This window comes from Panulirus ornatus, chromosome 48 (genome assembly GCF_036320965.1).
Source record: "Panulirus ornatus isolate Po-2019 chromosome 48, ASM3632096v1, whole genome shotgun sequence".
NCBI classification, from domain to species: Eukaryota; Metazoa; Arthropoda; class Malacostraca; order Decapoda; family Palinuridae; genus Panulirus; species Panulirus ornatus.
The window spans coordinates 12,944,682-13,051,883 of record NC_092271.1 but is presented as its reverse complement, the minus strand read 5'-3'; the positions used below and the strand labels follow the sequence as shown (position 1 = coordinate 13,051,883).

The 107,202-nt window shown below is 39.4% G+C and overlaps 1 protein-coding gene across 2 annotated transcripts; it reads right to left on the bottom strand.

The window, feature by feature from the left end:
* Positions 1–16,069: 16,069 nt before the first annotated feature.
* Dek (protein) lies at positions 16,070–106,004 on the bottom strand. Of its 2 annotated transcripts, XM_071690580.1 has the most exons (8): positions 105,846–106,004; positions 101,069–101,309; positions 90,325–90,482; positions 77,593–77,747; positions 59,454–59,595; positions 55,580–55,894; positions 27,091–27,243; positions 16,070–17,913 (listed from the first exon to the last, which is right to left on the bottom strand). In XM_071690580.1, the coding sequence occupies exons 1-8, from the start codon at positions 105,879–105,881 to the stop codon at positions 17,902–17,904; spliced, it is 1,212 nt and encodes a 403-aa protein (XP_071546681.1). In that variant the 5' UTR covers positions 105,882–106,004; the 3' UTR covers positions 16,070–17,901. The 2 variants fall into 2 exon arrangements, with proteins under 2 accessions (XP_071546681.1, XP_071546682.1); XM_071690581.1 differs by lacking the exons at positions 16,070–17,913; positions 27,091–27,243 and adding an exon at positions 49,090–49,226.
* Positions 106,005–107,202: the final 1,198 nt, after the last annotated feature.

Below are 107,202 nucleotides of genomic sequence, written 5' to 3'. Positions count from 1 at the left end.
TCAATAAAGAAAAGAAGTTGTTGAAAGGTAATGGCTCTCTTATCAAAGTTTATCATCTTTGTCCCCTTCATTGCCATATATGTATGGACTTATCAAAACACATAAACAAAATTTTCCAGCTAGACCTATAATGAGTTCAGTAGGCTCCATCACAAATAAATTGTCAAAATGGCTAGTTTCTTTATTAAGCCCTTAAGTGGGTAAGGTATCAAATTCTAATATCATGATCAATGTAGGTTTAGTCAACAAGCTTAACAATATCAATGTTAATTTTGATATCAAACTAGTTAGCTTTGATGTTTCCTCACTTTTCACTAAAGTTCCAGTTGATGACCTTTTAGAATATTTATTTGATGTCTTGGATGATATTCATTTGCCTGTTCCAAAGTCCGTTTTCATTGAACTGATGAAATTGTGTATAAAAGACTGTGTATTTCAATTCAATGGAGATTATTATGCTCAAAAATTTGGTATGGCAATGGGTAACCCTCTTGCACCTGTACTAAGTAATCTTTATATGGAATTCTTTGAAAAAAATTACTAAAGGACATCTTACCTTCTAATGCAATTTGGTTTAGGTATATAGATGATGTTCTTTGTATTTGGCCAACAAATGAAAATTTACATATATTTCTCCCCTTACTTAACAATTTAGTACCTTCCATCAAATTTACTGTAGAAAATGAAAATAATGGTATGTTACCATTTCTAGATTGCATGATCCATAGGCAAGGAAACAAGTTTAAGCTTAGCATATACAGAAACCCTACCAATGTATGCTCATATATCCATTATTACCTATCTCAACATGACAGAGTTAAATTATCATCATTTCAATCTATGTTCCTTACGGCATTACGGATTTTCAGTCCAGAGTTTATTGATGATGAGTTTGAGAAGATATATTCTATTGGATCTAAGTTAAAGTACCCTAGATCTTTCATTGATAAATCCCTTAACTTAGCAAAGAAATCATTTTATAGAGTTGAGCCCAAACCTCCTATTGACAACAAGAATCTTTTAGTTCTCCCTTTTAATAATAATTTTACTTTACTTCCCATGTTGCTTAAATCTTTTAATGTAAATGTTGCCTTCAGCAATAATAATACTATAAAGAATATCTAAATCAGGAATTCACCAGAAAATTCCTTGGATGCATCTATAAAGTGCCATGTTGAAATTGTGATGTATTTTATGTTGGGCAGACTGGTAAGGATCTTTCTGTCAGACTTAAGCAACATAAATATAGTATAAGAACAAGACAAGAATCAAATGCCTTGTTTAATCACTGTAAAAACTATGATCATTGTATTGACTGGAGTAATGCCATCTCAGTTATTAACTCTATTACCATGAGAAATATTATTGAATCTTCTATTATAAAATACACAAAGAATAATATTAGTAATGGTCCATACAAATTACATAACTTTACTGTTGATTAAATTTGTAAAATTATAAGTTTATGAAAGCTCGTTGTCTGTCTTGGACAATCACATGTTTATCAAATGGCGTCCTAGCTTCGTCTCTTTGATGTATATCAACTGATTGTTATATTTCTCTCTTGTATCTCCCCTGATGATGTGATTACACGAAAGTGCACTTGGGAACTCATCAAGTTTCATTTTCCCTGTGGACTCATAGGAACATATATATATGTGTGATCGGGGCCTGAACATGCAGGAGGGTGAAAGGAGGGCAAGGAATAGAATGAATTGGAGCGATGTGGTATACCGGGGTTGACGTGCTGTCAGTGGATTGAATCAAGGCATGTGAAGCATCTGGGGTAAACCATGGAAAGCTGTGTAGGTATGTGTATTTGCGTGGGTGGACGTGTGTATATGCATGTGTGTGGGGGGGGTTGGGCCATTTCTTTCGTCTGTTTCCTTGTGCTACCTCGCAAACGCGGGGGACAGCGACAAAGTATAAAAAAAAAAAAAAAAAAATATATATATTCCCTGGGGATAGGGGAGAAAGAATACTTCCCACATATTCCCTGCGTGTCGTAGAAGGCGACTAAAAGGGGAGGTAGCGGGGGGCTGGAAATCCTCCCCTCTCGTTTTTTTTTTTTAATTTTCCAAAAGAAGGAACAGAGAATTGGGCCAGGTGAGGGAATTCCCTCAAAGGCCCAGTCCTCTGTTCTTAACGCTACCTCACTAATGCGGGAAATGGCGAAGTTTGAAAAAAAAAATAGAAGTGGTAGAGGATGTGTGGATCAGGTGTTTGCTTTGAAGAATGTATGTGAGAAATACTTAGAAAAGCAAATGGATTTGTATGTAGCATTTATGGATCTGGAGAAGGCATATGATAGAGTTGATAGAGATGCTCTGTGGAAGGTATTAAGAATATATGGTGTGGGAGGAAAGTTGTTAGAAGCAGTGAAAAGTTTTTATCGAGGATGTAAGGCATGTGTACGTGTAGGAAGAGAGGAAAGTGATTGGTTCTCAGTGAATGTAGGTTTGCGGCAGGGGTGTGTGATGTCTCCATGGTTGTTTAATTTGTTTATGGATGGGGTTGTTAGGGAGGTAAATGCAAGAGTTTTGGAAAGAGGGGCAAGTATGAAGTCTGTTGGGGATGAGAGAGCTTGGGAAGTGAGTCAGTTGTTGTTCGCTGATGATACAGCGCTGGTGGCTGATTCATGTGAGAAACTGCAGAAGCTGGTGACTGAGTTTGGTAAAGTGTGTGGAAGAAGAAAGTTAAGAGTAAATGTGAATAAGAGCAAGGTTATTAGGTACAGTAGGGTTGAGGGTCAAGTCAATTGGGAGGTGAGTTTGAATGGAGAAAAACTGGAGGAAGTGAAGTGTTTTAGATATCTGGGAGTGGATCTGGCAGCGGATGGAACCATGGAAGCGGAAGTGGATCATAGGGTGGGAGAGGGGGCGAAAATTCTGGGGGCCTTGAAGAATGTGTGGAAGTCGAGAACATTATCTCGGAAAGCAAAAATGGGTATGTTTGAAGGAATAGTGGTTCCAACAGTGTTGTATGGTTGCGAGGCGTGGGCTATGGATAGAGTTGTGCGCAGGAGGATGGATGTGCTGGAAATGAGATGTTTGAGGACAATGTGTGGTGTGAGGTGGTTTGATCGAGTGAGTAACATAAGGGTAAGAGAGATGTGTGGAAATAAAAAGAGCGTGGTTGAGAGAGCAGAAGAGGGTGTTTTGAAGTGGTTTGGGCACATGGAGAGGATGAGTGAGGAAAGATTGACCAAGAGGATATATGTGTCGGAGGTGGAGGGAGCAAGGAGAAGAGGGAGACCAAATTGGAGGTGGAAAGATGGAGTGAAAAAGATTTTGTGTGATCGGGGCCTGAACATGCAGCAGGGTGAAAGGAGGGCAAGGAATAGAGTGAATTGGAGCGATGTGGTATACCGGGGTTGATGTGCTGTCAGTGGATTGAATCAAGGCATGTGAAGCGTCTGGGGTAAACCATGGAAAGCTGTGTAGGTATGTATATTTGCGTGTGTGGACGTATGTATATACATGTGTATGGGGGGGGTTGGGCCATTTCTTTCGTCTGTTTCCTTGCGCTACCTCGCAAACGCGGGAGACAGCGACAAAGTATAAAAAAAAAAAAATATATATATATATATATATATATATATATATATATATTATCCCTGGGGATAGGGGATTAAGAATACTTCCCACGTATTCCCTGCGTGTCGTAGAAGGCGACTAAAAGGGGAGGGAGCGGGGGGCTGGAAATCCTCCCCTCTCTTTTTTTTTTTTTTTTTTTTTTTTTTTAATTTTCCAAAAGAAGGAACAGAGGGGGCCAGGTGAGGATATTCCAAAAAAGGCCCAGTCCTCTGTTCTTAACGCTACCTCGCTAACGCGGGAAATGGCAAATAGTTTAAAAGAAAAGAAAGATATATATATATATAGAGTTTTGGAAAGAGGGTCAAGTATGAAGTCTGTTGGGGATGAGAGAGCTTGGAAAGTGAGTCAGTTGTTGTTCGCTGATGATACAGCGCTGGTGGCTGATTCATGTGAGAAACTGCAGAAGCTGGTGACTGAGTTTGGTAAAGTGTGTGGAAGAAGAAAGTTAAGAGTAAATGTGAATAAGAGCAAGGTTATTAGGTATAGTAGGGTTGAGGGTCAAGTCAATTGGGAGGTGAGTTTGAATGGAGAAAAACTGGAGGAAGTGAAGTGTTTTAGATATCTGGGAGTGGATCTGGCAGTGGATGGAACCATGGAAGCGGAAGTGGATCATAGGGTGGGGGAGGGGGCGAAAATTCTGGGGGCATTGAAGAATGTGTGGAAGTCGAGAACATTATCTCGGAAAGCAAAAATGGGTATGTTTGAAGGAATAGTGGTTCCAACAATGTTGTATGGTTGCGAGGCGTGGGCTATGGATAGAGTTGTGCGCAGAGAGGATGGATGTGCTGGAAATGAGATGTTTGAGGACAATGTGTGGTGTGAGGTGGTTTGATCGAGTGAGTAACGTAAGGGTAAGAGAGATGTGTGGAAATAAAAAGAGTGTGGTTGAGAGAGCAGAAGAGGGTGTTTTGAAGTGGTTTGGGCACATGGAGAGAATGAGTGAGGAAAGATTGACCAAGAGGATATATGTGTCGGAGGTGGAGGGAACGAGGAGAAGAGGGAGACCAAATTGGAGGTGGAAAGATGGAGTGAAAAAGATTTTGTGTGATCGGGGCCTGAACATGCAGCAGGGTGAAAGGAGGGCAAGGAATAGAGTGAATTGGAGCGATGTGGTATACCGGGGTTGACGTGCTGTCAGTGGATTGAATCAAGGCATGTGAAGCGTCTGGGGTAAACCATGGAAAGCTGTGTAGGTATGTATATTTGCGTGTGTGGACGTATGTATATACATGTGTAAGGGGGGGTTGGGCCATTTCTTTCGTCTGTTTCCTTGCGCTACCTCGCAAACGCGGGAGACAGCGACAAAGCATAATAAAAAAATAATATAATATAATATAATATATATATATATATATATATATATATATATATATATATGTACAGTATTGGTCAAGTCAATGGGTATTGTAATGAAATATACCGAAAGTCAAGCTCCTTTTACGATCGGGCCATCTGAACATTGCATGGTTAACCAGACGGTACAGCCTGGTTCAATCAGGTGGTGAGGTGACCGGAAAATCGTCAATTCGACTATTCCTTGCAACGTCAGCTCATTTCTGCCGAAAGCAAAATGGGTTTTTGCAACTAGTGTTCCAACTCGTGTATGGTTCACTGGCTTGATGGTTTGCGCAGAGATCTGTCTGAAATGAATCTCTTGGGACAATGTTGTCTCAGTTTTGATCGATAGTAACCAAACGAATTTGAAAAAACAACGTCTTTGGATCAACAAGTGTTTTTGAATTTTCCATAAATTATGTTGACCTAAGATTATGTTAGTCGATGAACGAAAACGGAGACCAAATTAGTGTGTCTGAAAATCTATTTGTCGCTGAACATCCACCTGCTGGCGGCAAGAACTCTATCCATTGAGCCTACGAATATATTTTAATTTGCTTTGTCACTGTTTCCCGCGTTAGCGAGGTAGCGCAGGGTAACAGACGAAAGAATGGCCCAACCCATCCACATACACATGTATGTACATACACGTTCACACATGTAAATATACATACCTATACATCTCAATGTATACATATATATACACACACAGACATATACATATATACACATGTACATAATTCATAGTCTGCCTTATTTATTCCCATCGCCACACATGGAATAACAACCCCCTCCCCTTCATGTGTGCGAGGTAGTGCTAGGAAAAGACAACAAAGGCCCCATTCGTTCACACTCATTCTCTAGCTGTCATGTAATAATATACCGAAACCACAGCTCCCTTTCCACGTCCAGGCCCCACAGAACTTTCCATGGTTTACCCCAGACGTTTCACATGCCCTGGTTCAATCCATTGACAGCACGTCGACCCCGGTATACCACATCGTTCCAATTCACTCTATTCCTTGCACGCCTTTCACCCTCTTGCATGTTCAGGCCCGATCACTGAAAATCTTTTTCACTCCATCTTTCCACCTCCGATTTGGTCTCCCACTTCTCCTCGTTCCCTCTACCTCTGACACATATATCCTCTTGGTCAATCTTTCCTCACTCATTCTCTCCATGTGACCAAACCATTTCAAAACACCCTCTTCTGCTCTCTCAACCACACTCTTTTTATTTCCATACATCTCTTTTACCCTTACATTATTTACTCGATCAAACCACCTCACACCACATGTTGTCCTGAAACATCTCATTTCCAGCACATCCACCCTCCTGCGCACAACTCTATCCATAGCCCACGCCTCGCAACCATACAACATTGTTGGAACCACTATTCCTTCAAACATACCCATTTTTCCTTTCCGAGATAATGTTCTCAACTTCCAAACATTCTTCAAGGCTCCCAGAATTTTCGCCCCCTCCCCCACCTTATGATTATTTTCATTTTCTACAGTAAATTTGATGGAAGGTACTAAATTGTTAAGTAAGGGGAGAAATATTTGTAAATTTTCATTTGTTGGCCAAATACAAAGAACATCATCTACATACTTAAACCAAATTGCATTAGAAGGTAAGATATCCTTTAGTAATTTTTTCAAAGAATTCCATATGAAGATTACTTAGTACAGGTGCAAGAGGGTTACCTATTGCCATACAAAATATATATATATATATATATATATATATTTTTTTTTATACTATTCGCCATTTCCTGTCTTAGCGAGGTAGCGTTAAGAACAGAGGACTGGGTTTTGAGGGAATATTTTCACCTGGCCCCCTTCTCTGTTCCTTCTTTTGGAAAATTAAAAATATATATATATATATATATATATATATATATATATATATATATATATATATATATATATATATTTTTTTTTTTTGCGGAAGACACCGGAAAAAAAATATATATATTTTATTTATTTATATATATATATATGTATATATATATATATATATATATATATATATATATATATATATATATATATATATATATATATATATATATATATATATATTTTTTTTTTTTTATACTTTGTCGCTGTCTCCCGCGTTTGCGAGGTAGCGCAAGGAAACAGACGAAAGAAATGGCCCAACCCAACCCCATACACATGTATATACATACACGTCCACACACGCAAATATACATACCTACACAGCTTTCCATGGTTTACCCCAGACGCTTCACATGCCCTGATTCAATCCACTGACAGCACGTCAACCCCGGTATACCACATCGATCCAATTCACTCTATTCCTTGCCCTCCTTTCACCCTCCTGCATGTTCAGGCCCTGATCACACAAAATCTTTTTCACTCCATCTTTCCACCTCCAGTTTGGTCTCCCACTTCTCCTCGTTCCCTCCACCTCTGACACAGAAATCCTCTTGGTCAATCTTTCCCCACTCATTCTCTCCATGTGCCCAAACCATTTCAAAACACCCTCTTCTGCTCTCTCAACCACGCTCTTTTTATTTCCACACATCTCTCTTACCCTTACGTTACTTACTCGATCAAACCACCTCACACCACACATTGTCCTCAAACATCTCATTTCCAGCACATCCATCCTCCTGCGCACAACTCTATCCATAGCCCACGCCTCGCAACCATACAACATTGTTGGAACCACTATTCCTTCAAACATACCCATTTTTGCTTTCCGAGGTAATGTTCTCGACTTCCACACATTCTTTAAGGCTCCCAGGATTTTCGCCCCCTCCCCCACCCTATGATCCACTTCCGCTCCATGGTTCCATCCGCTGCCAGATCCACTCCCAGATATCTAAAACACTTTACTTCCTCCAGTTTTTCTCCATTCAAACTTACCTCCCAATTGACTTGACCCTCAACCCTACTGTACCTAATAACCTTGCTCTTCACATTTACTCTTAACTTTCTTCTTTCACACACTTTACCAAACTCAGTCACCAGCTTCTGCAGTTTCTCACATGAATCAGCCACCAGTGCTGTATCATCAGTGAACAACAACTGACTCACTTCCCAAGCTCTCATCCACAACAGACTTCATACTTGCCCCTCTTTCCAAAACTCTTGCATTCACCTCCCTAACAACCCCATTTATTTGATGATAGAGTGGCAGATATAGGGTGTTTTGGTCGAGGTGGTGTGCAAAGTGAGAGGGTTAGGGAAAATGATTTGGTAAACAGAGAAGAGGTTGTAAAAGCTTTGCGGAAGATGAAAGCCGGCAAGGCAGCAGGTTTGGATGGTATTGCAGTGGAATTTATTAAAAAAGGGGGTGACTCTATTATTGACTGGTTGGTAAGGTTATTTAATGTATGTATGACTCATGGTGAGGTGCCTGAGGATTGGCGGAATGCGTGCATAGTGCCATTGTACAAAGGCAAAGGGGATAAGAGTGAGTGCTCAAATTTCAGAGGTATAAGTTTGTTGAGTATTCCTGGTAAATTATATGGGAGGGTATTGATTGAGAGGGTGAAGGCATGTACAGAGCATCAGATTGGGGAAGAGCAGTATGGTTTCAGAAGTGGTAGAGGATGTGTGGATCAGGTGTTTGCTTTGAAGAATGTATGTGAGAAATACTTAGAAAAGCAAATGGATTTGTATGTAGCATTTATGGATCTGGAGAAGGCATATGATAGAGTTGATAGAGATGCTCTGTGGAAGGTATTAAGAATATATGGTGTGGGAGGCAAGTTTTTAGAAGCAGTGAAAAGTTTTTATCGAGGATGTAAGGCATGTGTACGTGTAGGAAGAGAGGAAAGTGATTGGTTCTCAGTGAATGTAGGTTTGCGGCAGGGGTGTTTGATGTCTCCATGGTTGTTTAATTTGTTTATGGATGGGGTTGTTAGGGAGGTGAATGCAAGAGTTTTGGAAAGAGGGGCAAGTATGAAGTCTGTTGGGATGTTCTGTCGCTGTCTCCTGCATTAGCGAGGTAGCGCAAGGAAACAGACGAAAGAATGGCCCAATCCACCCACATACACATGTATATACATACACATCCACACACAGCACAAATACATACCTATACATCTCCATGTATACATATACATACACACACAGACATATACATATATACCCATGTACATAATTCATACTGTCTGCCTTTATTGATTCCCACTGCCACCCCGCCACACATGGAATAAGAACACCCTCCCCCCCTCATGTATTTGGTAATATATTTGGTCTCCCACTTCTTGTTCCTTCCATATTGTCCTCAAATGTTTCATTTCCATCACATCCACACTCCTCCGTACAACCCTATCTTTATTTTTTTTTAGCGAGGTAGTGCAAGGAAACAGACAAAAGAACGGCCCAACCCACCCACATACACATGTATATACATACACGTCCACACACGCACATATATATACCTATACATTTCAACGTATACATACATATATACATACACAGACACATACATATATGTACACACGCACATATACATACCTATACATTTCAACATTTTATTTTGCTTTGTCGCTGTCTCCCACGTTAGCGAGGTAGCGCAAGGAAACAGACGAAAGAATGGCCCAACCCACCCACATACACATGTATATACATACACGTCCACACACGCAAATATACATACCTATACATCTCAATGTACACATATATATATACACACACAGACATATACATATATACACATGTACATAATTCATACTGTCTGCCTTTATTTATTCCCATCGCCACCTCGTCACACATGGAATAACAACCCCCTCCCCCCTCATGTGTGCGAGGTAGCCCTAGGAAAAGACAACAAAGGCCCGATTCGTTCACACTCAGTCTCTAGCTGTCATGTAATAATTCACCGAAACCACATTTCAACATATACATACATATATATACATACACATACATATATACACATGTACAAAATTCATACTTGCTGCCTTTATTCATTCCCGTCGCCACCCTGCCACACATGAAATGTTTCACATGCCCTTGTTCAGTCCATTGACAATACGTCAACCCCAGTACACCACATCGCTCGAGTTCACTTTTTTCCTTGCATACCTCTCACCCTCCTGTATGTTTAGGCCCTGATCACTCAAAATCTTTTTCACTAAATCCTTACACCTCCAGTTTGGTCTCCCACTTTTTGTTCCTTCCACCTCTGACACATATATCCTCTTTGTCAACTTTTCCTCACTCATTCTCTCCATATGTCCACACCATTTCAGCACACCCTCTTCTCTCTAAACAACTCATTTTATTACCACACATTGTTCTCACCACATATTGTTCTCAAATGTTTCATTTCCAACACATCCACACTCCTCCGTACAACCCTATCTTTATTTCTTTTTTAGCAAGGTAGCACAAGGAAACAGACAAAAGAATGGCCCAACCCACCCACATACACATATATATACATACACATCCAGACACACACATATACATGTATACATTTCAACGTATACACATATATATACATACAGACACGTACATATATACACATGTACATAATTCATACTTGCTGCCTTTATTCATTCCCGTCGCCACCCTGCTACACATGAAATGTTTCACATGCCCTGGTTCAGTCCATTGACAGCACGTCAACCCCAGTATACCACATCGCTCGAGTTCACTTTATTCCTAGCATGCCTCTCACCCTCCTGTATGTTTAGGCCTCGATCCCTCAAAATCTTTTTCACTCCACCCTTCCACCTCCAATTTGGTCTCCTACTTCTTGTTCCTTCCATCTCCAGTTTGGTCTCCCACTTCTTGTTCCTTCCACTTCTGACACATATATCCTCTTTGTCAACTTTTCCTCACTCATTCTCTCCTAATGTCCACACTATTTCAACACACCCTCTTCTGCTCTCTAAACCACACTCTTTTTATTACCACACATCTCTCTCACACCACATATTGTCCTCAAATGTTTCGTTTCCAACACATCCACACTCCTCTGTACAACCTTTATTTCTTTTTTTAGCAAGGTAGCGCAAGGAAACAGATGAAAGAACGGCCCAACCCACCCACATACACATGTATATACATACACATCGACACACGCACATATACATACCTATACGTTTCAACGTATACATATACATACATACACAGACACATACATATATACACATGTACATAATTCATACTTGCTGCCTTTATACATTCCCGCCGCCACCCTGCCACACATGAAATGTTTCACATGCCCTGGTTCAGTCCATTGACAGCACGTCAACCCCAGTATACCACATCGTTCGAGTTCACCCGTATGCGCACAAGGTAGCACTAGGAAAAGACAACAAATATATAGTCTCTAGCTGTCATGTATAATGCACCGAAACCACAGCCGCCTTTCCACATCCAGGCCCCACAAAACTTTCCATGGTTCACCCCCGACACTTCACATGCCCTGATCAATCCACTGACAGCACGTCGACCCCAGTATACACAATTCACTCTATTCCTTGCACGCCTTTCACCTTCCTGCATGTTCAGGCCCCAATCGCTCAAAATCTTTTTCACTCCATCCTTCCACCTCCAATTTGGTCTCCCACTTCTCGTTCCTTCCACCTCTGACACATATATCCTCTTGGTCAATCTTACAACCATATAATACTGTTGGAACTACTCTTCCTTCAAACATACCCATTTCTGCTATCCGAAATAATGTTCTTGCTTTCCACAAATTCTTCATTGCTCCTAGAGCCTTCACACCTATTGACTAACATCCACATCCATGATTCCATTTGCTGCAAAGCCACTCCCAGATATCTAAAACACTTCACTTCCTCCAATTTTCTCTATTCAAACTTACATCCCAACTTGTCCCTGAACCCTGCTGACCCTAATAACCTTGCTCTTATTTACATTTACTCCCAACTTCCTTCTTTCTCGCACTTTTCCAAACTCAGTCACCAACTTCTGCAGTTTCTCACTCAAATCAGCTATCAGTGCTGTTTCATTGGCAAACAACAACTGACTCACTTCCTAGGCCCTCTTATTCCCAACAGACTGCATACTTACCTCTCTCATCAAAACTGCATTTACCACCCTAACCACCCCATACATAAACAAATTGAATAAACATGGGGCCATCACATACACACCTGCCACAGACCAACCTTCACTGGGAAGGAATCATTCTCCTCTCTTCCTTCTCATAAACATGCCTTACATCCTTGATGAAAACTTTTCACTGCTTCTAGCAGCTTACTTTTCACATCATATACTTTAAGACCTTCCACAAAATATCTCTGTCAACCCTATCATATGCCTTCTCCAGATCCGTAAATGCCACATACAAATTCATGTTCTTCTAATTATTTCTGACACATTCTTCAAAGCAAACACCTGATCACACATCCTCTACCACTTCAGAAACCACACTCCTCCCTAATCTGATGCTCTGTACATGACTTCACCCTCTCAATATATACCCTTCCATACAATTTACCAGGAATACTAAACAAACTTATGCCTCTAGTTTGATCACTCACCTTTATCCCCTTTACCTTTGTACAATGGCACTATACAAGCATTCTGCCAGTCCTCAGGCACTTCACCATGAACCATACATACATTGAATATCCTTATCAACCAATCAACAACACAGTCTCCCCCTTTCTTAATAAATTCAACTGCAACACCATCCATACCCGCCGCCTTCCCAGATTTCATCTCCTGCAAAGCTTTCCTTACCTCTTCTCTCTAAACCAAACCAACCTCCCTGCCCCTCTCTCTTCGCACACCCCCCTGACCAAAACACCCTACATCTGCCACTCAAACATATTCAACAAACCTTCAAAATTCTCACTCCATCTCCTCGACTTCATCACTACTTTCACTTTTTGCACTTTATTTACCTCCTTCCAAAACATCTTTTTGTTCTTCCTAAATTTTAATGATACTCTCTCACCCAGACTCTCATTTTTCAACCCTTGCACCTTCCTCTTGACCTGCCACTTTCTTCTATACATCTCCCAGTCATTGGCCCTCCTTCCTTGTAAGTATCGTCCAAACCCCTCTCTTTTCGCTCTCACTAATAACTTTACTTCATCCCACCACTCTCTACCCTTCTAATCTGCCCACCCTCCTCACGCCACATGCACCTTTTTCACATGCCATCACTGCTTCCTTGAATACATTCCATTCCTCACCCATCACTGCTTCCTTGAATACACCCCATTCCTCACCCACTCCCATGTCATTTGCTCTTACCTTTTGTTATTCTACACTCAATCTTTCCTGGTATTTTCTCACATGTCTCCTTTCCAAGCTCACTTACACTCTTCTCTCCAACATTCTCTCTTCTTTCTTGAAAACCTCTACATATGTTCACTCTTACCTCCACAAGAGTGAACATCCCTCCATCTGCCCCTCTCAGCACATTAACATCTAAAAGTCTCTTTTCCACACCTATCAATTAACATGTAATCCAATAATGCCCTTTGACTATGTCCCCTACTCACATACGTATACTTATGTATATTTTCTCCTTTTCAACCAGTCTTTTTGCAGCACATAAATCCAAAAGCTCTTCATTTACATTCACAACACTGAATACACCATGTACACCAGTTATACCCTCAACTGCCACATTACTCACCTTTGCATTTAAATCACCCATCACTAATACCCGATCTCATGCACCAAAGCTGCTGACACACTCACTCAGCTGCTCCCAAAACACTTGCCTCTCATGATCTTTCTTCTCATGGCCAGGTGCATAAGCACCAATAATCACCCATCTCTCTTCATCCACATTCAGTTTTACTCACGTCACTCTAGAATTTACTTTCTTACACACTATCTCACACTCTCACAACTGCATCAGGAGTAGTGCTACTCCTTCCTTAGCTCTTGTGCTCTCACCAACCTGACTGTACTCCCAAGATTTTTCAAAACCATTATTCCCCTTTACCCTTGAGCTTCGTTTCACTTAAGAGCCAGAACATCCAGGTTTCTTTCCTCTAACATACCTCTCCTTTCTTCTCATCTTGGTTACATCTACACACATTCAGAAACACCAATCTGAGCCTTCGAGGAGGATGAGCACTCCCCGCTTGACTTCTTCTTCTGTTTCCCCTTTCAGAAATTGAAAATGCAAGGGGATGAGCCATACTAGAAGCACCAGAAATATGATCATGGTAAAAGGACCCAACAGAGGCTGAAAACATACATGAATCGTGGAAGGGTTATGAGGTTAAAAGTGATTGTGTTGGAAGATTTGGAACTCAGGTATGGAGTTTAATTACTTGTTCCAGATTGTTTAAGGAGAGAAAAAGGAAAGGACTCAGCTCCACCAGGATCATCCTGGTAAGAGCCTAATACTTCCTTGCAGTGTTCATTGAAATCCCATGCACAGAGGATCTTGGTTTGTAGACGCAACATGAACAGAGGTTAATATCAAGAAGTTAAAGTCGAAAAATTGTACATAGTTGTAGGAATGAGTGTGTGTGCTTGTGTAAACAAAGTGCAAGAGCAAGGCTGAGGAGGGTAGAGAGATTTTCAGCAAGATGGTATCAAAGTTACGAAGATTAAGATCCACAAGGTTAGCAGTAGAAATGATAAGAGATTATAGTTGGAGATGTGATAGTGCAGAGGAGAAGCAGCCTTGGAAAGCTGGGTTTGAGAGAGATGATGATCATGGGAAGTGATAAATTGATGGTGTTCTGTAGAGGGTTTGATTTAAGGCTGCAAACATTGCAGAAATAAATAGGGAAAAAGCCAGGCCTTGGAGCTGTGGCTGAGGAACTTGGGTGGATCCCATTCACATGATAGTAGCCAAGTGATCCTGGGATCCATCCAGTCTCTTGATTGATGGCACTACTATGGATCAGAGCTGGAGAATAATCATAGTTGGTTTTTATGGGGGAAGAGAGGGAGAGAGTGTTGTGCATGAGATGAGTAAAGGTTGTGTCTTCTGAGTGGAATTCCATCTTGGGCATGATGGGTTTTGTAGTTAGCTGAATCTGTGTTAATAGTTAAGATGAATGGTTTCCAGGATGTTGATGAGAAAGTGTCACTTTTACATGCCTGGGGAATATACCTTCAGATGGAAGTACATCTTGTGGGGTAGAATGGATGTTTAGCATTTCTCGAGTCATTACTGTGTGTATGTCTCTGGTCAGTGCCCTGTTTGTTGTCGAATGGGGACTGAGAGTAGACATTGCTAAAGTGTGGCACTGGGGTTAATATCTTTTGTTTCTCCTTAGGGATTGGGTTGGTTATGGTGTGGTCTAAGTGGGTGGGGTGTAGGGCCTTTGCAAGGAATTGGTGCTTAACGTGTTTATGGTTATGAGGCAGCCAGTTTTTGTTCTCAACTGTATGGAAAAGATGCTTTGGGATTCTTTTCCACGTCCAAAATTCGTGTCATTGTGTTTGTTTTTGACCTTTATGCTGATGTTTGTTGCAGATGTGTAGCATGTAATACATAATATGGATGGAGATCTGTACAGTGGAAATAGTTGATCATTCAAGGGTTGTGGAAAGGTTTAGGTTGGATTTGTGTCTTCCCAGTTTTGAGTGACTGGATTTTTAATGGGAAACAAACATTATGTTTAGAGAGCTGATTTGATAGTGTTATTGCATCATTCTGTCATTACTTCGGCAGTATTTGGGATGTTGTGACATAATTATGGAGTCATCTCATGAGATCTTTTACAGTGTAGTCTGTCGGAGGTGTTGGGAGATCATGTAGGAAGAGATTGAAGAGGGTTAGAGAAATACCTACTCTTTGGGGAACTCCATTGTATTATGAATGTTTTTATTCATAGAGGTGAAGCTTTTTGAATGACCAACATGTCGGCCAACTATGAAATTAACCACATTTTGTCCTTGTTGTGGAGGTTGGTGTCAAGTAATTCCTTCACAAGGTCAGAAACCTTTTTTAAAACTTTTAAACAGCTACAATGGTAAGGCTGCATAATTTCATGCTGCAGCATTTGCTGTGGGTTATGGAAACCCTCCTAAAATAGTTGGGACTGTATAATTATGTGTAGTTGGGATAATTCACTAGTATCTATATTTAATCAAGAAAGAATGCTTCTTCAATCTACTGCACTAAGGTAAACCATTTTCCAAATTTCTATGCACAAGGCATCAATTATCATAAGACATTAAAACAAAATATTAGAATAACTAAAACCTACTTTATTAGAATAATCTTACACTTGGTTTGCCCTTATCTTGTAAAAAATGGGGTAGGTAAAATGTCTGCCAGTTATATTTTGAACTAGTGAATGTCAAGTTAGTTTTTCTTGTTCATGGATCAGAAAATTCAAGTATACTATATAGATGTCACAGCATCTACATTTAACTGTAATGAAAATCCAAATGAAGGAATCATTATTCCACTCTTCTAAGTTTAGCAGAGAAGTCTGGTTGTCCCTTAAACTGTTTAACCCAATTTTCTGATATTTGCAAGAGGTAGTTTTCTGATTTACTTCAATACTATATCAACTTAATTCCATAACTTGAAAATTGCACTTGATAATATTCACTGGAAAAATATTTGAGCCACAATGGACAAAATAATGGGCCAATTCAAAATTTTTCCATGGAAATGACAAGCACACCATAACTTGTTCATCTAACCTTGTCCAAATCACTGACATGTAATTTTTACTTCGAAAACTGTATGCTCAGAGCACAAGTGAGCTGTGGTTAATTACCGGTACATATAAAAACAATTCAACATTGCTGGGACAGACAAAAATATATACTCTACAAATATTCTAGGTACACTCAGTAACATGTACAAGAACTTCCCCCATTTACAGTATGATATCTAACATAAGTCAATAAACTGATAAAACTACTTTAGTGAACCATATACAATGGCTTATTCAGTGATGTAAAAGGTTACTAACAAACTGCTTTTTTAAAAAACAATTTCATGGTAACATGAAAAGCAAAAACATAAATTATATAAAATGCTTTAATGGCACATTAACCTAGCATATCTGAGGCAAATAATCTATCCTTATAGGCGTATCATGAAAAAATTGTTGATACATCAAAACTGGCAATGAAATTATTTTACAAATGTAAGAGAAAAATGTTTAACAACATTATAGCATACATTACTGATAAATTTTAAAAAGAAAATGATGCCCACTCTCACAGTATACTTCAGAGAAATAAGTTAATAGCAAAATAGACAGCTAACCAAAAAAAGCTTCAAGCATTACTGAAGAAAAAATCTTTAATATCACACTCACTAGGCAATATTATCACTCCAAGCACACAAATCCAATATCCCTATCACTTTTGTTAACCTCCACAAAATTCTTGATACACTTTCTAGCTCACTAAGTAACAGATGTATTTAGACAACTAATAAATATTACAAGAAAGTTTGGGAAGTGGTTGGTATGACTAAACAGCATGGTGTATTACAATGAATGTCTTATGAAGAGCTGTGCAAGATGTAAGCAAGTAGGAGTGATACTTCTTGCCCTCAAGAGCAATTCGGATAGCACACAGCCAACACTGACCCTTATTACTGAATACAACACTAACAATCTACTTTTCATTCTGCTTTTGCTGGGCTGAACTGAAAAATATTTCCCTATTTCTACAATTTAAGTAAAAATGTGCAAATAAGGCTGTGGTATGGAGATTTTAGGAACTGAATAAATTTATCAAATAAATGTTACATTGGTTCACATGACAAGCAAAATCATAAATCTGGAAAATGCTGTAACCTGTATATTGTTAAAGCCTACGATGAAGAACTTTTCAAATCTATTCACACACAAAAGTGTGCTAGAGCAAGTACTAAAGAAAAGAAAATAAGTGCCATTAACACTATTAAGAACTACATATTTTCAATAAATCGATTGGGTTTATGACACATTGTAACTCACATTGGTATAAGTTTTATAATTTTGTGTAAATCTATAATAAAAAACATCATATGAACAATTTGTACTATACTTAACATTGGTAACGTTGACCAATCATGATATTATCTGAAACAGAACACATGAAAATAAATATTAGTGACAAAAGTTATCATACAAATGTACTTTTAAGTAATGAACAAAAACTCTCAAAACTTACATATTCATCCTATTTCAACTAAATCACAAAACACTGAAATTCAATGAGCTAATAGAGGAAAGTGGAATTTTTGTATACATGAAACATCAATCTTTGTTTACAAAATGCTGGTAATTTACTGATAAATTTTATCAAACTGTTTGAGCTAGCCAATTAAGATTCACTGCATTTCCAAACTATTACAGTTGAATAACACTGCAGAGGTTTTGGAAGCTGAGCTTTTATGACTGATATTTTACCTAAAATTATCTGCCACATCAACAGTTAAAAGTCATCATCAGCAGCAGCTGTTATGAACAAAGAAATACTATGATTACTCAAAGGAAGTGCATACGTGCAAATTGAGCATAATTAAACTAAATGATTTAATCAAAAGTCCTTGGTAGGGTAATGCGTTAGAAACCACAGCAGGGATAAAATAGTTCTGACCTGAACCTACAACACTGTATCTCAAAATCTACAATAATCCATCACTCAAGAACCACTGCAGTAATACACCAGGCATTTATTCTCTTGGCATGTAAGACTACGCTCCTGTTTCATATACTTCAAAGTCATACCATTCATGACCAAGCACTGTGAATTCACTGGAGGTAAACACTGTCTAGGAAATATGTTGCCTCATGTAACTCTCAGGTGGAGAGTGTTTCAACCACTTTACTCTCATCAATGCTGACACAGTTGCATATCTTGCCCCACCAAAATCAAAACTTAGTGGATGATGATCAGACACAGCCTATTACCAGGCATGGATAACCCACTGCAGTGAACTGGAGTGATAAGATTCACAAACCCCTCTAAACCCAGCAAAAACTCGTATTTCACTCTAAATTAATCACCTTGGCTACCCCTCAAAGACTTCAACATATAGAAGCCGTTTAGCTTAATACCCTGAGTGTAATGCACTTGAATATGCTGGCTTTCTGTCTCAGAAACACCCAAACAGTTGTCATTGATTGTGTTGGCACTTCACTTACCTTTTTCACATCTTATAATACTGTAACCTCCTGCAATGTTACTGCCCGTAATACTTTTACTACGCTTTTAATATCGTGCTTATGACTCCTAGTTCTAAAATACTACTGTACAGAATTTATATACAGGTTGAGCATCCCTCATCCAAAATGCTACAAAATCCAAAACTTTCTGAGTGATGGCATTACGTTACAAGTGGAAAATTCCACACCTGACCTCACATGCCCTTGCTGGGTTCTGGTGCTCTGTTGGCACCAATGTTACAAATCATCATCACTGCCAGACCTACATGCATTACTCTTTTTTTTTTTTTTGCTTATTCTCTGTTCTATGGTACAAAGATAATAAAAATTTCAAAAAGGGCTGCAGATAATGAGGCTCATTGTTCACTCATTGACCAATAGTAAAATAGCTGAAATGGTTCTGAATCAAGGTGATCATGATAAGAGATGTTGAAGATGACTATGTTAATACTGCAGAAAAAGTGTGTACAGATGACATGGTAAAAATGTATGATGGATTTATTGAAGGACTAGAGCAGTGTGCAGTCATAACAGAACAAGAAATCCATGTCAGTTAATAAAATCAGAGAGAGACTTCTAAGACAAAAACCATTATTAATGGAGCAGATAACTGGAGTTAACATATAATAAGATCTAAAAAGCTGAAGTTGTGATACCTTATCTTCTGAAGGTTCAGTGTTACATAAACTTTGTTTCATGTGCAAAATTATTAAAAATATTGTATAAATTACCTTCAGGCTATGTGTGTAAGGTGTATATGAAACATAAATGGATTTTGTGTTTAGACTTTAAAGTACCATCCCCATGATATCTCATTATCTATTATCCATCATGACAAATGTGGAAAACAGGATGGTATGGAAACAAACAGGTTAGAGCTGAGAAATATGTCAACATTTAGACTGTTCAATGGTCTTACTCAGCAGATACTGATTCCAGCATTCAGCGGGAATCAATACCTTCTGAGGAAAATCGGACAGTCGAAACGTTGAGGTACGTCTCATATCTAGCCCATTTGTTTAACTCATTATGTTATTTATTTATTTATTCATTTTACTTTGTCACTGTCTTCCGCATTAGCGCAAGGAAACAGAAGAATGGCCCAACCCACCCACATACACATGTATATACATACACGTCCACACACGCAAAATATACATACCTATACATCTCAACGTATACATATATATACACACAGACATATACATATATTCACATGTACATAATTCATACTGTCTGCCTTTATTCATTCCCATCGCCACCTCACCACACATGAAATAACAACCCCCTCCCCCCTCATGTGTGCGAGGTAGTGCTAGGAAAAGACAACAAAGGCCCCATTCGTTTACTCTCAGTCTCTAGCTGTCATGTAATAATGCCCCACAGAACTTTCTATGGTTTACCCCAGACGCTTCACATGCCCTAGTTCAATCCATTGACAGCATGTCGACCCCGGTATACCACATCGTTCCAATTCACTCTATTCTTTGCAATCCTTTCACCCTCCTGCATGTTCAGGCCCCGATCACTCAAAATCTTTTTCACCTCATCTTTCCACCTCCAATTTGGTCTCCCACTTCTCCTCGTTTCCTCCACCTCCGACACATATATCCTCTTGGTCAATCTTTCCTCACTCATTCTCTCCATGTGACCAAACCATTTCAAAACTCCCTCTTCTGCTCTCTCAACCACACTCTTTTTATTACCACACATATCTCTTACCCTATTATTACCTACTCGATCAAACCACCTTAGACCACATATCCTCAAACATCTCATTTCCAGCACATCCACCCTCCTCCGCACAACTCTATCCATAGCTCACGCCTCGCAACCATACAACATTGTTGGAACAACTATTCCTTCAAACATACCCATTTTTGCTTTCCGAGATAATGTTCTCGACTTCCACGCATTCTTCAAGGCTCCCAGAATTTTTGCCCCCTCCCCCACCCTATGATTCACTTACACTTCCATGGTTCCATCCGCTGCCAAATCCACTCCCAGATATCTAAAACACTTCACTTCCTCCAGTTTTTCTCCATTCAAACTTACCTCCCAACTGACTTGACCCTCAACCCTACTGTACCTAATAACCTTGCTCTTATTCACATTTACTCTTAACTTTCTTCTTTCACACACTTTACCAAACTCAGTCACCAGCTTCTACAGTTTCTCACATGAATCAGCCACCAGCGCTGTATCACCAGTGAACAACAACTGACTCACTTCCCAATCTCTCTCATCCACAACAGCCTGCATACTTGCCCCTCTTTCCAAAACTCTTGCATTCACCTCCCTAACAACCCCATCCACAAACAAATTAAACAACCATGAGACATCACACACCCCTGCCACAAACCTACATTCACTGAGAACCAATCACTTTCCTCTATTCCTACTCGTACACATGCCTTACATCCTCGATAAAAACTTTTCACTGCTTCTAACAACTTGCCTCCCACACCATATATTCTTAATACCTTCCACAGAGCATCTCTATCAACTCTATCATATGCCCTTTCCAGATCCATAAATGCTACATACAAATCTATTTGCTTTTCTAAGTATTTCTCACATACATTCTTCAAAGCAAACACCTGATCCACACATCCTCTACCACTTCTGAAACCATACTGCTCTTTCCCAATCTGATGCTCTTTACATGCCTTCACCCTCTCAATCAATACCCTCCCATATGATTTCCCAGGAATACTCAACTTTTTTTTTTTTTTTTTTTTTTTTTTTTTGCTTTGTCGCTGTCTCCTGCATTTGCGAGGTAGCGCAAGGAAACAGACGAAAGAAATGGCCCAACCCACCCCCATACACATGTATATACATACGTCCACACACGCAAATATACATACCTATACAGCTTTCCATGGTTTACCCCAGACGCTTCACATGCCCTGATTCAATCCACTGACAGCACGTCAACCCCGGTATACCACATCGATCCAATTCACTCTATTCCTTGCAATCCTTTCACCCTCCTGCATGTTCAGGCCCCGATCACACAAAATCTTTTTCACTCCATCTTTCCACCTCCAATTTGGTCTCTCACTTCTCCTCGTTCCCTCCACCTCCGACACATATATCCTCTTGGTCAATCTTTCCTCACTCATTCTCTCCATGTGCCCAAACCATTTCAAAACACCCTCTTCTGCTCTCTCAACCACGCTCTTTTAATTTCCACACATCTCTCTTACCCTTACGTTACTTACTCGATCAAACCACCTCACACCACACATTGTCCTCAAACATCTCATTTCCAGTACATCCATCCTCCTGCGCACAACTCTATCCATAGCCCACGCCTCGCAACCATACAACATTGTTGGAACAACTATTCCTTCAAACATACTCATTTTTGCTTTCCGAGATAATGTTCTCGACATCCACACATTCTTCAAGGCTCCCAGGATTTTCGCCCACTCCCCCACCCTATGATCCACTTCCGCTTCCATGGTTCCATCCGCTGCCAGATCCACTCCCAGATATCTAAAACACTTTACTTCCTCCAGTTTTTCTCCATTCAAACTTTCCTCCCAATTGACTTGACCCTCAACCCTATTGTACCTAATAACCTTGCTCTTATTCACATTTACTCTTAACTTTCTTCTTTCACACACTTTACCAAACTCAGTCACCAGCTTCTGCAGTTTCTCACATGAATCAGCAACCAGCGCTGTATCATCAGCGAACAACAACTGACTCACTTCCCAAGCTCTCTCATCCCCAACAGACTTCATACTTGCCCCTCTTTCCAAAACTCTTGCATTCACCTCCCTAACAACCCCATCCATAAACAAATTAAACAACCATGGAGACATCACACACCCCTCCCGCAAACCTACATTCACTGAGAACCAATCACTTTCCTCTCTTCCTACACGTACACATGCCTTACATCCTCGATAAAAACTTTTCACTGCTTCTAACAACTTGCCTCACACACCATATATTCTTAATACCTTCCACAGAGCATCTCTATCAACTCTATCATATGCCTTCTCCAGATCCATAAATGCTACATAAAAATCCATTTGCTTTTCTAAGTATTTCTCACATACATTCTTCAAAGCAAACACCTGATCCACACATCCTCTACCACTTCTGAAACCACACTGCTCTTCCCCAATCTGATGCTCTGTACATGCCTTCACCCTCTCAATCAATACCCTTCCATATAATTTACCAGGAATACTCAACAAACTTATACCTCTGTAATTTGAGCACTCACTCTTATCCCCTTTGCCTTTGTACAATGGCACTATGCACGCATTCCGCCAATCCTCAGGCACCTCACCATGAGTCATACATACATTAAATAACCTTACCAACCAGTCAATAATACAGTCACCCCCTTTTTTAATAAATTCCACTGCAATACCATCCAAACCTGCTGCCTTGCCGGCTTTCATCTTCCGCAAAGCTTTTACTACCTCTTCTCTGTTTACCAAATCATTTTCCCTAACCCTCTCACTTTGCACACCACCTCGACCAAAACACCCTATATCTGCCACTCTATCATCAAACACATTCAACAAACCTTCAAAATACTCACTCCATCTCCTTCTCACATCACCACTACTTGTTATCACCTCCCCATTAGCGCCCTTCACTGAAGTTCCCATTTGCTTACGCACTTTATTTACCTCCTTCCAGAACATCTTTTTATTCTCCCTAAAATTTAATGATACTCTCTCTCCCCAACTCTCATTTGCCCTCTTTTTCACCTCTTGCACCTTTCTCTTGACCTCCTGTCTCTTTCTTTTATACATCTCCCACTCAATTGCATTTTTTCCCTGCAAAAATCGTCCAAATGCCTCTCTCTTCTCTTTCACTAATAATCTTACTTCTTCATCCCACCACTCACTACCCTTTCTAATCAACCCACCTCCCACTCTTCTCATGCCACAAGCATCTTTTGCGCAATCCATCACTGATTCCCTAAATACATCCCATTCCTCACCCACTCCCCTTACTTATACCTCCATAATTTGAACACTCACTCATTATGTATATGCAAATATTCCAAAACCTGAAACACTTCTGACCTCAGGCATTTCAGATAAGGGAAACTTAGCTTGTAGTAAGTTACACTGAGAAAGAAAAGTCACATTTAGTGAGACTTCATCATTGGTAGTTCAGTCTCATAAAAGAACTCATCCCAGGGGAGTCCATATTTCCCTGACTTTTGATGGCAAAATCCTCTGGGTAACACCTGGCTTGTAACTACCGATGAGCCCAGATTTAACTGGTGATGTACTTATGCTTCTTAGCACTACCAGTACCAGAACTTAAAAGACATTTTAGTGGCATAATGCAGAGGGCAAAACAAGTGCAATATACAGTTTCCTGCACCACAAAATACTGCAGTGCTCCATAAGTACCTAGTACCTTGTTAGTAATCTGTTACCACTGCATCTGACCTTATACTTCCCCTTCACATCGGTAAAAACAGACCACTTGCTTTGGTGTTCCCTAGGAATGTCAGCCCTGGTTGTGATACTACTCAAGACCTGGCCAGGATTATAAAACTATTCTCCCTAAAACTGTAAGCTTTCAAAAGATATTATTATTGACTGGTATGAAATAAAAATAATTTATAATTTATTATTGCTTAACAGTTTTGTTTCTCCTTTTATACAGGTATTACTGCTCCAACCATTCTACTCAGTCCTGATTCATTTTTTTTTTTTTGTTTTTGTTTTATATCTGGAAACAGGTGAGGAAATCATGGAAGGGGAAAACACACTAAAAGCAACAGGCAGCAGGATGTGTGGACCCAGGTAGTAGAGCACTGGCATTCCTCATGCATTTTTGCTGCTAATGAGACATTGGCAAGGCAGGCTGCATGCACGAGTGGGTGAATGGCAAAGCAGGCTGAATGCAAGAGTGGGTCTGAGATTTGTGCAGAACCACCAATGTGTAAGTGCTTATGACTTGGGCAATGTAAGCTTCATGTACGTGTAAGCAAAGTAATGAGTGTTACAGAACTTATCCTCAAGGTTACTGCTTCTTCATTTGGAATACATTCCTACAGTGATTCTTGAACAAATGTGTGTGAATGGAGACATGTCTAATACACATACAGCTTCAGTTGAGACATGCCTAGTGTGGTACTCCCTTTTCATCTTGGAATACACCTACATACACTCACACACTGCAACCCAGTCAGAGCCTCCTCCAGTCACAACCATTAGAAACGAAAAAATATAAGGAGGGAAGGGTTTCCAGACACCAACTCTCACCTTCTATGACAAGCAGGGAATGCATAGGAAATATTCTTTCTACCCTATCCTTAAGGATCTGAACCCCTTTAACTGCCTTTTATGATATGCTGGGGATAAGAGGCAAGAGTTCTTCCTTCCCTATCCTCTCAGTCACCACTCCTGTACACTTTCCTTGGTTCACTCAAACTTATACCTCTGAAATTTGTTCCTCTTGCCTTCAGACACTGGCACTATACAGATATTCAACCAATCCTCAGGCACCTTGCCATGATCCAAACCTACACTGAAAATCCTAACCAAGCTATTAATTTCTTAAGAAATTCAATTGTAATCTAATCCACTTCTGCCATTTTGTGGCACTTCTTACACAATGCTTTCACCACCTCTTCCTTTTTCACCAAACTACTTTCCACATCTGCCACCCTATCTATCTATATCTCTGATGCCCATCCCTTTGGAACTACCTCAAGAGGGTGGGCACAGCAAGTCTCCATATCTGATGGACTCCAGTGCTGTTTCTTAGCCTTAGTGCCTCACCCTTAACAGGCCACTAGCAGAAGGTAACTCTAGTAAAGTGTTTTCAGAGGCTCATACTGACTACTACCTAATGTTCCTATCTAATGTTCCTACCTACTACAACCATTTTGCCAAAAGGCAGGGCTACTGCAAAGTGCTTACTGCATAAAAATCTAGTTACGAAGAATGAGTTATGTGAGTTAAATGTTATCAAGTGTTCCGGGTGATAAGGAGAGATTGTATATTTGTGGACAGAATGCCAGTAGTCCACGTATGGGTGAGACAGAATGAAAATAAGAGTTACTTGGGTCAGAAGAGTGCAACTTGATAACTACTGAAGTGCTGGCTCACTATGCAGCTGTTACTAACACTCCTGATACACAGGCAAGTAGTACTGGTAATATATGCTGTACCTACTTCACCTTCAACCTAGCATGCACGGAGTACAAGCACCCTCCCCCTCCCCAGCCAGCCACATGTGTATCATTACTTCAAATGGGTTGGCAAATATTCACAAAATCGTGTATGACAAAAATTATGATTATTGATATTATTAACTTTTATTACAGGTTATATAGCGAGGAGTTGATTGAATTTTGATATTTTTATATGTTAAACTTAATTATGAAAAAATTATATATAAATATACTAAAACTGCTTGAAAATGTGACTTAAATCACAAAAATCGTAAGGTTGGCTACCTAGGTAAATATCATTATGGAGATGCAAACTTTATTGCTCTCTAGCTCAAAACTGTTTTAATTGTTGTTGTTGTTGATTCGTCACTATGGCTCTGAGAGCCTCATAAAATCACCAGACATTCAAAGATGTAAATTACCAATGGTTTATTCATATTCATTTACCAGTACTTTGTGACTGTAGCACGTGATAACAGCATTATACAGCTAATAATTATTTATAAGACTAATGCCTTGACACATATGCCAATTATTGGGGCTGTATTAAATCATATTGTTGCTTTATATCCATACCACTAAGTTTTCCATCTTTTATCAACCATTTTCTTTATCATACACTAGTAATCTGCTTTTTTTCAACCACAACTATTACAATACACTATAATCGACTACTCCTAATTTCTTGTATTTTCTTTCAAGTATCCAAATTATATTCCTATAAAATCCACTTCAAAGTGCTTGCATTGTACTAACCATTCTATTGATACATACACTTATCAACATAGTTGTGAAAATTACACCAATCCTAATACATTCATAAAAGTTTTCTTTCATAACACTCCATAAATTAAACTGTGTCAGAAATGTGACAGTTAAAAGAAAAAGGTCTTGTGAACAACAGAAAGGATACTTACAGATTTCACAGTCTCCTTAATGAAATCTTTCTTATGTGTAAGATCAAAGTCAGGATATTTATCGTATACTTGTCGACATACACTCTTCATAGTTACTTCTTCCAAATTCGCACCTTCTAAAATTTTCTTCACCATTACCTTAAGCTCACCATCCTGCCAAAGTAAATATATTTCATTATTCTTTTGCCTCCGTAATATTTACGAGCTAATCCATAAAAAGTCACTTAACTAAATTATATCTCTCTTTGTTCTTGTGTGCAATGTTGAATCAAGTAATGATAAACAAAGACCTGCAATTCTGTCAGCATTCAAGTTTAATCATCAGACAGTCCTTAAAAATAGAGTATAAATATATGAAGAAAATGGCACAAGGAATTCAACATCAGAGATGCAATGCACATGCAGAAATCTGTTCATTATAACTTGGATTCTAAATCTGTCAAAGTAGTGTAGTCTTTCCACATGGGAAATTCTTGTGTACTAAAGCAACATCAATTTCCTAGAAAAAAATTTCCTTCCATAGCAAGTCAAGTTTATGATAACAAATATTTGCCTAGTACTGTTGGAACAGTTTATAACACAATAAAATCTCATCTGGCAGCCTTCCAAATAAGCACCTATGAGGGTACTGGTAATAAGTGAAATCCTCAGCATTCAAATTCTATGTAATCAACTATCAATACCTCAGTCTTAATTTTACACCTATCCCCTGCACAATGGCAAATCATTTGCTGGATTTTTACAAAAACAACTTACAAATTAAGGAACCTTTTCATTTGATGAAAGGTTAAAATTTATTAGAAAAGAATTGGAGTAGGTAGTAGTTGCTATGCAGCCAACAACCAATGAGGTATATTACCAGCACCTACATGCCTCAGTATCAGGAAGGTTAGTGATGGCTGTGAAGTAAATGAGCACTTTTTGGCAAAAACGTTGGAGCAGTGGCCAGTAGTAGTAGGTTGGAGCATTAGCATTAGGTAGTAGTGGTCAGTAGGAACATCTGGTAGGAGATTCTCCAAACACTGTGCTAGAGTTGCCGTCTGCCAATGGCTTTTAAGGACGAGGGACTAAAGGCTAAGAAAAGGCATTGGTGTTCACTAGTAATGGAGACTATTGCTGTGGCAACCCCCCTTGAAGGAGTTCCAGTTGGGAACAGGTGTCAAGAGATATGAACAGATTTCAATTTCAGTTCACTAATGACTCTCCTACTTTTGTTGACTTTCATGTTCAATTAAATGACTGCTTTGCACTGATACTTTGCTGTTTTGACTATGCAGCATCTGCATAGTACAGCAATAACAACACATTTGAAAAGATTAAAAAAAAAGAAATAAGAATCAAGTAAAAAAGTGAGAAGGGAACAGTGGTAGCAGCATGGTTGTGGATTGTAATTTTTTTATTTTGCTTAAGGTTTCAGCCCTAAATTACTACATTGCACAGTTGCTCTACTGTATTAGCTACAGTTTCTGTTGTACAGTAATGTAAGAAAGGACTCAAGACAATGGGAGGGAGGCAACAGCAAGGCTAGCAGCAGTAGTAGTGAATGTGGGAAAAAGGGGTCATCATTATCTAATAATTTCTCAAAACACTGCTAAATTTGTTTATGTGGATAAAAATGGTTTTCTGTTCTCAGGTTTGTTTATATTTTGTCTTTTGGCCAAAATATTCCTGTAATCATATATCTTCTATACTGATATCGTACCTAAATTCAGGAAAATCCCAGAAACTAGCTGTGGCTTGGCCCTAAGGTTGCTGCATCTGAGACAAAGTGTATGATTCATCCTTTTCATAACAGTGCATGTGAAATAAATGGGAAATAAATATCAGATGCATCACTATGTAGCATTAATACCACAACCACCCCAGTCCTAAATAGTTAGGATTCCAAGTCCTCTCTGTTTTGTTATTCAGAAAACAATCATTACCCATGCTAAGAAGACAGACAAAATAATTCTCTAGACCTTTTAAATTCTATCTTCATAGATAACAGATTTATAGCAATATTCAAATTACTAATAATAATTAACCCCAGCAATCAAATGAATGTATAGCTAAAAATCCGAGCTCATGATCAACCCCTAACTGAACTTCCAGTGCTTGGACGATGAATCTTCCTAAAATACTAAATCATTTCAATATCACTCTTTGTGGTCTCCTGACTAGTAAATATGATGGCCATTTTTGTCACCTGCTCTTCGTGGTCTCCAGACTAGTAAGTATGATAGTTGGCCATTTTTGTCATCTGAATCACATACAATCTTGCTATTATTGCACAGTACAATCACCGTGCCATCCCTTTCTGCAAATTCTCATCCAACAATTTCTCTTTTGTATACATATCAATCAGCACATAATACAGTGAAATCCATCGGCCTTCAACCCCACTCACTTGTGCATACTTAGGTAGCATCTCTTCTTAAACCATGCAGTCCTGATCAACAATCCTCTTTAAGCATACAATTTTGTAAGCTTTTCCCAGCTTTTATTTACACCAGGGAGACCATTCCCCAAATAATACCCTCACTTACTACATAATCCACCATGCATTTGTATATCCTCGCCTCAACTCAGATCAAAACTGTCAAATCATTCACTAATCTCATCCCAACAAGAACTTTCATCTTAATTCCACTCATAAGCATTACTATTCACCATCTCTTGTGGTCTACTTCTATTCTAAATAATATCAATCTTTAACTCACTTCCTTAAGCTTTAACAAGTTCCCCATAGTAAATTTTTCATAATTTTCATCTCGCAATACCCAGACATTACACTACGAACTTTTCCAAATTCTACCACCTTCCTCTTTTTTCATGAAAAGAAGCACCTATTTCCCCTTTATTTTCCTCCTGGTTATAGCTATGCACGTTCATACCATCCGTTTTGAGCTTTCAATCAGAAATCTTCACTTGGATCTTCTGTTCCCAATTTTAAGTGACAATACTAGGTAGGCATGTTTGCCAGACCCCATGCTTCTGCCTCTGTTGATTGCATCATATGACATGCAGGGAATGTGAATATAATATTCCCTACTTAAAATCCAATAATTCAACTTCTCAGTACAATAGCAACCCTGGTTGTCCATATAATTGTGTAACGATTCATGTGAAGTATAACTGTATAATGAGGAACACCAGTGTAATGAAGAATAAATTTATGCCTAATGTTCCAAATTTATTTGGAAATAATGATAAGCTGTTGTTTAGCTGTTGCCAGACTACTCGTGTGTATCAAAACCTCGAATGAAAAGTATCATTCAGTAAGTCTTAATTACTTTCAGTGGATGAAGAGGAACACAATCTTGTCAAGGAACTTCTCACTCCAAAGGAGGCTATTTTTTCTAGCTAGTGATAAAAGCCTGTAGCTGCTTTAAGCAATGCAGCCTTGAAACAGCATTCTGAAGTTCCTGGAAAAGGGGTCCCACAGAAATTATAAAGAAGCCCGGATGTTATCTTCCCGAATGAAACAAAGCTCAAGGGGAATGGGTTGGGAGTGTCTTTGAAGTAGAGTCAGAAGTAAGTGTGAGGGTGAGAGCTAAGGGCAAGGTAGCTTGCTGCTGAAGGATTTGTGTGAGTGAGAGAGTGAGTGAGTGTGATCAAGCCTCAGGTGGATTACAAGATTCACGTGAGTGATTGTTAGTGCTTATACACCTGGAAGAGAGGCAAACAAGGAAGAGAATCAAGTGTTTTGGGAGAAGCTCTGCCAGTACATCAGCAGCTCTGATGCATGGGATCTAATATTAGTGATGGATGACTCACAAGAAAATGGTGAACAATTTGTGAATAAGTTTGCTGAAAAAAGACAGGCAAATGTGAATACTAAATTTAAAAATGGGAACATATATAAGTATGTTTGTGTGAGTAATAGTTATGGGATGAGGATATTACTAGTTTATATACTAATTGACTGATATGAAAAGGAAAGACACTTGGATGTGTGTGTACTGAAAGGAGCAAGGGTGAAAGTTTGTAGGGGCTTTAGGAGTTGGAAACAATTTGGGTGGGAAGAGAGTAGTGAAAGTGAGTTAAAAAAGAGGCTTGTGTGAAGAGATACAAGCAAATATTGAGTGTAGAGTGGCAAAAGGTAAGAGGAAATGAAACTGTAGTTGGGGAAGAATGGGAGGTATTTAGGTATTTATGGAAGCACTGCTTACATATGCAAGAGGTGTGTAGTATGCACGGATGATGAGACAGTTGGACTGGTGAGAAAGGGTAGTGTGAGTTTAGATGAGGAAGGTAAGTTACTGGTGAAAGCAAAAAAAAGAGGTATATGGTTGTGTGCAAGGAGTGCAACTGATTATATACATATGAGAAAATGACAGATCAAGAGAAAGGTGCAGGAGCTCAAGAGGACAAATGAGGGTTAGGGAGAGCAAGTATCAATAAACTTTAGGGAAAACAAGATGTTAAGGATGGAGGTTAAGAGTGTGAGGAAAACGATAGAAAAAACAGGAACAGTGGTGAAGGGAAGGCCAAATGAGGCAGTGGTAACAGGTGCTGCTGAGGTGATAAGGGGATAGAAAGATTATTTTGAAGGATTGTGCAAGAGGTTGCACCACATGTGAAAAGTCACTTTTAGCCTAAATAACGCCAGGACTCTTTCACAGAAATTGGTCATGGGGTACTTATAAATTCAGAAAAAACATTTAATAACCACAAGGAAAAAATGAAACACAAAATGTCCAAAGCGCTTTTCTGTAATTCACATCTTTAAGGGAAAAGAGAATGAGGATAAATCAGTACATGGCCAGTAAAGAATGAGAGTGAGACCTCCTGTGGTGTATGGCATTTGATATATGGCAGCTGTCAAAATGTAAGTCTGTCATAAACATGTTACATGGTCAAAACATAAGGAGTTGATAACAGATCTTGCCTTTGACAGAACTATCCAGTATGTATAATCCAGTGCTAATATTCATGTAACATGGCTCTGTATGCTTAAGATAAGATCCAATAATATTTCTACTGATAAAAAATTAAACAACAAAATTATGGAAGCATTTGTCCGTCTAGTACAAAGAATTCTTCTCAACAGGGATAAACAACGCCCTAAATTTGTGTTGTTTAAAACTAGCAAAAAGATCCTTAGCTCTCTGTTCTATATAAAACAGAGCACTCTTTGTACTTTGTAGATAAAGCCATATTAATTCATGGATGAAAAGTTTGAGAATATCTATAACAGATTAAAGAGAAAGTACCGTCAATCTTTCATCAACAAATATCTTTTTCTGATAAGAAAAGCATTTAGCAGAGCTAACCCCATGATCCCAAGAAAAAAAGATTTAGTCTGCCATTTTCAGATAATTCTCCTTACTTTCCCATCTACTCAAACCTTAAATACTGGTGATGCCTACAGCAATACCAATACAATTGTGGCTCTTCTAAACAATAACTCATTTGATAAATCACATGGTTTTAATTACAAAAAGTACTTTGCCATTTCTTCGCTGATCCTGGTGCTACCTTACTAATGTGGGAAATGGCGAATAATAATAATAACCCCCTCCCCCCTGCATGTGCGCGAGGTAGTGCCAGGAAAAGACAACTAATGCCACATTCGTTCACACTCAGTCTCTAGCTGTCATGTATAATGCACAGAAACCACAGCTCCCTTTCCACATCCAGGCCCCACAAAACTTTCCATGATTTACCCCACATGCTTCACATGCCCTGGTTCACTCCAATGACAGCACGTCGACCCCAGTATACCACATTGTTCCAATTCACTCTATTCCTTGCAGGCCTTTCACCCTCCTGTATGTTCAGGCACCGATCACTCAAAATCTTTTTCACTACATCCTTTCACCTATATATACATACATAATAATCCATACAAGCACATACACATACACAAATATACATATATACACATGTACATATTCATACTTGCTGCCTTCATCCATTCCTGTGACTACCCCATCCCACAAGAAACAGCATCGCTACCCCTGCTTCGCTGTGGAAGCACCAAGAAAAGACAAAAAAGACAACATTCATTCACACTCAGTCTCTAGCAGTCATGTAATACACCAAAAGAACAGCTCCCTATCTACATCCAGGCCCCACAGACCTTTCCTTGGTTTACCTCAGATGCTTCACATGCCCTGGTACAGTCCACTGACAGTACGTCAACCCCAGTATACAAAATTCCAATTCACTCTATTCCTTGCACGCCTCTCACCCTCCTGTTTGTTCAGGCCCCAATCGCTTAAAATCTTTTTCACTCCAACCTTCCACCTCCTATTTGGTCTCTCACTTCTTATTCCATCCACCTCTGACATATATATCCTCTTTATCACCCTTTCCTCACTCATTCTCTCCATATGTCCAAACCATTTCAATACACCCTCCTCCGCTCTCTCAGCCACACTCTTTTTATTTCCACACTCCTTTCTTACCCTTTCATTACTTACTCGATCAAACCACCTCACATCACAAACTGTCCTCAAACATTTCATTTCCAACACATCCACCCTCCATACAATCCTATCCATAGCCTATGCCTTGCAACCATATAACATCAATGGAACTACTATTCCTTAAAACATACCCATTTTGCTCTCCGTAATAATATTCTCTCCTTCCACACATTCTTCATCACTCCTAGAATCTCCGCCCCCTACCCCACCCTGTGACTCACTTCCGCTTCCATGGTGCCATCCGCTGCTAAGTCCACTCCCAAATATGTAAAACACTTCATTTCCTCCAATTTTTCTCCATTCAAACATACATACCAATTAATCTGTCCTTCAACCCTACTGAACCTAATAACCTGGCTCTTATTCACATTCACTCACTTTCTCCTTTCACACACTTTTCCAAACTCATTCACCAACTTCTGCAGTTTCTCCATCAAATCAGCCACCAGACCTGTACCATCAGCAAAAAACTGAATCACTTCTCAGGTCCTTTCTTCCCAAACAGATTGCACACTCGTGCCTCTCTCCAAAACTCTTCCATTTACCTCCCTAACCACCCCATTCATAAACAAATTAAACAACCATGGGATATCACACACCCCTGCTGCAGACCGACCTTCACTGGGAACCAATCACTCTCCTCTTCCTACTCATAAACATGCCTTACATCCTTGGTAAAAACTTTTCACTGCCTCTAGCAGCTTACTTTCCACACCATATACTCTTTAAAACCCTCTACAAAGCATCATTATCAACCCTATCATATGCCTTCTCCAGATCCATAATTGCTGTATAAAAATCCATCTGTAATTCATTCTCAAGACATTCTTCAAAGCAAACATCTGATCCATATATCCTCTATCCTCTATCACATCTGAAACCACACTGCTCCTCCCCAATTTGATGCTCTGTACATGCCTTCACCCTCTCAATCATTACCCTTCCACAAAATTTCCTAGGAATACTCAACAAACTTATGCCTCTATATTTTCCCTCTAAGGCTCAGTCTTCTGTTCTTGACACTACTTTGCTAATGAAGGATATGATGGTGTTAAATTATCATCATTCCAGTATATGTTCCTTAGGGCATTATGTATTTGCAGTTCAGAGTTTACTGATGAAGAGTTTGAGAAGATATATTCTATTGGATCCAAGTTAAAGTATCCTAGGTCTTTCATTGATAAATCCCTTAAGCTGGCAAAGGAATCATTTTATTTAAACCCAAACCTCCCCCTTTTAGTTATAGTTTTACTTTATTTCCCATGTTGCTTTTAGCAACAATAAAACTATGAAGAATGTCTTAATCAGGAACTCGCCAGAAAGTTCTGTATGATGCATCTATAGAGTACCATGTAAAAATTTTGATAAGTTTTATGTTGAGCAGACTGGTAAGGACCTTTCTGTTAGACTAAAGCAACATAAAGACAGTATAAGAGCCTGACAATGATCAAATGCCTTGTCTAATCATGTTAAAAATTATAATCACTGTATCAAATGTATCAGTTATTAACTCTAACCTCTGTATGACAAGAAATATAACTGAGTTGGATGGCTTTCTTGCTGATAAAATTTGTAAACAGTTCCCCTTCTTCTCCACATAATAATAAATTCATGATATGCATGTTGCTAGACTTGAATGCACCTGACTTCCATTTGGGTAGTCACTTTTTTACCAAGTGATGTCCTAGCTACATCTCTTCGTTGTAAATCAACTAACTGTTATATTTCCTTCTTGTATTTCCCCTGATGATGTGATTATTACACAAAAGTGCACTTTTTGCTCTCTGAGATAATGTTCTCACCTTCAACACCTTCACCGCTCCAAGAACTTTTGCCCCCTCCCCCACCCTGTGACTCCCTTCCGCTTCCATGGTTCCATCCACTGCAAAGTCCACTCCCAGATATCTAAAATATTTCACTTCCTCCAGTTTTTCTTCATCCTAATAATTACCTTACTCTTATTCACGTTTACTCTCAACTTTCTTCTTTCACACACTTTACCAAACTCAGTCCCCAACTTCTGCAGTTTCTCACTCGAATCAGCCACCAGAGCTGTATCATCAGCAAACAACAACTGACTCACTTCCCAAGCCCTCTCATCCACAACAGACTGCATACTTGCCCCTCTCTCCAAACCTCTTACATTCACTTCCCTAACCACCCCATCCATAAACAAATTAAACAACCATGGAGATATCACGCACCCATGCTGCAAACTGACATTCACTGGGAACCAATCACTTTCCTCTTTTCCTATTCGTACACATGCCTTACATCCTTAATAAAAACTTTTCACTGCTTCTAGCAACTTATTTCCCATACCATATACTCTTGAGACCTTCCACAAAGCATCTCTATTAATCCTATCATATGCCATCTCTTGATCCATAAATGCTACATACAAATCCAACTTTCTAGGTATTTCTCACATACATTCTTCAAAGCAAAGACCTAATCCACACATCCTCTACCACTTCTGAAACCACAATGCTCTTCCCCAATCTGATGCTCTGTACATACCTTCACCCTCTCAATCAATACCTTCCCATATAATTTCCCAGGAATACCCAACAAACTAATTTGAACACACACCTTATCGCCTTTGCCTTTGTACAATGGCACTATGCATGCATTCCACCAATCCTCTGGTACTTCAACATGATCCATAAATACATCGAATATCCTTACCAACCAATCAAAAACATATTCACCCCCTTTTTAATAAATTCCACTGCAATACCGTCCAAATCCACAACCTTGCCAGATTTCATCTTCCACAAGGCTCTCACTACCTCTTCCCTCTTAACCAAACCGTTCTCCCTGATCCCCTCACTTCACACACTACCCCAACCAAAACACCCTATATCTGCCACTTAATCATCCAACACATTCAAAATACTCACTCCATCTCCTCATTTCATCACTACCTGTTATTATCACTTCTCCACTTGCCCACTTCACTGATGTTCCCATTTGTTCTGTCTTATGAACGTTATTTACCTCCCATCCAAAACATCATTTCAATCTCCCTAAACTTTAAAGATACTCTCTCACTCCATCTCTAGTTTACCCTCTTTTTGAACCCTTGCACCTTTCTCTTGATCTCCTGCTGCTTTCTTTCATACATCTCCCATTCATTTGCACTCCATCCTTGCAAGTATCATCCAAATGCCTCTTTTCTTTTTGACTGACAACTTCACTTCTTCATCCCACCACTCGCTACCCTTTCTAATCTACCCACCTTCCACCTTTCTCATGCCACATGCATCTTGTGCACAAGCCATTACTGCTTCCCTAAATGCATTACACTCATTTGCTCTCATCTTTTGCCATTCTACATTAAATCTCTCCTGGTATTTCCTCACCCAAGTCTCCTTTCTAAGTTCACCTACCACTCTCTTCTCCCCAACATTATCTCCCTTTTCTTTTTTTTTTTAACTAATACAATTCTTCACCCTTCACCTCCACAAGATACTGATCAGCCATCCCTCATCTGCCCCTCTCAGCACATTAACACCCAAAAGTCTCTCTTTTACATGCATATCAATTAAAACGTACTCCAATAATGCCCTTTGACCATCTCTCCTACTCACATACATATGCTTATGTATATCTCTTTTTCAACCAGGCATTCCCAATCACTAGTCTTTTTTCAGCACAAAAATCCACAAGCTCTTCACCATTACCATTTACAACACTGAATATCCCATGTACACCAATTATACCCTGAAGTGCCACATTACTCACCTTCACAATCACTAAAATCTGGTCTTGTGCATCAAAGCTGCTGACACATTCACTCAGCTGCTCCCAAAACACTTACCTCTCATGACCAGGTGCGTAAGCAACAATAATCACCCATCTCTCTCCATCCACTTTCAGCTTTACCCACATCAATCTAGAATTTATTTTCTTACACTCTACCACATACTCCCAAAACTCCTGCTTCAGGAGTAGTGCTACTCCTTTCTTACCTTTTGCCCTCTCACTAACCCCTGACTTTACTCCCAAGACTTTCCCAAACCACCCTTCCCTGGGGACAGGGGAGAAAGAATACTTCCCATGTATTCCCTACGTGTTGTAAAAGGCAACTAAATGGGGAGAGAGCAGGGAACTGGAAATCCTTCCCTCCACTTTTACTTTTTCAAAGGAAGGAACAGAGAAGGGGGCCAAGCGAGGATTTTCCCCTCTTAGGCTCAGTCCTGTTCTTAATGCTACCTTGCTAACAAGGGAAACAGTGAACATACCTGTTCTTTTTTTTTAATTATACCTAATCACTGTACAATGTCAGCTAGGTAGCACCAGGAAACAGACAAAAAATGGCCCATTCACTCATATACACACATATATATACATAAATGCACATGTACATAACATATATATGCACATGCATAGGACATATATACACATATGTACATATTCATGCTTGCCTTCATCCAAATCTGTTGCCACCCCGCCCCACAGGAAACAGCATGCTGCTCCTTGCTTCAGCGACGTAGCGCTACGAAAACGACAAAAAAGCCCACATTTGTTCACACTCAGTCTCTAGCTCTCATGTGCAATAATTCAAAATCACAGTTCCCTATCCACATCCAAGCCCCATAGACCTTTCCATGGTTTATCACAGATGCTTCACATGCCCATGTTCAGTCCACTGACAGCACATCGATCCCAGTATACCAGATCATTCCAATTCACTCTTAATCAGTCTTAATCAGGAACTCGCCAGAAAGTTCTGTATGATGCATCTATAGAGTACCATGTAAAAATTTTGATAAGTTTTATGTTGAGCAGACTGGTAAGGATCTTTCTGTTAGATTAAAGCAACATAAAGACAGAATAAGAGCCTGACAATGATCAAATGCCTCGTCTAATCATGTTAAAAATTATAATCACAGTATCAAATGTATCAGTTATTAACTCTAACCTCTGTATGACAAGAAATATAACTGAGTTGGATAGCTTTCATGCTGATAAAATTTGTAAACAGTTCCCCTTGTTCTCCATATAATTATAAATTCATGATATGCATGTTGCTAGACTTGAATGCACCTGACTTCCATTTGGGTAGTCACTTTTTTACCAAGTGATGTCCTAACTACATCTCTTCGTTGTAAATCAACTAACTGTTATATTTCCTTCTTGTATTTCCCCTGATGATGTGATTATTACACAAAAGTGCACTTTTTGCTCTCTGAGATAATGTTCTCACCTTCAACACATTCTTCACTGCTCCAAGAACTTTCGCCCCCTCCCCCACCCTGTGACTCCCTTTCGCTTCCATGGTTCCATCTGCTGCTAAGTCCACTCCCAGATATCTAAAATATTTCACTTCCTCCAGTTTTTCTTCATCCTAATAATTACCTTACTCTTATTCACGTTTACTCTCAACTTTCTTCTTTCACACACTTTACCAAACTCAGTCCCCAACTTCTGCAGTTTCTCACTCGAATCAGCCACCAGAGCTGTATCATCAGCAAACAACAACTGACTCACTTCCCAAGCCCTCTCATCCACAACAGACTGCATACTTGCCCCTCTCTCCAAACCTCTTACATTCACTTCCCTAACCATCCCATCCATAAACAAATTAAACAACCATGGAGATATCACGCACCCATGCCGCAAACCGACATTCACTGGGAACCAATCACTTTCCTCTTTTCCTACTCGTACACATGCCTTACATCCTTAATAAAAACTTTTCACTGCTTCTAGCAACTTATTTCCCATACCATATACTCTTGAGACCTTCCACAAAGCATCTCTATCAATCCTATCATATGCCATCTCTTGATCCATAAATGCTACATACAAATCCAACTTTCTAAGTATTTCTCACATACATTCTTCAAAGCAAAGACCTGATCCACACATCCTCTACCACTTCTGAAACCACAATGCTCTTCCCCAATCTGATGCTCTGTACATACCTTCACCCTCTCAATCAATACCTTCCCATATAATTTCCCAGGAATACCCAACAAACTAATTTGAACACTCACCTTATTGCCTTTGCCTTTGTACAATGGCACTATGCATGCATTCCACTAATCCTCTGGTTCTTCAACATGATCCATAAATACATCGAATATCCTTACCAACCAATCAAAAACATATTCACCCCCTTTTTAATAAATTCCACTGCAATACCGTCCAAAACCACAACCTTGCCAGATTTCATCTTCCACAAGGCTCTCACTACCTCTTCCCTCTTAACCAAACCGTTCTCCCTGATCCCCTCACTTCACACACTACCCCAACCAAAACACCCTATATCTGCCACTTAATCATCCAACACATTCAAAATACTCACTCCATCTCCTCATTTCATCACTACCTGTTATTATCACTTCTCCACTTGCCCACTTCACTGATGTTCCCATTTGTTCTGTCTTATGAACGTTATTTACCTCCCTTCCAAAACCTCATTTTAATCTCCCTAAACTTTAAAGATACTCTCTCACTCCATCTCTAGTTTACCCTCTTTTTGAACCCTTGCACCTTTCACTTGATCTCCTGCTGCTTTCTTTTATACATCTCCCATTCATTTGCACTCCATCCTTGCAAGTATCATCCAAATGCCTCTTTTCTTTTTGACTGACAACTTCACTTCTTCATCCCACCACTTGCTACCCTTTTTAATCTACCCACCTTCCACCTTTCTCATGCCACATGCATCTTGTGCACATGCCATCACTGCTTCCCTAAATGCATCACACTCACCCACTTCCCTGACATCATTTGCTCTCATCTTTTGCCATTCTACATTCAATCTCTCCTGGTGTTTCCTCACCCAAGTCTCCTTTCCAAGTTCACTTACCACTCTCTTCTCCCCAACATTATCTCCCTTTTTTTTTTTTCTAACTAATACAATTCTTCACCACCTCCACAAGATACTGATCAGCCATCCCTCATCTGCCCCTCTCAGCACATTAACACCCAAAAGTCTCACATTTACACGCATATCAATTAAAACGTACTCCAATAATGCCCTTTGACCATCTCTCCTACTCACATACATATGCTTATGTATATCTCTTTTTCAACCAGGCATTCCCAATCACTAGTCTTTTTTCGGCACAAAAATCCACAAGCTCTTCACCATTACCATTTACAACACTGAATACCCCATGTATGCCAATTATACCCTCAAGTGCCACATTACTCACCTTCACAATCACTAAAATCTGGTCTTGTGTGTCAAAGCTGCTGACACATTCACTCAGCTGCTCCAAAACACTTACCTCTCATGACCAGGTGCATAAGCAACAATAATCACCCATCTCTCTTCATCCACTTTCAGCTTTACCCACATCAATCTAGAATTTATTTTCTTACACTCTACCACATACTCCCAAAACTCCCGCTTCAGGAGTAGTGCTACTCCTTTCTTACCTTTTGCCCTCTCACTAACCCCTGACTTTACTCCCAAGACTTTCCCAAACCACCCTTCCCTGGGGACTGGGGAGAAAGAATACTTCCCATGTATCCCCTACGTCTTGTAAAAGGCGACTAAATGGGGAGGGAGCAGGGAACTGGAAATCCTTACCTCCATTTTTAGTTTTTCAAAGGAAGGAACAGAGAAGGGGGCCAAGCGAGGATTTTCCCTCTTAGGCTCAGTCCTGTTCTTAATGCTACCTTGCTAACAAGGGAAACAGTGAACATACATGTTCTTTTTTTTTAATTATACCTAATCACTGTACAGTGTCAGCTAGGTAGCACCAGGAAACAGACAAAAAATGGCCCATTCACTCATATACACACACATATATATACATAAACGCACATATACATACATATACATAACATATACATGCACATGCATAGGACACATATACACATATGTACATATTCATGCTTGCCTTCAACCAAATCTGTTGCCATCCCGCCATACAGGAAACAGCATTGCTGCCCCTTGCTTCAGCGACGTAGCGCTAGGAAAACAAGACAAAAAAGCCCACATTTGTTCACACTCAGTCTCTAGCTCTCATGTGTAATAATTCAAAATCACAGCTCCCTATCCACATCCAAGCCCCATAGACCTTTCCATGGTTTATCACAGATGCTTCACATGCCCATGTTCAGTCCACTGACAGCACATCGATCCCAGTATACCAGATCATTCCAATTCACTCTATTCCTTGCACACCTCTCATTCTTCTGTATGTTCAGGCCCTAATTGCTCAAAACTTTTTTCACTCCATCCTTCCACCTCCAATTTGGTCTCCCACTTCTTTCCTTCCACCTGACACATATATCTTATTTGTCAATCTTTCCTCACTCATTCTCTCCATATGCCCAAACCATTTCAACACATATATTTTGGTGCATTACACAATAGCTAGAGACTGAGTGTGAGCAAAAGTGGCCTTTTTTTCTGTTTTCCTGGCGCTATCTTACTGAAGCAGGGAGTAGCGATGCTATTTCCTGTGGGATGGGGTAGCGCCAAGTCATGTGTGAAGGGAAGCAAGTATGAATATGTACATGTGTATATACAATATGTGGTGTGAGGTGGTTTGATCGAGTAAGTAATGTAAGGGTAAGAGAGATGTGTGGAAATAAGAAGAGCATGGTTGAGAGAGCAGAAGAGGGTGTTTTGAAATGGTTTGGGCACATGGAGAGAATGAGTGAGGAAAGATTGACAAAGAGGACATACGTGTCGGAGGTGCAGGGAACGAGGAGAAGTGTGAGACCAAATTGGAGGTGGAAAGATGGAGTGAAAAGATTTTGAGTGATCGGGGCCTGAACATACAGGAGGGTGAAAAGTGGGCAAGGAATAGAGTGAATTGGATCGATGTGGTATACCGGGGTCAACGTACTGTCAATGGATTGAATCAGGGCATGTGAAGCGTCTGGGGTAAACCATAGAAAGTTGTGTGGGGCCTGGATGTGGAAAGGGAGCTGTGGTTTCGGGCATTATTGCATGACAGCTAGAGGATGAGTGTGAACGAATGGGGCCTTTGTTGTCTTTTCCTAGTGCTACCTCGCACACATGAGGGGAGAGGGGGATGGTATTCCATGTGTGGCGAGGTGGCGATGGGAATGAATAAAGGCAGACAGTGTGAATTGTGTGCATGGGTATATATGTATGTGTGTGTGTGTGTGTGTGTGTATATATATGTGTACATTGAGATGTATAGGTATGTATATTTGCGTGCGTGGATGTGTATGTATATACATTGTGTAGGGGGGTGGGTTGGGCCATTTCTGTCGTCTGTTTCCTTGGGCTACCTCGCAAACGCGGGAGACAGCGACAAAGCAAAATATATAAAAATATATTGATGGCATGTGCAAAATATGCATGTGGCACGAGAAAGGTGGGAGGTGGGCAGATTAGAAAGGGTAGTGAGTGGTGGGATGAAGAAGTAAAGTTGTCAGTGAAACAGAAAAGAGAGGCATTTGGAAGACACTTACAAGGAAGGAGTGCAAATTAGGAGATGTAGAAAAAATAGTGGCCAAAGGTCCAGAGGAAGGTGCAAGGTTTGAAAAAGAGGGCAGATTTGAGTTGGGATGATTGAGTATCATTAAACTTTGGGAAGAACAAAAAGACATTTTGGAAGGAGGTTACTAATGTGCATCAGACAAGAACAAATGGGAACATCAGTGAAGGAGGCAAGGGGAATGATAATAGGTAGTGATGAAATGAGATGGAGTGAGTATTTGAAGGTTTGTTGAAAATGTTTTGGCTCCTAATTTTTTTTGGATTCACAAAGTGTCAAATTTTAAATATCATATCTTTGGATGTGGCCAACACTGAGAATTCATACTTTTATGCAAGAAAGTACTTCTAATACATCACAAGTTGGTGCAAACTAGAGGTTTCTATCCTTTCTAGATCCTGAGACATATGGCCCTAAACATGTCCACAAATATAAACGGGCAAAAAATGTACCAACTTTGAAGCTCAAAATGACCATGTGGGACGGCTTACACTTTTTTTTTTTTTTTTTTTTTTTTTTAGCAAAAAAACACTGGAAAGAATACATCTTGAAATACTAATGGCTGAATTTTCATTGTGGTTTTAATTCTTTTCTGGTCTTATAGGAATTTGAAATTTTGCTTGAAATTTATTTTGCGCATTTTTGGTAGTTTGCTGACACTCCTGCTTTGGTCCATGGTGGCTAAACCACTGCCAATTTCTTCACCTGTAAGTTTTTGTTACATTTTATATGAAACTGGCAACCCCATCGCCTAGAGGCCACACCTGATAGCTGTGCAGGTCCAGCCACAGGCCCACCCACCCACCTACCAACCAACCAGCCAACCATATGTTTTAACATTTTATCTTGAGCCTGTACCACACATATCCTTTAGAAATGTTTCCAAAAGTTTTTAATGTAGACCTGACTTGTCCTGACAGTTTGTATTGTCTTCCTGTAGCAGCTGCTGGCAAAGCATCAATTGTTGTCAATTTGTGTTGCTCTGGAATCCAACAGGTATCCTTTCTAGATGGCCAGTAAAACTGTAGGCTTGGTCCATGAGGTTGCATGAATATAATCAATGCATCTTTTTCTTCTTCTCACACTTCACAAATGTTTCCAAGCACTAACTGTAACACATCAATTTGGACGGAGTTCACAGAACTTGGAGTAACCAATTTCTGGACCATTAAGGTTCTTGTATGCAGTGTGCAGTTCTTTCAAATTGCACAACAGTAGTCATTTTTGTTTCTGGACTTTTTCTCATCAATTCTGACTGATGTGCTGTCTTTCTTTCCAGGACAAGTTCGACGAAACTCACCATCTTCATGAAACTTATGAACTTTCCCTGTCACTTCTGGAAATGGCCTTCCTTTCTTTTTTCCTGGGGTTGCTAGAATACCAGACTTTTATCCGGTTCCTTGCTCTTCTCACCATTCTAGTTAAAACACCAAATTCTTGAGCTGTTTTTTCTATACTCCAACTGTCAGGTTCTAGAGTCAGAATCTGAACTTTCATATCTTGTTTGCTAATGACATCTGGCTCTTTAATTCTGCTAACAAAATCCCATAGTATTCACAATTCCTGCATCTCTGCTTGCTAGAGCTTGGTTCTCATTAACCCACATCTAACCCATTAATTATTGACACTTTTTGATGAGCATCTTGCAATAATTCCCTTGATTTCCTCCTTGTATATGCAGGCAAATCTCTCCTGCTTCATATGAGAGATGTCAAGTGTTGAGTAGCTTGTAGCAGGCTTCTACTGTTGAAGTTCTTTTTGGACTTTTGAGGGTTCACCAAATTACTTGATAACACTGAAGTCATTCATTCAATTTCAACAGTCTTCTGCTTTCTGCAACTAGGCAGAGCTGTCCAGGATTAATGTCTTTACCAGTCATTCCCTTTAAGAGGTGAGCAGTTTCACTCTCAACTATCCCAGATGATTTTGTTGGCAATACTTCTTTATGACTTCCAAAGGGATTACAGCAGTGTTTCTGAAAATTTTCATATCTGGTCAACATAACTTAATGATGAGTGCATATACATGCCTCCTCTCCTTGAATCTCCTCTTTGTTTTCAAAGGAATAGTAGTCCCCTCTCTTAAACTGTCAGTTCTGAACATGGTTTCAAATGGCATTGTCTGGTGTATGTTTGCAGATGACACTTTGTCCCTTGTCTGCTTCCAATAGTACAGGTTTGCAGTTTTCTCTTTCTCCATAGGCTCGTCAACAACAGCACTACCTGTACTTAAAGTTTCTGTCAATTTAACTCTAATTCAAAACAAATAGTGCTCATTATCTGGTTGTACAATGTTTTCAACAAAAATAAAAATGCTAATCTAACAGCAGCATGTAAGCCTTACTTGAATATCTAATCTCTGATAAAAATATAAAATAAAACATAAGGTCAACAAGCTACCAAAAACACGTGCAAAATAAATTTTGAGCAAAATTTTAAATTCCTATTAGACCAGAAAAGAATTGACACCACAATGAAAATTCAGTCCCTAGTATTTCAAGATGTGTTCTTTCCAGTGGTTTTTGTAGAAAAAAAAAAAAAAAAAGTGCGAGATGTCGAGATGTCCCACATGGTCATTTTGCACTTCAAAGTTGATACGTTTTTTGCACTTTTATATTTGTGGCCATGTTTAGCGCCATATATCTCAAGATCTTGAAGGGATAGAAACTGTCAGACTGCACCAACTTGTGATATAATAGAAGTACTTTCTTGCATAAAAGTATGAATTCCCAGTGTTGGCCACAACCAGAGATATGATATTCTAAAACTGACACCGTGAATCCAAACAAAATTTGGAGCCAACTTTGGCAATTTTTTATAAAGTACTAAATCCTACAGCTCTGCTGACATGATTTTCGAATTCTACATTAAAAATTGACCCTAAAGACAAACTTTCAAAGCAATCACACTTCCTGTTATGGAAAGGTGGCTAAATGAAAATGGAAAAAATGCTTTGGCCACCAATGTGATGGACAGAAAAGGTGTTGTTTGGAGAGTCTAGTGAGAGAATGACAAAAGATATGGAGCTAAAAGTTTGCAGAACTTCCTTTGGAACCCAGAGGAATGTCTCAACAAAGCTACAACAAAAACTGAGAGGGTCAACTGGGGACCACTGATCCACTTGGCATGGGATGACTTGTAATAGTTTCACCCCTGTTCCTTAGCTTTGCCCTCACACTGATGCCTGACTTTACCCCTAAGACACTTCTAACCATTCTTCCCCTTTACCTTTGAGCTTTGTTTCACTTTCCTTTCCTCAAACATTCTACCTCTCTCTTTTCTTTTCATCTTGGTTACAGCCACACACATTCAGACACTCACAACCCAAGTCTTGAGAAGGATGAGTAGCACTCCTCACATGGCTCCTCCTTCTGATCCATCCTTTAGATGCTGAAATACAAAATCTCCAGTCCCCCACTTATGCCCCTCTTAAAAGCCTTCTACAACACACAGGAACTGCGATGATAGAATTCTTTTTCCCTACCTTACCCTAGGTATCCCTTTTACCATTATGGCACTCCCACAGTGCTCTGTAAGCTGGCTGTATCCAGCGGGAGGGATCACAGGTCAAAAGGTATAGTGATGTCTGCATGTCTGTGTGGACAGACTGATTATATAGAATTATCTGCTGGATCAACAGGAAAGGTCACTGACGACAGAGAGTGTGCAAAGCAAATGAGCATTAATTGTTCAGTGTCTGCAGTGGCAGTTTCATCATGAGGATGAAGGGTCTTGGGATATATTGGATCAGTGTTTGTACTGATGTACAAAATAGATAGGATAGTATGACACGTGTCTGGGCAGTGTGGTCTCCGACTGGTGAATACCTGATGGGGTCGTGTTTGGGACCGAGCTGAAAGAGCAGATGTATAGTAATTTCTGCGAGTATGTTATGTTAGTGGTGTTTGCAGGGGGGGATATATATATATATATATCATATTTTATTATACTTTGTCGCTGTCTCCCGCGTTTGCGAGGTAGCGCAAGGAAACAGACGAAAGAAATGGCCCAACCCCCCCCCATACACATGCATATACATACGTCCACACACGCAAATATACATACCTACACAGCTTTCCATGGTTTACCCCAGACGCTTCACGTGCCCTGATTCAATCCACTAACAGCACGTCAACCCCGGTATACCACATCGCTCCAATTCACTCTATTCCTTGCCCTCCTTTCACCCTCCTGCATGTTCAGGCCCCGATCACACAAAATCTTTTTCACTCCATCTTTCCACCTCCAATTTGGTCTCCCTCTTCTCCTCGTTCCCTCCACCTCCGACACATATATCCTCTTGGTCAATCTTTCCTCACTCATTCTCTCCATGTGCCCAAACCATTTCAAAACAACCTCTTCTGCTCTCTCAACCACGCTCTTTTTATTTCCACACATCTCTCTTACCCTTACGTTACTTACTCGATCAAACCACCTCACACCACACATTGTCCTCAAACATCTCACTTCCAGCACATCCATCCTCCTGCGCACCACTCTATCCATAGCCCATGCCTCGCAACCATACAACATTGTTGGAACCACTATTCCTTCAAACATACTCATTTTTGCTTTCCGAGATAATGTTCTCGACTTCCACACATTCTTCAAGGCTCCCAGAATTTTCGCCCCCTCCCCCATCCTATGATCCACTTCCGCTTCCATGGTTCCATCCGCTGCCAAATCCACTCCCAGATATCTAAAACACTTTACTTCCTCCAGTTTTTCTCCATTCAAACTCACCTCCCAAATGACTTGACCCTCAACCCTACTGTACCTAATAACCTTGCTCTTATTCACATTTACTCTTAACTTTCTTCTTTCACACACTTTACCAAACTCAGTCACCAGCTTCTGCAGTTTCTCACATGAATCAGCCACCAGCGCTGTATCATCAGCGAACAACAACTGACTCACTTCCCAAGCTCTCTCATCCCCAACAGACTTCATACTTGCCCCTCTTTCCAAAACTGTGAAGTTGTCAACATGTGAGGCAAGGGTAAGCTTTTCATTTCTACTTGGGGGTTGGATGGCAGGGATCTCATACTAATGCAAAGAACTGAGTGCCAGGGATGTTGAGGTGGGATTGTACTGAGAGATGTGTAGGTGTTTATGTCTGTGTTTGCCAGATAGCCAGTAACTGTTCTGAGTACTCTATTTTGAGTGGTATGTTGCCATAATATTTTTCAAGAGGGTGGATGGCTTGGCAGGTAAACTATTATTTTGAGGATGCCAGTTTTTTCTCCTTGTCCATATCTGATAACAGTCTGTGTTCTTAGGGCATTCACGTACTGATGTTTTTGGTGTGGGACATATGTGCCGTGTGTATCGTATGGGATAACTAGAATGGTTGGTATTTTGTTGAGGGTATAGGTCAGATTCATGTCCATCTGGGATTAAAAGTTACTGAAGACTTCATTGGGGTCAAGGAAATTCTGTTGAGTCAGCTGTTGTTCCACTAGAGTTGCATGTTTGTTTCTGATACTATAGTGTCAGGCTGTTGTGTTTTGATTCAGAGGTCGTCTGTGTATGAAAGAAACTTCCTGTTGTAGTTTCCTAAACATAATGGGATTTTGTTTTAGATGAGACTATAGAGGGCTGAAGAAAGAATAATCCGTGAGGAACTCCATCAAAGAGTTTAAACGTTTTAGAGATAAAGCCACTGAGAGTGGCTATGAAATTGGCCAACCACTTTGTCCCTGTTATGGATGGTCGCATCAGTATAATTTGTGTCAGGATGTACCAAATGGCAGCATCAAATGCTTTGTTGATGTCTAGATGTTACAGGACTTCCCCTGCTTGGGGTTACACCATGACTGAAAAGTTACCTTTAACAAGGCTTTATTATCAGTTGACGAAAGAGATTAGTTTCACTATAGAAAGGAGTCCATTCTGTCCCTGCTATTGATAGTTGCATAGCCTAGGAACTGTAGAAGTCCTAGGAAAAAAGGGTCCTGGAATAATGCCAAGAGCCTCTGAGAAAGTAGTCGAGGTCATTATAAAATGAATGAAAGGTATTTGTAGCTATGCTGCTCAGCAGCTGACTTCTATGCAGAGATGTTCCACACATGAAATGATCATGGTTAAGCTTCAATAATTCCAAAACTGTTTGCTACTAACATTGGTCAATTATGTCTAAGTTTCACATAATTTTTTCTCATCAGTAAAAATAATATCAATCATCAGCTAAAGTCAGGTGAGACAACATGTCATCCATGACTGGCTGCTTGGAGTCCTTCATATAATCATCCTCATGGCGACACTGGTCACACCACTTTCTGTGGAGTAACGAAATTACACTATTAGGGCTGAGTCCTTAATACAGAAACAGTATTAACACTTGTCAGGTGCAGATATAGTAATAAGAAATATATATGGATTTGCTATATTGTCTCTGACTGGCTTGCTGTCACTAATATGGGTTCAGATCTTTGCTGTTTGCCTCAACTTGAAAACTTGCTGTCACATATCTGGTGCTACTCTAAAAATAAGTAATTAATTAATTTAATCTTTAAAGTAAATATCATAAAAGGTAAATCTTGTCTGTACTTCTATGGAAATAACAATCAACTGATTGTTTGTATGTACTCCTTCACTGATACAGTAGATGGCATACCACCATTGGCTACAGGTATCACCATCAGTGAAGCTGGTGGCTCATGATTAGCAAGAATAGCCAAAGTTGAAAGAAATTCATAACCACCTTGTTTCTGCACAACTGGCTCATTCCCAAGCCTTATTTTCTCTTGTGACTTGATAATTTGTCCACTACATGTGCCATTTCAAAAATCTGATCTGCAATTTCAATTTGTAGATGTATCCTGCTGAAGTTGAGCAGGACTCTTATCACTCAATGCAAAAAACAATCTCTATACCTGAATCTCTTGAAAACAGTCGCTTTATAAACGATGCCTAAAGGCTCTGAGCAATGGCAGTTGTAATTCTTGATAACTGATCCAACCCTAGAAGGCATACATGTGGAAATCACAGGATACACACAAAGGGATTTACAAAAATACGTTGGTAATGACCACTCTCCATATTGGTTCCAATTCAAGATTTTCTCTTTTTTATATCAGTGTTAATAGAAGTCAGCATGTTTTCAATACTAAACTTTATGAACAGATCACACCGACAATTGACCAGCTATGGAATTCATCTCTCTCCACAACTATTCCTCTTCACTACCTTTTCAGATTTGATTTCATTAATATGACATGCAAGCATTTTCCCATTCTTGGTTTATGTACAGCAATTACTCTTACAGTTGAACAACTATCAATAACAAGTTCAGTTTGTACAGAAAAAAGCTGCAAGTGATACAATGTTAGACAAGACTATGAATGAATAGTCATGTATGATCAGCTATACAGAGAGGCAAATATTTCAGCCCAGTTGCTTCCATGGGGTATGATGACCCATTATACAGCTTATAGAATCTGTCAGTTGCAGAAAAAAATGTGATTCATTAATACACTAACAGTAATGATCAGTAACAAAAAACAGTATTTTTTTTTCACACTGAAGGCTCCAGTCATGGATAAAAATCCACACCTAGGCTGGGCCTTAATAGAAATATGGAGATTTCTGAAACGGTTAAAGAAACAAGGGAAAGTATTTACGAATTTTTGAGAAAGTGAAAAACCCTGTCTCTTGAAATGTGGCAAGTCATAATTATAAGGGAAACACATGAGAAAGTAGAGAGTTCCAAAGCTGTGACCTGTAAGGAAAGAAGCAGGTTAAAGAGCCCAACCTTGAGTTGCCAATGGCCACACTGTAATCATGTGATGCAGTAGCTTGCTGAGTATTGTGTGATCTAGCTAGTGGTGTTGGTACACTAGCTGCCAGCTCCTGGGAGCAAAAACCAAAGGAATACCTACAGAAGAGGGAAAGTGAACCAACATTGCAGCATAAGACACGACGATCAAATCTAAAAGTTAGCCTGGGACAGTATATAAGTTGGGTTGTTTTTTGTCTCAACTCTGTGAAGTATGGATGCAGAGCTTGAAGCATCCCAGAAGTGAGAGCAGTACTCCATACAAGAACGAATCAATTCTTTGTATAAATGGAGCAACTGTTCAGAAGAAGTTTCGACATTTAAACAGTACACCCAGTTTCAAAAGGATTTTATATTTACACACAAACACACATAACAATGTATCAATGAGCACAATAGGATGAGAGAGAGACTGACACATCATCATTGTGAGATCTTATCTTCACATGCACTTGTATGGATATCAAGAACATACAATAAACAAACTGGTATAAGTGAACACATAATACTCTAGTTTGACTAAGAGGTAGATGAGGACATTAAAAGATTAGAGGTGAGGCAAGACATAAAGAGAAGATAAAATTGTGGAAACTTAACAAACCTCAACAATTTCTATGGTAACATAGATCGAGAAATGGAGTTCAGAAGCTAGGAACTGGGGTTTTATGGTGCGAGGTTCTGTAAAATTTGCAACAGGTTAGGAACATAGGTGCCTCAAGCCACAAATACAGATGGAACGGTATCAACAAGAATGGTTTAATAAAAAATGCCAAATAGCAAAGGAGCTTTTCAATATGTGCAGTGGCAAAGACTGACAGCACTCCAGCTAGCTAGCAGCTGCAAAGTATGAGACCAAGGAATAAGCATAACAAGATCAGGAAGGCAGAACAAAGAGAGTATGAAAAAAATATTGTGGACAAGACATGAGAAAACCCAAAAATTTTTGCACAAATTCATCAGAAGTCAGTTAAAAAACAACTAATCAGGCAAAGGAATGGTTGAGGATGCTGTACGGATAAAAGATGAAATGAATCCGGAGTGGCATTAATTCATGGGTTAGGTACCTAAAGTCTCCATGAATTTTCAGATCATGAATTCTAGTTTAATAGGAATTAATAAGTTAGGTGCTGCAGGCAAAAATATATGCATTAAATGCTTTAAAAAAAACTATACATCAAATACAGTGAATAGACACAATAAAGAAAACCAATGATTGTTCAACTTGTGCAAGACTGGCCTATAATGACTCTATTGACACAGAATCACTGGTAATTTAGTCCTCAAACTTACCCTCCAATGCATGATAATGTCTCAACAAAGAACCTGCTTATCAGTTTGTCACTGATATCCAGGTCCTTAAAACACATCATCATTACCTACCAATAAAGGGGGAGGCTGGAACCTTGTTCCTCATGTGGGGAAGGCAAGGAGCCTTGCCCTTCAGGTATTGTTTGGAGAGTAGATGAGCCTTGCTCCTCAAGCAGTGGTGGGGAAGGTGAAGAGCTTTGTTCCTACAGTACTAATGGAAGTGGCAAAGAGCCTTATTCCTTAAAATAATAGGTTGGGAATTGAAAAGTACTGTTCCTCAAATGCTGGTGGGGTAGGCAAGGAGCCTTGTTCATCAGGTACTGGTGGGGGAGGCAAAGGGTCTTGTTCCTCAGATAATGGTGGGTAAAGTGAGAAGCACTGTTCCTCAGATACTGGTGGGGGATGCAAAAAGACTTGTTCCTCGGGTAGTGGAGAGGAAGACAAGGAGCCATATTACTGTCACTGATTGGGGAGGTGAGGAGCATTTTTCTTCAGTTACTAGAGGGGGGGAGCTGAATAACCTTGTTCCTCAGTTTCTGGTGTGGGGTTGTAAAGATCCTTGTTCCTAGGGTGCTGGTGGGGGTGGTGAAGAGCCCCATTACTCAGATACTGGTGGGGGAGACAAGGAGCCCTGTTTGTTCAGATACTGGCAAGGGAAGTGAGGAACACTGTTCATCAGATGCTCGTGAGGAAGGCAAGGAACCTTATTCCTCATGGACTGGTAGGGGAGGTAAGGAGCCTTGTTCCTCAAATACTACAGATGGCAGCAAGAAGCCATGTTCCTCAGATACAAAGAAATCCAGGAATACTGATCCTTATGCTGGTGGGGGGTGTGGTGTGTCCAGTTCCTCAGGTATTGGTGGGGGAGGCAATTTACCAGACCATCCTCTGTAGCACCTAGAGCATGAATCCAGTGATAACTCCATTGCATAAAATAAATTATTCAGGATCATTTACAACCACTAAGTGCAGCCACCACCACTTGGCCAAGAATTATGAAATTTTGACCAATAAATTTTAAAAAAGAAGTACAACAGAGGTACCCATGAACTGGTATATGTGAACTATCATGACTCCACTATAAAAAGTTCAAAAGTGTTTTCAAAGTCTTACAATCTATAAACCAAACACCAGTGAAATGGAGTAGAAAAAATGAGATATCTAGAAATGATGTAAAAGAATACTAAATGGTCTTGACCCATTCAAGGCTCAAACCTACCTAGACAAAAAGAAGACTGGTAATGGAACTGAACCACAACCCAGTTTCAGAGATTAATGTGATCTGTAGGGTTCTGCAAAAGATAATTAGAAAGCAAATGGATGACCTTGTACCAGAGAGAGAGAGAGAGAGAGAGACTTTTCGATAAGAGGAAACGCTGGATGGATTTTTTCCATCTGGACTACTATAAAGCAACTGACACTGAAATGCATGGGAGTCTGATTAAGAAACTGGATCACCATGCAGAAATAAGGGGGAAACTTCATCAATGGATTGAAGATAATTTATAACAAAGGACACCTAGGAGGAATCTTTTCTATGTGGGTTAAGGTGAGAAGTGGAGCATTACTCTTCTTTATCTATGAAGATGACTTGTTTAAGGGTATGGACTCCTACCTGAATACATTTGCAAAAGATGCAAAGGCTAAAAGGGAAGTGAAAAATGAGGACTGCATCTTGCAAAGGGACCAAAGCAGACTCCAAAACTGGTCTGATACACAGTTAATGAAATTCAACCGAAGTAAATGTAAATCAATGAGATGGTGCGAGTGAAATGAGGCCTCAACATGATCTAAGCATAACAACTGTGTGTGTTAGAAAGTCTTGGGAGATGACCATCTCAAACCCATCGCCAAACCCACATCAAAGGAATGGTCAAGTAAACAAGCAATTGGCTGGCAAATATTAAGAGTAGTTTTCAAGTATATGGGTAAGGAAGTCGTTAGCAAGATATTCATATCCTACAGAAGGCTAAATCTAGAATATGCTTCTCAAGTTTGGTTAAAGCACCTGGAGAAGCAGAAATAGCCAATAGCAAAGTTCCAGAGATGGGCAATAACAAGTACCAGAATTAAAAGAGCTGAGTTATAGAGAAAGGTTAGAGGCTTTCAATTTGCCCACTTTGGAGGAGGGAAGACTGAAGGGTGACCCAATGACAACCTTTAAGTTTTAAAAACTGACATAATGAAAGCAGAGAATAGTTCTTCATGAGATGGAAGGACACAGCAACAAGAAGACATAAAGTTTTCAAAACAGAATGATGAAGACGAGAAAAATTTCTCATGTGATGTAACAATTAAGGAACAGCAGAGTCCTTCTGACCCTGCACTATGCTGGAGATGGAGATCAAGAATCCAGGATGTAGAAATGAGTTATTTGAGGGGAGCAAGTGGTATGACTAGATGGAATGAGGAAAGTATTAACTGTGTGTATGAGATATTTGGTATGGTAGAGAATGCAAAGGGAATGAATTGTTGAATGACAGAATGGGTGAAATGTAATACTTTGAGGTCGTTCGAGCACTTGGAAAGGATGCAAGATGGGGAGTTTACAGGGAAAAGTGTTTTATCAAATGGGTTAGTGTGAGAGAAAGACCACCTGTGACATGGGAAAATTGGTGGAAGAGTACAAGAAAGAGGGAAATGGAGAAAGAATGCCTCACACAATGGTGTATGCGAGGGTGGAACATAAGGACATAATTAGGTTGAGGTTCTTTTGCCATGGCAATCCCTTTATGGGAGTTCCTGGAGAGAACAGGTGTCAGAGATATAGAATGATAGACAATAAGAGCAGAGCAACCTGAGAACATAACATGAAATGAAGCAAGAAACTTCTTAACAAATATGTAAATATGTAAAGTACTTTTATTGTAAAAGAGTGGTGGATGAATGGAATAACATAATTAAAGACATGGTTAATGCAGACAGCATACATAAATTTAAGAATTTGTGTGATGGTAGAGAATGTTCAAGACTTGAGGTCCTACAAGCATTAAATTTCCTCCATGTTATTGATGTGAAGAGTAAATGTCAGTGTGTGTCAAATGTTATGTCTAGAAATGGTTGGTGTTTTATTCAGTGGTAGAGACTGGCCATTCAAGGTGACTGGAGAGTGTAAGCTGGATTCATGTCTGTCTGGCATTTAAAGTGACTGAAAATTTCTGCAGAGATGCACACATTCTGTTCTAGGTAAGTCACTGTTCCAGTTGTGTTATGTACTGTTGCATGACATGATACTACTGTGGTGTCAGGGGATGTGATGTAATTTTTTAAGATTTGCATAAGGTAATAGGAGGTCGTCTTTAACTATGTCTTAAAAGTTCATTTACCGAAGGTATCCAACATTCCTTTATCTTTCTTCTTGTTCATGTGAATCTGATATTTCATTTGTTCCTGAGCTTCTCATGCTTTCCTGCTTTCCCTCTGTACAAACACGTATGAGCTGGCAGTACTTCCATCAAAGTTAAGGCTACTTCCTCCAAGAGTGAAAAGAGCTCAAAACTCTACTGATAGCAATTAGAAAAAATATCTAACATCCTTAATACTTACCGAAGGAGGCTGCTTGACTTTCTTCGCCAAAGGTTCATCATCTGAATCAGAATCATCAGAGTCTGCAGTTCTAGAGCGTTTGGTGGATGTGGCTTTCTTGGCTGCTCCTCCTCTCTTGGCTGGAGTTTTCTTGGCCGGAGTCTTCTTGCCTGGGGTCTTCTTAGGTTTCTCATCTACATCCTCTTCATCACTCTCTAACTCCTCTGATTCTGATTCATTACTCTCACTACCACCACTTCCAGAGTCATCCATTGATGTATTGTTCCGTCTCTTTTTTTCTTGACCTTTCTTTGGTCTCCCTCTCCCTTTACCTTTCTGAAAGTACATTCAAAATTACATTACTTTCCTACAAAAATATAAGTAGGTACTCCATTCCCAATTAACTGGGTTGGATCAGGTACATACAGCATCTAAATCATGCCTTCCGTTTCTTACATCACAGACCTATGTTAATCAACATAAATATATTTATACATACATAATTCATTTTAATTATAATTACCCATGCACCAATTTCTATGACAAGAGAGAGAGAATCCAGGCCAATCATCTGCCTCTCCTACAGTCCCATATCACATCTATCCTCAGTATCCAACAGAACAGAACAGAACATTCAACTCTCACCCTAAACACTGCTCTCACACAACATATCCAACCAAAGTCCCCTCCCACACAGTACTAACAGCACGTGACAATAAAAAAGCATTTAACATTGTCCCCTGACACTTCATCACCCACAAAATAACTGACATCACCCCACAAAAAGATGACAAAGATTAGCTGGCTAGTTCCATAAACAGCTATCATGCCAGATTCTCATAACAGCCTCACCAATTCTCATCACTCTCTTCCACACATTCCAATACCTCAGGCAAACCTCAATACGAAGGTCCTTTCATATGCAGACAACCTACCAATCACATCATGACACAACAGCATCCACTTTAAACTATGCCTCACTTAACTGCACTCTCTTAAAAGCAAATATCACAAACCTACAAATCAAACAAAACTGAGCATTCAGAACAATCACTGGGTGCCTAACACCAAAACATTTAATACCTACACAATGGAACACAGATCTTCCCAGTGAAACCCCACCTCAACATGGATGGCACTCAATTCTAGGCCTGAGTCACTCATATCCACTCTGTAGCTGTTATGTTTCAAGCATCAAAACCAAAGCCCTCCATTAACAACTAAACCCCACAGACCTAATATTGTAGGTAATGGGTCCTAACAGAATCCGATTAAAATGAACCATATATGTCTGCACCTTATAAATAATGGAAAATATATATATGTGCCACATAAATGTACTCTTCCTGACTGTTCCCACCAACTTATGGTAAGTACAGCTTTTATATCCCATATTCTTCATCTTCTGATACATCTGACACATCAGACGTATTATTCATATTTATTTATACTTTGTCGCTGTCTCCCACATTAGCAAGGTAGCGTAAGGAAACAGACGATAGAATGGCCCAACCCACTCACATACACATGTATATACATAAATGCCCACATACTTACAAATACATACCTATACATTTCAATGTATACATACAAATACATCCACAGACATATAAATACATACACATGCACATATTCATACTTGCTGCCTTCATCCATTATTTTTTCTTTTTTAATTTGAGTTTGGCCTTTAAGTGTGTATAGGTACTTAAATGTACATGGGAAGGATTAATTCTGTTAACTTTAAGGATTATCTTGTATTCATAAGCTGATGTCAGTTTACAATATAACTGGTTTTACAAGATTACGATGTAAGAAACTTAGCATGGTTATGCTTAAACACCTCTACAGTGTCTAAATATTTACCTATCATCTGAAACTTCAATCCCATTTGAACAGGATGGACCCAAAGCAAACAACCTCACTTTCTAACTTATGCCAAATACTCTAAGGAGAAGAGAGACTTCCACACCATTATAAGAACTTTGTATTTAATGCTGCATCTTCAGATAACTTTTTGTCAAGGGAGAATACTGTTGTTATTGAAAACTCCACACACTTGCATAATCATCTGCATTCCTCCAAAATGATAAAAGGGTGCATCAATACTTTTATGTGAAAAAACACTATCATACAAATATCTAAATAATCTTTAAGACTGAAACTCTTAGATGCAGAAAACTACAAACAGTCTCTGGCTACTTTTACTCTAATGGTGGGAATACGTACCCGACATAAACAATAATAAAGGTACTTTCACAGTCAAATTCTGCTCGATTCAAATCCAATCCCAGAAGAATTGCTAACAACCAAACAGGAGACAAAAATTCAAGTAATATCAAAAAGCTAAACACAACAGCAAAATACACATAATAATATTACAAACATAAAAGTGACTCACCCAATTCCTTGAACTCTACTAGTGCTATGGATGTCAACATACACTTCCATAGCAGGGGTATATTGGTGTCAATCTACAAATTCTACCTCCAACCTCCCACCAAAAATCAAATTGTGCACAAACTGTAAACTATATTGACTGGCTACAGAAGACATACAAAAAAATCAATGAGAAACTGAAGGTGCCTGGAGGCCCAAATAGTCTCTCTCTAGTGATCTTAGAGGGCAGTTGCAAGCCTCCTTTTGGGATCCACTGCATCTGAAGTGCCTGATACTTTTTCAATGGCCACCTATGCCCACATGTCATGTGCAACATGCCCACTTCATCAATACAAGCACTCTTAAACCCATGAAAATGAGGAATACTGAATGAGTTAACAAGTTTGAAGAGCAAAATCACATATTCTGTTTTGATGTAGAGTAAAGCAGAAATGTACATGGTGAAAGTGCAGAGGACACACTTGTGAGAATGGGAGGTGGACCCCACACAGGATCGACAAAATCAAACATAAGTTCTAATTCATCTGTGGAATTAGCAAACAATTATGGCCTGGAATTATGGGCTCTTAATTCAAAAGACAAAATGATGGTTTTGATATTTCTATATATTTCATTTTGGTCTTGTTGTTAGGGATAGAGTGGTTCTGGCAGTGTACAGTGAAAGTGTTAGTTACCCAAATTATCTGATAAATTATCAGCAGCTATTAGAAACAGTTCAGTGACGAATGTCAAAATAGGTTCAAGCTATGTATCTACAAAGTGTACAGTGTATCTGATCAGCCAGGATATGATATACCTATAGGCTGTGACCTCCAATAGTGTGACTCAATTAAAAAAGAAAAATGATAACCTAGTCTTAGACTAAGCTGTGGTGTGTGTGTATGTTGATTACCAAAACCATCATAGGTATAGTAAACGTGAACTAAATTGAAGAATCTATCATGTCTTCCCGTGACAAGAAAAGAAGAAAGTGATGAGGCTTGTAAAACCAGATGACAAGATGCATCAAGTGATCATAATTCTGTCATTTCTGTGTTGCTAGCAGAGCACAAGACCATTTGTGCTAATAAAACCTGAACCATCCTGTTATCATTACATAAATAGTCCAGCATTCACTTCACGCAGATTAAATATTTAGCTCATAGTATCAAAATTTGAGAGCAATGATGAACTGGAAAATTATCACACTGTTCAGGGCAACATCAATTTCTAAGCAAACACAATGACTACAATGCCAATTTCAAACAAGCTTGTTCATAGTTCCTTTTATCTTGCATGAATCCACAAAAATAGAAGAGATTGTGGCATGGCTTGATAACTTCTAACAACCTTTAACATAATATCCAGCAATTCCAAGAACTTTCTCAAAAGCCCATTCTTCAAAGATACTGGTACACAAATTACCACAGCTTACTGGAGAAGGGAATAATATTCAGTAAAATGAATCACCACTCTCAAGAAAAACATACTAAAAACAGTGAGGAAACAATCATGCTACCTTAGGTGTTTTAGGTGGTTTTCTTCCAGCATCATGTGGTTTAAGCATAAATTCCATTAGTCTTTCTACAACCTCACTCTTATTGCCAGACCGTTCCAAGCCCAGAATCATCAGCATCTTCTTGATCTCTGACATGAATAATCTGTGAAGAAAATTTGACGTTACAAACTGAGAAGACTGCACTTAAAGCACATTATACAACTACTGGTGTATCTATATGTCCAGTGATTATTAAGGGAGAAAATTCTTCATGGACCAGCAATAATTCAAATATGAGACCACTAAATATAAATCTTAACTTCACTACTACCTAAACATTCATATAGTTATCAAGGACACAATATTTCTTCCAAGAGCATCTGTTCTGATATCTCTATTTGTATAAAAGCCAGAATTTGCTATCAAAGCAGGGCAATGCATTTATAATCTTTACCCAAATTTTTTTCAATTACTCATTAATCCTCTAATGCCACAACTGCTTACTCAACAACTGGCTGAAGAACTCTTCAAGATAGTTGAGAGAAAACACCTACCTAGCATTTACATATTAGTAACTACAGAGACTTCTCTATGATATTAATATATGGTGCTCAGTGCATTATCTGCTTATTCATAGCAAGATTGGTGAAAATCAACAAACTTGCAAAATCTAGGCATAGTTCTTGGAACATATGCTACTTATACGATAATGTAAAAAATCTGAACTTCCTTGGGGTCATATGAATTATTTCATTGTCTTCCTTATTCACAGTTCTACTCCTAGTTTTGGATTTTCAGCAAATTTAAAGATCTTAGATACGAAATCCATTTCAGATCATTACTGGAAATGTATATGAAAAGAATGGGGCCAAGGACCATCCCCTGTGACACATTCAGCCAGTTAGAGGTTTCTCCAACTTAAACAATAGTTATTCATCACCTTTTATCTCGAGAAACATATTTAAAACCTTAAAACTATTTCAAGTATCTATTTTGGCTTCCTTGAAAAATATTCAAAATCTCAAATTACTTAAAATAGAATTATACGTTGACTTTCTTTGAAACAAGTCACCAGTTTGTTTTCATAGCATTGGTCTAAAATTCCTTTAATAATTATTATTTTCATAGCATGTCTAAAATTCTTTTAATACTTCTATTATTTTCAATGTCATTATATAACTCATTAAATTCTATGTGTGGTGGGGTGGCAATGGGAATGAATAAAAGCAGACAGTGTGAATTGTGTGCATGGGTATGTGTCTGTGTGTGTATATATATATGTGTACATTGTGATGTATAGGTATGTGTATTTGCGTGTGTGGACGTGTGTGTATATACATGTGTATGGGGGTGGGTTGGGCCATTTCTTTCGTCTGTTTCCTTGCGCTACCTCGCAAACGCGGGAGACAGCGACAAAGCAAAATAAAAAAAATAAATAATTAAATTCTAAAGCCCTATGTTTCTAGCATTCTATTAATTCATGTTCTTTGGTAATACCACAACTATGGGCATCAAATCAAATTACCATGCTGTAATGTCAAATGTTTTCTGGCAAACCAGATACAATCTACCCAGCCTCCCCTTTTGTCTGAGACAAAGCTCACTCTTTTGTAGAATCTACAAGGTTTGTTGTACATAACCTTTTCCTAAAGCTGTGGTGTCATTCACTGAGGTAATCTCTCCTCTGTAGCCAGTCATCCATTTGCTTTCTACTTATGTATACCAGAAGTTTCAGACTATACCTGTCAAGGAGACTGGTCTGTAATTCATTCTCTCTTCCTAGTCTCTTTTTTTAGCCCTAGTTCTCTCTCTTTCTACAGTAACATTTTGAACAGTATTTCAAGAGTATAGTGTATCTTTAGCACTTTTGGTGAAAGTTCATCTCGACCATCAGCCTTGTATGGGTTGAGACCTTTTAGTAACTATCGTCTTTTCTAGACGTCTAAATGCTTTCCAAAAACTCCTCCCCATTCCAACTCATTGGTGATGGAGCAATAGTCTTCCACAGTAAATACAAGTGAACTTCTCATTTAGCTCTTCGTTTATCCTTACATTATCCTCAACAACTCTTCCCTCTGAATCCTTCCGCCTGATCAGCTGTTCTTCACATGAGAAATTACTTTTGTTGAATCTATAAAATAGCTTAGAATCTTCTCTTGCCGAATTTATGGAATATTTTCAAATTTTCTCCTGCCTTGTCAATACCATTCTTTTCAGTTTCTTTCATTCTGCCTTTCTTATTCTGATATACTCATTCCTTGCTCTTATACCTTGCAAATGCTGGCTGGCTGGTGTTCCACCTGTAACCTCAGCACCTTTGCTTTTAGACATCTTTCATCGAACAATTCTTTCCTCTTCCTTAACGTTACCTTTACATTTTAGGCTAAAAGTATGCATTTCCCACTCAATTGCAACTTTCACAGAAACTTTCATCACAGTACCCCCAGGTTTCAAGCCAATGAAATCCATGTCCCAATTTATACTACCACAGAAATTACTTTCTGTGTAGTTTCCAAGATTTTATGTCCTCTTTAATTCTTGTTTTATCTCTGCTCTTTTAACCTCCTCATTTACCATATCATAAAACTTAAGCATTTCATGATTGCATTTTCCACTGATGTATCATAAATGATGATATCCATCCATGTAAACATGAGTGAAGATCAAGAAATGGTGGTGTCAGTCCCTGTCATCTAAGAGATATCACTGACATGCTGGTATTGGAAATTTTCTGATATACACACATATTATGAACTTGTGTCACCATGATTTCCTGTCTTCATGAAACCCCAACTTCCCCAGTCTATCTCTTTATGACTAAACTCCCCCACCATCAATATGTTACATTTGCAGAAAAGGTCATTTTACTGTTTCATAATCATCCTGATTGTTCTTTAATTATAACAATATATTAATTCTGGATCATTAAAATTCTATGGATTTTATATCAACACCACTAAGCACTTCTTTTCCATAATTACCCTCCTAAATATGTACCCACTAAGCACTTCTTTCCCATAATTACCCTTCTAAATATGTACTGTCTCAATGGACCATCTATTACTATATCCTGAAACCTATGGTTACATCTTATTAGGGGGGCCAATCCTTCAACTCCATTGTCTTCTCTTTCCCTTATCACTCTCTTATATTCCTCTGAATAAAAAGAGCGAGATCCATTCCCTTTAATAAGCTGTTTCCACAATTTCAAGTATGTTTTGCCCCACATGATCCTTAAATCTCAGTTCTTTTCCTTCAAATACCAGTTCATTTGCATTTCTATACATTACTTTCAGTCTAACATTACCATTACCTAACATTTCTCACCTTGTGGTGCTGGCATGAGTTTTCTGTCCTCTTGCCTCATTTGGTGTCTCATTTTTTCCCATCTGACTGTAATCTTTGGTTTTCTTCCTCTGTTCCCTTGGCATATCACTTTTGAGGAATGCCCCACTACATTACACCATATTTTCAAGTTTCTTTGCCAGCCTGCCTAAGCACCTCTTAGCTAGATGTGTGCCTAGTCCTGAATGCAACAGAATGGATGATGGGAAATGTATTGGAAAGTAAATATCATGTAAGGAATGAGAGAGAGGAAGCAAGATGTGTAGTAGTACATGGACCATGACTGTGAGAGTTCACCGGTGTGTCTTGGAAGGAAGGAAGGAAGGAAGGAAGGAAGGAAGGAAGGAAGGAAGGAAGGAAGGAAGGAAGGAAGGAAGGAAGGAAGGAAGGAAGGAAGGAAGGAAGGAAGGAAGGAAGGAAGGAAGGAAGGAAGGAAGGAAGGAAGGAAGGAAGGAAGGAAGGAAGGAAGGAAGGAAGGAAGGAAGGAAGGAAGGAAGGAAGGAAGGAAGGAAGGAAGGAAGGAAGGAAGGAAGGAAGGAAGGAAGGAAGGAAGGAAGGAAGGAAGGAAGGAAGGAAGGAAGGAAGGAAGGAAGGAAGGAAGGAAGGAAGGAAGGAAGGAAGGAAGGAAGGAAGGAAGGAAGGAAGGAAGGAAGGAAGGAAGGAAGGAAGGAAGGAAGGAAGGAAGGAAGGAAGGAAGGAAGGAAGGAAGGAAGGAAGGAAGGAAGGAAGGAAGGAAGGAAGGAAGGAAGGAAGGAAGGAAGGAAGGAAGGAAGGAAGGAAGGAAGGAAGGAAGGAAGGAAGGAAGGAAGGAAGGAGAGAGAGAGAGAGAGAGAGAGAGAGAGAGAGAGAGAGAGAGAGAGAGAGAGAGAGAGAGAGAGAGAGAGAGAGAGAGAGAGAGAGAGAGAGAGAGGAGAGAGAGAGAGAGAGAGAGAGAGAGAGAGAGAGAGAGAGAGAGAGAGAGAGAGAGAGAGAGAGAGAGAGAGAGAGAGAGAGAGAGAGAGAGAGAGAGAGAGAGAGAGAGAGAGAGAGAGAGAGAGAGAGAGAGAGAGAGAGAGAGAGAGAGAGAGAGAGAGAGAGAGAGAGAGAGAGAGAGAGAGAGAGAGAGAGAGAGAGAGAGAGAGAGAGAGAGAGAGAGAGAGAGAGAGAGAGAGAGAGAGAGAGAGAGAGAGAGAGAGAGAGAGAGAGAGAGAGAGAGAGAGAGAGAGAGAGAGAGAGAGAGAGAGAGAGAGAGAGAGAGAGAGAGAGAGAGAGAGAGAGAGAGAGAGAGAGAGAGAGAGAGAGAGAGAGAGAGAGAGAGAGAGAGAGAGAGAGAGAGAGAGAGAGAGAGAGAGAGAGAGAGAGAGAGAGAGAGAGAGAGAGAGAGAGAGAGAGAGAGAGAGAGAGAGAGGAGAGAGAGAGAGAGAGAGAGAGAGAGAGAGAGAGAGAGAGAGAGAGAGAGAGAGAGAGAGAGAGAGAGAGAGAGAGAGAGAGAGAGAGAGAGAGAGAGAGAGAGAGAGAGAGAGAGAGAGAGAGAGAGAGAGAGAGAGAGAGAGAGAGAGAGAGAGAGAGAGAGAGAGAGAGAGAGAGAGAGAGAGAGAGAGAGAGAGAGAGAGAGAGAGAGAGAGAGAGAGAGAGAGAGAGAGAGAGAGAGAGAGAGAGAGAGAGAGAGAGAGAGAGAGAGAGAGAGAGAGAGAGAGAGAGAGAGAGAGAGAGAGAGAGAGAGAGAGAGAGAGAGAGAGACCTTTGGTTATTAGGGGCCTAAACATTTAGGAGGGGGACGTGTGCACAGGATAGAGCAAATTGGAACAATATGGTATACAGGGAGTGGCCAGCAGTCAACAAAAGACAGAATGTGGAGCTTGGCTGAATCAAGGCTCGAACTTTGTGCATTATTCATGAAAACTAGAGAATGGATGCAAGCAAATGAGGCTGTTCTTTGTCAACACTTGACATTAACTTGTCAATGCAGGAAATGGTAACAAGTATCAAGGAGGATTTCCAGCACTCAACTCCCAACTTTCTTGTTGCCTTCTATGAAACAAAGATGTATGGGCAGTAGTCTTTCTCCCCATCCTCTCTATATATTAACAGCTCAGCCACCCCAGGAGTTGAGTGATCCCAGTTTTTTATTTGGAGTGACCAAACACCTATACCTACATTGTTCAACTCATGTATGTGTGAACCACTCCTGTGCAGTTAAATTTTGATATTAAAAGAAAAACTCTAGTCAAATCCATGCAAACAAACCAGTGCTACGTGAGGGAAGGGTGTGCTTTTGAGCCAGAGATTATACAAAGTTGTCACAAAAGAACTTTGTTCTTCATACTGATATTATTTTTTTTTTTTATTATACTTTGTCGCTGTCTCCCGCGTTTGCGAGGTAGCACAAGGAAACAGACGAAAGAAATGGCCCAACCCCCCCCCCATACACATGTATATACATACGTCCACACACGCAAATATACATACCTACACAACTTTCCATGGTTTACCCCAGACGCTTCACATGCCTTGATTCAATCCACTGACAGCACTCAACCTCGGTATACCACATCGCTCCAATTCACTCTATTCCTTGCCCTCCTTTCACCCTCCTGCATGTTCAGGCCCCGATCACACAAAATCTTTTTCACTCCATCTTTCCACCTCCAATTTGGTCTCCCTCTTCTCCTCGTTCCCTCCACCTCCGACACATATATCCTCTTGGTCAATCTTTCCTCACTCATTCTCTCCATGTGCCCAAACCACTTTCAAAACAGCCTCTTCTGCTCTCTCAACCACGCTCTTTTTATTTCCACACATCTCTCTTACCCTTACGTTACTCACTCGATCAAACCACCTCACACCACACATTGTCCTCAAACATCTCATTTCCAGCACATCCATCCTCCTGCGCACAACTCTATCCATAGCCCACACCTCGCAACCATACAACATTGTTGGAACCACTATTCCTTCAAACATACCCATTTTTGCTTTCCGAGATAATGTTCTCGACTTCCACACATTCTTCAAGGCCCCCAGAATGCAGTTAATTCTCAGGTAAGCTGAAGCTTTTAGATGCCTACAGTATGAATAACATGTATCTAATGTACATAAATGGTGAAATTTCCCTACATAAATTCCTTTTCCCAAGCTGCTGATCAAATACATGTGTTTATCGAACCATGGTTCAATACATAACGAAACAAAGGTCAAAGGATCATCTGCAAAAAATGCAAAGCACCCGATGCTCCAAGACAACTTACTTTAACTTTGGTCCACATAAATATTAAGACTAAGTCATCTTAGGAACATTAGCACCATACACATCCACAACATTATATTCAGCAGCTGCAGATGAAAAGGCAAACTGTTGTTATAACTTCTAAAATGTAGATTCTCAAACTTGAGCAATCAGCATAGGTTATAGAAACTTAAAAGCCTCTAAAGTTTGAAAACAAATGAGAAATCCAAGACATATGAAAATTATTAAGCAGCATAATCCATGGAACACATTCAAGTTGTAGGCACCTTTCTATAATTGAAGTTATAGTTTGAAGACATTGAAACTGGTCAAATTGAAAGGCCTGCAGGTCCCTGAACTACAGCACAAATTAATTTAAATCTAAATGTGTTTTCCTTGTCTCCCAATGATCCTCAAAGGAATATTCCCATCATATGATATGAATCTTCCTGCCTGTTTAACTCTTAAATGCTGGGTGAACTGCATAAAGCTGATTGTGACAAGGACAAAAACAGAAGTCTTTAAAACTTCTCCCCAGTATAAAATGAAAGAAATACATGTAAAATAAAAAGTTGGGAGGGAGAGCTAGAGTACAATTTAATGTACAGATTCTTTAAGTTAGTGGTGAAATAAAGGAGGGTTCTGAATAGAGTCATTAAAATTTTCTGCTTCTCAGTATAAAATCATATAAAAAAAAATATATGTAAAACTTAAGGATATGTAAATATATGTGAGCTAACACATTCTACATGACTATGTTATAACACTGAATTCAATGCATGGATCCTCCTGGGAAGAAGTGGGGGAAGGTTTTTGGATTTTTGCTTTAAATAGTGACTGACATGGTACAGACAAAACATGCCCCAATCACGGCCATCTTGGTGAAAGAAAAAAGTAAAAGAAATCAGTAATTAATCAGGGCTCTGCAGGTGTTTGTAAATCTGATTCTTAAAGGAAGTACTGTTACATGAAGAATGAAAACAAAACAGAACTCCAAACCTTAGCTGTTTAACAGAAGGAGGAGGTATAACAGCCAAGCCCCAAGTGGCCAGACTTCATGCAGAATCTCAGGGAAGCAGCAGGCATATGTGTGCCAAAGACCAAAAATTGGGGGTAAGGAAACAAGCAAACAGCTCAGTAGCCAAAATAATACCACACGAATAAAGAGACAGTAACAACATTGCATCATATGGAAAGGGAAGGCTGAAGAAGAGTAATGCCAAGAGAATTAAGAATTAATGTGATGGGAGGCTTTAGATTCCACCCTAGTTAATAATGAGATGGAGGATCAGCCACCCCAAATGCGTGAGCAGTATTCCATTACTGGGTGAACAAACTCTAGTGGATATGAAATACCTAACCACTAGAAAAATCAATATGAACAATTAATGGGAAGTGAATCAGTTGTTTGCTGATGATACAGCACTGGTGGCTGATTCTGGTGAGAAACTCCAGAAGCTGGTGACTGAAATTGGTAAAGTGTGTGAAAGAAGAAAGCTGAGAGTAAATGTGGTTATTAGGTACAGTAGGGTTGAGGGACAAGTCAATTGGGAGGTAAGTTTGAATGGAGAAAAACTGGAGGAGGTGAAGTGTTTTAGATATCTGGCAATGGAAGGAACCATGGAAGCGGAAGTGAGTCACAGGGTGGGGGAGGGGGTGAAAGTTCTGGGAGCGTTGAAAAACGTGTGGAAGACAAGAACATTATCTCTGAAAGCAAAAATGGGTATGTCTGAAGGAACAGTGGTTCCAACAATGTTATATGGTTGCAAGGTGTGGGCTATAGATTGAGTTGTGCAGAGGAGGGTGGATGTGTTGAAAATGAGATGTTTGAGGACAATATGTGGCGTGAAGTGGTTTGATTAAGTAATGAAAGGGTAAGAGAAATTCTTTCTTTCTTTCGTACTATTCGCCATTTCCCGCATTAGCGAGGTAGCTTTAAGAACAGAGGACAGGGCCTTTGAGGGAATAACCTCACCTGGCCCAATTCTCTGTTCCTTCTTTTGGAAAATTAAAAAAAAAAAAAAAAAAAGATAGGGGAGGATTTCCAGCCCCCCGCTCCCTCCCCTTTTAGTCGCCTTCTACGACACGCAGGGAACACGTGGGAAGTATTCTTTCTTCCCTATCCCCAAGGAAAATATATATATATATATATATATATATATATATATATATATATATATATATATATATATATATATTTTTTTATACTTTGTCGCTGTCTCCCGCGTTTGCGAGGTAGCACAAGGAAACAGACGAAAGAAATGGCCCAACCCTTCCCATACACATGTACATACACACGTCCACACACGCAAATATACATACCTACACAGCTTTCCATGGTTTACCCCGGACGCTTCACATGCCTTGATTCAATCCACTGACAGCACGTCAACCCCTGTATACCACATCGCTCCAATTCACTCTATTCCTTGCCCTCCTTTCACCCTCCTGCATGTTCAGGCCCCGATCACACAAAATCCTTTTCACCCCATCTTTCCACCTCCAATTTGGTCTCCCTCTTCTCCTCGTTCCCTCCACCTCTGACACATATATCCTCTTGGTCAATCTTTCCTCACTCATTCTCTCCATGTGCCCAAACCATTTCAAAACACCCTCTTCTGCTCTCTCAACCACGCTCTTTTTATTTCCACACATCTCTCTTACCCTTACGTTACTTACTCGATCAAACCACCTCACACCACACATTGTCCTCAAACATCTCATTTCCAGCACATCCATCCTCCTGCGCACAACTCTATCCATAGCCCACGCCTCGCAACCATACAACATTGTTGGAACTACTATTCCTTCAAACATACCCATTTTTGCTTTCCGGGATAATGTTCTCGATAATAAAAAGTGATAATAAAAAGTGTGTGGTTGAGAGAGCAGAAGAGGGTGTTTTGAAATGGTTTGGTCACATGGAGAGAATGAGTGAGGAAAGGTTGACAAAGAGGATATATAAGACAGAGGTGGAGGGAATGAGGAGAAGTGGGAGACCAAACTGGAGGTGGAAGGATGGAGTAAAAAATTTCTGAGCGATCAGGCCCTGAACATGCAGGAGGGTGAAAGGTGTTCAAGGAATAGAGTGAATTGGAAAGATGTGGTATACTGGGGTCGACATGCTGTCAATGGATTGAACCAGGGCATATGAAGCATCTGGGGTAAACCATGGAAAGTTTCGTGGGGCCTAGATGGGGAAAGGGAGCTGTGGTTTTGGTGCATTATACATGACATCTATAGAGTGAAGGTGAATGACTGTGGCCTTTGTTGTCTCTTCCTAGTGCTACCTTACACGCATGCAGGGGGATGGGGGTTGTCATTTCATGTGTGGTGGGGTGGCGACAGGAATGAATAAAGGCAGCAATTATGAATTATGTACATGTGTATATATGTACATATATGTCTGTGTATGTATATATATGTATATGTTGAAATGTATAGGTATGTATATGTGCCTGTGTGGACGTGTATGTATATACATGTGTATGTGAGTGGGAGTGGGTTGGGCCATTCTTTCATCTGTTTCCTTACGCTACCTCGCTGACGCGGGAGACAGTGACGAATCATAATTAAAAATAAGAATAATAATAATCAATACAACATGCCAGATTCTGGGAAGCTGACTTTGTAACGTTACTGCATGGGGTTTCCAGTGGTTATGCCCAACAAGTTACAATTAACAGAGGGTTGAACTGCGGTTCTGTTCATTATTGAGTTGTGTCTTCAATTGAAAAAACAGAAAAAATAAAATCAAGATTTCTGTCAGGACTTCATTACATTTTTTTCACATGTATTTGCCATTTCCTGCATATGCAAGGTAGCATTAAGAACAGAGGACTGAGCCTTAGAGGGAATATCCTCACTTGGCCCCTTTTTCTGTTCTTTTGGAAAATCTAAAAAAAAGGAGGGGAGGATTTCCAGCCCCCACTCCCTCCCCTTTTAGCAGCCTTTTACGCCATGCAGGGAATACGTGGGAAGTATTCTTTTTCTCCTATCCCCAGGGATAATTCATTACAATTATTGTACCTTTTTGTACTGCATAGAGAAGAAGATTTATACTTGTGAGACCCCACCACTTGAACACTCTCTACCATCATATAACTTATGAATGCTGTCTGCATTAACTATATCCATAGTCATTCTTTTACATCCATCCTCCACTCTCATATTAAAAAAGTGCTTCTTTTCATCTTCTGAAAAAGTTTCTTGCTTAATTTCATGTACGTCTTCTGGTTGCTCTATCCCAAAATTCCTTGAACTATTCACAGTCCACATCACTGATGTGGACTGTGGGCATGTTTAAAGCCTTAGGCCTTTCCCAGTGACATAGCTCTCTCAATTCTAGTAATCTTTGTTGCCCTTCTTTCAACATTCTTTCTTAGCTTTGTGCTTCTTTAGGTGTGGTGACCAAAATCTTTTTATTTCAACAATTCTATTTTCTCAATTACTTTTGTGAAAATATAGATTATTAGTTCATGAGATATGTATCAAATAGTGAAGAGAACTGTACAGAAAAAATGTAGAAAACACAATGTACCTCAATATTTAACAAAGTTTAATTTGACAATTTTGCTGCTGGTGCTAGCTTTTCATGTATGCTGGCATTAGCATTCCTGTGCTCAACAGTTGTTCCATCTCTACCACCCATATTATACTATTTTTGTAATTACCTAACTAATTATTTACTCATGAGTCTGGAATAAAAACTATGTTAGTTGTACATTTTGCTGCAGGCACTAGCATCCTCAAGTTCACTATGGCTCCTTTCCTCAATATAGCTGCTCTATCTCAATCACCTATGTTCTCCATTTATTTTGTAAATATCTACATGCTTATTAGTTCATGACCTAGGTAACAACATATGAAATGAAATATATAATAAAATAAAACTTACTTATTTACCAAGTATAAGCTGAATGTTCACTTACCATCTGCCAGTAGCGTTTAGTGAGGCACCAAACACTAAGAAGCAGCACTGGAGTTTACTAGCCATGGAGACTCTACTGCTGTGGCCATCCACTTGAGGGAGTTCCAAAAAGGAACAGGCATCAAAGATATAAATAGAATAAACAATATAAGCTGAAAGTTTTGATGCAAGTGCTAGTCTCCCTTGGTCACTAGCATTCCTTTGCTCAAGAGATGTTTGATGTCTACTGCCCATTTCCGTTGTTATTACTGAGAATATATAAATAATCAATTGTTCATGAGTCTATCTCTTTCCATGATGCCTGTTCCCTTTGGGAACTCCCCCAAGGGGAGGGCCACAGCAAAAGTCTCCATAAATGGTGAACTTCCAGTACCGCTTCCTAGCCTTTAGGGCCTTACCCTTAACAGGCCACTAGCAGAAGACAGCTAACGCAGTGTTCTCAGAGGCTTCTACTTTTTGTTTCCACCAACTACTATTACCTAATGTGTCTACCTAATGTTCCAATAAATTATTTCTACCTAATACTCTAAGCTAATGTTCCTAACTGCTACTTCTACCTACATGTGCTGTCTAACGTCCCTTCCTACTACTTTCACCTATTGCTCCTACCATTTTGCCAAAAGCTAAAGCTATTGCATAGCACTCCATACAGAAATATCTAGAATTATGGAGAATGAGTTGTGTAAGTTGAGTATTGTCAAGTGTTCTGTGTTATAAGGATAGATTGTATGTCTGTGAACAGAATACCAGCAGTGCACACATTGAGAGGTAGAAAGAAAAGACAGGTACCAAGGTCCAAGAGTGCAGCTTGACAACCAATGAAGAGCTGCCTCGATACAAAGCTGTCACTGTCCCTACCAATACCCAAGTAGGTAGTACTGGTAATATACCTCTCTGGATGGTGGCTGCCTATCAATTACTACCAACATGTGGTAGGTATGTAAATACAAAAGGAAATCACGTAACACCCGAATCTTGCATAAATAAGCTCTAATTTTTTTTTTCTACTTGATGCAGCACATGCATCATCATATATGACAGAATGCTTGTTATCTGGTTTGAATAAAATGTGTCCAATATGATGAGAAGGTGCTAACTGTCAGCTAAATCAAATGATCAAGTGAATGTGGTACATTAGTCTCAGGCTTCAATGTATATTCTACACTTACAGGCTTCATACACTAAACTTTATCTCAGGAACATAACCCCTCTTGAAAATTGGATTCAAATTGCTCAAATTATGACACCCTGACTTCCAAATGGTTTTCTAGGAATTCATTCCTATCAATGTTTGAAGACAGTGGTAATACTACATACCTTCCTCACCATATGTTTATTACGACCTCACAGTTCTAAAACAGTTTTATCCATTTGTTTTTCTAATGATTTCTTCATGCTACATCTCCCCATATCTCAATTTTTCATTCTATCTACTCTCCTAATTCAAACACTATGAAAATTAACCATCTGTACTGCTCTTATTTCTTACCTAACCTGGTTTAAGGTACATACCTATACATCAGGTTTATGTTAAGCACCCCTTTATGCATGCACAGTTTTCTTGTTTTTTTCCCTTGCATGACTTATTGTAACTTGTTTACCCACCACCGTCCTTACTAAACTTTATTCGCACATACTTAAAACTCCCTGGGGATAGGGGAGAAAGAATACTTCCCACGCATTCCCCATGTGTCGTAAGAGGTGACTAAAGGGGATGGGAGCGGGGGGGCTAGAAACCCTCCCCTCCTTGTGTTTTAATTTTCTAAAAGGGGAAACAGAAGAAGGAGTCATGCGGGGAGTGCTCATCCTTCTCGAAGGCTCAGATTGGGGTGCCTAAATGTGTAAGAATGTAACCAAGATGAGAAAAAAGGAGAGATAGGTAATATGCTTGAGGAAAGGAACCCAGATGTTTTGACTCTGAGTGAAATGACACTCAAGGGTAAAGGGGAAGAGTGGTTTGGGAAGGTCTAGAGAGTAAAGTCAGGGGTTGGTGAGAGGACAAGGGCAAAGGAAGGAGTAGCACTACTCCTGAAGCAGGAGTTGTGGGAGTATGTGATAGAGTGTAAGAAAGTAAACTCCAAGATTGATATGGGTAAAACTGAAAGTGGATGGAGAAAGATGGATGTCCATTGGTGCCTATGCACCTGGTCATGAGAGGCAAGTGCTTTGGGAGCAGCTGAGTGAGTATGGTAGTAGCTTTGATGCACGAGACTGGGTTATAGTGATGGGTGATTTGAGTGCAAAGGTGAGTAATGTGGCAGTTGAGTGTATAACTGGTGTACATGTGGTGTGCAGTGTTGTAAATGGATATGGTGAAGAGCTTGTAGAAATAAGTGCTGAAAAAGGACTGGTGATTGGGAATACCTGGTTTAAAAGAGAGATATACATAAGTATATGTATGTAAGTAGGAGAGATGGCCAGAGAGCTTTACTGGATTACGTGTTAACTGATAGGCACATGAAAGAGAGACTTTTGGATGTTAATGTGCTGAGAGGGGCAACTGGAGGGATGTCTGACCATTATCTTGTGGAGGTGAAGGTGAAGATTTGTAGAGGTTTTCAGAAAAGAAGAGAGAATGTTAGGGTGAAGAGAGTGGTGAGAGTAAGTGAGCTTGGAAAGGAGACTTATGTGAGGAAGTACCAGGAGAGAGTGAGTGCAGAATGGAAAAAGGTGAGAGTAAATGACATAAGGGGAGTGAGGGAGGAATGGGATGTATTTAGGGAAGCAGTGATAGCTTGTGCAAAAGATGCTTGTGGCATGAGAAAGGTGGGGGAGATGGGCAGATTAGAAAGGGTAGTGAGTGGAGGGATGAAGAAGTAGGATTGTTAGTGAAAGAGGAGAGAGAGGCGTTTGGACGATTTTTGTAGGGAAGTACTGCAAATGACTGGGAGGTGTATAAAAGAAAGGCAGGAGGTCAAGAGAAAGGTGCAAGAGGTTAAAAAGAGGGAAAATGAGAGTTGGGGTGTGAGAGCATCATTAAACTTTAGGGAGAATAAAAAGATGTTTTGGAAGGAGATAAATAGTGTGTAAGACAAGAGAACAAATGGGAACATCAGTGAAGGGGGCTAATGGCGAGGTAATAACAAGTAGTGGTAAAGTGAAAAGGAGATGGAGTGAGTGTTTCAAAGGTTTGTTGAGCGTGTTTGATGATAAAGTGGCAGATATAGGGTGTTTTGGTCGAGGTGGTGTGCAATGTGAGAGGGTCAGGGAGAATGGTCTGGTAAACAAAGAAGAGGTAATGAAAGCTTTGTGGATGATAAAAGCCGGCAAGGATGGTATTGCTGTGGAATTTATTAAAAAAGGGGGTGACTGTGTTGTTGACTGGTTGGTAAGGATATTCAGTGTATGTGTGGTTCATAGTGAAGTGCCTGAGGATTGGCAGAATGCATACATAGTACCACTGTACGAAGGCAATGGGTATAAAGGTGAGTGTTCAAATTACAGAGGTATAAGTTTGTTGAGTATTCCTGGGAAATTATATGGGAGGGAATTGATTGACAGGGTTAAGGCATGTACAGAGCATCAGACTGAGGAAAAGCAGTGTGGTTTCAGAAGTGGTACAGGATGTGCGGAACAGGTGTTTGCTTTAAAGAATGTATGTGAGAAATACTTTGTATGTAGCATTTATGGATCTGGAGAAGACATGATAGAGTTGAGAGAGATGCTCTGTGGAAGGTATTAAGAGTATACAGTGTGGGAGGTATGCTGCTAGAAGCAGTGAAAAGTTTACATCAAGGATGTAAGGCATGTGGACGAATAGGAAGAGAAGAAAGTGATTGGTTCCCAGTGAATGTTGGTTTGCGGCTTGGGGTGCGTGATGTCTCCATGGTTGTTTAATTTGTTTACGGATGGGGTTGTTAGGCAGGTGAATGCAAGAGTTTTGCAGAGAGGGGCAAGTATGCAGTCTGTTGTGGATGAGAGGGCTTGGGAAGTGAGTCAGTTGTTGTTAGCTGATGATACAGCACTGGTGGCTGATTCGAGTGAGAAACTGCAGAAGTTGGTGACTGAGTTTGGTAAAGTGTGTGAAAGATGAAAGCTGAGAGTAAATGTGAATAAGAGCAAGGTTATCAGGTTCAGTAGGGTTGAGGGACAAGTAAATAGGAGTAAGTTTTAATGGAGAAAAACTGGAGGAAGTGAAGTGTTTTAGATATCTGGGAGTGGATTTAGCATTGGATAGAACCATGGAAGTGGAAGTGAGTCACATGGTGGGGGAGGGGGCGAAGGTTCTGGGAGTGTTGAAGAATGTGTGGAAGGTGAGAACGTTATCTCGGAGAGCAAAAATGGGTATGTTTGAAGGAATAGTGGTTCTAAAAATGTTATATGGTTGCGAGGCATGGACTACAGACAGGGTTGTGCGGAGGAGGGTGCATGTGTTGGAAATGAGATGTTTGAGGACAATATGTGGTGTGAGGTGGTTTGATCGAGTAAGTAATGAGAGGGTAAGAGAGATATGTGGTAATAAAAAGAATGCGGTTGAGAGAGCAGAAGAGGAGGTATTGAAATGGATTGGTCACATGGAGACAATGAGCAAGGAAAGATTGACAAAGAGGATGTATGTGTCAGAGGTGGAGGGAACAAGGAGAAGTGGGAAACCAAATTGGAGGCAAACTGGAGTGGAAGGATGGAGTAATAAAGATTTTGAGCGATCGGGGCCTGAACATACAGGAAGGTGAAAGGCATGAAAGGAATAGAGTGAATTGGAACGATGTGGTATACCAGGGTTGACGTGCTGTCAATGGATTGAACCAGGGCATGTGAAGCATCTGGGGTAAACCATGGAAAGTTTTGTGGGGCCTGAATATGGAAAGGGAGCTGTGTTTTCGGTGCATTACACATAACAGCTAAAGACTGAGTGTGAACGAACGTGGCCTTTGTTGTCTTTTCCTAGCCCTACCTCCCATGCGTGCGGGGGGAGGGGGGTGCCATTTCATGTGTGGCAGTGTGGCGACGGAAATGGATGAAGGCAGCAAGTATGAATATGTACATGTGTTTATATGTATATGTATGTATACACTGAAATGTATAGGTATGTATATGTGCACTCTGCACATTTATGTACATACATGTAAATGTGGGTTGGTTGGACCTTTCTTTTGTCTGTTTCCTTGCACTACCTAGCTAACGCGGGAGACAGTGACTAAGTATCTAAGTATAATGAATAAAATATATACTTAACACTCATCCAGTTTCCATTATATTGCACACAATGACCTTGTAATTTTATCTACATTCTAATAAAAAACTATTATCTTTATTCACATTCACTTTCAGTATATCTCTGACATATATCATCAAAACATCCCACTATTCTTTCCAGCTCTCCCCCTGATTCTGCTAACAACACACTTTCATCTGTATATTATAACTGTGGCAACTTCAACTGTTTCTTCATGGTCAAACATCAAACTAGAATCACCCAACGTTACTCTTTACTTCACACAATGCCCTACCCATAACAACATTCAATAACTAATGTAACATAATATGACATAACATTGACACCCTAAAATCTAATTCAAATCAGTCACCTAAAATACCATTTACTCACATGCAACACTCCCATTACAAAATCTTGCAACATCAAGATGTTTTCCAAGTACACCATACAGAATAAGAACTTTCCAATTCATATATCATATGCCTTTTCTGAATCAGATACATACTGCAAAAGCTTTCTTTACCTCTACAACTTTCTTTACTGCTTGTGTGAGCAAAAGGTGTGAGCAACACATCATCTTCCCTTCCAAAGTTTCACCTTGTCCTTCATCAACAAGGAGTTTACAAATCCTTTCAACACAATTGCTTTCGTACCATGTCATGATCCCTCCATGTAAGCTGTGCCAGATGGCAAAATATCTTTGTATGTTCCTGCAGGAAGGCACACTAACAACTGATTTGTTCCTCTATAATTTTTTTAATTGTAAACATTTTTTCATTATACTTGATTGCCATTTCCTGTATCACAGAGGTGGTGCCAGGAAACAGATGAAGAACGACCCATTCCCTCATATACACACTTACATATATACATAAATTTTTATACTCACTTTTATTTACCCTTCCTTCATGGGCTGGATGAAGTACTGCCTTAGTCCTGTCATCAGGCACCTGACAACTTTCTCATGCTTCCATACACATTCACTCTTAAATTCTCTGAGCCCCCTGTAGACAGCCTCACGTCAATTTCTGACCAAAATTTCACACAAATTTCCTCTCCTTTTTTCAACTGACTTCTATGAATTTCAATTAAACTAAGCAAATCCCCATAATTTTACCAACATATATTTCCTTTTCTTACTATTTCTCAGGTAAATTCATCTAAAAATTCCACATCTTACTGTTTTATATTCTCTCTCTCCATTTACCCCAACCTCTCTCAAACAAAGGAAAAACTCTTCGTTGCTCATGTTCCCTACCATCCTACCAATCATCACTCTCCCTTACAACTAACCACAGCATCATCATTCACCTTAAACATTATTACAATTACTAATTTCAGCCAAAGATTCAGAATATCCGTTAACTGGTGAAAAAGGCTGTTAGTCAGCCACATTCACTACCATATACATACAAAACTTTTCATACTATTCTTCTATGAGCCTGTAACTTAAGCTGACTCATGGACAATAGCTAACACTGGTTAACTGCATATGGCACTTTAAAGAAAACGGGGCACTCACCTTTCAACTGTACTTAATTTGCTTTGATGTTTCTTATCCTCTTTAGTAAAAGGAAATCCATTGAATTTGCGGAGGTTTTTTTTCACTTCACTACCACTTCCAGGTCGACTATATGCAACCCTGTGCAGAACTTTAAGGTCATCTACTGGCATTTTCTGTAAAGACAATATTTCTTCTTTGTACTTAAGCAAAAACTATGAATCTAAGTGGCTCTATATTTTTTTTTACATGCATCTCTTGCTTTAGAGACAGCGTCATAAAATATCTGCATAAAATTGTCGACATTGACACAAAACTTAAAATACAGTTTAAAGAAACAAGGCTTAGTTTCCATCCAATTAGTAAAGCTGAATCCAAACACAGCAAGCCCAAACCAATATTTTTTCAATACCTTCTTCCATTTCCCAATTCAGTAAAGCAGTCCAATGACACATTAATCTCCTCAAATAACCAAGTCTATCAGATTAAATAATCACACAATCACACCTTGTGACAAGTCATAGCCAAAGCCAATCAACCAACAGAATATATTCTGGACATGAGAAGATCCAATACCAACATACTGTAAAGCTTAGGTGATATGTACATCCATTCATCCATCTATTAAATTATGGGGAGAGAAAGTACCAGCCTACCTACATGTACTTAAGACTAGATTTTACCGTGATGAAGGGCTAGCACATAGCAACTTGCCACATATCATGCTTGATGAATAAAGCTAATCCTTTCTGCTGCTGCAAAGCTGTCTATTCTAGGTTCATCTGGAAATAATTTCAACTGCATAAGTTTTCTTTTAGTGTCTGAAGGTGTCTAATGCATGCTTCTTATTTCTCCTAGTTGTGTCCTTAATAACTGACCTAGCAACCTGGCCGGGCTTTCATATATTTTGTTTGATTTAGGTGTATTCCATGGTATTCTTTATCATTCAATAACTGTGTTGCATCATCCTTAGCGAGCTTTCAGGTTCAATAAATTTTTCTTTCATCTTATGTCCAAATTCCTCAATTGTGTTTATGAATTCTATTTAATTGATTATTTGCTTCACTGGTGACATACATACAACACAGGAATATTAAATTTTACTTATATATGCATTAAACATTTTTATCAATATTTTTCTCTCATTTGAAGTGAGATCTCAATATCATACCACTAATTACTTGGTTCAATAGTGTTAGCTTCTCTAAACCTTCTCGGAATAACAGTATTCTATTCAAGATGACACCCAAATGCTTTACACTTGTCTCTTCCTATCATTCTCTCTGCTAGGCCTTTAGATAGCAATACCAAAGTATTCTTCCTTATTCCATAACTTATTTCTATTTATTTATTTTGCTTTGTAGCTGTCTCCCGCGTTTGCGAGGTAGCGCAAGGAAACAGACGAAAGAAATGGCCCAACCCACCCCCATACACATGTATATACATACACGTCCACACACGTAAATATACATACCTATACATCTCAATGTACACATATATATACACACACAGACACATACATATATACCCATGCACACAATTCACACTGTCTGCCTCTATTCATTCCCATCGCCACACATGGAATACCATCCCCCTCCCCCCTCATGTGTGCGAGGTAGCGCTAGGAAAAGACAACAAAGGCCCCATTCATTCCCACTCAGTCTCTAGCTGTCATGCAATAATGCCCGAAACCACAGCTCCCTTTCCACATCCAGGCCCCACAAAACTTTCCATGGTTTACCCCAGACGCTTCACATTCCCTGATTCAATCCACTGACAGCACGTCAACCCTGGTATACCACATCGATCCAATTCACTCTATTCCTTGCCCGCCTTTCACCCTCCTGCATGTTTAGGCCCCGATCACACAAAATCTTTTTCATTCCATCTTTCCACCTCCAATTTGGTCTCCCACTTCTCCTCGTTCCCTCCACCTCCGACACATATATCCTCTTGGTTAATCTTTCCTCACTCATTCTCTCCATGTGCCCAAACCATTTCATAACACCCTCTTCTGCTCTCTCAACCACGCTCTTTTTATTTCCACACATCTCTCTTACCCTTACATTACTTACTCGATCAAACCACCTCACACCACACATTGTCCTCAAACATCTCATTTCCAGCACATCCACCCTCCTGCGCACAACTCTATCCATAGCCCACGCCTCGCAACCATACAACATTGTTGGAACCACTATTCCTTCAAACATACCCATTTTTGCTTTCCGAGATAATGTTCTCGACTTCCACACATTCTTCAAGGCTCCCAGGATTTTCGCCCCCTCCCCCACCCTATTATTCACTTCCGCTTCCATGGTTCCATCCGCTGCCAGATCCACTCCCAGATATCTAAAACACTTCACTTCCTCCAGTTTTTCTCCAATCAAACTTACCTCCCAATTGACTTGACCCTCAACCCTACTGTACCTAATAACCTTGCTCTTATTCACATTTACTCTTAACTTTCTTCTTTCACACACTTTACCAAACTCAGTCACCAGCTTCTGCAGTTTCTCACATGAATCAGCCACCAGCGCTGTATCATCAGCGAACAACAACTGACTCACTTCCCAAGCTCTCTCATCCACAACACACTGCATACTTGCCCCTCTTTCCAAAACTCTTGCATTCACCTACCTAACAACCCCATCCATAAACAAATTAAACAACCCTGGAGACATTACACACCCCTGCCGCAAACCTACATTCACTGAGAACCAATCACTTTCCTCTCTTCCTACACGTACACATGCCTTACATCCTCGATAAAAACTTTTCACTGCTTCTAACAACTTGCCTCCCACACCATATTTTCTTAATACCTTCCACAGAGCATCTCTATCAACTCTTATCATATGCTAGAATTTTTTCTTTGCTAAATTCCTCCAGGTTCACTTCATTTGTGTATTCTGTAAGAGTCATTTTCCACCTCCATTTGACCAGTTTCTCATTCAGTCATTTTGTTTACTTTGGTATTGTCATCAAAACTTCTTACTATGCTTTATTTACTTTGTGGTGTCTGATATCAGAAGAGAGTACTTAAGATGAGGTTTAACCGAAAGACAAGGATCGGGCTTTCAAGGCTAGTGTGCACCACTCAATGCAGGAAAATCTAGAGTTATATATAGCAGGCTCAGATAGTCCCTTGTCAATATGTGCAAGATATAGATATTGTATGCCTGTGTACAGAATATCAGGAGCACATATGTAGGTAAGGCAGAAAGGACTGACAGCAACCTAGGCCTAAGAGGTGAAACTTAGCCAATGAAACACTGCATCTCCATATGAGTACCTGTTGTACAAGATTACAGCAATGGCTAGGCAAGTGCAAAGAGCTCAGTGCCTGCTTTATTTTGTTTTTTCACAGCTGCTACGCCGCTTGTACAAGTGTCTTTCTGAGATTTATCAGGGACCGACTTCAGACATCCGTCTAGTTTCTGTTGTCACTGTGTATCTTTATTCTTTCACCTGGCACTGCATTATCTCCTTACAACTCATCAACCACCAAAATTTAGGTTTTTCTGGTTGTTTAAAAAATGTATTCAACCTTAGAATACCACAGGTATTCATCTTAAATACCTCACTAAAGCAGGAAACAGCAAGTATGAATATATCTATCTACCTATTTAAGGTTATGGGAGCAATGAAGAATGTGTATAAAGTAAGAATGTTATTAGAGATGGCAAGAGTTTTTCCATGGATTACTCTCCTTTATTTCAATCATTCACTGTTTGTGTCTGTTGTTCATTTTCATTGCTCTCTTGATTATGGTTTTATATTTTTTTGGTGTACTACATACTTGCTAGTTTCAAAATCTTGGCATTCATGTTTTTGTTACTGTTCCTAGTCCACTCTTGGCCCATTCTTTCATTTGATCTCTCTAATTCCAAGCAATTCCTGGTAAATTATATGGGAGGGTATTGATTGAGAGGGTGAAGGCATGTACAGAGCATCAGATTGGGGAAGAGCAGTGTGGTTTCAGAAGTGGTAGAGGATGTGTGGATCAGGTGTTTGCTTTGAAGAATGTATGTGAGAAATACTTAGAAAAGCAAATGGATTTGTATGTATCATTTATGGATCTGGAGAAGGCATATGATAGAGTTGATAGAGATGCTCTGTGGAAGGTATTAAGAATATATGGTGTGGGAGGAAAGTTGTTAGAAGCAGTGAAAAGTTTTTATCGAGGATGTAAGGCATGTGTACGTGTAGGAAGAGAGGAAAGTGATTGGTTCTCAGTGAATGTAGGTTTGCGGCAGGGGTGTGTGATGTCTCCATGGTTGTTTAATTTGTTTATGGATGGGGTTGTTAGGGAGGTAAATGCAAGAGTTTTGGAAAGAGGGGCAAGTATGAAGTCTGTTGGGGATGAGAGAGCTTGGGAAGTGAGTCAGTTGTTGTTCGCTGATGACACAGCGCTGGTGGCTGATTCATGTGTGAAACTGCAGAAGCTGGTGACTGAGTTTGGTAAAGTGTGTGGAAGAAGAAAGTTAAGAGTAAATGTGAATAAGAGCAAGGTTATTAGGTACAGTAGGGTTGAGGGTCAAGTCAATTGGGAGGTGAGTTTGAATGGAGAAAAACTGGAGGAAGTGAAGTGTTTTAGATATCTGGGAGTGGATCTGGCAGCGGATGGAACCATGGAAGCGGAAGTGGATCATAGGGTGGGGGAGGGGGCGAAAATTCTGGGGGCCTTGAAGAATGTGTGGAAGTCGAGAACATTATCTCGGAAAGCAAAAATGGGTATGTTTGAAGGAATAGTGGTTCCAACAATGTTGTATGGTTGCGAGGCGTGGGCTATGGATAGAGTTGTGCGCAGGACGATGGATGTGCTGGAAATGAGATGTTTGAGGACAATGTGTGGTGTGAGGTGGTTTGATCGAGTGAGTAACGTAAGGGTAAGAGAGATGTGTGGAAATAAAAAGAGCGTGGTTGAGAGAGCAGAAGAGGGTATTTTGAAGTGGTTTGGGCACATGGAGAGGATGAGTGAGGAAAGATTGACCAAGAGGATATATGTGTCGGAGGTGGAGGGAACAAGGAGAAGAGGGAGACCAAATTGGAGGTGGAAAGATGGAGTGAAAAAGATTTTGTGTGATAGGGGCCTGAACATGCAGGAGGGTGAAAGGAGGGCAAGGAACAGAGTGAATTGGAGCGATGTGGTATACCGGGGCTGACGTGCTGTCAGTGGATTGAATCAAGGCATGTGAAGCGTCTGGGGTAAACCATGGAAAGCTGTGTAGGTATGTATATTTGTGTGTGGACGTATGTATATACATGTGTATGGGTGGGGGGGCCATTTCTTTCGTCTGTTTCCTTGCGCTACCTCGCAAACGCGGGAGACAGCAACAAAGTATTAAAAAAAAAAAAAAAAAAAAAAAAAAAAAAAAAAAAAAAAAAATTCCAAGCATTACTGATTTCATTTTCCCATTCTCCCCATTTCTTATCAACTTCATGTCCTGTCTCTGCAACCCTCTCTGTACCTAACTTTTTCATTTGGTACCATTATTTCTCTTTAACTATATATTCCATGTGAGCAAACCTTGCCTAAATTTTAACACCAGATGGAGGTAAAAATCTACAACCCCATTTGCATTCATAAATATATTCAAATGCCTACACTCATTGGAGTGTGTTAACATTTTGTATTTTAGTGACTAGAAAAAACATTGTATTGTAGAGTTTTGGAAATTCATTTAAAGTTTCCCAACAAAGTAGTGTTTGCATGTCTTTTCAAAAGTATCAATAGTTTCTCAAACAATAATAGTTTTAAACCAACTGATTTCATTCAGTCTGCCTTTGTTTATATCTGTTTTAAAGTTAGTACAGTACACACTTCTATGATGTTCCGATCCAATACATTAGCTTTACTTCAATGTCAGTGGTGAGTAGCGCTAATTCATTATAAAATTAAGATAATGATGCTATTGCTTGTAAGTTTGTGTAAAACATGTATCTGACTGTGTGAATGCACTGTTCTTTGGCTTGTATTAATGTCGTATCCATAACCTGATCCACCCTTTTCTTTTTTTTTTTTTTTTTTTTTGCTTTGTCGCTGTCTCCCGCGTTTGCGAGGTAGCACAAGGAAACAGACGAAAGAAATGGCCCAACCCACCCCCATACACATGTATATACATACGTCCACACACGCAAATATATATACCTACACAGCTTTCCATGGTTTACCCCAGTCGCTTCACATGCCTTGATTCAATCCACTAACAGCACGTCAACCCCGGTATACCACATCGCTCCAATTCACTCTATTCCTTGCCCTCCTTTCACCCTCCTGCATGTTCAGGCCCCAATCACACAAAATCTTTTTCACCCCATCTTTCCACCTCCAATTTGGTCTCCCTCTTCTCATCGTTCCCTCCACCTCCGACACATATATTCTCTTGGTCAATCTTTCCTCACTCATTCTCTCCATGTGCCCAAACCATTTCAAAACACCCTCTTCTGCTCTCTCAACCACGCTCTTTTTATTTCCACACATCTCTCTTACCCTTACGTTACTTACTCGATCAAACCACCTCACACCACACATTGTCCTCAAACATCTCATTTCCAGCACATCCATCCTCCTGCGCACAACTCTATCCATAGCCCACGCCTCGCAACCATACAACATTGTTGGAACCACTATTCCTTCAAACATACCCATTTTTGCTTTCCGAGATAATGTTCTCGACTTCCACACATTCTTCAAGGCTCCCAGAATTTTCGCCCCCTCCCCCACCCTATGATCCACTTCCGCTTCCATGGTTCCATCCGCTGCCAGATCCACTCCCAGATATCTAAAACACTTTACTTCCTCCAGTTTTTCTCCATTCAGACTCACCTCCCAATTGACTTGACCCTCAACCCTACTGTACCTAATAACCTTGCTCTTATTCACATTTACTCTTTCTTCTTTCACACACTTTACCAAACTCAGTCACCAGCTTCTGCAGTTTCTCACATGAATCAGCCACCAGCGCTGTATCATCAGCGAACAACAACTGACTCACTTCCCAAGCTCTCTCATCCCCAACAGACTTCATACTTGCCCCTCTTTCCAAAACTCTTGCATTCACCTCCCTAACAACCCCATCCATAAACAAATTAAACAACCACCCTTCTCTAATTTCATAAAACTAAAAGTTACCTGACTAATTCTGTTTAGTTCTAGCTTGTACATATATTTTTCAATATCTCTGCAATTTCTTTTAATACTTCATTGTACTACCACCTCAGTCTTGGGGGGTCTGTATATCACTATACTGATTCTATCTAAGGCTGGTATACTTACTACTATGCATTCATATTTCTTTTGGGAAAATTTCTTTTATCTGATTTCCTTCAAACTTACTGCTAACATAATGTTAATTTACTATTGAGATTCAACTATCCCCTTTAAATGTCTCAAAGCCTTTCAATGTTTTGTCCTTAATTTTCTCATTCATCCAGGTTTCAGTTAGAATTGATGAATATCATATACTTATCACTTGTATACTCATTACAACAGTTGAACTTTGAATTTCTGTTATCACACCTGTTCAAATGGTCTACTGAAACCCGTTATATCGAAGGGGGGAGTCATGTTCCTAAACAAATTTTACCTTATGCAGGTCTTAGTGTATGGAACATACCTTGAAACTAATCAATTACCAACAACATATGGAGAGCTCTCTCAGGTTAGATACTAATGTGTTATGAAGTAGCATGAAGACAAAAATCATAAAACAGAGTAATATGCTTACATGTTAAAGAAGGGATAACATGTTTAGAAGTAAAGGAGGGGATAGGTTCCAAAGCAAAAAACACAAAGCCAATACACTAAAGAATTTTATCAAAAATAGATCACTTTTGGTATAAACAATCCCTGCCAAAAACACTTATCACCAATCGTTTGCCTCCCTACCCGACATCCTCCTCCCACCTAACAGTCACTTCCCTCCCAAACACCCTCCTACCTCTGCAACACCCTCTTTCCTTCTTCCTTAACTTTCTCCATTGTGAGTGCAACAATTTTCTATATTTTCTACTTGGATCACACTTGATGACCAAGAGAGATTCAACTTTTTTTTTGTTAATTCACATAACTCATTTTTTCCTATTTGAGGTATGCATTCCTTATCAACAAAGTTAATGGTTTTTCTATCATCCTAGTGGTACTCCTATCAAAATAAGGCAAAGAAGCACAAGTTAAACCAACAATGTTATTGCTAAAGCAAATGTTTGGATAAATGCAAACTTGGAGACATTAATAACATGTTAATAAAATAACATATGTAAAACTAACACACAAGGAGGCTCTAAAGTAATTACCTTAACAGTAAAGACCATGTAACAAAAGTCTCCGAGTGAAAAAAGGACATATGAAAACATAAAGAATAGATGCATACACAAAGGCTAACACAGATTTGTAGCAGGATTAAGTATACAAACCCCGTTATTAGTCCACTGCAGCACATTTTTTAAAAGTTTCATGCAAAAAAGGATAAGACTTTTTCCCCCAAAAAAATCATTTGACAAAATAAACCACAGAATCTAATTGAAGAAAGTAGCCAAACAAAACAATGAAGTTTGGTTCAGGAACCATTACTCATCTTGATCTATGTAAAAAACTTAACTGAAGGACTAATACCTTAATATGTTTGCAGGTGATGCAATGATCATAAGGGAAGTGAAAAGCAAGGACTGCATCTGCTTACAGAGAGTAAGTACTTAACCAGACTCTAAAGCTGGTCTGATACATGACTGAAGAAATTCAACTTGAGCAAAAGGAAATTAATGAGGATGGGAAATAGCAAAAGACAGCCTTAATACAATCATTATCTCGCTTCAGGATTCTGTGTCACTAGAGTCCCATATTAGAAAAATTAAATATATAAACTGTCTGCTGGCAAATATCATAACAGCATTCAAGTATATGGATAAGAAAATATTGAGAAAGCTATTCATATCCTACATATGGTCATAACTAGTTTATGCTTCTCAGGTTTGATCACTACCCAATGAAGCACTAACATCTAATACAAAGGGAACTTCAGATGGGAACAAAGATGGTACCAGAATTGACACTTAAATTAGATGGAAAGGCTGGAGGCCTTAAACTCACCCACCATGAGAGAGAGACAGAATCACAATCTTAAGCTTTTGAAACAGACTGATGACATAGCCAATAAAGAGAAAATGGTTCTTTGAAAGATATAGGGATAGAATGACCCAAGGACATAATGTGAAATTAAGTAAGAAACTTAAGAAAAGGGACGTAAAGAAATACTTTTAAAGGAAAAGAGTGGTGGATGATTGGAACAGAACAACTGAGGACACTGTCAATGCAGACTGCATACAAATATCTGAGGATGTATGAAAGCAATGTTCAAGGGTAGGACTCGATGGGTACACAACTCCCTCCCTGTGCAGTACAAATGGGTAATTATACTGGGAAACATACCAAACTTCACCCTTAAAGATAGTGACCTCTCTTTATGCACATTCTTTAATACACTCTCACTTCCCATGGTTCCATTCACTGCCATATCCCCTCCCAGGTATCTAAAGCACTTCACTTCCTAGTTCTCTCCTTTCAAATGCATACTCCAAATAAACTCTCTCCAATGTGAAACCTAACAAACTTGCTTCTATTCATATTTACTCTCAACATTCTACTTTTACACACAATCCTAAATTCAGGCAGCAGCTTTGGTAGTTTCTCTCGGATCTGCCACCAGCAATGTCTCATCAGTAAACAATGACTGAGTCTCCCAATAGGCTCCCTCCACCCCACCACAAACAACATACCTGCTCCTCCCTAGTACGAGACCCTTGTAGTCACCTCCCTAACCATCCTATCAAAAGCACATTAAATAACCTTGTTGACACCTTACACCACTGCCACAGACTCAGCTACACCTAGAACCACTCATCTTCCACTCTTCCTAATTTCACACGTGCTTTACTCTTCAGTTAAAACTCTTCACTGCCTCTTGCAGCTTTTCTCCCACAACATTTATTTACAACACCACTCTTAAAACATCTCTATCAACCATAAAATATGCTTTCTCCATATCCATAAATGCCACATACAAATTCCTTGTTTCTCTATCTCTTGCACACATTCTTCAAAACAAACCTTTGATCCACACATCCTCTACCACTCCTGAAGCAACAGTGTGCCTCCCCAGTCTGGAACTGTGTGCTTGCCACCACCATCTCAATCATCACCCTCCCATGTAACTAATAAGGTAAACAAAAAAAAAAATCATAACTGCAATTTGAACATTCACTTTTCTCCCCCTTGCCTTTATACAAAGGCACTATGAAGGCAATATGCCAATGAGCCTTACCATAGCCATACATACACTGAAAATCCTAACTAATGAACAGCACAATAACCTCCTTTCTAAGTGTATTAAATTGCAACTTATTCAAACTGATTTAGTGCACTTCATTTTATGCAAGGCTTTAACCACCTCTTCTCTTTTCATCTAGTTGTTTCACGACTCACTATGCATACATCCACATTCAAAACAACCCACCAATAAACAGCTCTTCAAAGTATTCACTTACTCCAATTCCTGTAATTTCTACTTGTTAGCACTTCCCACTTTTGCCCCCTCATCGATGTTCCCATTTGTTCTAATTTCTCTCACACTGTTAACCTCCTTCCAAAACACTCTTATTCTCTTTGAAGTTTGCTGATACTTGCTCACCCCCAAATCTCATCTGTCCTACTTTTCAGCCCCTGGACCTTCAAATTGAATTGCTTTTTGTTGTTAAAAATACAAAAACTAAATATTCCCGAAATATGAATTTGGTACTCACTATTCATTTCATCTTAAGGGCTTTCAATATTATGGACCCTGAACCTTTTTCTGATTTCTAACTGTAATTGAAATAAAGTACTTTTCACATTCTTTGACATGCACCATTAGCTTTCATAAGACGCTAAACAATAATATATATCATTACACTCATGTTAATTAACTGTACGACTAAGAAGTCATGTATTTACACATCTTCTTGGGGTACTTTGTTCTCCTTCGCTTTGTTGCACACATCCACTTGCTTCTAGATATACGCATTTTGACAACTGTACTAACAGAAAAGCAGCTTGATATATTTCCAACTTTCTGAGATAAATTTGCATGCACACAGTGAGCAGATTTTTCTGGTCTCCACAGGATTTAGTGTGTTCCTGGACTCCACTTCAAGTCAAGATTCTATAACTATCTAGACTTTGTTTTCCTCCAGATCCCTGGGCTATTTAGTTGCACTAAATGATGAACCAAACCCTGGGTACCTGGGGTAAAACCATCTCAAATCTCCCAGATATAGTATAAACATGATCGTGATCCCACTGCATGATTGGTACTTAGCCTGGGAGGTATTAGTTGTATCAAGACCTACAACAAAATGCCAAGTTCTACAATGGATTAAAATTTCAAAAAATTTTGTTTTCAGAAAGATGAGAAAGTTTTTCAGTCCCTTAAAGGTCTTATGAAATACACCACATCCCATCAAACTTAGGACATTAGGATTCGAATCTATGTGCTCAACTCGGGGGGGGGTGTGTGTGTGTGTGTATGTGTGTGTGTGTGTGTGTGTGAATGCATCATGGTCAGCAATGCTAATTATTACACTTAAAAGTGTCATACATTACAGTTGTCTTTCATTACCCCAGGATTCGGCCCAGTTGTTACACAACTGAGAGTCAGTGAGAGGCTTCTGTGAAGGCATCCCTCATATCTAATGCTGTTACATTCAAGTGCATTATTACTGAGAAGCTTGAGATATATCGTGAAGGCCTTCCTCCTCATTTTATAATTCTGCTAAAATTACAGTCACTTAATTCTTCACATTCCTAAGGCCTTCCTCATTTTGTAAGTCTGCTAAAATCACAAGGTCACTTATTTCTTCATATTTCTAAAGAAATTCTTCTTCATTGTCCTCACCATCTGATATGTACTAGTTTAATGTTTATTGTTTCCCATAAATAATCCTTGAAAATATATCCGTATATCAACTCTTCGGAAGATTTTTCTCCCTGGAAATGGGAATTCTCCTTTGATGTATGTAAAATCAATAAAAGATATCCTCACAAACTGGAGAAGGGTGAACAGAAAATTTCACATCTTTTTAGCCTATTCATATTCCTTAATGGATTCACAAACTGATGAAGCATACTGTGTTATTTACAATCAGACAACTGTGAGAGCCCGGCAGTGCAAGGTAATACACACTTGCTCAAAGCCCACTCAGCCAGGGGTGGCAATGATATATCTTCTAAAACTGATGGGCTTGACAGTATATGGTGTATAACCTCAAACAGAGTAAGTTTCATCTCATCCATAACCAACCAAGAAACATTAGTGCCCATCTCAATGATGCACATGGTGTCATCAGCCTGCTGCAAGGGGGTGAAATTTGCATAATATATACCAGGCCTTCAACCAGTGATGGGTTATATTTGCACTGCAGGCTATTTCATCAAAAGGGTTAATAATAGCTTGAACTTCCTACTACACTATACAGATTCTGTATCGCAGTTTTCTGAGAACAGTTTTACTGTATTTCTACACAATTCCTTCCATTCATTTTATCATATTTATATTCAATGACTCAAACCACTTCACTGTATACCTTACACACCAAAACTTCCACTAGGTTCCCTTCCTGCTGTACTAAGGGACATTTGAAGTCCATGGTACCTCACTTCATTATTCCCTGTAATTAATGATTTCACAGTGTACTGTGTTTAAATCAACTAATTACCATAATCATCGCCTCAATGAAGGGAATTTCTCCAAGGGGTATTCCAGATCCTGTAGTTTTCACCTCCTCCTTTTTCGTTTCTTGGACAAACCGTTCAACTTTCTTGCGGTCACGTTTACCACTCATTTCCAATGGCTGATCATATAAGGGCACATCAGCTGGGGAAAAAATATATATATATGTAATAATCTTTCATAAGTACTGCATGATGAAGTAACTTTCTATACATCAATGTTTTTCCAGTAAAAAAGTTTGATTTTACACTTAAACCATTTACAATAAACTTATATTGATTTACACAAAATAATGAATGGCTTCTAATATACAACTCTGATTTCTCTGCCTATCTGTCTGTAACCATAAACTGCATTCCCATTTCTAAGCAATCAAAACCATACAGCTTCAAGTAAAAACAATTCACACAAATTCTTACAACAAAGTTCAATTTGAAAAAGTGAGTAAAATGAAGTCTCTCATACCACCAGAGTTCCTTAATTACTTCATATCTCATACAAAGTTACTTGGTGAAACAGGCCTCACCATTAACATCACTCTATTCCAATGCACTGGGATGGATTAGGTACAAAATGTCTCCACAATATCAGACATCTTGAACACGTTTCTCACATCAACCTATCCTACATCTAGTGTCTTAAGATATAACAAAAACTTCTACACTTATAAAAGCACTTCTTACTTTTCTATTTTACACAGTTCTTTAGGGTGGATGAAACATTTAAATAGGATACTACGGGATTCCTTTTCTTGTCCAAGTGTAGTACCAGTAAGTGTTCTGAGGGGATTCAGTGTTTCAAATACATTACATATGTATAACAAAAACTTGCTGTCAATGAGCTGAAACACAGCATGCAAAGTGGTCGAGGAAACCACAGTACGGACTATGGAGCATGGCTGTGGGTTAGGCTCATGGTTTCAGTGCATTATACAGATGACTAATGAGTGGCTGTGAGCAAATAAGGCCCTTCTTTCCCTGTTCCAGAGAAATTAGAAATGGCAAATAATTGAGAAGGAGAAAAAAAATCAAAAAGTATGATTTTAACATAGACATGCAATGGACTCTCTCTCACTGATATAACAAATGATCCACTGGTAAATCTCTCATATGAGCTTGAGGTATTTTCTTGGTAGAATAGCTGGCTAAGATCTTCCAACACTCTGTCTGTCAGGTTGGGAATACTTGGCTTTTCACCCATCACTATCCTCCAACTCAATAATGGCCTAATAACTTATTCCAGGCCTACCCTTGGCCAATCAGAGACTGTTTACGAGATGACTTTATCAAACAAATGACTCAAGGCCACAGCAAGCTCACTCATTCACAGGTCATAGGTGTCGCCCCAAAAGTGCTGACAGCTGGTAAAAAAAAAAAGGGGGGGGGGGGAGCAGAGAAAGGAAAGGGCTTATGGGGAGGTTGAATGTCTACCTCAGGGGAAAAGATTTTTCAGCTTTCAAAACATACATTTTTGTCCTCAGCTGTTTGTTCCACATGAACAAGAACATAAAGGCACTCTGGAATATGAAGATTTATAGTGTGTTTGTTAAGATACTGTATGATGAGAGGAAAAAAAATTAAAATAAAACACTCCCTTCCCTCGTATTTTCAATGAAAACTTCATGAAGAAGGGGAAGAGAGACCAACTTCTTCACCTCGTGTGTGTGTGTGTGTGTGTGTGTGTGTGTGTGTGTGTGTGTGTGAGAGAGAGAGAATTCACCAGAAATTTCAAGGCTCAAAGAGCACAAACATTTATTTCCCTTCATACACTCTATAAATAAAAAGTTTAAAGAAAATAAACTAGCCATAAAGTGATGCCTTTCATAACATGACAAAAGTGGCTATCTTAACATTCAACAGGTTCACTCTTTTTTTATCTTAACCTATAATGTGTTACACTCCTCCAAGAGCCTAGGGTAAAAGGAAGTTTTTATGAAAAGATACAAAAGAAGAAAAAGAAAAGTTTTTATTAGAAGATACAAAGAAGCTAAAACACCTATTATCATTATAATCTTTTTTATTTTATTTTGTCACTGTCTCCCGCGTTAGTGAGGTAGCGCAAGGAAACAGACGAAAGAATGGCTCAACCCGTACACATGTATATACGTACACGTCCACACATGCAAATATACATACCTATACATCTCAATGTATACATATATATATAAACACAAACATATACATATATACACATGTACATAATTCATAGTCTGCCTTTACTCATTCCCATCGCCACCCCGTCAAACATGAAATAACAACCCCATCCCCCCCACATGTGTGCGAGGTAGCACTAGGAAAAGACAAAAAAGGCCACATTTGTTCACACTCAGTCTCTAGCTGTCATGTAATAATGCACCGAAACCACAGCTCCCTTTCCACATCCAGGCCCCACAGAACTTTCCATGGTTTACCCAACGCTTCACATGCCCTGGTTCAATCCATTGACAGCACGTCGACCCCGGTATACCACATCGTTCCAATTCACTCTATTCCTTGCACGCCTTTCACCCTCCTGCATGTTCAGGCCCCGATCACTCAAAATCTTTTTCACTCCATCTTTCCACCTCCAATTTGGTCTCCCACTTCTCCTCGTTCCCTCCAACTCTGACACATATAACCTCTTCGCCAATCTTTCTTCACTCATTCTTTCTATGTGACCAAACCATTTCAAAACACCCTCTTCTGCTCTCTCAACCACACTCTTTTTATTACCACACATCTCTCTTACCCTTTCATTACTTACTCGATCAAACCACCTCACACCACATATTGTCCTCAAACATCTCATTTCCAGCACATCCACCCTCCTGCACACAACTTTATCTATAGCCCACTCCCCGCAACTATATAACACTGTTGGAACCATTATTCCTTTAAACATACCCATTTTTGCTTTCGGTGATAATGTTCTCGACTTCCACACATTCTTCAACACTCCCAGAACTTTCGCCCCCTCCCCCACCCTGTGACTCACTTCTGCTTCCATGGCTCCATCCGCTGCCAAATCCACTCCCAGATTTCTAAAACACTTCACTTCCTCCAGTTTTTCTTCATTCAAACTTATCTCCCAATTGACTTGTCCCTCAACCCTACTGTACCTTATAACCTTGCTTTTATTCACATTTACTCTCCGCTCTCTTGTTTCACACACTTTACCAAACTCAGTCACCAGCTTCTGCAGTTTCTCACACGAATCAGGTGGCTTTGGACATACCTCACGAAAGTATCTGAAGCCAATTAAAGTAACCCTCATGGGGGAAAATTCCCCCCATGAGGGATACCAAACTATATAAGTATACGTATGTCAGTAGGAAAGATGGCCAGAGAGCGTTATCGGATTACGGGTTAATTGATAGGCGCGCGAATGAGAGACTTTTGGATGTTAATGTGCTGAGAGGTGCAACTGGAGGGATGTCTGATCATTATCTTGTGGAGGTGAAGGAGAAGATTTGAAGAGGTTTTCAGAAAACAAGAGAGAATGTTGGGGTGAAGAAAGTGGTGAGAGTAAGTGAGCTTGGGAAGGAGACTTGTGTGAGGAAGTACCAGGAGAGACTAAGTACAGAATGGAAAAAAGGTGAGAACAAAGGAGGTAAGGGGAGTGCGGGAGGAATGGGATGTATTTAGGGAAGCAGTGATGGCTTGTGCAAAAGATGCTTGTGGTATGAGAAGTGTGGGTGGTGGGCAGATTAGAAAGGGTAGTGAGTGGTGAATAAGAGCAAGGTTATTAGGTACAGTAAGGTTGAGGGTCAAGTCAATTGGGAGGTAAGTTTGAATGGAGAAAAACTGGAGGAAGTAAAGTGTTTTAGATATCTGGGAGTGGATCTGGCAGCGGATGGAACCATGGAAGTGGAAGTGGATCATAGGGTGGGGGAGGGGGCAAAAATTCTGGGAGCCTTGAAGAATGTGTGGAAGTCGAGAACATTATCTCGGAAAGCAAAAATGGGTATGTTTGAAGGAATAGTGGTTCCAACAATGTTGTATGGTTGCGAGACATGGGCTATGGATAGAGTTGTGCGCAGGAGGATGGACGTGCTGGAAATGAGATGTTTGAGGACAATGTGTGGTGTGAGGTGGTTTGATCGAGTAAGTAACGTAAGGGTAAGAGAGATGTGTGGAAATAAAAAGAGCGTGGTTGAGAGAGCAGAAGAGGGTGTTTTGAAATGGTTTGGGCACATGGAGAGAATGAGTGAGGAAAGATTGACCAAGAGGATATATGTGTCGGAGGTGGAGGGAACGAGGAGAAGTGGGAGACCAAATTGGAGGTGGAAAGATGGAGTGAAAAAGAGTTTGTGTGATCGGGGCCTGAACATGCAGGAGGGTGAAAGGAGGGCAAGGAATAGAGTGAATCGGATCGATGTGGTATACCGGGGTTGACGTGCTGTCAGTGGATTGAATCAGGGCATGTGAAGCGTCTGGGGTAAACCATGGAAAGCTGTGTAGGTATGTATATTTGCGTGTGTGGACGTATGTATATACATGTGTATGGGGGTGGGTTGGGCCATTTCTTTCGTCTGTTTCCTTGCGCTACCTCGCAAACGCGGGAGACAGCGGCAAAAAAAAAGAAAAAAAAAGTGAGTGGTGGGACGAAGAAGTAGGATTATTAATGAAAGAGGAGAGAGAGAGAGGCATTTGGACGATTTTTGCAGGGAAATAATACAAATGACTGGGAGATGTGTAAAAGAAAGAGGCAGGAGGTCAAGAGAAAGGGGCAAGAGGTGAAAAAGAGGGCAAATGAGAGTTGGGGTGAGAGAGTATCATTAAATTTTAGGGAGAATAAAAAGATGTTTTGGAAGGAGGTAAATAAAGAGCATAAGGCAAGGGAACATCAGTGAAGGGGGCTAATGGGGAGGTGATAACAAGCAGTGAGAAGGAGATGGAGTGAGTATTTTGAAGGTCTGTTGAATGTGTTTCATGATAGAGTGGCAGATATAGGGTGTTTTGGTCGAGGTGGTGTGCAAAGTGAGTGGGTTAGGGAGAATGATTTGGTAAACAGAGAAGAGGTAGTAAAAGCTTTGCGGAAGATGAAAGCCGGCAAGGCTGGTTGGTAAGGTTAGCTAATGTAAGTATGAGTCATGGTGAGGTGCCTGAGGATTGGCGGAATTCTTACATAGTGCCATTGTACAAAGGCAAAGGGGATAAGGGTGAGTGCTCAAATTACAGAGGTACAAGTTTGTTGAGTATTCCTGGGAAATTATAAGGGAGGGTATTGATTGAGAGGGTGAAGGCATGTACAGCGCATCAGACTGGTGAATAGTAGTGTGGTTTCAGAAGTGGAAGAGGATGTGTGGATCAGGTGTTTGCTTTGAAAAATGTATGCGAGAAATACTTAGAAAAAGCAAATGGATTTGTATGTAGCATTTATGGATCTGGAGAAGGCATATGATAGAGTTGATAGAGATGCTCTGTGGAAGGTATTAAGAATATATGGTGTGGGAGGCGAGCTGTTAGAAGCAGTGAAAAGTTTTTATCGAGCATGTAAGGCATGTGTACGAGTAGGAAGAGGAAAATGATTGGTTCTCAGTAAATGTTGGTTTGCGGCAGGGGTGCGTGATGTCTCCATAGTTGTTTAATTTGTTTATAGATGGGTTTGCTAGGGAGGTGAATGGAAGAGTTTTGGAAAAAGGGGCAAGTATGGAGTCTGTTGTGGATGAGAGAGCTTGGGCAGTGAGTCAGTTGTTGTTCGCTGATGATACAGCACTGGTGGCTGATTCATGTGAGAAACTGCAGAAGCTGGTGACTGAGTTTGGTAAAGTGTGTGAAAGAAGAAAGTTGAGAGTAAATGTGAATAAGAGCAAGGTTATTAGGTACAGTAGGGTTGAGGGTAAGTCAATTGGGAGGGAAGTTTGAATGGAGAAAAACTGGAGGAAGTGAAGTGTTTTAGATATCTAGGAGTGGATTTGGCAGCGGATGGAACCATGGAAGCAGAAGTGAATCATATGGTATATTCTTATTATACTTTGTCGCTGTTTCCCATGTTAGCAAAGTAATGCAAGGAAACAAGCGAAAGAATGGCCCAACCCACCCACATACTCACATGTATATAGGCTTTTTCATCCAGACACAACTTCCTAGAACCTATGGTTAGCTACTGGAAGAGGAAAAATATCACCCAAAACAGAAATAGCAAAAATATCACTAAACACAAGGACAGCAATCAAGAGTTACATCACTCCACACTCAATACCGCAGGGTAAATGAGGGGACAAAGCATGTCATCTTACTTCTAAGACTGTACTATGCATCTAAACACAATATTCCCAATAGAAGTGAGTTATAGGATTTGTTCCACAAACAAAACATGATGCATTAAAGCTTTATTTTACATAGCAGTTATCATTTTTCCCCTCAACTGGAATACCAATAATAAAATATTGTATGAGAATATATGAACAATCCTTAAACAAAACTGTGCCAAATACAAACAGAAAATTAACAATAATATAACCATACTAAGTATGTACACACATTTTGATTGCACTGCTGAATATCATCAAAGTATGATACTCTTTAGAGCAAGGAATCACAAACCCAGGAAAGTCACACATATCTTTTCATGCGCCTCTGGGGGAGTACTTGTAAAACAAACCAAACTAAAACTAAGATTTTTATTCCAATAATTTAATAATACTATACAAATAATATCAAAATTATGAAAAATTGAACAAGCTTTAGTTGTAAGGTGACTGCTGGCAACACTGGTTCAACCTGTGCCTCATACTGATCACTTTCAATGTCAGAAGAATCAGAATCCATAAAATCTCTAACCACGATACTCAAAGACACATCATTTTCAAGTCATTCAGGATCACCTTCCTCCTTGTACTCTAATTCTAGCAAAAGCAGCTCAATTTCCTCTCTAAAAGGTTTGTGGGAAGGTGTTTTCTTTGGCGTGGCTAGAAGATATTGACGAGAACTGCCCGCTGCCAGTTTGGCCTAGCAGGCAGCTTCCAAACAAGAGGGCACAAAAGCTAATGCAGAGGCCTATATCTAGAGGAACTGATCAGCTTGCATAGACCTATATCTTGAGTTCATCAAGAGTATAGCAATTAAAGGGCTTAGCCTGGAAATTTTGGAGGGCCTGAAGGATCAGGATGTGGTATACAAGGGATGAAGTACTGTCAATGGACTAAAAAAGGGTATACAAAGCAGTCATGAGAAACCAAAAACGGTCTATGGGGCCTGGCTGTGAACAGGGGCTCTGGTTTCAATGCATTATGCATGGCAACTAGTGTGGATGTGAACAAATGTGGCCATTTCTTAGTCAGTTCCTAGCACTACCTTACTGGAATGGGAATAAAAAAGTTAAAGAAGAAAAATCTAGTATACTGTCCATTGTTGATGCTGTACTGATATTCAGATTTGGTGCACTGCACAAGCCTGGCTTCTCACATTTGCTGACCAGTGCTGATTCATACATCATCTTTTCTCCACCAAAAGTTTAATATACGTCAAATAATTACCAAAATAATTAGAGCCCCAGAGACTACTGCAGAACAAAAGGGTCGTACCTTCTACTATAATGTTATGTGGATAACTGAGACTAGGATTCTTTCCCTTTGCTAATTTTAGTTGTCCGTGACATAAGACATCTCTACATATTACTAAAATGCCCTTTCAATTCAAAAGACGTTGAGAAAAGGCAACCGACAAAATCAAGGAATGGATTCCTATGGGGTGAGACACTGCTAAATGGGAAACTCTAACGCAGTGAGTTTTTTCAATGACATAAGGCACCTCTAGAAACTGATGAATTGCACTTTTAATTTTACGTGAAGGCAAATAGAAGCAATTCATACAAGTATGGCTACAGTTTCCCCTCTATGAAACATACTAGTATGCCTGAAGTTAAGGGTGTAACTAAACATTAGTGAACAGTACTACATATGATTCACATTTTTGTGTGAATATAAAGAAATTTCTCCTCAGGATGTGCAAACCCCTGATCCCCATAAATCCTACAGTAAAAAGATTCACTTAGCAGTGATTCTGCTTTATCATACTTTCCAGGAACATATATCCAAAAAGGGACTGATGGCACATCCTAACAGTGCATGACCTACAGACCATGGGAGCTTGCTATGGCCATGAGCATGTGTCAATGTCACCTCTCTAGTGATCTCTGATTGGCCAAGGATGGGCATGGAACAAGCAAGCACACTTTTGTCTAGTTGGAAGACAGCAATGGGTGGGGAAAGCCAGTGTTCTTCACCAGACAGACTAAAAGATAGAAGGTCCTGACCCTGATATTCTAACTAAAGAATATATCATGCTTGTGGAACAAACTCTGGGGAAAAGTAAAATGTCTTTGGTAAATACAAACACTGTTAGCATGCAAGATTTGCAAATGCCCATAAAGACAAATAATCACATACCCAAGCCAGATGATTTCAACTAAATTATGCTAATAACTTCATGTCAGAGAAACCTAAGCAAAAACCCAGACATACATCTTAACAATATGAACAGCATTACCATAATCTTTAATCAAGAGCAAGAACCCCTCTTGGAAAACTATGATATTGTGGGGGAGGAAAATATAATCCAATAAATCCTCACTTTTGGTTTCTTTTCCAATCCCATGAATCTTTAGGAAAAAATTATTTAAGTAAAAAAAAATCAACGAGGCACGTTTTGTCCCCATATTTCACTTCAATAATGTGTGGAAATATTGTAGATGTTGAAGCACGATGTACTGAAGAATGCAGGATCACTGCCTAAGTGTTAAATGAATTGCCACTGCGAATGTCTTACCATTTATTTCACCAACACCATGCACTACTTTCACTCATAGTGTGCAAACATTTTGTACGTATCTAAGCAAAATGTGGTAAAGAATGTTGGGGTAAGGCTTGCATGTCAAGTGAGTTGCCTCTATACATATCTTAGCAATCACTCTACCTACAATAAAAACTGATTACTGCAAGTGATATCATTTTTCATCTTATGAAAATAAATGTTTTGCTCATTATAGTCAGAATGATTGATTTTTTCTTTTTTTTACTTTCCTTCATATCTATTCAAAGTTTTCTGGGATAGCAAGGCAGCCCATGGAACACATGAAGAAAATGCCTTATTTGCTCAAAACCATTCTCTAGCTGTCATGTGTAATGCACCAAAACCACAGCCCCATATCCACATCCAGGCCCCACACCTTTCTATAGTTTCCACTGATACTTCAAAAGCCCTGGTTCACTCACCCTGATTATACCACACAGTTCCAATCCACTCTACCCTGTGTGCACTTTTCACCCTCCTGCATGTTCATGCCCCAAAGCACTCTAAATACTTTTTAACTCCATCCTTCCATCTCTAGTTTGGTCTCTCCCTTCTTGTCCACTTCTACCATATATTATCTTCATCAACCTCTACTCTGTCATTCTCTCCACATATCCACCCAATTTCAGCACCTCCTCCTCAGCTCTCTTAACTAAACACTTCTTATTACCCCATCTCTCTCTCTTACCCTATTATTTCTGACTTGATCTACCCTCCTAACACTTCATTTCCAACACAAGATATTCTCATTTCTAACCCATGCCTTGCATCCATACAACATCACCGTATCCCAAGATATCACCCTAAGAGAAAGGGGAGAAAGAATACTAGCCACATATTCCCTCCGAGTCAATTTCTAAAAGTTGGGATACACAGATGAGCCATGCAAGGAATGCTCGTCCTCCTCTGAGGCTTAGGCTGGGGTGTCTAATGATTTTTCTTCAGAGCAATATAATTGAAATTTGTAAAATTACCAGCCACACTAACCTGACACAATGCTGTCATGGTCAAGTGGGAACTGGCAATAATGATTCCACTTCTGCTAAAAACACCTGCCTCACCTTGGTCAACTTTCCATGATGGAAGTCCATAAAATCACTCTACACATGATCCAATGACAGATCATCATTTGTTCAATAATTCAGGAACATCTTTTCTGATCCCCTAAACATAGCTAAAAGCTGCTCAATTTACTTCCAAGAAAACACTTAAGAAAGTGCTGTCATTGGTATGACTAAAGGATGACTGACTCTGCAGAGAAATTATTGTACATGCCATCTCAGCAACTACCTAGGCTTGGTGGGTGGCCATGAAACAGATGCATGAAACTAAATCAATGTCTTGAAAAGTTTTCCACCTTGCATAAATATCCATGTAGAGGAGTTTATGGGTTACAAAAACTTTTTCTATTAACAGATGAGAACTCCAGACACTGCTCTTACATTCTTTAAGTGAATAGAGCTATTATGTATCAGGGACCAATGGATTTTCAAAGATCATTGTCCCTACTATATGATATATATGTTTCCTTTTACCACGGAGTAATATGTAATCTTTTCCAACTATTTGGTTTACTAATTGCATATAACATACTGTAAACACTATGTGCATGAATTAAGGTATAAAAGTATGAAAAAAGATGGATAGTTTCTCACATATGTATGGAAAAGGGAGAATGTTGGAGAAAGTCATTTACTGTGACATAGGAAAACAAAATATATGAGCAAATTGCACAACTGAAGGTAACAGAGGAGTATGCAGCAAATTCAGAGGCTTAAGACAGCAGTGTGATTACCAACAAAGAAAAGACCCGTCAATGGGAGAACAAGCAAGCCCATAATACTTTCCATGGCAATACATCCTTTAACGACAAAGGACAAACCAATCTACCACCTCATCTGATTGTTCAATAATCATTAGTTGGAAATGGACAAAATCCAAAATTCTACTACTTACATTTCTTTGGTGTTTCTATTATTTCTTCCTTGTCTGGCTTTGGCTCTGGTTTTGACTCTGGCTCTGGTTCCAGCTCTGTCTTTGGTTCTTGTTCTAGCTCTTTCTTTTCCTCCTCTTCTTTTTTTGGTTCTTCATCCTTTTTAGTTTCTTCTTCCTCCTTATTCTCTACCTTTTCCTCTTTGCTTTTATCCCCCCCCTCCTCTCCGACATCCTCTGCCACCTCCTTTTCTTTATCCACTGTCTGAAATGCATCATACAGTTCAGCAAAACATTTCTGTACACATAGGATAAATGCATAAGGAATTAGATGATGACAAAATGATTACTTTGTCAGCTGGTTTTCATTAACTTTAATAGGAAATAAACAGATCCTTCATCCCACAAACAGGGAAACTCGTCATTATTTGCTCTTTGTATCTAAATGAATTTTGTCTCCTGGAATGGGAAAAGTTAAATTTGATGTTGTATGTATACAGAAAACACTGCAGTCAGTTCATGTATTATGAACAAAATCTGCAAATTAAAGTTCAAATATCTAAGGGTTAAAACTCAATGTGAATGTTTCAGATGGTGAAGCTGGACACAAACAATGCAAGGTCAAATGAAGAACATGTATGTAAAACATGACCACCATGGTTAACAAGTGCAGTAAAATGGAGACAATACAACTCCATCTGTTCTGATTCCTTTCCTAGCTCATTTCTAAATAACTGCAATGTTTCAGAAAATAAAATTGGACTTTGAAACTAAAAGTAGACACATGAAGCATGTTCATTCAATATGGCCAGCATAGATATTGGTAGAAGTGAGCCAAAGCACCTGTTTTGTTTGAATTATTTTCATAGCCTTTAGATAAATATTGCATGTATCCATATATTTGCATTAAGGAAGAAATTTCCGTTTTTTAATACCTATTGACTTCCCAAGAGCCTAAGAAACAAATGAACAAAGGCTTCATTTGCATACATAGTCTCTAGCCTATGCTACAATGAACAAAAGCCTTAGCTTCAAACCTTCAATGGTTGTGTAATTTTATCTCGACTGAATGAATATATTTGGTATTACTTTAACGTCTTCACTCTTAGAAACCCCACATTACAGAAACAGCCAAGTCAGCTTCTAAGAAACTGGGAGTCGTGTTTACATGTTAAAATTTCTTTTCTTTTTCGAAAAAGTTGCTGTTTATACAAAGGATTGATCTATCCTTGTATGGAGTACTGCTTTCACATCTAAGGTGGTTCTAGCTTTGCTTCCTTACTTGACAGAGTTGAAAGTGGTCCAACTCGTAAAATCTCAGAGGTTTACTACAAAACCTAATGTGCCCCCACCACTAGCTAGACAATGCAATACTTAGCAAGCTGCTGCGCCACATGATTACTGCAAGGCCATTAGCAACTCAAGGTTGGGACGTTTTGATAATGGTTTCTTTACCTACACCTGAAAGCAGTGATTCTCAATCTTTTTTTGCCCCATGCATCCTTTTCACCTTATGTCAGAATGTCACTGCCCCTCCCCCTTTCCAAGAGTGTCTGAATCAAAAGGTATATTCCAAATAATATGCATACAATACTGAAAATCTTTTATTTTTCTATACTAGTACATATACATTTACTTGGATTGTTTTCAGAGTGCAGTTTTGCATATCTAATTGGAATAGAAAATGTGGATGGATTTTGAAACGAATACAAGTAGTATTTTTTATATTCACAACTAATTACTTAACAGACTAAACTGAAGAATACTTCAATAAATATAAAGCTCAATTGAATCCCAATTCCCCCTTGGGGGGAACTCCCCCCAGGTTGAGAACTCCTGCCATAATTAAGCTTTGGAACTCTATATCCTCCAATGTCTTTCTCAACAGCTAAGACCTGGCACATTTTATAAGACCTCAATTTCTCCAAAATCTTTAAATACTTTCCCTTGTCTCTTTTTCCCTTTCTTTAATTGCACTATATTTCAATTAAGGCCCAGCTTTGATGTGGATGTTTATGACAGGAGAATCCAATGTTAAAAAAAAAATCTAGGCTCAGGAGCAATGAAAAATAGCCTCAGTTGCAGACAAACAGTCTATAGTTATCATGTAAAATGTAACAAAAACCAGTTTACTAATTCTTTATATCTATAGCCAGTAATATGAACCACCAAATTATAGCTTACAATCTCTTTCTGCAACTGCTCAAAGTCCTTGTAACCATACCATAAAAATAATAATTGGGAACTCCACTTATCAGTGCTTCATATTGACATTTCACAAGAGTGATATTTAAGAATTAAGGTACAAACCCTTAGAACTAATGCTTCAAAATATGATATATGAAAACAAAATAAATTTAACTCACAAAATATCCTTTTCCTTCATTAATATTTCAATATACTGTAAAGTGTATCGAGTCATAATGAGCTTTATGATGACGAAAAAGCAAAATAATCTTATATGAGTATCCAAAAAACATTGGATTTTTTTTTTAATTTCTATCCCACCTTTTTAGCTTTTGTGATCAAAAGCAGTTGTCATTATATCCAATAAAAGATTAAAACAAAAGATAAAGTTTTGAGCAGTAAATAGGTCATAAGCATTCTAATGAGCTAAATCCCCTCATTTTGGAAGGCATATACCAATGCCTTTGTTGCAAGTGATTATCAGCATCTGGTAAACAGGGATAGTCATGGTAACTTTTCTTTAGATGCTGGTAAACAGGGATAGTCGTGGTAACCTTTCTTTAGGAGTTGACATCTCCATAAATAGTATCTAATTCCTCTGAGACAGAATCTGACTTTTCCAGATACTGTAATTTTGGTCTTACATCAAAATGGAATTACAAAATATTTTAAAGGATGGAACAAAATTGAATTTGGAAGCCATTTCTTGCTGGAAATGAAAACAAAATAGTCATATTAATGATGAATACTGATTTTTCTTTTTTTCCCATAGACTTGATGAATGTTTATAATTGCTGACACAACTCTTGGCATCTTTTGCAGTTTCATCATGGAAGTGTGTGAAGTTTGTGATTTTGTTTTAAAATATGACAATTATTTCAGAACCATAACACATCCATTACCTGATAACATGATACACTGCCCATACTGCAATCTTGGTACATAATAAAGGAAAACCTTGCTTAAATACTGTGACATGACTCATAGTGCTTTCATGAGTTTATCAATGCTGGAAAATTGTAAAACCAACAAAGAATAGGCTAACCCCCTGTGTACAGGGAGTAATCACTTAATAAATCACATTACAAACCAAATGTAGCTTTAGAGAATCTAAACAACCACAAATTAAAAGTACGTCTTTAGCTGTCCATGGGAATGATAAGTGGAACCAACCCATTCCGTAACCTCTGAACAATTGGTAAAGAGTGCTTTTACATCACAATGTCCCTAATTCAAAACCCTGTCCACTTTATGAGTTAAAAGCCACATGCTACATCAACCCTGCAGTGTGAGGAATCCACTGGAACTACTTTCATCAAAAGCTGCTGACTAGAACACATACATCTTCCTAATGAATTACCTAAAAAAAATGATACAAGTCTAGCTCAGCTCTAAAAAACCATCAGTATTGGACAGACTCATTCTGTTCTGTAAGGCTTATGTAGTGTTTTGAGGATACACAAGCAGTAATGAGCATGACTGTGAGCATTAACTATATTTTAATGAATGATAACAAGGTGACAGCAGAAATGCGAATAAATGCGTAGAGTAACAGTAGGTAATACAACAGAACCTCTGAAAACTTATCAATGTTCGAAGTGAAAATTCATGCATACTAGTCACACCATGATTGAGTACCACCAAATGTCCCTCGATGACAACAAGCACATGACACAGCAAACAATATTTTGCTAGTGTTACATACTGGTATTTCTACATAAATTAATGTCATAATCTCCCTGATTTACACAATCCTTACATCTTATCTAATATCACTTGATATGCTTTGCTGCTATTTAATTCTCCCAACACCACTTCCAATGCACAATAATCTCTCTCATTCAAAACTGGTAAATTACAACAATAATAATCCAGTCATTATCCTACCACAAATTTTCAATTTCTAGAATCAAATTAAATGCTATCCCATAATCTCATAAGAAAAAACAAATAATGACATTTCATTCAATGATGGTTGCCACTCAACTTTTTGCAAAACTTTGAGCTTAAGGTCTATCCATTTTCAACAGTTAACTAGGAAAAGAGCCACTCATACAAACTTAATGCATGGTCTTTCAATCAATTTTAGTTCATGTGCATTTTTCATGTTTATGGCAATTTCCAAACTCAAGCAAAGGTGACATGGTCTGCACTTGAGTCTCAATTACGTCGTCAATACTCATCCCTATGAAGAAAAAAGATGTACGACTTGTAGCAAACTATCAAGAAATGATTACAATCTACTCATTAACATTTGCCAATGCCAAGTGAAGGCCTTGCAAGGCTACAAACTGCAACTGAACTTTTATCATTTGGCTCAGCTCTTGCTCTTCCCGAGCCACACACCTGACTCACGTGGCCTCCCGGCTTGAGGCTCTCCAGCGTCACCTCAACTCAAGCTTTTATTCCAGACCTCCAACGATCACCATCATGTGCACGTGCAAATGAAATCATAATTCAAAAATAGCAAGAGAGCGTCGGCAGCAAGAGGTTGAGGTTGGCGTGCTTGCTATCTGGCTGGCTGCAGTGCTTGCACACCTCCCTCACCCACTGTTCTCTGCACACTCTCCCTCACACCTCCCTCAACAACCCTCACCCCTAGAGTCTCTCTTACCTCATTAACCTCCTGTTTGGGCTCGTCGTCAGACATTTTTCAGCGTGTTAAACCTCCGTTACCTGTTTATAATCGACTAAGGGTAGAAATGGCGGGTAAACGACGCTTGTCAAAACTGACCAATCAGCGAGCGTGGCCGCGGCCGCCCAGACAAATGAAGTTGAGGATTGCGTCACTCACCAATCCATGATTTGAAACACAACCAACAAACCAAAACACTCCGCAATTACACTTATAAGACTGTTCATACTACCTCCCGGAACGCTACCAGATCCTAGGAGTGCTTACTGCACGAATGTCACGTAAATTACTCGAAGTCCTAATCTCTAGCTATTGCAAGGAAAGCCTTCCTGCAAGAAATGTCCTGCCTCCGTTTTAATTCTTTCATCATGACTAAGACGTCTTGTTTTGTGTTTCACGTACTTATCTACCTTAAGTTAACATACAGTCATCTCTAATGTGTTCTCCGACGCAAGAAGCAGGTATCTTTCATTCATTAGATCATACTGAATGCAGATTTAACCCATCAATTAGTCAAAATTCAAAAATTGGCCCGCAAGATTACGTTACTGTTCTCAGACCGAGCTTATGGTGCACAATAAATAAGCGGGTGATTGTAGCAAAAACTAATTAGCTAACGCTGACTCCAAGCAATTCAAAATACGCGTTAATACTTATATGTGATAAAGGAAACGTACACTGCATATATATATATATATATATATATATATATATATATATATATATATATATATATATATATATATATATATATATATTATATACAAGGGGCGGGCAGCAGCTTTTAAAAACTGCATACTGCACTCCTATACGTCTAAACAAAACGGGAGGGCTGGATCCCCCTGGTTTTCAAAGTGGGGGACTTCAGCCCCCCCTACCCGGTGCCGCTGCAACTGTGTGTGTGTGTGTATATATATATATATATATATATATATATATATATATATATATATATATATATATATATATATATATATATATATATATATTGGAAAGGATCACAATTTTGCGCGTGATCAAGATATATATGAGTCCACGGGGACTCATTTTCCCCGTGGACTCATAGGAATATATATATATATATATATATATATATATATATATATATATATATATATATATATATATATATACAGAGAGAGAGAGAGAGAGAGAGAGAGAGAGAGAGAGAGAGAGAGAGAGAGAGAGAGAGAGAGAGAGAGAGACTTGTTAGTTCCCCGTGTCATCGAGGTACCTGCCAACATATGTCATGTGTAATCCACGGAAACCATAGCCCCCTATCCACAGCCAGAGCATTCCTTGGTCCCTCCGGGTAGTTAATATGCCCTGGTTCAGT

Excerpts from the sequence above, each read along its gene's own strand:
- Dek (XM_071690580.1), bottom strand. The coding sequence starts at position 105,881 with ATGTCTGACGACGAGCCCAAACAGGAGGTTAATGAG. Across the intron at positions 59,596-77,592 it reads AAATTAAGTACAGTTGAAAG|ATTATTCATGTCAGAGATCA; the intron begins GTGAGTGCCCCG and ends TTTTCTTCACAG. Across the intron at positions 27,244-55,579 it reads AAGTCAAGCAGCCTCCTTCG|GATGGTGAGCTTAAGGTAAT; the intron begins GTAAGTATTAAG and ends TTACTTTGGCAG.